Source organism: Gossypium hirsutum, chromosome D03 (genome assembly GCF_007990345.1).
Source record: "Gossypium hirsutum isolate 1008001.06 chromosome D03, Gossypium_hirsutum_v2.1, whole genome shotgun sequence".
Lineage (NCBI taxonomy): Eukaryota > Viridiplantae > Streptophyta > Magnoliopsida > Malvales > Malvaceae > Gossypium > Gossypium hirsutum.
The window spans coordinates 596,166-734,826 of NC_053439.1; the positions used below are offsets into that span (position 1 = coordinate 596,166).

General features: G+C 34.1%; 19 protein-coding genes and 1 long non-coding RNA gene across 30 annotated transcripts in view; 11 read left to right on the forward strand and 9 right to left on the reverse strand.

The window, feature by feature from the left end:
- Positions 1-3,974: 3,974 nt before the first annotated feature.
- LOC107909463 (protein EARLY-RESPONSIVE TO DEHYDRATION 7, chloroplastic) lies at positions 3,975-8,168 on the reverse strand. The gene is made up of 4 exons (XM_016836981.2): positions 7,031-8,168; positions 6,094-6,260; positions 4,890-4,974; positions 3,975-4,576 (listed from the first exon to the last, which is right to left on the reverse strand). The coding sequence occupies exons 1-4, from the start codon at positions 8,122-8,124 to the stop codon at positions 4,387-4,389; spliced, it is 1,536 nt and encodes a 511-aa protein (XP_016692470.1). The 5' UTR covers positions 8,125-8,168; the 3' UTR covers positions 3,975-4,386.
- Positions 8,169-9,210: 1,042 nt separating this feature from the next.
- Positions 9,211-17,338, reverse strand: LOC107909461 (alpha-mannosidase). The gene is made up of 28 exons (XM_016836980.2): positions 17,072-17,338; positions 16,896-16,979; positions 16,727-16,815; positions 16,462-16,636; positions 16,259-16,378; positions 16,107-16,190; positions 15,950-16,021; positions 15,748-15,861; positions 15,528-15,628; positions 15,350-15,443; positions 15,094-15,261; positions 14,914-15,003; positions 14,775-14,840; positions 14,639-14,695; positions 14,331-14,550; positions 14,116-14,246; positions 13,966-14,031; positions 13,823-13,882; positions 13,629-13,748; positions 13,402-13,521; positions 12,562-12,627; positions 12,291-12,403; positions 12,103-12,187; positions 11,900-12,010; positions 11,724-11,819; positions 10,854-10,901; positions 10,634-10,702; positions 9,211-9,463 (listed from the first exon to the last, which is right to left on the reverse strand). The coding sequence occupies exons 1-28, from the start codon at positions 17,321-17,323 to the stop codon at positions 9,272-9,274; spliced, it is 3,063 nt and encodes a 1,020-aa protein (XP_016692469.1). The 5' UTR covers positions 17,324-17,338; the 3' UTR covers positions 9,211-9,271.
- A 2,034-nt stretch (positions 17,339-19,372) lies between these two features.
- On the reverse strand, positions 19,373-23,233 carry LOC107909460 (26S proteasome non-ATPase regulatory subunit 4 homolog). 4 transcript variants are annotated; one of them, XM_016836979.2, is made up of 11 exons: positions 22,978-23,233; positions 22,754-22,867; positions 22,501-22,606; positions 21,864-21,978; positions 21,550-21,759; positions 21,152-21,452; positions 20,827-20,923; positions 20,379-20,482; positions 20,208-20,276; positions 19,674-19,755; positions 19,373-19,566 (listed from the first exon to the last, which is right to left on the reverse strand). In XM_016836979.2, the coding sequence occupies exons 1-10, from the start codon at positions 22,987-22,989 to the stop codon at positions 19,702-19,704; spliced, it is 1,182 nt and encodes a 393-aa protein (XP_016692468.2). In that variant the 5' UTR covers positions 22,990-23,233; the 3' UTR covers positions 19,373-19,566; positions 19,674-19,701. The 4 variants fall into 4 exon arrangements, with proteins under 4 accessions (XP_016692468.2, XP_040945459.1, XP_016692466.2 ...); XM_041089525.1 differs by having other exon boundaries at positions 19,373-19,579; XM_016836977.2 differs by having other exon boundaries at positions 20,827-20,926.
- Positions 23,234-23,686: 453 nt separating this feature from the next.
- LOC107909459 (receptor homology region, transmembrane domain- and RING domain-containing protein 1) lies at positions 23,687-25,853 on the reverse strand. Its single transcript, XM_016836976.2, has 4 exons — positions 25,708-25,853; positions 25,364-25,591; positions 24,874-25,260; positions 23,687-24,058 (listed from the first exon to the last, which is right to left on the reverse strand). Exons 1-4 carry the CDS (start codon positions 25,829-25,831, stop codon positions 23,886-23,888), a joined length of 912 nt encoding a protein of 303 aa, XP_016692465.1. The 5' UTR covers positions 25,832-25,853; the 3' UTR covers positions 23,687-23,885.
- A 201-nt stretch (positions 25,854-26,054) lies between these two features.
- Positions 26,055-29,452, forward strand: LOC107909458 (rRNA (cytosine-C(5))-methyltransferase NOP2C). Of its 2 annotated transcripts, none has more exons than XM_016836975.2 (10): positions 26,055-26,183; positions 26,271-26,415; positions 27,344-27,434; positions 27,761-27,958; positions 28,031-28,269; positions 28,377-28,508; positions 28,653-28,720; positions 28,833-28,894; positions 29,028-29,166; positions 29,248-29,452. In XM_016836975.2, exons 1-9 carry the CDS (start codon positions 26,071-26,073, stop codon positions 29,159-29,161), a joined length of 1,182 nt encoding a protein of 393 aa, XP_016692464.1. In that variant the 5' UTR covers positions 26,055-26,070; the 3' UTR covers positions 29,162-29,166; positions 29,248-29,452. The 2 variants fall into 2 exon arrangements, with proteins under 2 accessions (XP_016692464.1, XP_040945460.1); XM_041089526.1 differs by having other exon boundaries at positions 29,268-29,452.
- Positions 29,453-32,272: 2,820 nt separating this feature from the next.
- LOC107908234 (protein NUCLEAR FUSION DEFECTIVE 4) lies at positions 32,273-36,270 on the forward strand. Its single transcript, XM_041089527.1, has 3 exons — positions 32,273-32,647; positions 33,870-34,681; positions 35,683-36,270. Exons 1-3 carry the CDS (start codon positions 32,321-32,323, stop codon positions 36,161-36,163), a joined length of 1,620 nt encoding a protein of 539 aa, XP_040945461.1. The 5' UTR covers positions 32,273-32,320; the 3' UTR covers positions 36,164-36,270.
- A 1,136-nt stretch (positions 36,271-37,406) lies between these two features.
- On the forward strand, positions 37,407-40,552 carry LOC107909457 (calmodulin-lysine N-methyltransferase). 2 transcript variants are annotated; one of them, XM_016836973.2, is made up of 7 exons: positions 37,407-37,666; positions 37,748-37,904; positions 38,042-38,121; positions 39,012-39,072; positions 39,225-39,340; positions 39,463-39,595; positions 39,995-40,552. In XM_016836973.2, exons 1-7 carry the CDS (start codon positions 37,567-37,569, stop codon positions 40,272-40,274), a joined length of 927 nt encoding a protein of 308 aa, XP_016692462.1. In that variant the 5' UTR covers positions 37,407-37,566; the 3' UTR covers positions 40,275-40,552. The 2 variants fall into 2 exon arrangements, with proteins under 2 accessions (XP_016692462.1, XP_016692463.1); XM_016836974.2 differs by having other exon boundaries at positions 37,449-37,666; positions 37,751-37,904.
- A 1,521-nt stretch (positions 40,553-42,073) lies between these two features.
- LOC107909456 (pathogenesis-related thaumatin-like protein 3.5) lies at positions 42,074-44,238 on the reverse strand. Its single transcript, XM_016836971.2, has 3 exons — positions 44,079-44,238; positions 43,306-43,996; positions 42,074-42,597 (listed from the first exon to the last, which is right to left on the reverse strand). Exons 1-3 carry the CDS (start codon positions 44,137-44,139, stop codon positions 42,474-42,476), a joined length of 876 nt encoding a protein of 291 aa, XP_016692460.1. The 5' UTR covers positions 44,140-44,238; the 3' UTR covers positions 42,074-42,473.
- Positions 44,239-52,428: 8,190 nt separating this feature from the next.
- LOC107909455 (chaperone protein dnaJ 11, chloroplastic) lies at positions 52,429-53,248 on the reverse strand. Its single transcript, XM_016836970.2, has one exon. It carries the CDS (start codon positions 53,176-53,178, stop codon positions 52,717-52,719), a length of 462 nt encoding a protein of 153 aa, XP_016692459.1. The 5' UTR covers positions 53,179-53,248; the 3' UTR covers positions 52,429-52,716.
- Positions 53,249-62,140: 8,892 nt separating this feature from the next.
- On the forward strand, positions 62,141-65,094 carry LOC107909454 (transcription factor bHLH121). The gene is made up of 5 exons (XM_016836968.2): positions 62,141-62,377; positions 62,578-62,708; positions 63,608-63,735; positions 63,833-64,300; positions 64,379-65,094. Exons 1-5 carry the CDS (start codon positions 62,301-62,303, stop codon positions 64,520-64,522), a joined length of 948 nt encoding a protein of 315 aa, XP_016692457.1. The 5' UTR covers positions 62,141-62,300; the 3' UTR covers positions 64,523-65,094.
- Positions 65,095-65,473: 379 nt separating this feature from the next.
- On the reverse strand, positions 65,474-70,747 carry LOC107909452 (calcium-dependent protein kinase 28). The gene is given in 13 exon segments (XM_016836967.2): positions 65,474-65,920; positions 66,551-66,724; positions 66,805-66,867; positions 66,954-67,061; positions 67,152-67,267; positions 67,452-67,578; positions 68,167-68,336; positions 68,469-68,547; positions 68,636-68,747; positions 68,833-68,874; positions 69,003-69,133; positions 70,193-70,443; positions 70,446-70,747. Coding segments are annotated over 13 exon segments (1,623 nt in total). The 5' UTR covers positions 70,531-70,747; the 3' UTR covers positions 65,474-65,755.
- Positions 70,748-82,915: 12,168 nt separating this feature from the next.
- LOC107909451 (uncharacterized) lies at positions 82,916-84,719 on the forward strand. 2 transcript variants are annotated; one of them, XM_016836965.2, is made up of 3 exons: positions 82,916-83,218; positions 83,320-83,963; positions 84,043-84,719. In XM_016836965.2, exons 1-3 carry the CDS (start codon positions 83,137-83,139, stop codon positions 84,574-84,576), a joined length of 1,260 nt encoding a protein of 419 aa, XP_016692454.1. In that variant the 5' UTR covers positions 82,916-83,136; the 3' UTR covers positions 84,577-84,719. The 2 variants fall into 2 exon arrangements, with proteins under 2 accessions (XP_016692454.1, XP_016692455.1); XM_016836966.2 differs by having other exon boundaries at positions 82,918-83,218; positions 83,323-83,963.
- Positions 84,696-106,312, reverse strand: LOC107909450 (transformation/transcription domain-associated protein). The gene is made up of 35 exons (XM_016836964.2): positions 105,915-106,312; positions 105,086-105,807; positions 104,461-104,586; positions 104,291-104,376; positions 102,834-102,942; positions 102,616-102,711; positions 102,439-102,501; positions 102,292-102,351; positions 101,388-101,456; positions 100,615-100,696; positions 100,378-100,430; positions 99,863-99,961; positions 98,556-99,788; positions 97,350-98,351; positions 96,940-97,275; positions 96,480-96,738; positions 96,168-96,390; positions 95,681-96,071; positions 94,945-95,094; positions 94,612-94,833; positions 94,262-94,483; positions 93,335-93,988; positions 92,471-92,731; positions 92,037-92,384; positions 91,131-91,543; positions 90,618-91,047; positions 88,717-90,015; positions 88,073-88,333; positions 87,704-87,994; positions 87,184-87,603; positions 86,564-86,995; positions 86,054-86,332; positions 85,333-85,884; positions 85,046-85,255; positions 84,696-84,951 (listed from the first exon to the last, which is right to left on the reverse strand). Exons 1-35 carry the CDS (start codon positions 105,970-105,972, stop codon positions 84,832-84,834), a joined length of 11,631 nt encoding a protein of 3,876 aa, XP_016692453.1. The 5' UTR covers positions 105,973-106,312; the 3' UTR covers positions 84,696-84,831.
- A 1,675-nt stretch (positions 106,313-107,987) lies between these two features.
- On the forward strand, positions 107,988-109,540 carry LOC107909449 (uncharacterized). The gene is made up of 2 exons (XR_001687250.2): positions 107,988-108,264; positions 109,391-109,540. It is a non-coding gene; the product is annotated as an uncharacterized lncRNA (long non-coding RNA).
- Positions 109,541-116,312: 6,772 nt separating this feature from the next.
- Positions 116,313-120,200, forward strand: LOC107909448 (protein ANTHESIS POMOTING FACTOR 1). Of its 2 annotated transcripts, XM_016836961.2 has the most exons (11): positions 116,313-116,543; positions 116,656-116,747; positions 116,844-116,944; positions 117,090-117,190; positions 117,280-117,346; positions 117,446-117,545; positions 117,630-117,743; positions 117,858-117,995; positions 118,116-118,200; positions 118,614-118,663; positions 119,634-120,200. In XM_016836961.2, the coding sequence occupies exons 1-11, from the start codon at positions 116,537-116,539 to the stop codon at positions 119,814-119,816; spliced, it is 1,038 nt and encodes a 345-aa protein (XP_016692450.1). In that variant the 5' UTR covers positions 116,313-116,536; the 3' UTR covers positions 119,817-120,200. The 2 variants fall into 2 exon arrangements, with proteins under 2 accessions (XP_016692450.1, XP_016692452.1); XM_016836963.2 differs by lacking the exon at positions 116,313-116,543 and having other exon boundaries at positions 116,650-116,747; positions 116,844-116,960.
- An 848-nt stretch (positions 120,201-121,048) lies between these two features.
- Positions 121,049-121,699, forward strand: LOC107909447 (uncharacterized). The gene has a single exon (XM_016836960.2). It carries the CDS (start codon positions 121,049-121,051, stop codon positions 121,607-121,609), a length of 561 nt encoding a protein of 186 aa, XP_016692449.1. The 3' UTR covers positions 121,610-121,699.
- Positions 121,700-122,091: 392 nt separating this feature from the next.
- Positions 122,092-125,633, forward strand: LOC107909446 (AAA-ATPase At3g50940). 3 transcript variants are annotated; one of them, XM_016836958.2, is made up of 3 exons: positions 122,092-124,471; positions 124,551-124,892; positions 125,093-125,633. In XM_016836958.2, the coding sequence occupies exons 1-3, from the start codon at positions 123,554-123,556 to the stop codon at positions 125,462-125,464; spliced, it is 1,632 nt and encodes a 543-aa protein (XP_016692447.1). In that variant the 5' UTR covers positions 122,092-123,553; the 3' UTR covers positions 125,465-125,633. The 3 variants fall into 3 exon arrangements, with proteins under 3 accessions (XP_016692447.1, XP_016692446.1, XP_016692448.1); XM_016836957.2 differs by having other exon boundaries at positions 123,123-124,471; positions 124,551-124,898; XM_016836959.2 differs by having other exon boundaries at positions 123,127-124,471; positions 125,103-125,633.
- A 1,587-nt stretch (positions 125,634-127,220) lies between these two features.
- Positions 127,221-129,750, forward strand: LOC107909445 (uncharacterized). 2 transcript variants are annotated; one of them, XM_016836955.2, is made up of 3 exons: positions 127,221-127,408; positions 128,265-129,132; positions 129,295-129,750. In XM_016836955.2, the coding sequence occupies exons 2-3, from the start codon at positions 128,273-128,275 to the stop codon at positions 129,467-129,469; spliced, it is 1,035 nt and encodes a 344-aa protein (XP_016692444.1). In that variant the 5' UTR covers positions 127,221-127,408; positions 128,265-128,272; the 3' UTR covers positions 129,470-129,750. The 2 variants fall into 2 exon arrangements, with proteins under 2 accessions (XP_016692444.1, XP_016692445.1); XM_016836956.2 differs by having other exon boundaries at positions 127,230-127,922.
- Positions 129,705-130,801, reverse strand: LOC107907820 (wall-associated receptor kinase 5). The gene has a single exon (XM_041089458.1). It carries the CDS (start codon positions 130,799-130,801, stop codon positions 130,130-130,132), a length of 672 nt encoding a protein of 223 aa, XP_040945392.1. The 3' UTR covers positions 129,705-130,129.
- A 7,743-nt stretch (positions 130,802-138,544) lies between these two features.
- LOC107909441 (60S ribosomal protein L8-3) overlaps positions 138,545-138,661 on the forward strand; it is a 2,097-nt gene continuing 1,980 nt past the window's right edge. The window contains exon 1 of the mRNA XM_016836952.2: positions 138,545-138,661. This exon is cut by the window's right edge and continues 525 nt beyond it. The gene's annotated coding sequence lies outside the window, so the exon portion shown is untranslated.

Here is a 138,661-nt window from a genome sequence, read left to right on the forward strand (position 1 = left end):
AATGAATATTTTATGAAAGTAACAAGTTGGACATGTATTGGGATTTTCACATAATACCTAAAAAAATGTCACATAATTTTATTTAACATTTTTAATAATAGCCACTAGGGTTAGGGTCACAATTTTAGAATTCAAAAACTAAAATTAACTAAACGGGAGTCTAAAGATTAAATCCGTAATAAACACGTAATATTTAATGGTGTCAATTATTTAGATTAACTAAACACTATAAAAGTATAGAATCAAATTATACCAAATTAGAACATTATAAGTTCGTTACGAATTTAATCTGCATACTTTAATTTAATCAATTTTAATCCTTGTACTATTTAAATTTTAAAATCTCGATCATGATCTTAATAACAACCGTCAGTGACATTGTTTATAAGTATCGTGTGAAAACAACTAAGATTTTCACACAATACCCACTAAAACATCAATAATTTTTTTAATTATCGCCATTAAGATCAATATCCAAATTTCAGAACTTGAAAATATAGATACTAAAATTAATCAAATTAAGGTATAAACATTAAATACACAACAAACACATAGTACAAAGCAAAAACGAATATGAAGTGGGTAAGCAAGAGCCCTAACTCCCCTCAAACGGAAAAATTACTACTTAAGTCCCCTGAAAGATGATTAGATTAAAAATTAATTTATAGTATAATAATATTTCGATCCCTTAAAATGACGAAGATAATAAACTAATACATTATAAAATTATGTTTTGATCTCTCAAAATCTTATTATTCAATTCCAATCCCCTAAAAAATTCTAGATTTACCCCTATACAAAGTATAATAACTATTTACATAATATTTTAAAACATCATATATAATATTTTAAAGACAAAGTTGGGGTAGGTGATCCTTTACACATTTTTCATTAATCCATTGAAGATTAAAAGACTTAAAATTATGAAGGGGCGGCTTAAAAATTAGTAATATAAACCCTAAAAGAAAACCAAAAGAAAATGGGGGTATGGGCGTGCAAATGCTTTTGAGTTTGCTTGATTGGGAAGGGTTTTATCAATTATCAGCCTCTAGAACTCATGCATTGTGACTCCACCTCACTAATCCATCATCCCAATTGAACATAAAAATATTTGGCTAAGTTCATTTTTCACCTTTAAAGCAACATATCTATTGGTGTATGTGCCAATAAGTCTCCAACACTGTTCTTTATATTGCCTTACCTAAAAGGATAAACACAAGCAGCTAAAAGTAACCATATATATACACACACATGCATTATCATCTTTTCAATCTTCCCTAAACCTTTTATTAAAATCGAGAAGTTAGTTCATCAATTTGTTAGAATTTGATTATCTTAGTTCCCTAAACCAGTTTTCTGACTTTGCTCTTGAACATTAATACTCAATTGGACTAATTTCTCAAATATTATAAAATATAAAAATAAAAATTTAACAAAAATTTTCGTAAAAAAATACGAATTTATAAATACACCCATATAGGTTTGAGGCAATGTAAGGAAGCACCTTGTTCTTCTCATATATAATAGTTAATTACTATTTATTATCCTAAATTTTTGAGGGTACTACCATCTTTTTATTCTTCTATGGTCTCTAGTTTCCTATGGTCACCCTTATCATATACTACAGGGAAGAGTGATTTTGTTAAATAGTATCCAAGATAATCATTTTTCTATGCACAAAAAGAAGATATATTTTAACTAAAGTAAAATCCTTTTTGTCTTTATATTCTTTAATCACTTTAAAAGCTTATAGAAGAGGTAGACATGGTTTGGCCATAAATTGATAGGTATTATACAATGGGTTTGAAGTCTCCAAAGAATCAATTGGAGATTGAAATACCTTTTGGGTAAGATTGTGATGCTAACAGCTCTAGAAGCATTTAATATATAGGATCATTTCACTATTTTTTTGATACAGTTCAGTGTTTATACATTATCAGTACATTAAATATATATATATTTTTTAAATTTTATAATAAAGTAAATGCAGATGTTGTGAAGAATCAGACAAAGAATCAACTAGCTATGTTTTGCACTAAAAAGATGGGATTGGGGGAGTAATTATGAAGGCAATTTGAGGATTGGCTGGTTTCAACAATAGAAGAGTATTTGATTCCTTTACTTGGACTTGTACTTGGACTTGAAACAAAGCTTAATGGCACCATTTGAAAATTTGGTGGTATAGATTTAAAGCTAAAAAAAGAAAAAAGAAAACAGAAAATTAAACAAAATACTTTCTTCAAATTCACAATTCAAAACCTTCCACGTGGGTTAGTGCCACATTGTCACTACATTCTTTATTAGAGATATAAATGAGAAATTAATACTCACAAGTTATTTGAGTTCAACTCAAAAAGATTTCGAATTCGATTCATTAATTATTAAGAGCCTATCAATCAAGCTGAATTCGAGTATCATAATGCTTGATTTGAAAAAATCATGAACCTAATCAAACTTTATTTTAACATAACTTTATATTATGAAATTATATTTTTACTTTTATTATATAAAAAGAGTCTAAATATAATTAAGCTTAAATTAAAAAATTAATAAATAAATTTAATCGAGTTTAAATTCAAACTCAAACTCAAAACAAAAATATTTAATCAAGCTCCAACTTACCACTCGAAAATTGACTTCACTCACCACCCATCAAAGTTCAAACCATACTAAATAGCAAGGAATGGGACGTATTTTCCCAAGTGGACCAAATGTGGTGTGCGAATGGCTAGCTTTTAGGGCTCCACCATTCACATTTGTGTAGTTGGATGTGGCCCCCTCTCATTGTGGATTTGGGGTCCAGGATTGGGAAGCATTTGATGTCTCACAATGGACGCTACATCTGTCAAAATTCTATATGAACTCGAAATTTTATGATCAACATATTTGACAGGTGGTGTATTGAATCAAATTAATTCATTTAATAGAGTTAACTCTATGGTTTTATTTGAATCTTTTAAATAGTATGTAGATTAATCTGATTTATTTAATAATAGGGTAATTAATTTAATTTAATTTTTTATAAGAGAAAATTGAAGAGGTGCTCTCACAAAAACTTTTCATTCATTCGTACAAATTTGATTAAAGCGTAAAAATATCTTAATTTAAATAAAAAATTATAAATTAATAAATGAAACTTAACTATCAGACTTAAAAATAACTTAGATAAAAAATTGCAATACTTAACATCTGAATTAACACGAATTTATTTGACTTCACCCAAAACCAATTAAATCAGACATCCAATTTAAAGGAGTTTATTTGACATGAGTTTATTATTTCTTAAATGGTAATTGGATGGTATAGTTGAAACCAAATAAGGGGAGATGAGAGTTGAGAGTTGAGAGTTGAGACTATAATTGTTAATTAAGTGGGTGAATTTAAATAATGTTAATATAGGCTTTAAATTTTTTTAGGTATTTTGATCAAATTATGTTCGAATTATTCAAGGTTGAGGAACATGTTTTTTGAGTTGCGTCATTATAAGTTTAGATGATTTCGTGTTACTTGTTCAAGTCATTTCAAGTTTGTTCAAGTCATTTCAAGTTCAAGTTTTTTCTAAACGAGTTTAAATAATTTTGATTTAGGTCAATTTGGGTTCGAAGTGTTGACTTTCAAGATCAAATTGAGATAGGACGTGTTTGAATTTGGGTTGAATAGATCAAATTTAGAATTCAAGTTAATTGAAATGAATTTTCAAGTTCGGGTTAAAATTGAAAACTATACATATATGGTCTCCATGGTGAAAACTATACATATATGGTCTCCATGGTACATGTAAAATACTTTATATTCATAAGGAATCAGAATAATAAAGCAAGATAAGCGTTCTTTAGTAAATGTTCTTTTTCTGTCTGACGCAACAACGAATGGTCTTTTCATACCTATATACCTAACTATATTATATATAGTGCAGATATTTTCCTTTACCATCAAAACCAAACACCAGCAAAAAGGTTGAAGGAAACCTAGGATAGAGATAATGATGTTTAACTAAATTGCATTGCATGCAGGCATGTCGGCATATGTAATTTACAAAAGAAATCCACAGAAAACAAATATCACTCTCACACTATCATTGAAGAGAGATTATAACCAAAGAATAGCTATGGCACATGATAATGCCTAGAAGATCCTAACAAATTGGGTTCAACTCTAACCTAATGCATTCAAGGGTGAATCTGATGATTTTTCAAATCTTCATAACTTATCATTACTACAACCAGACTAAAGCCTTCTAATTCTTGCCACTAATAGAGAAAATATGTACAAATATTATAAATAAGCAACAACAGGTATTGATAATATATGAAGCTTAAGGAGATGGGGATTATAGCCAGTTTTCTTGTTAACTTACAAATTTGAAGAATGGGTATTTGAAAGCAATCACTTCTTTCCCTTTGCCTTTGCCTCTTCAACGGTAGCCTTAGCAGCAGCCTTGGCTAGCACGGTAGCTTTAAAAGAATTTTTGGGGTTTAGTGCCTTTCGGATTTTAAATGCAGCCCATGCTGTTCCCACAGCATGCCCTGCAGCATCAAGCCCTTCGCTAGCTGCCTCAGCTGCTTTTTCTCCATACCTGCAGAAAGGATAAGCTCTAAATTCGTGTCTCTTTCTTAATTGGCAAGAGAGTTCAGAGTAAGAGAAGAGACTTTGTATAAAATTGTCCTTGAAGCAAGGGCATAGCTCTCTGTGTGTGGGAGTGTTTGAGTGCATGGACCTATGCGTTAGGCATAAAGAGCAGAGTAGAACTCCTATTGTTAATGCCAATAAAAAACTTGAGTAAAATCTCAGAGGCAAATGGATTACAACACTCTTTGACCCAGGTTTACCTCCAAATACAAACTTCAGTTGCTTTTCCATTAATCCATTAATATACGTTATGAACTTACTTTTGGTTGACAAATTCAGTCGTCACAGTGGATGATGTTGACATCACGTTTTTCCCAGCTGCTTCAACAGCATCACAAATTTTATCTGTTCACAAGGAAATAGTACTACAAATTAATAGGAGAGATCTGAATACTGCTTGAAATTGGCCACATGGAAGTCACATATCTACCAATCAGAAGCATTGCATTTGCTCCCCAACTACCCAAAATTTGATGCCACAAAAGTTGCTAGTTTAATAAGATAATCAGCAAATCTAACCCACATAGGAATGGCATGAAATGGCATGAAATTTGTTCACCATGGAGTGATAACAGAGTCATAAAGTAGCTCGCCAACAAGGAAACTCAAAACAAATTCTATCATTCAAAGGCAACAGGGACTTAATTCATCAGCATATAAAGAAGCTCAATCACCTATATGGTATCTGAGAGGCCTCTAAAAATCGTAATGTGGTTCTGGGAGTACAAACTCGTTAGTAACCCAACCAACCCAACAAATTATCAACTTCACTGTTCAATGCAAACACACAAACACAAAGATATACGAACACAAAAGTTTCTGTCATATTCCTCTAGGTATGGTCTAAACAAGCACATTTAATCACCCACATAAACAAAACAGATATAGCATTGACCCTACAATGAACAAATGGTTAAAAAGTTAGCTCATAAGATATTTGACTTAAACGAAATGCAAATTTCATGAATGGATAAGACAATACAAATTAGGGTGCAAAGGGATAGGAACCCCAACGCATTTGGATATCTCAAGCCTAAGTGGTATGGTTAATTGGAGTCTGCACCTATAGGTAACAGCCTATGGAGCCTGAGATCAAATTATTCTATACCATCCAGTGCATTCAATTCCACCTGAAGACAAGAAATCATAAAAACAGGATACAGATATCCTTAAGCTTGTATCAACCTACCGCACACCTAGAAACACCAACCTAGCAATCTACTTTCCATTTTCTCGACATCAGTTACTACAAAGGAGCAGTAGTGCTTTTGGGACGTATAAATCTAACACAGCCGTAGAAGAACCTAAAATGCAATCCAGCTGCCATCTTTATTAATTAAACTCCATGCATAAGCACACAAATCAAATATTCATTATACTTTAGTAAATTGCACAAGGATGAATGGCATTCTAAAAGATGCAGCTGCGCATAGAAAATAAGGTGAAGACAGGAGAATGACATACCAAATCCATCCAGGGTAGCAATAACCATTTCTCCGGGTAGGAGCTTAAAAATTTTCTTTCCCAATTTTGAGTTTGCAACTGAGCTCGAGAAATATCCAGAAACTTTCACAGCCCCGGACAGAAGCCCTTTAGCTACTTTGTGTGTCACTGTTGTCACCTTCTTAACCCTGTACGTATAGTTAAACAAAATTATCAAGCAGTGTTTGCTACAGAATTAGACCTAAAAGCCAAAGAAAAAGAACTAACTTGTACCATTATTATCCATGCTACTCGGGTTAAATCACAAGAAAACTCATGAAGTAAAATTCTTCTGAACAAAGTTGTATTTCAGTTCCATTTCCATTAGAAAATTCCATTGCTTTCAAGCATAGAACTTGAAAGAGAAAACGCGCAAAGGGTCATCACTCATCACCTAGTTTTATACAAATGGTACGAAAGAATTTCCACTTTTGTCTTCCCGTCTTAAGGAACAGAACACAGCAGTTTCAACTTTCTATCAACACTAATGTCATTGTTGTGCTCTGTTTCCTAAACACACACATAATGCAAATGTAATTATATACCAAATTTATCAATAACCTTTATCTTGCTACCATATTGGCAGCATATATATATACTACCCATGCAATTGAAGCCTTGTGATTATCCCAAATGCAGACAAGCTAATTGTTTCTAAATTCAATTGATATTATTACCTCATTAGCTATAGCATTTCATAAGAATGAAAAAGAAACCGAATGCCACCCGGGCCCGTGGTATAGTGGCAAAGGACTTCCGTTGAAATAAATGAAGTCCCGGTTGATAGGTTCGATCTCTAGACACCCTCTATCCATCCCATTATCCAAAACAAAAGGAAAAAAAAAAAGAAAAGAAAAGAAAAAAAGAAATGAAAACATAAAAAAGTAACATCATAAATCAAAGCCAACAGTTTCCTAACCTCTGTATCCTCTTCAATGTCTCCGGACTAATCTCAGCATCCTTCTCGGCCGGAGTCATTCTGGTCTTCAATACCTCATTCCCTCTATTCAGTCTATCTATTGTCACATCCCCACACCACAATATCCCCTTGATCAACTGCCCTGATCCAGCCGCAATCATCTTAGCAGCTTTCCCACTATATTCCTCCACATTAGGCGCCAGCGTGGTCCAATATGCCGCGCATTTCCCCTCCATCGCTTCTTTCTTGCTTCCGGAATTCAAATCCTCCGGCGATGTATTCTTCGCGGCAGACACCGCTCCATCTAAAACCTCCTCCCCTTTTTCATTTACTTTCTGCACCGTAAAACAACAATAACATTGCAATATAACATCGAACTGCGACAACAAATCTTCCTGTCCTTTCGAAGCTATCGTCAAACCGTAACTAAGCAAATCAGAGCCGTCGTCATCGGATTTCTTAACCTTCCTATCACCGTCCTCAATTGAATCCGCTTCCTTAGGAAACTGAAGCGAGAAGAAATAATGAGAATCATCAAGTTTAACTGACGTTCCCTGTTTCGTTATCGGCCATTGGATTTCATCAGCCACGCGCGCGAGTACAGCTACGATTTCGTTATCCTGCCAGAGACGGATCACGCTGAACTCGCCGCAAGCAAGCTCGACGCTGTACGATTTGTCGATCAAATGCACGATGGCGCCAGGGATTTTGATTAAAACTTCCTCCACAGCTTCAGGTGGAGCCGTTGGCGCTAAAGGAGGAGAAGGATCTGAGTAACCGTTATGGCCGCTAACGGAATATTCAAAAGACGGTGCCGTTGGCGCAAAAGACGGATCTGAGTAACCGTTATGGTGACTGACGGAATATTGAAAAGACTCAGCCGTTGGTGCAAAAGACGGAGCTGAGTGGTCGTTACGGTGTCTAACGGAATATTGAGGATAGTCCGGGAAAAGGTTATCGACGAAATCATGCTTGTCGATGGTAGGGTAAAGATTATTGGAAGAAGAAGAAGGAGAGTATTGAGGGATACCGGGGTTTGTTTGGATCACTTCCGGGTAAAGGGAGCTTCTCCGGGTCGGGTATTGAGAATCCATTTTCCTTTCTGTTTGGGAAGAGGGAAGATGAGAGGGAATTTTTGGGAGGGAATAAATGAAGAAGAAATAAATATATATATAGGATAATTAGACACGTGGCGATCATTGATTGGTAATTTTGACAGTTAAATTGTGTCCTATATCCCGCGCAAGTATACGAATACTAAGATTAGATTTACTTTCGGTCTAATTATGGTTTTAGTCCCTCTATAATGCTTGTGTTTTCATAAAGCATTGGAAGTTTTCACCACATTGAAAAATAAAATTTTCAAAATTTAAACGTGTTTCGTATTTGTTTTAAATGTTGAATAAGATAAATAGATTAAAATTTAAAATTATTATATTCAACTTTTATCCAAATTATTTTCAATATTTATAAATTCAAATTATACGATTATCAAATGATATAATTATATTCTATCAAATGATATAATAGTGAAAAGGTAAGATCAACAAAAATGCTAGAGGGCACCTACTCTCCAATCAATCACATGTAAGAGACAATTTGATGCCCCCTAAAATGGTAAATTTATGCTTTGACATTTTAAAATTTATAAAATTTTAGTTAATATATTGTAAAATCGTACTATGTTCCCAAAACAATAATTTTTATTTTTATTTTTTTAAAAAAATTATAAAGATATAAGCTATTAAAATGGAGAAAGTACATTTTAACTCTCGTAAAATTATACGGTTTAATTTCATCTCCTGCCCAAAATTTTTTTTTCTAACTTCACCCTAGCACAAACCACAATCTCTAAAGATGCTTATATCAATACATCTACATGCTTCCTTTTATAATTTTGATTGCAACCGTTTTCAACAATCTTTTCATTTTACAGGAGACTCAAAGGCTTGAAGCTCAAGACACAACATTTAACTAATTCTTATTTTTAAAATTTAAAAATAAAAAATATTATTGTCGATTGAGTCTTAACTCGATTGGTATCGAAATTGTTGATAATGTAGGAGGATGTGGTTTCGAGTGCGTTTAAACGCATTACCCTCCTATTTAAGGGTCGGGGAGGGATTATAGGTAAGTCTAAACATTATATCAAAAAGAGCAAATACGATGAGAACCTATAATGAGATTAATGTAAATTTATTGAAAACTTTTATTTGAAAGTGATCTATGCATATATGCTTATTAAAATTTCAATAAGAAAGTACGGATTTCCATAGGACCAAGCTCCACAATGAGAGTTGAAGTAGTAACAGGGCCTCCTCTAATAGGAGAAGAAGGTTGTTTTCCATTGTCACCTTCTACTTTCCATGATAATTTCTTCATCTCTGATTTCACTTGATTTGTTGTTAAGCTCATTTCTTGTACTTCCTTTATCTGAAAAAGTAAATAAATAAACCCAATATAAAGCTCAAACTATGTTAGTTCAAAAATGGTTATACAGAGAGGAGTGAAGTCCGACGTCAAAAATGAATTATAAATTATTAGAAGTGAAAATTGCAGTTTTATCGTTATTTTAATTTGAATTTCATAAAATTTGAAGGGATTGAACGGCAGTTTTACTATTTTGGGGGGGCCAAGGCACCTGCTTACTTTTGTTTATACATTCAACGGTGGAGCCAAAATTTTTTTTGAGGGGTTGGTATTAAATTGTATATTTTTACGATAGTAAAAATACAATTTCATTATTTTAATAGTCTATATATTTATATTTTTTAAAAGGTTAAATCAAATTTTTATCATTTTTGGGATACAAAGTGTAATTTTTCTATTACTAATTTAAAATTTTATAAATTATAAAGGGCTTAAATTAAAATTTTACCATTTTAAGGGGCCGCCATTAATACACTCCTATACGGGCAGAGGCCCTCCCAATATGGTAAATTTGCTCCTTTTAACTCTTTTAAAATTTATTAAATTACAAATAAATATAATGGTAAAATTATACTTTACCCCCTCAAAAGGTTATTATTTAATTTTGGCTTCTTTAATTAATATTTTAACTTCGCCTTGGTGTGTGTGTGAGAGAGAAAATTTTCAAAAAGTTCTAGTAAGGACCGAGTCCTCAAAGTATTAATATTATATAAATAAAGTCTTTTTGTCAATCTAACCAACTTAGATGTTAAATATTAACTCAAATTTGACGTCGAGCATATTTAAAACACATGGAATTAATTGTAAATACATGCATTTACTGCATAGACAACTTAGATATAACATGTTAAAAAGAAATCGCTCCTAAATTTTATTGGCACTTATCTGTTGTCTTTTTAACACATCAAATCTTAGCTGTACATGCGGTAGGTACACATGTATTTACAATTTGATCCACATGCTTTAAATATACTCAGCGTTAAATTTGAACTAACATTTAATGTCCAAGTTGATGGTTATATTGACAAAATGACTTATTAATACGATAATGATACTTCAAGAGCTTAATTAAAATATTTTAAAGTTTAAAAGTCAAATCATAGTACGTGGATATATGATATAATTAACCCTATGAGTATATGTACATGTGTGTGTGTATGAAGCTTTACATACCGTTCTTCCATTGAACATCTTCTTTAGCTCAACTTTTGCTAGATGTGAATATGTAGAATCTTCACCCTCCTAATAAAAAACATTCACAATAATCACAAGAAATAGCCATATCGTCAATATGTTTCTTGTAATTTCACATTTTCTTTAGTAAAAACCCGATTTAAAATATGTTTGGGTGAAGAATTTTAGAAAACCGGATCGAGATATTCGAGTTACTTACTTCGTACAAATGTGCTAAACGAAGGAGTGCAGTTCCATCACTCAATTCCTGCAAAAAAACAGAAAAGAAAAAGAAAAGAAGCAGCTATTTTTAGAGGAAAGAAAGAGAGCGGTTTTCAGTAGAAAATTACATTGTTAAAAAAGGGGTGAAAGTGTCTGATAGGTCCCTCTATTGTTGAGATTTTGTCAATTTAGTCCTTATACTAATAAATGTGTCAATTTAATCCTTATACTATTAAAAGAAATTCAAAAAGGCCAAAATTTGATAAAGTTAACATTTACTGTTTAAAATTATAATTTATTATTTAACTGAGTTAATATTTTTAAAGTTTTTATATTCTACCAATGAAATCATTTGTCTGGAGTTGAATTGCAAATGAAAAAAAAAATTCTAATTTGATTCTTTTTTTTATTAGTACAAAGACTAAATTGATCCATTTAATTAATGTTGTAAAAATCGGACCGATGATCAAACCGATTAGATCATTGGTTCCTGATTCAATTGTTATAAACTAAAAAATTCCAAAAATTTCTAAAGAAATAAAAAAATATTTAAATAAATAATAATGTAAATATAAGCATTCATTTTATAAATTATAGTAATAAAATTAAATATTTAAACTAGCTTAAATTTGGTCAAATGGCTTTTTAATTGGGCTTTTTACCCTGTTCAATCGGTTCCGCATCGGCTCACTCTTCCTTTAGTTTTATAGTACCAATTGAACCACCGATTCCTGGTTCAACTGGTTGATCTAATTCAATTCTAACAACCGTGCATTTAATAATAAAAGAACTAATTTAATTATATCTCTGTAATAGAGAGACCTGTCACATACTTTCACCTTAAAAAACGGGTTCGAAAAACTGTCACCTGAAGAGTTATTAAAGCAACATTGAGTGGCAAAGTATAGCCTGGATCCATGGCAGTTGCTTTTGTCAAATGGGATGATTTCCAGGTCTCCATGTTCTAAATGATCAATCATTTGTATACACAGTTATGGTTTTTCCTAGACATGTATTTGTGACACATTCAAGTTACAATGTTACCTCATATGTGAAGGCTAAAAGGACCGGCGAGTAAACTTCTTGACCAGTCGTACGACGCCAACGCGCGCCTTCCCCTTTCCGGTCGATACTAACGTAGTAATTCCCTCGAATCTGAGCCAAAGACAGGATATCAAATCATTCAAGTATGGATTTTCATTAGAAACGATATGAACTAGCATTGCAATTACAGTTAAGAAGTGTACCGTAAGTCCCTCGCATGTGTTGCCTACACATACGCTTTCGTCAAGGGCTTCGCCTACCCCTCGGGAATCGTCGTAGAGCATCCGCCTAAAGCAAAGTGTGTTCAGCAGGTTCACATTGCCATACATGAATATGTGTTGGATACAAATATCGACTATGGGTATTTTAAGAAGCTAAATGTAAAGGAAACCTGTGAAGCATTAGTTCTATTTCTCCGTCTTTAATACTCGATCCTCCTGTGGCACGATCAACCAACACGGATAGTTCCGATTTCTTATCCACAGTGTAAATTCCGAGGTTAATCTAGAAAAAAATTGTTTCAAGACATCAATATGTACCATGAAAACCTATAAATACACATATAAAGCTATACGCTATGAACTCTTAAGGACGACGAGTTCTCAAACTCCTCAATGATGTGAAGAATTTTCGGGCTCGTAAACTAGAACCGAGAAAATTACCGGATAATAGTTCCCTGCTACAGGTTGAGTAACCGTTAAGTTCCAATCTTCTCTGAAATCTCGAACCTGAAATGGAACTGTGATGTTTTACATTTCGAGTTGGTACTATAGTAGCCATAAGACTAAATGCTTAAATTGGAGCTCAACCTTTTAGAGGTTGCTCACATAAGGATCAAACCATTCAAAATATCATATAGAGGCCTAACCTTCACAAAAGTGTTACAAGAAAACCAAACCTTTTAAAATGGTCAAATAAGGGTCAAACCTTTTTGAATATACTCAAATAAAGGCTAAACCTTTTCAAAAGTGCTCATAGAAAGGCTTCTCAAATATCCGTATATCAGATTTTAAATTATGTTTTTATTACTTTATTTTCTTTTCAAGCAATATATATAAGGGCTTCTTAAATGTCTTATATCAGGTTTCGAATTATGTTTTTATTATTTTCTTCTATTTTCAAGCAATACTTGATTCAACTATTATGTATTTTATTCTAAACACGTTAACATTCTCCTAATTTTACCATAAACTGACTTGAAGTGCGTGAAAATCCTTTAGTTGAACATTTTTGAAAATGTTAAGTCCTTATATGACAATTTTAAAAGGTTTGGCCCTTATGTGAGCAAGCACTAAAAGGTTGAACCCTAATTTGAGCATTTAGCCTAGCCATAATGCAAGTAGAAACATCAATATATAAGAACGGCACAACGTGTCCGAGATCAAAACCGAACCAACATCAAGAAACATTATGATTTGTTGATATCTATACTATGCTAACTTGACATTGAAGCTAACTCAACTTCATGTATCTTCAAAGAGAAGGAATGTTTCAGAAATTACCCTTTTTAGAAAGTCTCTGCCATTCGAATCAGTATAAAACTCTTTGTTCGTAACCATATTTGCTGTCAGCTGAGTAATAATCTCTTTTCCGACACCATCATCTAAGGGGATCGGACCAATCTTCAAACACACACACATACGTTCACCAGAGCCATTGATAACACAGTTTGAGGAAAAAAGAGAACATATAGGTAATAAGATTCAACTTCGTTTTAGATTTGCCTTACGGTGAATTCGATTTCAGCATGCTCTTTGTCTTTGTAAAGCCTGGTGACCTGGTAGATCCATTCATTAAATTGTTGGTAAACCTCGTCCACTAGAGGTCCACGAGTGACATTCAATGGCACCTGCAGGGGAACAAGGTTTTGATGAGAGGCTTGTTATATGCTCAAAAGATGACAATGTTCAACTAGAGACTTACCGATCGTGAAACAACAGTTGGAGATTCTCCGTCAGGCCGGAATATGTATGCACCGGAAGCCTGTAACATTTAAGCAGGCTCTTACAAGTTACGACCTCGTTGTGAACACTTATATATGAAATCCAAGTGCTGTGATTGCTTACCTGAAAATCAGAACCACCCGAACTCGAACCATACCATAGGTAACTCTGCTGTAGTGGTACATCTACCTGGCGAAATTGGAAAACAAAGATTAAAACATACCCAAAACCGGGACTTACATGATCATTGTTTGGAAATTACAAACAACTTACTCCAGTTCGAGAATTATACATCCGTTGGAGTTGGCCGGAACTTGTAGAAAAAGACATCTTGAGATTTCCCTGTCCAATTTCAATTGTCCCTTCTTGTGGCATTGCCGAGACCATTCCAACCGTGCCTCGTCCTACACCGTAAAAAGATCAAACATATCAAATACAAATTTTCCTTTTCGTATATAAGCTTCGAGACTTCAACAAGGGTCCAGTACCTTTTTTGGTTCCTTTAGAAATGAAGTAAGTATTCCAGCCGAGTGCAGGTATAGATACTTGAAAAAGAAGCCAGTACTTCGGAACCGAATCCGACGGCAGTCCCAAGTAAGCCTTTGTGTAGAACTCCCTTACATTTATTGTAACATTATCCAAAGCTATAAATTGTGTATCAATGTTATTACCAGAGGAATCTTGGACAACAAGATTCGTGTCGTTAACCTGTAAATGGTTTGAGACAGGACCTAAAAGTTACACCATATACTAAATCAACAAAAACCCAAAAGATATCAAATGTTAGCTAGCTCACTGGTATTCTAACGATATCGGTACGGTTCCATGCAAGAGAATTATATACCACCACCACCTGAAAGTGACCATTTCCGAATGGTGAACGAAAAAAAAAAAAGAATTTGTAACGGAAACGAAAAATACACGAAAATTACCAAGCTTTTCCCTTGTGGAATGTCCTGTTCTGTTGGTGGACAGTAACTGATGTTGACCAATTGGCACTGTTATAAATGGTGTCAGACCAACAAGGATATGCACAATATAAGGAGACATTAACAGCTCTTAATGGCTTACTTGGCTAAATATATTTCCCGATTCTTCGCATTTATCTCCGGAATTGTTCTTAGTTAAGCACGAGAGAGCAGAAGATACAACAGTTTCGGCCTGCGGATGCAACAAATTGTTCGATTTTCAATGATAAAACCCGGAAATCTCCTAAAACGGGTTGAAGTATAGAGGAAGTTGGTTGTCAACCTCAGTTACTCCTATTGCAAGGCGTTTCGAGTAGTCATTAGTTGTGTGTTGTTTAGCAGTACCGGTGATGGCATCATGGTGTTGTGCAATACCTAAAGCATCTCCCAAACTAAAAGTATTGGAACCATTGGATCTCCTTCCTACCGAGAATTCGAGTTGTCTCGCTGCCTGTTCGAAGAATACAGAAATATCAGTTCGATTTTACCATTAACTACAGGTTGTTCGGTTTTTCATCTCGTTAGTTTGATGACATTACCAAATAATATCCACTAAGCTTCCGAACAAATCGTTTAAAGGCCGGCCGACTTGTAAAATATCCGGTCCAATAAGCATTTTGACTGTCTGCATAACTGCCATGCATCATCGAAGCGTACGTGTAAAAGATCAGCCTAAGCAAACTTGAAAACAAATGGTCAAGCAAATGAAGTGCTTACGGGAAATAGTCATTAGTTTTAAGTGGCCACGTTTCGTTTGCGGCATTTTTTGCATCGGTATATATGGATGGTGTAGAATACAATGCGTTCACTCTGCCATCCTAAGAAAAGGGAGCACAAATGAATAGTATTGTACACATTGAGGGAAAATTCGAGCTCAAAAGCTACAATTTCAAAATAAAATTAGCGATTAAAAATCAATTTCATTGTCTGAAAGTACCTTGTTAACATAGTGAATAAATTTGTCCATCTGTCTGAACCATGTTTCAGCATATTGATATTGGAAATCATCTCCCATTGTCCACATAATATGGTTCGTCCTCGTCACGTTGGCCTAATCGGAAAGAACGAAAAATAAAAACTGATAGTCAGGCTCCTAACTTGAGAAACAAGAAACCCAAAAAACGGAACGAACAGTTTACTTGGATCATTGCAGCATTAATGAAGTCGTTAACCCGCTGTTCAACATTGTAATCGAATAGAAGAGGATTGTCCTGGAGGCATAGAAAGTAATACACAACAAACACGAACAACGATCAATACAAAAACCACATAACTCTTTGTTAAACATTATCGTACCTGGACAGGCGCGGAATCATCATCCACTTCAAAATGGAAACCGGTCGGAGGACTATAATGAATGGGAAAAGCATTCGCGAAAATCTGCAGGGTGACCAAGAAGTTAATACAAAAAGTAAAATGTTATAACTACAGGATTTTTTATTCCGAACCTGAGATGAAGAACCGAATGTATTGGACCCTTGCCATATAACCTCGAGAGACTTCTTGTTCTTCCGTTGAGCTCTATCTTGATAATCAATCCTTGCAAAATGCATTGAATCAAAGCCAACCTGTAGGAAACAATGTACCAAAATGTGTCATTTATTCAAATTAAAATCGGTTTCGAGTCGGTTAAATTGATTGAATTATGCACCTCAGCACCGAGTAGGTAACTTTGCACAGCAGAATGACCAAAAGGATCGATTTGCCATCCAGCACGAGGAACATTGTTGAATTGCTCCTTTATCGCACGATGGCCTAAAGTCGTTTGATCGATCATGTCTATATAATGTGTTGCAGCTTCATCATGCATACACCAACCACCATTACTGCATATACAATCCCCAATAGGCCAGTTTCAGTATATATGCAATAATCAAACCTTACAAGACATCAAGTTGCTCGGTAACCAAACATACACGAACTCCAATCGACCTGCATCCACAAGTTCTTTCACTTGTTCTTGTATTTCTGAACTTTGTTCCGTCCACCATCGTTGGAAAAATGCCTGTATAAATTCATACCGAACTTTATTATTACACGAACATGAACATGACTGGACTCAAGACTAGAAAAATGACCATTTACCATCTCGGCAAACACGAATTTCCTATTCGGATCACGAAGCAATGCATCGACGACCGAATCGAGCACATTCTGTACACAAGCACCCTGCATACACAAATCACTTAAAAAAAACCATCAAACATAACAAAGCTCATTGTCATTGAGTAAAATTAACATAAACATGGTGAGAACCGAACCTGAATGCTGTTGTTTGATCCAACATAATACTGATCAACAGTCTTTAACCAGCCAACATCGTCATGCGAATGCGGTACCAAATGAACGTTTAGTTTCCCCGGAACAATCCTGGCTCCGGTATCGTACTTCGCGTACACCGTTCCGGCATTAAAACAAACAACAACGACAACAGCAAGAACAACATAAACTGTAAAAATCTCATGTTTTCTCATTGTTATCACTGGTAATAATAATAACCCAGTTTTGTGCATTGTTGTTATTGTTCCATTTATAAACCTTCAACAGGCAATACCAAGGATATCATAAATGGCAATAATAAAAGGACAAACAAACTATGTTCTGGCATGTTGGTGGCTGGGGGGCCGGCCAACGCTCAATATTTGTATTTTTGGGAAGTTTTTTAATGGGGATTAAAGTAAATGGATTTTTTAACTATAAACTGATGCCACACTACACGATACTAATATTAACGTAAATTACACCCAAAATCATTAAACTATTAGTAAATTTACGTTTTGGTCACTCAACTTTAAAAAGTTACAAACGGTCACTAAATTATTCGAAAGTTTTCATTTAAATCATTGAACTATTTAAAAAAATTTATCTAAGTAATTGGGTTATTAATTTTTTTTAAAAGTACGATTAAATGATTGATACGATATATCAGTACTCATCGACAAGTAGAAGAACAAATCTTAGATTTAAGTTGATCTGACGATTGGTGTTGGAGATTAGAGAAAAAGTTATTTGAATTTTAATTCGCAGATTCGTGATTTCATGAAAAAAACTGAACTATAAAAGAGAAGGGGAAGAAGAGCTTTCGATTGGTGCAGGCGGTGCGAACAGAGAAGGTCGTACAATAATAATTTTAACAACCTAATGATTTAAATGAAAATTTTCGAATAATTTAATAATCATTTTATAATTTTTTAAAGTTAAGTGACTAAAACATAAATTTATTAATTGTTTAGTAATTTAAGGGTAGTTTAATTTTACTTTTTAACAATAACTGATGATGGCACACAGTACACAATATTAATATTAAATAGCGGATACCGAGGATAATGGCCTGTCTGTTACTGAAGATCCTGGCCGTTGAATGTTATCATATATGTGAATCCAAGGGTTGGAAATGGAAGAAGACTAAGCGAAACAATGAGTAGGGGTGCAAGCATTTGAGCTAGAAGAACCTAAGTATAATCCGTGAATGTTTGAAGGTTAAAATATCTTTAAATCCTTGTAGTCTTTGTAAATTCAAATTTTAGTCCTTTTACTTTTACTTTTCGAGATTTAGTCAATATACTTTTTAGATTTTAAAATTCAAGTCCAATCGTTAACTCCACATTAAAATTCTTCTGTCAAATTCATTACTCACTCGATAGCAATTTAAAAATAATAATAAAGTGGTAATGTAGATGAATTTAATATAAAAATTTTAACGTGTAAACAATTGGATCTGTGTTTTTTTAATCTTTTTACAAGATAAAATTACAATTTATTCACACAAAAAATTTATAATTCAATTTTGACTACCTAAAAAGATTTTTTAAATTCGCTCGTGCCTAAACCCGGTATATGAACACCTCTACCCCAATTAATTTAGTAAACAATTGATTTCCTCACAGCTGACCTAATTAAAAAAATCTATAAAATTTAACGTAGTCGCCATCTTTGAAAGCTTAAACAACAAATGGAACAACGCCTCTCTCTTGTCAATTTATGTATGTAAGAAACATCGACACCAAGGATAAGAGTTAAAGGGTCTTATTTAAAAAAAAAAATTTAAGGGTAAGAAAAAAACAAAACTAAAATAAAATAAAAACTTTTTTTTTATATACTTCCTTTCGTTTGAGTGTAGAATCACGATTCCTAGTTTCTCATCAATCTTTGAAAAAGAGAATAATGCGCTTCAACACACTCAAACTTATATCCTCTTACACTGACAATAATAGTTTTGCGAATTAAACTAAGACTCAATCGACAAAACTTTGATGCATTAATATTTTGCTTTTTATGATTTTTTTTTTATTGCATTATGGTTTGGTTTGGTTTTGCGGATCAAGGGAGGTTTAACCAATCGGAAAAGTGTGAGATTTGGATAAGGAATCACTGCATAACCGTGAGACTGTTTGGGTTAAGCAGTCAACGCATGTATCACTCGATTTCTTAATAAGCTTGGTTTGCTTCAGCACTATGATTTCTTAATAATCGAGGGATTGAGGGTTTCTGGAAATTTTGGATTTTAGATTGTTCATCATTGGTTTCCATATATAATAACATAACACCCAGAAAAATGTTGATTCACTGCAAATAAGTTGTATGATAATATAGTAAAATCTGTACTAGAACAATATATATATGTATATATATAATTAGTGGAAACATGAATGAGATGCATTTCAATGAAAATAACATATGCTTTTACAAAGGCCTTCAAAACGAAATAATAACCATCAACATGCATCCTGGTGGTAACCATGAAGAGCTTCCGTATCTGCACAACAAATCTAATTATATATATAAAAAGAAAACATTAAAATCTAGCATGTATTGATAACAGCTATGTATCATGAACCATGCAAAATCGAATTATAGCACAACCTGAAAGAAAAACGAATCCGAACAAACATCACTTCTTGTCTTCCTCCTTTGGTGCCTTGTCCTCATCTTGCTTCTGCTGGGGCTGAAAGGGTAGTAGCATAAACATCAACAGAAAGTAATGAGAAACAAATTTGATATAAAATGCGCACATTGGTGTATCGGTTAGAGATCTGATAAGGCCAAAGAGGCCTTGGCATTATACGCAACGGCTGAAAAACTGGGACTTTGATGCCCCAGGTTCGACTACCGCATTGCGTAAATCATGTGTGGATATTAGTTTGATTGTGCTCTTTAAAGCTAGATAGACAAGAAATATCTTGAGAACCTTATTGTTCAATTTAATGGTAAGGCTATACACAAATGGGGTAGTCCCCGAACACCCAAAACACCGATGCTAGTTCGAAGGGGAATGAATTCCGAGGAGCAAAGTATTAAATACGACCATGAACCACAGTGAACTGCAAAAATAATCCTCTGATCCCTACTATAAATCATTTTAATATTTTATCCTGCTACTAAGTTCAATGAGCTTACCTCAGATTGGCTTTGCATGGAAGCAAGCACCTCCTTAACTGAAGGATCGTTTGGATCTACCCCGGGAAGCTGCACAAGGAATAATTTAGCATTAAACGATCTTTTATTTTCTGAACTCAGAACTTGGATATAATGATGAAAGAAGATAAACAGAAAATGCAGCAGACATACCGATGCAAGGATGGAGGATACGAATGACTGGTCTGCCAATAACTTACTCATATCTGCCTGACTAGATGAATCTTTTGCACTGTCTTGCACGGATAATTGAAGAGCTGAGAGAATTGGAAATACATAGAATTAAATCAGCATTCATGGAGAAAGGAATTAATACAGACATATCTCAGGTCTGACTTGAATCAACAAGTTTCTGAGATGAAAAACTAATTTCGGAGGGTGATTTAACTTGCATAGAAAGCTACAAATAGTATGAACTTGTAACTCGTAATCATTCAAACAACTTAAAGTGACCTGAGGACACGCTTTGGTCATCGTTGACCATCAACTGCAATCAGCAAAATATGCATACAAATAATTTTTTCCTAACACCTATATGTCTGGTTTTTCTCATAAAGAAAGGAATAGTTGTTACAAATATGCAACGACTCGGTACACTTACCTAATGCCAGCTCTGGATCCTCAGTAGCTGCATCTGACATCTCAGTATCCTGTAAATCATGGCTGGAGGCAGGCTCATCCATCGACATTGCAAGAGCCTGCTGTAGTAACGTATTGTCATCATCAGTAACAGACTCGAGGTCAGTTGTATCTCGACATGGAAGAGCAAGGGTCAATCATGTCTTTTTATGGAATAATTGTCCCACCCGAAGCCACTATCCTATTGAACCAAGTAATAACGAGACACAAAACAATACTACCCTTCTATAAAAACATCCACTCACAAAAAGAACAACAAAATTAAATGGGAATAAAACCATACTAACCAAAAATTCATTTTTCTTATTATCAGCTTCTGAAGCTCCCTCACTAGCACGTTCTGTCATTGTCGCATCCTGTTCTTCCCCACCCTTTTCTTGTTTTGATGACTCTTCTGCTGCCTTTTTAGCAGCAGCTTCTTGCCTGGCTCTCTCCTCTTCCATTGAAACTCTAAGAGCAAGGGCCAGTTCAGGATCAAGGTTGGGATCCACGCCGAACTCAAAACCAGAGATGCCACCAGCTGCAGCTGCTGCTGCCGAAGCTGCAAAACCACTTCCACCTTCCCCGTCCCCAGTGAAGATGGGTGTACTGCCATGGATACAATAAATATCCAGCTTCAGCAATAACATCACAATTACGAGTAATTAGCACGCTGGAAAGAGAAAAAATCACCTAAATCACTAACCTTAGAAGTACATCAGAGAGAGCATTAGGACCAGCAGGAATATGAACGATGTGACTAGTATCATTATTGTTAACAGCAGCAAGAAGCGCTTCGAGCTTCTCTGTCTTCCCTTCATCATCTTCACCGAAATTTACAATATCAAGCGTTACACTGTTCTTTTTCAACTTCTTTCCAATCATCTCCAATGTCTTCTTCTCATGTTTGACAGGGCTGCAGAAAAAAAAAATCATACCTCATTTTTTACAACCAAAACATTGAAAAAAAAACATTTCTCTGTTAATATAAAAAATGGCAATAACAAAAAAAAAAAACACCTTCCAGCAAAGACAATAATCCTTTGCTGCTGCTTTTTATTTTGCCGATGCTTAAGCGCCAATTGAGCCACTTGAATCCCAGCTGCCAAGTTCATTTCACCACCTATTTCTAAGCCTAGATTATGATAAGCAAAAGCTCCAATTTAGCAACTTTTATTACAAAACAATGTTAACAAAACTATAATATATATATAGGGGAGGAATCCACTTACACAAAATTTCATAACTCTTTGATATGATTAATATTTTAACAATCCTACTCAGGGGCGAAGCCAGAAAATTACCTTTGGGGGGCCAAAGTGCAATTTTACCATTATACTAATTAGTAATTTCATAAATTTCAAAGGGATTAAAAGGCATATCTTTACCATTTTTGGGGCAGCCAAGGCCACTGCCTACCCCCCTTATCTATGCCCCTGATCCTACCATTTAAAATCGATATGATAACTCTATTATATCTATCTAGAATAGTATCTTTATTAATATATTAATTTACTCAAAATTAGACATGCATGATCTACACGAATGAAATATAAAATATGAGAGTTAGATTGTTAAAATATTAATAGTACAATGGTGTACAGATCCTCCCTATATATATATATACATTATGCCTAAAGCAAGCTAAGAAACGAACCGTGCATGCAAGCTAAGATTTTGCCAAGATCACTTGTGGGAGTGACCAAAACACGAACACCTTTGCCTGCCATTGTTAAAACTCCCACTGTATTCTCTGGATTAGACTGTTAAAACCCTCTAATTCAATAAAAGCTCAAACCTTTTTTTCTTCCATAATAAACTAAAACCCTAAATTTCACATGCAATAAACAAATCAACATACATTTTTTTAGCAAAATTCAAATTGATTCCTTTTTTTTAATCCGGTCTACCTGAGTTTTAGCTCCACAAATAAGGTTAACAGCATCGGCTTGAGCCTGAAATCGAGAAGGACCGTAATCACCATTCCGCATCCACTCCGAATTATCAATACAGATCATCGTTGCCTGCAAATGCACAAAAATTAAGATAAAAAAAAGCAATTTTAATCGAAAGAAAAATTGGAAGAATTGGAATTTGGGAAGAGAAATGGAAATTGGGATTTTAGGGGGTTTACCTCGAGCACCATGGTGAAAATGACGGAGGGATCGAGAGAGAAAGAGAAAAATTTTGGGTTTACAAGTTTGGTACTTGAATTGAAGGAGATGGATGATTAGAAAACGACAAAGTATTGATCTGAATGAACAGTTGCTGTTTGAATATATAGGCTACGAGAAGGTAGAGTATAGAAGAGGTAAGCTTACAATGAAACATTGACACGAGTAATGGAAGCAATTCCTAAAGAAAATTGAGAGGAGTCGAAATTTAGATTTAGATCATTTTGAATTATAAGTTCGGGTTTGAGGTTAAATTCTTTCTGAAATAGTTTAGGTTTTTAACTAATTTAAGAATTTAAGTTTGAATCATTTTATTTACTTGATTGGAATCTTTTCGAATTTGGATCGATTTAACACGGGTAAATCTAGTCACAATATCATTCGAACATTATAACACTTAATTCAAATAACTTTTGAACCTAATCGGCTTTCTCATTTTAACATATTTTTATATTATAAAATTACATTTTGCCCTTATTATACTTAATTAAAGCTCGAATTCAAATTTAAGTACGAAAATTAATAAATGATTTCAAACTTAAAAATTAATGTTCGGTCAAACTCAAGCTGAACCAAACTCGAGCTTGCAACTATTTGAGTTATATTACACCCCTACTTTGAATTCCTAGCAAGCATATCTTTAAATTTTGGGAATAATGAACCGTTGAATTGATTGATTGCACCTTTATTGTTTCATGCTTTACATGGAAATGACTATTTTACTACAACACTAGTATGAATATATCATCCAACCAGGGAACTTTTCTTCATAAATCACCCATTTTGGACTAAATGAGAAAATAACCATGTACAAGAACATCATTCATACAGGGAAGACTGTTCGGTTTTTGACCCTTTCGGTTGAAAATTATACACCACAATGCCAGCGGATCAATTTGATGCCGGAGAGATGGCAACGAATACAATGGCCAGACGGCTGCATCAGCGTTTCCCAAATGTTTTGTGCATGATTTTGAAGAGACAAAGGGTGCAGAAACACACTTCTGATAGGGATGGCCATTGCAAGGAGAAAGCGGCACACTGAAACATTAACATTAGGAAGAAAACAAAATCGAAATTAGACCTACGTGTGAGTTTTATAGATTTCAAATGATCCATTTGAGAGATGTTTGCTTCATACCCAAAATTGAAGACCAAGCCAAAAGATCATGTTCGATTATTGAATCTAAACTCGGCTGCCCCGCTTTATTAGAAATTTTTTTATAATTTTAAGAATTTGAATAAAAATATACATTAAAAAAAAACACATTTCCTGTACACAAACAATGAATTATTATTTTTAGTACATCATCTTTAATACTAAAACCAGTTCTAATATCAAATATCATGGTACAACTGTCCAAGCATACCTGCAAAGTATTGTTCATTATATCTAATTTAACCCTTCCATTTTACATTTTTATTCAAGAAGGCATTTCATTTAACCTCTAAAAACAATCTATATAAAATTCACAATTTCTCCGTGAAAACCACGAGGCAAAGCCGTGAGCTCTTTTTAACTATTTTCTTTTTTTTTTCTTAAAAATCTTATTCATGATTTAGCTCTTAAACTATCCTCATTTTCTCATATTGGTACTTAATTTTTTTTAAAATACTTGAACTTTTCTTTTGTTATGCTTTTTAACCTAAAATTCGAACGTGTTAAATAAAAAGACTTGAGGCGTAATCATATTTCAACACATCTACCTCGTCCAATAATAATTTGATAAATAATCTTTTCCATGTGAATATGAAAACTTTAAATTAATTTTTAGTGGGCAACATGATAATGGCCTCAAATGCTATAATGTAATATAAAAGGCTCGATATTGATCCAAAGGCGAAAAAAGTCCTACCATGTTGACAAGGAAGCACTTTAAGAAGCTCCCCATCATTATAATCCTCGAGGCAAATCGCACAAGTTTCACCGGCAATACTCGAACGAGCCGAACCAAACACAAAACAAGGAAGAGCTTCAACCACTTTACTATCAACACGTCTCACTAAATTCCTTCGTCGCCAATTCGACAAGCTTCGAGGAGCAACAAAGGCAATCACCAAGAAAGCTGCTATAACAACAAGTGATAGGAAACAAATAGCAAAAACAGTCCATGCTTTCCCATTCAATGGTGGGTAAATACAGCATTCCCCATTTTCACCTTTAGCATGATCTTTTAAAAATTCACCAGCAGATTTAGACACAAAAACAGCTAGCACTTTGATTCCTTTAGGGTTCACCATCACTTCAAAACAACAAACAAAAATTCCCAATTTAATAATCTTCTAAAAGTTAACTAAAACAGCATAAATTCAGTTCAATTCAAACCCAAAGAGGAAATTTCTTACTGTATACTAAATTGTTACTATATTTATCATCGTAAACAATTGCAGCAGAAAAACCCTTATTTTGAGCGTTTCGGATTTTCTCCTCGAAAGAACAATCCCCTCTAATTATCAAAGCAAATCTTATAGAATCACTTTGGTTAGATCCGAAATCGTTTCGGAGCGGACTACAAGCATCCAATGGATCCGCCACTTCAAGAGCACCACAAACGCCCGTGTTATTCCCAATAGCTAAACACCCAAAAAAAGAGCTTATTAAAGTTCGATTTTTTGCAAAGTTTAAGCTTTTGTTAAGTTTTCCCGCATTTTCCCGGTAAACAAACAGTATAAGGAAGAAGGAAAGTTACCGAATTTGGCGGGAAGGTCCGGCAAGGAAATTGATAAGGGCTTAAAAACAATGTTAGATGAAGCTAATTCACTGAAATAAGCAATAAATAACAATGAAAAAATCCCAAACAAAGCTTCTCTCATTGCTAACTGCTATCCCCCGCCCCTTTTTTTTTTTTTTTGAAGCTTTTAATTTTCAGATTTTCTGATAAAACAGTGAAGTAATAATAAAAAATAAGAGTCTTGTGGAAGGTACTAGCCTTGGGTAACAAACGCCGTCGTTTTATCAACAGATACGACGGCTAAAAGAAGGGGTTTATATATTTTATATACATATATACAGTTCCTTTAAAGCACTCTTCACGAACTTTTTTGATTCAATAATGGAGGAACCTTCGAAATCGCCATTGCCCGAAGCGTTCCTTAGGTTTCTTCAAGCAAATGGGATCGACCCATCAATTTATATAGCCTCTGATTCAACCCCTCGTTACCTAAGGCAAGTTCCATAAACTTATTTCATCTTTTTGGCTGGAGTTTGTGGGTTGTTTTTGAATTTCATTTGTTTTTTATTGTTTTAAAAAAGGTTGAAACCAGGGAATGAAGCTGAAATTGAAGGAATTGAAGCTGAGATAAAGTGTAAGCTTGAGAAAGTGAATTGGTTACCTGGTTTTTATTCTCTTCGACCTGATATTTTGATTGCCAATTCAAAATCATACTTGGATGGGAAGGTGAGGAATTTAGTAATTTACGTTAAATACTTGTGCTGATATTTTTAGCTGAAAGTTTCATTGATTGATTGAACCTTGACATCCGTTTCTTCTTTTTTATTCAGAAAATGTTGATAAGGCCTGGAATTTTTGTCTCTTGTTTTAAACGATGGTGTTCATGTATTCCTTCTTATCCTAGAGAAACTGTTTTAAAAGATGGTTGTAGCTTATAATTTGAAGTTTGGGTCTTTAGGGTGTGTTTGGTAGAGTGGAAAAAAAAGGGAAAGATAGAAAAATAGATAGGAGAAGTTGAGAGAAAATAAATTTTGACTGTGTTTGGTAGGTAAGAAAAGTGAGAAGAAGGAAAATAGAAGAGATGATTATTTTCTATCCTAATACATTAAAACAAATCATTCCAAATTAGGTAAAGGTATCATGGAGGCCCCTTAGAATCAAATTGCATTTTGCCCCTTCTACTAAAAAAATGGTAAATCAAACAGCAAAACAATAGAAATGGGGGGAATTTTTAACAAAAAGACCAATTTGCTCTTTGATATAATGTATAGTGGTTAATTTGCTCATTTTTTTAGTAGAGGGAGCAAAATGCAATCTGACTCTTAGTATAGGGCTCCATGGTACTTTTAGCTTCCAAATTGTGATGATAAGAGGAGAGAAAATGAGGGATGCACTTATGTTAGTTTCAATATGATGCATTTTTCAAGAAGTTCTTTTTTTTGCCTCTCATTTCTTTCAACTCTATCAAGTACTAAATCGAAAGAAAATTATCTTTCAATTTCTCTGATATTTCTTACTAAGCACACCTAGGAAAAGAAAATTTTTGTTTGTTCTTTATGTTAATTTTAGGCATTTTGTTCGATTATGAAGCATTTGCTCTTTCATATCTTTCGATATTCATTTTTTGTTTCGATTTGCATTTTTGGTGTTTCAGATTTATGGAATTGATGCTGCTTCTGGTGCTGCTGTCTCAGTCTTGAATATTTCACCAGGGGACCATGTGCTCGATCTCTGTGCTGCTCCCGGTAATCAATCATTTCTTCCCGTTATTATGTATAATCAACTGGTCCAGCACATTCGTTCATATACACCTCTAGTGTAAAAGGAATGGTAAGATTGATAAAGTCCTGATCAAACCGTAAAATGCAATCTATTCTCAAAGGGATCATCCTGATATCAAGTCTTGGATGAGATTTATATCTGTGTTCCTGTTCACAGTTCTTAGATTGCTCATTTGAATGTTACTGAAAATTATATGTATTTTGCCGGGATTGAATTCTTGATTGATTTCACTGATTCAGCTTTGTATAGAGTGTTTTTGCCGAACTTATTTCTTGTGTATGTCCTTCAGGTGCTAAACTTTGTATGATTTTGGATCTTCTCGGTGATTCGGGTTCTGTAACTGGTGTTGATGTTGCACGACATCGGTTAGCAGCTTGTCGAACGATGTTGCAAAAATATTCCTTGGGTGATCGGTGCCGACTATTTGTTGCTGATGGGACAACATTTTCTCTTGCTCCTTTGAGGGTCGATTCCCGTTCTAGATCATGTAATAAATCTGCTAATTTTTTTCGAGAACTCGACATACATGTCTGTCTGCTTTGACGTGTTCCTCGAACAGGCGAATCTTCGTTTGAGGAAAAGGATGAAAGATTTAGAGAATGGACTTCTAGGAGACCATGGAAAGAAAGGAAAAGAGCTGCTAAAGCACGGGAAACCATGTCTTTACAATCGGTTACAACGAGTGAAAACCCTGAACTTATCTTTTACGGACGGCATTCCGGAGTAGTCGGTCTCAGTAAAAACAAACTGTATAAAACCATGTCTGATCTCGAAGTTTCGAGCTGCGGTTATGACAAGGTGAAGTCGTATTTAATTTTAAATCATCTCGGGAATCGACTTCTCTTCTTTTATGTTTTATCTGATGCGAAGGCAAACTAATCGGTGCTGTGCTTGCAACTTATCAGGTACTCGTGGATGCAGAATGTACGCATGATGGATCGGTTAAACATATCCAAAAGTTCGAAAATTGGGGATGGACAACTCTTCAACGCCGTGTATTGGATGCCGTGAGAACAGATAGTTTAACTCTACTTCAGGCAATGCCATTTTTCCATCATGATTTATATACATATATATATTGTTTGCAAGGTTTTATTTCTTCATGTAGTTCCTTTACTGTTTTGCGATTCTCTAAATATTTTCGCCTTTGTTTTCGGTCTTTTTTATTCGTTTTCTCGCAGTTAAAACTTCTAAGGAACGGTTTTAGACTGCTGAAAGTCGGGGGGTTGCTGGTTTACAGCACTTGCAGGTGTGTTTCGTTGGCATCTCTTGCGTCGTGTAAACATATAGCGCACACACTCACATAAAAAGATGCACAGCAATGTTCTGATTACCTCTTTTTACCTTTTTCCGTTAATTAGTTTGACAGTTGCTCAAAACGAAGACATAGTAGAGCAGTTCTTGAAGGAAAACGCTTCTGCAGGTAGTATAAACTCTCCTACAAGACAAAAGAGTGTCCTTTAAATTCTTATTATCGATGTTTAAATGAGCCTTTTGTCATATTACTCCTTCATTCTCATGTTCTAAGAGATATATATTGCCTTCGGGTTGTTTAGAACTACAGGAAATAAACGAAGCAGAAGAGTGGCCCCGTAAAAGTGGGAGGATACCAAAGACATTACGATTTGATCCCTTGACATCACAAACTAGTGGACTTTTCGTAGCTAAGTTCACAAAACTCGCCACTTAATTAAGGTTTGTTCATTTTAGGTCTCTAAAAGATGAAGTAGCCGCATTTTTGCCGGATAATTGTAGCTTACGTTGCATTACTTACAGATTTACATTCTGGGGTGCAGAGAATCGTCTCTTCGTTGCTGCACTTCAACCTCGGATCTCGGCTGTTGTCTGTTTCACTACTTTTGGTAACACTGGTTTTTTTATTGATGATCAAAAAATTTTGTAATTTTGATTGTTTGTTTTAGTATAGTTATAAAAATGATCCTAATTTAATTATAGAATTTATCGTTACTACCTTTCTTTACCTCATTGCAAGCATGTTGGATTCCATCTTGTAGATGTTATATACATATGCAATTCTTTACATTTATTAGTGAGTACTCGAAACTTGTCCATCAAATGAGTATGACAGAGACTTTAGCTCCAGTATCATGTGGCCTTAGGCTCAAAACTTCTGTCCTTACGTCAACTTATGTCTAAGTTATATGTATATGCAACTTTTTCTAATGTGTAAAGTTGATTTTCTTACATTTATTGATGAATACTCGAAACATGTCGGTTACATGAGCATGACAGAGCTTTAGCTCCGGTATCATGTGGCCTTAGGCTCAAAACTCCCGTCCTTACGTCAACGTATGTCTAAGTTTTATGTATATGCAACTTGTTCTAATGTGTAACACTGATTTTCTTACATTTATTGACGAGTACTCGAAACTTGTCCGTTACATGAGCATGACAGAGACTTTAGTTCCGGTATCATGTGGCCTTAGGCTCAAAACTTCCGTCCTTACGTTAAGGTATGTCTAAGTTATATGTATATGCAACTTTTTCTAATGTGTAACGCTGATTTTCCTACCTTTATTAAAGAGTACTCGAAACTTGCCCGTCCGTTGCATGAGAATGGAAGAGACTTTAGCTCCGGCATCTTGCCGTCCTAGACTCAAAACTTACGTCCTTACATCAACATACGTCTAAGTCGTCAACGTTATGACTCTTCTTGATTTAGTGTTTACTCATGCAACAGCACTACATGAGTAGTTTGGATCAAGCTTATTACTGTGCCTATGCCTCTTGGTTTAATTCCAATTGCGGATTCAGATTTTGAAATTACAATCCGATAGGATTAGAACAAATACGAATAGATATTCTGGATATTCATTATCTAAATCCGCATTACTTATTTAAGTAATGTTTCTGAATTTGAATTCGGATATCTATTATTCAAAATGCTTATAATTTTGACTTCATATATATAAAAAGAATTTCAGTGTTTTCGAATTCGGATTTTTGCAAATTTAAATATCGTATCGATTTTTTTTATAGATTTAAATATCTGATGGATAGTAATATTTAATTTGAATTTCAATAATAACATTTGAATAATATGTTAAAAACAACAAATTTTAATTTAAATAATTAAAAAAAATGAAGATACTCAACCTGTTGATATTCCTATATTGGAAACCGCGGTCAACCTTCATATTTGATTTGCCTTCGGCTGCTTTGCTTTAAGATGGTATTAAGTGAAACAGACGCTCAACGATGTGGGATTGGATCGCCAGACCAATTTGCTTTCTATTCTTATCAACATTTTGGGGCCTGATTTTGACATGCCAAATTTTTTATTCATCTAACTTGAATCAGCGGCTACCATAGAATACTTGTAGGTCTAATTATGGTTTTAGACCCTCTACTATGTTGAAATTTAGAATTTAATCTCCCTATTTTAATTATAAAATAATATTTTTAATAGGTTCAAATTGAAAACACATGGTTAAATGGTTTAACTTCCTTTTTAGCCCTTAAGAGTAATAATTCTATTTAATCTTTTTTAGTCCCTTGATTAAATAATTTTTTTACATTTTTGGCCCCTTCCAAAAATTAATAATTCATTTTGAGCCGTTTTAACAAATAAATTTTAACATTTCTCTTTCCTCCCATATTTTTTAATTTTATCTTGGCATGTCAATCGAGTGTTTTAAGACTATTTAAAAAAAGAAAAGAAGAAATAATTATTTCATCATTTTCGAAGTAGCAACTAATGTCAATGAAGCCTTGGCATTACGAGCAAAAATTAAGACTCTAGATCTTGAGTACCCAAATATAAGTCTCACCATGTGTACATGTGAGTTTTAATTCAGATCATTTTTTTATTTCGTCTATCTATTAAAACGAATTGACTTTACTTTGTAGTTTGCTTGAGCATGTATTTGTGCTTATACATTTTATTTGTACTTGTAGAAGTCGTTTATTACAAAAAAAAAATAGAAGCTAATCAATTTGAACCTTCTAATAACATTACAAAATTAGAGAAATCAATTTATGTCCGATTAAAGTAAAAATATTAAATCTCAAAATTCTACATAATATAAGGACTAAAATCAGAATTAGACCAATAATTATATATTGTATATTAGCAACTTACATAAGCTGGCGGCTTCGTTTTTTCGCTTTTAAATTTGGATGCTTAAAACAGGGGCGGATCCGCCGTAATATGCACCGGTGGCCCCCAAAATTTTTGAAAATTTTCACTAGGCCCTTAAAAATTTTGAAACTTTTCAATTAAGCTCCTTCAGATTTCTTTTTTGTAAAATTCTCATTATGTCGTCAATTTAAAAAAAAAAACTAATTAGATTCCTCAATTTTTTTAAGCTCTCATTAAACCCAATTAATTTTTGCATAAATTAAACTAGTAATTACCCAACTATAAAAAGTTTAAAAATAGTCACCCAACTATCATTCCAATTTAAAAAGCTACCGCCGTTACTAAAAAAGGCAAAATTGAATAGTTTGGTGATTAGAAAAGAAATTTACTAATAGTTGGGTGATCATTTTGTAACTTTTCATAATTTGATGACCAAAAAAGAAATTTACTAATAATTGAGTGACTATTAGTGTAGTTTACCCTCAACTTTTAGAAATTTTAAATAGGTTCCTTCAAAACTTAATACAAAATCCACACTGATAATGAAGCTTCCTAGTTCCAATGGTGGGATTTTAAAACCAAGGTATAAACAGCAGCCGCCTGTTTCATAATCAAGCTATAACAAAAACTATATACATACATACATATATATATAGCAATGGTCAAATACCAATATTATTTCCATAAAACTCATCTACATCAATATTTTTATCGTATCTATTACTTTCTTTGTAATTTCTTTCACAAATGGGTCCTTTCTTTTCACTTTCCGGTGCCGGAAAATGGCTTGGACTGGTGGCTGCTATTTGGGTTCAGGCCATTTGTGGCAACAACTATACATTTGCCAATTACTCCGATGCACTGAAATCGCTTATGTCCCTTACTCAGCTGCAGCTCAACAACCTTTCTGTCGCTAAAGACGTCGGCAAGGCTTTTGGGCTCGTTGCCGGGTTTGCTTCCGATTGCTTACCGACGTCGGTTTTGCTTATTATCGGATCGGTCGAAGGGCTCATAGGATATGGAGCTCAATGGCTTGTCGTTAGCCGGCGAATTCATCCACTTACATACTGGCAGGTAAGGTTCTTTTGATATACAATGCTTACGTTATAAACGTAAATGGGACATTTGTATTTGCATGATATTGGAAGTTGACTAGATTAAATTTGGTAATTATCGAATCGAGTTTGAGTAGTTGATAGATTCGAATTTGAACACTATAATATTTTATTTGCATGGCTCACGAGTTTAATTAAAATTTTTATTTTATTTTACTTTTATATTATGAAATTATATTTTTATTATTATTATCTTGAAAGAGTTTAAGTACAAATGAATTTAATTTAGTTCGAATTCAAATTTGAGTACAAAATCATTAAATAAGCTTGATTATATCTCGAGTTAAACTCGAACTTAGAAACTGATGTTCAATCAAACTCGAATTGAATATCGAATATCAAATTTCGAGTTAAGCTCAAGCTAGCTAGTATTTTAGCTTAGTTTGATTACACCCGTTCATGTTACATAGATTCTTGAAAGGGTTAACATAAATAGAGTTAATTGCATTAGGATCCTCAAACTATGGTTTAAATTTTAAATTAATCCCTAAACTTTAGAATATTATAATTGAGTCCTCAAAGTATCGGCATTGTATATGATATGTTATTTTACTAACCTAATCATTAGCTTGTGCATTAAATGCTAGTTTAATTTTTGTATGCTAAAAGAATAGCCCTCATACATAGACAAAGTGAGAAATTTTTCGGGGTGTTGGATTTGAATTATAAATTTTCAAGAGAGCTAAAATGTAATTTTATCTCTTAACGTGAAATTTTATAATTTCTTGACGGATTAAACTATACACTTTTCATTTTTGAAAGGGTCAAAATTGAATTTTAAAATTTAGTGGGGCTAAAATGAAAAATTACCATTGGATTAACTTAAAGTTTTGCAATTTTTAAAGGAACTAAAGGAATAAATTTACCATGCCCCTATTGTCCTTATTTTTTAAAACATATTAGGTCCAAACTAACCATACAACAATATGTACATATTTGTAATTTGATCCACGTACTTTAAAGTACTTAATGTAATATCCGACTAGTTTTTAATGCTAAAATTGATTGTTATGCTAACAGAAAGACCCGATTGATGTAATATTGATATCTTGAGGACTCAATTAGAAAAAATATATATTTTAAAGTTTATGGATTAATTTAGAATTTGATCAATAGTTTAGGGATGTTTTATGAAATTAACTCAATTTTAACATATATGAGCTTATATAATAAATTTGCAGATGTGTGTGTTTCTATGTATGGGAGGCAATAGCACTACATGGATGAACACTGCAGTTCTGGTTACCTGTATGCGAAACTTCCCGAAAAATCGAGGCCCAGTCTCGGGGATCCTTAAGGGCTATGTCGGACTCAGTACCGCAATCTTCACGGATATATGCACAGCTCTGTTTTCTTCGGACCCTTCAACGTTTCTCTTCATTCTTGCCGTTGTTCCGGCCATCGTTTGTCTTACCGCTACATTTTTCCTCCACGAAATCCCAACCCCGACTAAAAACCCGACCGAACTTCGGCAAGAAACGCTGTATTTCCACGTCTTCAATGGCATTGCTATCATATTAGCCGTCTATTTATTGGCCTTTGATATCACCGGCAATCACGGCCGGGTTTTATCGTTGGCATTTACGGTAGGACTCCTTGTCCTACTAGCAACTCCATTGAGTGTACCATTGTATTCGTTCATATCTAAACCATTGTCCGATTCGGATATCGAGCGGCCGATGAAAGTGTCGTTGTTAGCGGACCAACCAAAGACGACGACAACAACAGGTGTTGAGCTGCAGTATCTCGAACGAAAACGACCGTCGATCGGGGAAGATCATACGATCGTCGAGATGATACGAACATTTGATTTTTGGGTACTATTCGTCTCGTTTCTTTGCGGTGTCGGAACCGGGATGTGTGTGATGAACAACATGGGACAAATGGGGATAGCTCTTGGCTACTTGGATGTCTCCATTTTCATCTCTCTTACAAGCATTTGGGGTTTCTTCGGACGCATTGCTTCGGGTTTAATATCAGAATACTATATCTGGTAATAAAATTTCTCTTCTCTCCTTAATTTGGCAAAATTAAACTTATTATATAATTTTTTAATTTTTTTAATTAAAAAATTATTATAATTATTTTTTTATTTCTATAAAAACTTATTATATATTTTAATTTTATAAATATTTTTTATTTAGTTTGCTACAATATCTTAATTTTATAAGATTTTATTTTATATTTGATTTAAAGTACAATTTTTTTGGTTATTTAATTAAGCAAAGTTATTAGTAAATTTAACTATAAAAAGTTACAAAATGATCATTCAATTTTTTCAATTTTGTCATCTTTCTTTGTTACCGCGGACTAACGTAATAACTTTTAAAATTGGTATAATAGTAATTTTAATCTTTAATATTTATATATTATATTAATTTAGTCTCTATTCTAAAAAAATTTAACTCACAATATTTACGTATAATATAATTTATTTATTTTTACTGTTTTTTGTGCCTTTAAAATTTATAATTTTATCTGGATTAGGGCTGTGCATAATTCGGTTAACCCGATTTTTTTCGGTTAACAGACCGAGTTCGGTTAATCGGTCGGTTAACCAAAAAATTCGGTCAGGGGTCGGTTAATTTTTTTTAATTTTTTCGGTTAACGGTTAAATCGGTTCGAAACCGGTCGGTTAACCGAAAAAAATCGGGTAAACCGAATTTTGCAAGGTAGGGCCTAAAATAGGTCAAATTAAACCCGGCCCAATTTTTTCTCAAGCTCAACACCGAATTTTTTGGGTAATTTTCAGGTAATTCGGGTAATTTTTAACCAAAAATAAAAAACACATAATTTTTTTTTAAAAATTTGGGTAATTCGGTTCGATTAATTTTTTTTTAAATTCGGTTCAGTTAACGGTTAAAAATTTTGGAAGGTCGGTTAATTCGATTATAGTAATTTCGGGTCAGTTAACCAGTCGGTCAACCGAATGAACACCCCTAATCTGGATGACTGAATAAAACAATTTTGATTTACTTTTTCCCTATTGTATAGGAAATTTGGAACACCAAGGCCACTATGGAACGCAGCATCACAAGTTCTAATGGCGATCGGCTACATCGCCATGGCCTTAGCCCTACCCGGCTCACTATACATCGGCTCTATCCTGGTCGGAATATGTTATGGGGTTCGCCTGACAATTACAGTTCCGGTTGCCTCAGAGCTGTTTGGTCTTAAGTACTATGGCCTTTTGTACAACATCCTTATCCTCAACCTTCCTTTAGGTTCCTTCCTTTTCTCTGGTTTGCTTGCTGGGTATTTATATGATGCACAAGCCACCGCCGTTGACGGCGGAGGTAACACTTGTGTTGGGGCTCAATGTTATTGCCTTGTGTTTGTGATTATGGCTTTAACATGTGTTGTTGGGTTGGGATTGGATGTTTTGCTGGCTGTTAGGACAAGAAATGTTTATGTTAGGATTCATGAAAGTAAACGAGCCATTGCTGTATCTGATCGTTCTTCAGCAAAATGCTGATTGAATTTTGGGTTATTTATCTATTTGGGACTTGAAACTTAAAATACATTTTAAGCTTTTGTATATTTTGTATATTTAAAGTTTATTTCATGTAATTTTATTTTTAAGAATTTATTTTTTATTTTTGATTTAAATAATTAAATTCAGTTGTTATTAAAAAAAACTTAGTAGTAATAAAAATTAATTATGAAAATGATTATACTATTTTTTTCTCTTAAAACCACCTATTAAAACTTCTCATGCAGGGGCTCACTGTTCGTTTGAAGTTTATAAAATTTTAAGTTAGTACACAATAAAATTGCACTTTGATCCTCAAAATATAAAATTTTGATACAATCATTTAAAAAATTATAAATGTATAAACTATTAAAATGGTGAAATTACATTTGAACCTCATAAAATTATACAACTTAATTCTAGCCTCCCAAAAAATTTCTGATTTGACCCCTCTCTTCATGATAAAATAATTTTTTTCTTTTGGAATAGTGTTCTTATGAAAAGTTTATGTAAGCATTTCCTTTTAATCGAACTAATTAATATTATTAACTATTTAAACCAACTAATGGAAGTAAAGAAACCAAATTTATAAAAAATTCTAAAATTTCAGGACCAAGTTGAGAAAAATATCAAGCTGAGGGACTAAATGGTTTAATTAATAACCAAAAGGTCGATCAATTACACACGTTGGTGAATAATATATTAATTTATTTTTGTTTTGGTCACTCATATTTTAAAAACTTTCAATTTTATCACTAACATAGAAGGTTTTGGCCACTCCTTTGTTAAATTATTAATGGTAAACTACGCCTAAGATCACTAAATTTGTAGTAAGCTTATATTTTAGTCACTTAATTTCAAAAGGTGACAAAATGATTATTGAACTATTTGAAAGTTTTCATTTAAGTCATTAGGCTGTTAAAATTATTATTGTATGATCTTCACTATTCGCACCACCTACATCAATCGAAATTTCTCATCGTCCTTCTCTTCTAAAGTTTAATTTTTTTCATAAAATAGCTTTAAATATCACAAATCTACGAACCAAAGTCCAAATAATTTTTTCTCTGATCTCCATTACTGACCATTAAATCGATTTGGATCCAAAGTATATTCTTCTATTTATTGATGGATACTGATTCACTGCACCGATCATCTAATCTCGTTCAGCAATCACTAACCATACTTTTTTTTAAAGAACAAACATAACAGCTCACTTAAATGAAATGCCTCTTTCTTAATTGGCATAATGGAAATTTTAATCCTCATTTTTTAACCATTTTATCATTTTGGTCCTTATTTGACCGAACCCAATCTCAAACCATCTGTCACCAGAATCTAATCTGCTTTTCCCTCAAAGGCCGTCTCTCAGGCTTTACCGAGGAGATCAAATTGAACGAAGTTTAATGGAAACGAACAGTAACAGTGCAAGTTCAAAGCCTTCAGCTTCTTCATTAAGATGGAGAATCCTTAGTCGAGCTGTTCTTCATCGTGCCAAAAATCCAGGTACCCTTTTCAATTCACTGATCTCAATTTGTTTATATGGCATTGTTTTAGCTTTGCTCACTGATTTTAATCATCGTGTAGAAGATGAATCGCAATTGGGCATGAAGCTCATTTCCAGAAAAGCAGCAAAAGGATTCAACTTGATACCGTGTCAGCTGCTAAATCATGATCACGAGTCTAGAGATGCCCAGTTTTGCTACACCTTGCCCACTCAAGGATGTCCCAAGCTTGTTTTAACGTGAGTTTTCATAGACTCGATTCCCTTTTCGTTTTTCTAGTTTCTTTTCGACATTTCTTCGAACACTTGGTGGAATGAGCAGTCAATGGAAGTTTTGTAACATTAATCCTGTTTGTTGTCTTTGGAACTTAATGCAGTCAGAGATTGAATAATAATGCAAACCTCACTGACTTTGAGATTTGTAATAGACACAACATTGACAATACTGGGACTGTCTGTAAGTTACTTTTACCCATTGTTTATCAATTTCAAGTTTTTTCCTCTGATGTTTGTTTCCATGTCTTGTTGAGGGTTAGTCGGCTCCTTTAGGAGAAGTTTTCGAAATGTCATCTGCCAGACAGTCGACTGGACCCCCAACAACAGAAGTTATTATCCTTCAGGAAAGGTTTCGTCTCCTGTGCTCTGTCGAGAGCCAACATGCAGTGAGCGGCTGCCTTGAGGGCCTAGTTCACAGAGTTAGGAGTGCTCTCGACCATACATGGATATACAATCACCCACCATGGTGACGTGAGCGTCTTGCCCTTGATGGGGTTCGTACTTGGCATATAGGTCTTTTATTGGTGAATATGGTACCACTTAGCCCAAGTGGTACCATATTTCCCAACAAGGGTGAGACACTCATGTCGCCTTGGTGGGTGGCCGTACATCCACATACAGCCGAGGGCACTCTTGGCTCTGTGAATCAAGCCCTCAGGTCAATCGCTTACCGCACACTGGCTCCCAGTAGAGCATGGGAGACAAAACCTTCCCCGGAGGACAATACTTTCAGTTGTTGGGGCACCAATTCGGCTACTTGGCAGAACGACACTTCGAAGACTTCTCCCGAAGGAGTCGACCCTCCTTCAACATGTCTATCTTTATCAAGATTTGTGTCTGGTTTGCTGCAAGGTGGATTGATACTCTCTAACTTATTGAAACCAATAGAACTTCTTAAACAAATTTCTCTATTTCTGTTATTATGGCCATAAGTTAATTTCTTATTGTAACTCTGATTGTATGTTATGTATCTTATTAGTCACTAATATGTATCTTATAAGTTAATTTCAAGTAGTAGTTGTCTTTTTTAATTAAACTGTTCCTTTTCTCATTTGAAATGTTCTTATACAGGTCAGTGGCCATCTGAAGATGTCCTTGCCTATTATTGCTTATCACATGCAGACATGTTCAGGTTCGTAAGTAGGGTTAGTCTCCTTTAATAAAATTGCTCGAGCTTGAGAACCAGGATAGTACCATGATTTGGCGGCTTCTGCTGATCTGCGAGCTATTCCGTATTCCTTTTCACTTGGATGATGTTTCTGCATTCTAATTCTAAAATGCCAGGTCTAAAAGAGTTATTGAGCTCGGGTCAGGTTATGGCTTAGCTGGCTTAACCATTGCAGCAACCACAGAGGCATTAGAAGTAGTAATTTCAGATGGAAATCCTCAAGTGGTCGATTGTATCCTTTTGACTTCATCATAAATACCTTGTTATATATGGAGGAAACAGCTTTCCCTGTAATTCCTTTTCTTTCATTCCTATTCACTTTGAATATATGTCTTGAGGTTCCTTAACATGAAGATATTCTGCATAATATTAACACAAACTCTGGAGCATTTGGTGAAACAAGAGTGAAGCCCATGAAATTGCACTGGAATGAGAAAGAAGTTTCAAATCTCTCACACACTTTTGACGTCATCGTTGCAAGTGATTGGTAAGGCCTATTACTGGCTCATGTTATGAATAACACACATGCATCAGCAAAAATACCATAGAGGCCCCTGTACTAGGAATTATGACTTGATTTTACAATTGATCTAGTGTTGTGGACGATGTAAGCAGTCAATCAATTGAGACTACTTATAGTCCGCTAACTAGGGGAAAGAAAAGCCTTTGTTATGAGTTGAAGGCAAAAAGGTTAGGTTCGTTCGGACGGGAGCAAGCCTCACACGAACCTACTCTTGTGACCTCAATCTTGAGGCTGAAAGAAACCTAGCAGGGACAGGTTATGGAATACCTGGACCATTAGAGGCATGTAGTATTGCAAATTTCTCACTTTAATGGTGCGCTTATCTTCTGCCTTATTCTTAGCTTAACATCTTATTTTCAACAGCACCTTTTTCAAGGAATTCCACAAAGATCTTGCTCAAGTAACAGAGCTCTTGTTGAAAAAACCAGGACCCTCTGAAGCTATATTTTTCAGCCCAAAAAGAGGTAACTCATTAGATAAGTTTCTGGAGGAAATCAAGGACAATGGCTTGCTTTTCAGCATAACAGAGATCTACGACACGGAAATATGGAATCGTCATCAACAGTTCATGAACGGAGATGAGTCATGGCCTGGCTATGAAAAAGATCATTGTTACCCATTGTTAGTAAGAATTACGAGATAAACTACAGCAACTGGCATTCATCCCATGATCATCTGCCCACTGTTCTTGGGAATCTTTCCTTGCCGGTTGACCCATGTCATGTGCAGGTATGAATAGTATAGTTATCTTTAAGACAGCAAGATTCACATGTACATGCACTTTCCATATCAACTTCAATTGCTATTTTTGCCATTTTATCATGGTGGGAATGGAAAGAACATGGTGATGTTTTAAATTTTTAATTTATCCTTGTCATAGTGACTTCCCTTTTAAATGAAGCATGGATGAATGCACCGAAACTCTGCATGGAATATTCCTTATCTCTGAGCAATAAAGTTAAGGATAAACTACACTAGTAGTCATTTAACTATTAGTATTTTTTTTTTGTCATTTAATTATGAAAAGTTACAAAATAGTCACCAAACTGATGTTAGTAAATTTCTTTTTTGGTCACCAAACTATGAAAAGTTACAAAATAGTCATTCAACTATTTAATTTTGTCTTTTATGAAAAGGTTACAAAATGATCACCCAACTATTTAATTTTGTCTTTTCTAGTCACGTGGTGATTTTTAAAATTGACATAATAACAACTTTAATACTTAATATTTATATATTGTGTCATTAGTTTTGATTTTAAAAAATCTAATCTTCAACAGTTACACATTATGAAATTTGGTCTTTTTTGTAATTTTTTTTTTACCCTTTCACCTAAAAAGTTAAAAGAACAAATTTATCAGCAAAATTTGTTTGAATAAATACAAATAATAATGATAATAATATATAAAATCCAAGATAACGATTTTCATCTTTTCTTTTTCTTTTAAAATTAACCCTTAATTTCACAAAAAAAACCAAATTACAAAAAAAAACCAAATTACTCAATGTGTAAATGTTGAGTGCTCAATTTTATTAGAATCAAAACTAAGTTCACATAATTTATAATTGTTGAGGGTTAAAAGTTGCCATAAGCCAATTTTAGAAGTTGCTACCATTAGCCAGCCGCAACTAGTGACAAAAAAAGACAAAATTAATTGGGTGACAATTTTATAACTTTTCATAATTGGGTAACCAAAAAAATAAATTCACCAATAGTTGGGTAATTATTAGTGTAGTTTTACCCATATAAATTTTATTTTCTAGACTTGATAATTAGGTCCATTTTGGTACATACACTTTTTTTTTATATTTAAACGATTAAATCCATTTTGATCCCTAAACTTGATAAATATAAAAATGGGTAAGCTACAAAAAGTTACTTTTATTTGCCTCAGATTACATTTTAGTCACTTACGTTATCGTTTTGTTACGAAGTGGTCACTCTACCATTAAACTCCGTTACCTTCCTAGCTGCAATCCTACGTGTCAGTCTAAATGGGTTTTATACTTAAACGATTAAATCCATTTTGATCCCTAAACTTGATAAATATAAAAATGGGTAAGCTACAAAAAGTTACTTTTGTTTGTCTCAGATTACATTTTAGTCACTTACGTTATCGTTTTGTTACGAAGTAATCACTCTACCATTAAACTCCGTTACCTCCCTAGCGGCAATCCTACGTGGCAGTCTAAATGGGTTTTAAATGTCAACTTGGATATCCAGTTGCTGAGATGAAAATAAATTTTTAATTAAATAAATTTAATTTGGACTACTACGTAGGACATCCAAATTAATATTTAAAACCCATTTGATCTACCACGTAGAACCGCGGTTACATTAACTCAATTAAAAAATTCAGATCAGATGCAATAAATTATTTAATAATGAACATTTGGTAAAATAATTGAAAGCTTGTGACGGCCAAACCCACACCATATATCTTAAACTAAACAAATCATTAAATAATTGCATTTCTTAAAGAACAAATAGAGACAAATGAACTCATCTCCTTTGGCATTAGTAGGCTACGGTAACAAACCATTAACGTTAGCCATAGCCAACTAATCATTGTCTTTTTCCTGCAATTTATGTCTAATAATCGATTGAAAAATATGCCTCTATCTTGCCTGCCTCTAGTAATGTCTGATACATATGTTTTCTATCTTTTGTACTTATATATTACACTGGTTTTCAAGTTGGAAAGAAAATGCAGGCCGGTGATTATGCGATATCATTGGATGGTTTTAGATTGTGTGGCCAACTGTTGATCTTCACTCGGTTTCCGATTAAGTTTGCAAATAGTTGAGGTCCTGAATGTTGTCGGTTGGCAGCTCGGCATTGTCAAAAGAGATGCCAGAACTGCCATATTATGGCCAAACTGGTTATGGCACCGGCAATGAGAGCTGATGAAGTAGACCGGGAACTAGCTGAGATATCGACCGCCATGGGATCAGAAGTCTTGAGACTGCAACAAAATAAATCAACATCAGTGGCAAAATAAGTTCGATGTGATGATGATTGGGGGGGTGCTCATAAATGTTGTATACGGCATATGCAGTTGCAGCATGGGACAGTGCTGAGGATTTGATTTTGGAAGTGTATATGAAGATGAACATTTTAAAAAAAATAAGTTAAAAGTGCCATAAGGCAATTGTAATAGGAGTCAAATTGCATTTTGCCCCCTTTACTTAAAAAAATGAAAAAATTAGTCCATGTACATTAGTTCAAAGAGCAAACTAGTCCTTTTCGTTAAAAATTTCATCCATTTCTACTGCTAAAAACTGACGTGTCTAACAAAATAACTAGATAGTTACACGTAATATGCCACATGAATGAGATATAGAGACCAGTTTTAACATTAGAAATGGATGAAATTTTTAACAAAAAGACTAATTTGGTCTTTGATCAAATGTATAGAGACTAATTTACTCATTTTTAAGGGACAAAACGTAATCCGACTTCTAATACAATGGCCTCCATAGTACTTTTACCAAAAAGGTACATGCAGGCCATCCAGGGACTAAACAATGTATGGTCCCTCCCCTATATGGCTCCCAATACCAAACCATAAGAATAGGGAAATTTCAACCGACAGATATGGATTGACCATGATTTGTTTAGTAGCAGATCAACTAAATCATAATAGCCGAGGGGCTTGCAATGCAATTATTACCTTGTGGAAGGTGTAGTAGGGCAGAAAGTAATGACATAATCAGCACCAGCACAAGTAAAGGTACTGGTTCCATCATCATAAGCATAGCTATAAGCAGTAGGACAGGCTGCCTTGAAGAATTTCGAGTACGAGCTCGGCTTACACGTATTCGGAGTCGAATAAGCGCCACTGCAACAATATTTCGGGTCCCCGAAAGCATTGCATGCACTATTACAAGCCACTCCTTCACTCCTATCAACAACTTTAAGTTCCAAAGGACAGTTACCGTTCAATTCCGCAGCACATCCGGCTGAACTACAATTACCTCCTTTACCACCATGTGGAGACACCATCATTGGTAAATTGTATCCATCCACAAGGCTAACGTCATAAAAATCCAATCCCGAAGCTCCGTTCAATGTAAACTCCGCAAGGGTTGCAGGAGGGATAGCACCAGCACCAGAGCATTCTATCGTAGACGAACCGCAGTCTCCAGTGAGACAAGTGAATTTGCCAGAAGAGTCTTGGGTACAAAGAGTTCGACCCCATAACCGACCTGACCAAGATGTTGGAACATCGATAGATTTCGATTCTCCTTTTTGAAGAACAAAACCTGTAGGTGAAAGTGGTGGGATTCCAGCACTTGACAATACTCCTGGCCAAACTGTATAGCTGCATTTGTTTATGATGGTAAACGTCGACGAACGAGCACCTGTAATAAAACCAGATTAAAACCAACGACAGCAGCAAAAACAACAACGACGAGAAATGAACTAGGCGAAATGATTTATGACCTGAGAATAGTTGAAGGAAGAAGAACATAACCAATACAATCGTAAGTTGCAAAGCAGCCATTGGAAACTATATTTGCAAACACTTTGGTGAGTACTAAGAGTGTTGCATATATATATATATAGAAAGTAAATCTAATGCTGATGTGTGGGTACCATGTGATGATATGGGCAGTGGGGCAGAGCAAAGAAGCATGTATGATGAGGCACATGCTCAACCTGCAAACATTTGCAGTCGGCCATTGCTGTCCGAGTAATTTTTTTTCTTTGCTTACTTAGGAAAACCAAAACAAATTGTCGCTATAAAGCTGACATCTATATATATATATATATATAATAGTAGAATACATCAATGATGAAATAGGCTTTTGGAAGTATTGATGAGGTACGTTGGGATTTCTGTATATTTGAGGTTGCAGAAAGGACATCAGGTTTGCAATTTGAGACCATGACTTTGACAGGTAACTTGAACATAACCAAGAACCTACGAGTCTCATATTTTTAACCAATGGCAGTCAACTTATACATGCAAGTTGTTGGAGGGTAGTCACCAAGCAAGTTATCCAAGGATCTGACAGGGATGATTAATTGTGGGTCAAATTACAGTTTTGGTCCTTTTATTATGCTCAAGTTTGAGATTTGGTTACTGTACTTTTTCTTTTTGACTGTTCATGAGACTAAATACTAATCCTTTCGAAGATTCATCGCTGCCCTCCAACAATGTTGTGTTTAGGATTCAAACCTGAACTTTTTGTTCGGAAGTGCAATGTGCCTCATCACCATACTCAACATATACTTTAATTTGGCATAATTTGGTTTGGCTCCCCAAAATTTTGAAAATTTTAATTAGGTCCCTCCATTTCTTTTTGAGATTCGCATTAATCTTCTCAAAAAATTTAAAATTAATTAAACCCTCCATAATTTTTAGAAAATTCTCAATATGTTCCTCAATTTTTTTAGAAATTTTAATTAGACCCTTAAAATTTTTGAAATATTTAATTAACCCCCTCCCAATCTTAATCGCATGTTCCGCCATTGATTTGGTTTTTTTTTTATCTTTTATAATGTCACTAGTTAATCCAGATAGTTTGTTAACTATTTCGATTAAAATACAGATGTGGTTTTTTTCTTAAACTACTCCTTCTAACATTTTATATATACATCAACATAATGATTTGAAAAAAGTTCTTTCAAGAAAAATCCAGATCAAAATTTTAGTCTAAACTATTTACTTCATAAAAATAGAATGATCAAATTACACCAAATTAAATTATAAGGACTAACTTCATAATAAAGGAAATATGGCCATCATTGTGCAACTTGTCAATATTTTAAACTTGCTGGGTGGAAATCTTGATTGGATTAAGGCTGTAAAACATCATTATCTAGCTCCATTATGCTCAACTCAACATAGGATCTAGCTGAGGCAAGTTGGTGAGCTCTGTTCAGCTCACTTGACCTTCATTTAGGATTTTACTTGTTGATGCACATGAAGTGTTAGCATAAAGGAATTTTGGCCCTTATATATATATACCTTTACTAACACATACAAGCAAGCAACTTGACTGCAATGGTCAATTGGGGGGTTTTATTTATTATTTTCTAAATTTGGCTTGAGTTTTCCAATGGGATTTAAACAAATAATATAAATAGTTGACTACTTGTGAGGAAACAAAGGTCAATGTCAAAAGATCATGTGAACTCCTTTGTGGCCTTACACTTACACCAGCCGTGAAGTTGTAAGGCAAATGGTGAAGGATTAGACTTGTTTGAGGTTGGGTTATTTGTTTAAATTTGGAGGATTATTGTGAAATTTGAAAAGGTTTAGATAAAAATATTAGTTTTAATAATGGGTTTGAGTTACATCTATTCATGAGTCGGATTATTTACATGGGCTCGAAGGCCAGCACAAAATTTGAGAGGGTTTAGACAAAAATATTATACTTGAAAAATAAGTTTGGGTAAAAAAATTAGGCTCGATTAAAATATGGGCCGGGTTGAGCTTGGGCCTTGAGTATTCAAGCTCGAGCCAGCCCGTTTTTAAGTTTATAATAGTGTATATTATGTTACTTTTATATATTATGTTATTTAGAACACATTAAAAAATAAACTTATACTAAATATATAATACTATTCTAATATAAAAATTAAAATGATGACTATATAAAAACTTTCAATAAATAAAAAATATATTAAATATATTAAATATTAAATATTAAAATAATATAATATAAATATATTTTTTTAAAATGGGCGGATCTAAAATGAGTTTGGGTTAATCCTTTGTAAATATGAACGGATTTGGACAAAATTTTAGGCTCATATTTCAAGTCAGGCAAGGCTTGGGAAAGCATAAGGTATGTTAATATCATGCTTGGGCCCGCCCCCACCCATTAGCACCTCTAGTTTGAGCACATGGGCGTAGACCGGCCTCCTCAATGGTAAATTTATCATTTAGGCCTTCAAAGTTTTATAAAATTATAAATTAATTTTATGATAGAATTGTATTTTAGTCCTCTCAGAAATTTATAATTTGTTTTGCCCCTAACCAATTCTCTAGCTTCGCCTTTTTTGAACAAAAAAATTAAACTCATTTAAAATATGGAACGAGCTCAAATTCAAATTTAAAACTAAAGCCTGACGCGATGTGACCCAATTCTCCTTTTTAAGTTTAAAATTAGCTATTTTTTTTCTTTTGTTTTAAATTTTGTTTATGTTTAAGAATTTAATAAAAGAAAAATATATAATGGCAATAAAAGATATATTAAATAAAAATAACGATATTTTAAAAATAAAAAATAAAATGTGCGGATCTTAAAATTTTGAGTTAAAAATTTACAAATATAAAATTTTAAACTTATATTTCGATGCAAGGCCTCAATCTTACGCAGCCCATAAACATCTTCATCCCCGTTAGGCCAGCTCCAATATACTTTGGGCTTCCTGTTAAAGTGTGTCTAATGCTTCATAATGGGCCTTATAGGCTGTCCTGTACATGGAGGCCTATGTAGCATGGGAGAACTAGACTATAAATTTGGAATTCAACCCATAATAGTTAGAACAAGTAATTTAAAATGACTCGACTTAGAGATGACCCGATAAAAATGTTTGATAGGTAAATATGTATGACTAGAACACGAAATTAACTAAATTTAGGATGATTGGTCTTAAAATAAATAAATAAAAATCAATTTAAAAAACAGAATCCAAGATAACACGATCAAAACAAACTTTCAAATCGATCTCAAACTCAAATTGATCCAATTCAGATTCTCCAATCCAAGACTAACTCCATCCGTCCGTAGTTTATTAAGCCTTTGTGGAAAGATCTTCCAAGATGCTGATGATAAACTTGATGGGCAGTCGCATGTTTGCTGTGTTGTTGAAAGCAATCGAATTATGTTATGCTAAGCAAATAAATCTTTGACGCCTTGGGTAATTAGCGGCCACCTCAAACACTGCCCTACGCCCACTCACGGCTTGAACTTTCATCGGACTTTCTCACAGGATTCTCACAAACACCTTGCAAGCATCCACACGGAGAAGCTGGGAAACATAGCCCAATGGTTCTCAAGCCGAAAAGACATTTTTACCGAACACGGTAGCAGGGATGATTGCTGTGCGACATTGAACACAAGGTCTTAACCAATTATATTCAACATGGTTCAATCACATCCAAAAACACGAGCATTATTCATAATTCTAAATAACGATTATCCGATAATAAAAACCTATTGAGTGATGATTCCCACTATAAAATATATAAATAACTCAACTCCACTACCTTCTTGTCCAAGACAGAAAAAAAAGTAATGTTATATTGTCAAAAATAACCCCCAAACCTTTGAACACATATTTACCATTTCAACCTTCCCCTTTAATCCAGATTTAGTATCCGGTCAAATATAATATGTGGGTTCTTTTGCAAGGGCGAAATTAAGGGGTTGGCAAGTGCCCGACTCATCTAAAATGAAAAAATTTTCATTTAAATCCTTTAAAATTTTTAAAATTTTAAATTAGTAAAAGTAAAATTATACTTTGGCCCCCTAAAAATATAAAAATTTGATTTAATCCTTTAAAAATTATAAAAATATAGGCTATTAAAATGGTGAAATTGTATTTTTACCATCATAAAAATTATAATTTAATTTCGACCCCCTTAAAAAATTCTAATTTTACCCCTGTTCTTTCCCAAATTATTTTGGGTTTAAGTCCCACCTTATGTAATCCTATCTAGATTTATTCTACTTTAAATTCAAATACATTTCTAATTTCAATCGTTAGATTCTAATTTTAACAAAAAAAAGATTTTAGGGTTCTTCATTATAAATTAATAATAATTTTGGAGCTTTTTGAAAAAAAATATAAATTAATAAGAAAAGACTAAGATGAAATTATAAATAATATCAGGCAAATTATTGAAGTGCCTAATCCTAGACTATGAAGCAAAAGTCAAAGTACATAAGCTTTCGAAATGCTGTTTTTTTTTTAACTAATAGAGCACACACATTAATACGGTACAAATATGTACCCAAACAACTATAAATATAATCAAATTAAAATTAAGATAAATCACAACAAATGAATAATCGAAAAAATTAAACAAAAATCGAGATAAATCGAACAAAATTAGTCCATAATATTCTCACGTATTAAAAACGAAGATCTAAACATTACAATTACGAATTATGAAATTTGAATATCGATACTTAAAACTTAAAACCGAAAACCGAGCCAATTAAGAAAATTATGTGGACCACTAACCAAATACTTAGGACCACGTTCTAGAATCAATAATCTAGAAATGTCCATTTGGAGACTATCTTCCAGCTGCCCAGTTTGAATTTAAGGTACAACAATACATACCTAACTTTTCTTCCTTCTAGAAAACGGGTTCAATCCCGCCTTTCAAACCGGACCAAAATGTAAAATTGAGTAAAATTGTTTTTTTTTTAATAATTTAATTTAATTTTTTTTCAATTTTAAAACTGAGCAATTAAGGACAATTAATCATAAAGTTAATGTTTTCCATCAATTGTACATGGTTTTGATTGGTAAATTGATTAATTTAGCTCTCAAAAATTACACATTCTATCAGTTTGGTATTGATTTAACAATGTTGTCCCGCAACATTCGTGTAAATGTTAAGGTTAAATTTGTTGAGCTTCTTTAGAATCAGGGTCAAAATGACAAAATGTGCAAGCATCAAAGGCTAAATTTGTTACTATACCAATCAAATTTATGTACAATTGACGGAAGACATTATCGTCGTGATTAATTGTCTTTAGTTGCTCACTTTCAAATTTGATGAGGATTAAATTGCTCTAATTTTTTGAGAGGGACCAACTTTCTCGATTTTTTGAGAAATCTTTTTATCTTCAAAAAAATCTAAATTCATCTCGTTGATATAAAAATTTCTTATGTTGGAAGGAGTATATTTAAGAAAAAATCCACGTCAGTATTTTATTCAGAATAATTAACCGTATTTAACTACTTGAGCTAACTAATAATATTATAAAAATGGGATAATATAATTTCCAACCCTTGAACTGGTAATTAGGTTCACTTTGGTACCTATTCTTTTGTTTGATCCACTTAGGCACTTGAACTTAAAAACTAGGTCCATTTTGGTCCCTGAACTTGAAAAGTGTCGCATCATCACTTGAAGATTAAAAAAATTATATAAATTTTCAGGTGATGATGTGGTATAATACTACATTTAGTATTTTAATAACTAGATTGGTGGTTGAACATGTCAAACTACTGATTCCTAATTTAACCAGTTCGACTGGTTCGATCGTCAGACCAACAATAAATACTTTTTTATTAATCCGATTCAATCTGTTCAACTGTCAATTTTTGTCACGACTTTCAAAATTTCCCAATTTCAAGTAATTTTAAGCCAACCGATTCAACCCCTTTGTTCAAACTATTATATCGATATGTTCTCTATCCATCCAATCTGGTTCTATTCCAGTGGCATTGTTCACATCATCAAATCTTTATATAATTCAATTCCATAGACCATAATGAATTTAGTTCAAGTTCAAGGATCAAAGTGGACAAAAAAAAGTACACGTACCAAAGTGAACCTAGATGCCAAGTTTAGGGGCAAAAAAATACATTATCCCTATAAAAATTGAGAAACTAGATTAAAATATAGAGATTAGATATAATAAAGGGACTAAAAGCAAAATTCAGCCAAAATTAAAGGAATGTTATCTTGGAAATTATATGGGGCACATAAAGTGTACGAGCTTTATAGTCTTTGATAGAGTGCTATTTTGGAAGGTGAAGCCAATCAAGAAAACTTTATTGACAGTCAAATAAGTTCTATTTACACCATATTCTAGAATCAATAATCTAGATCTTTTGGAGGGGTTTTTTTGTAAATAAAAAAAATTAAAACAACGCCTGCCGACTACATTGAATTTAAAGTACATTAGTATAATTATTTCTTTCGCTCTATATATATTTTTTTCTATTTATTAGCTGGATTGGCATGAGTATTATTACTAATCTAGGGGCTCGAGTGCATTAAAGTATATTATCCTCCTATTTATGGGTTTAGGAGAGGTTATGGGTAGTTCTAAGTATTGTGTCAAAAAGAGCAGATATGATCCGAACCTATAATGAGATTGTTAAAAAAAAAAATTCAAGTCTCATCATACATAATTGTGATATATGGGCAGGAATGCCTAGTCTCTTAAAAATGAAAATTTATGTTATAGTCCTTTTGAAAGATATAAATTATATAGTAAAATTGTATTTTTGCTTTAAAATAATGAAATTTTGATTAAATTCTGGTAGAAAATGTGAAGTTATAAGCTAATATAATGGTAATTTCGCATTTTGATACTCACAAAAATTTATAACTCAAATTGGGTCCCTCTGGAAAAATATAATATGGGACTAATTGCACTAGAGTCCTCTTACAATAGTCTAGATTTTAAATTGATATCCAAACTTCAAAACATTCTAATTAAGCCCTCAAAGTATTGATATTATATCAATCAAGTTATGTTTTAGCCTAGTTGTCAACTTGGGCATTAAATTTGACACAAGCAGATTTGAAACACATGGATCAAAATTTAAATACGTATTATACCTACTGCAATTACAACCCGTGTAGACGGTACCCTTAAAATTTAAGAGAGTTATTTTTTTCATTTTTTTATCACATCGGGTCCAAGCTATCAATGTAATAGGTGCATATATGTCTGAAATTCAGTTCACATGTTTTAAATATACTCAACGTCAGATTCAAGATAACATTTAACCCCTAAAACTAATGACTAAGTTGACGAAAGGACATGGTTGACATTATATTAATACTTTCATAACTCAATTGAAACATTTTAAAGATGTGGGACCAATTTAAACTAAAAGTCATAATTTGGATGCACACAGTGTAAAACTAACAACCATATTGTTATTTCGGTTAATTGGTTAATTCGATTAATTACCCGATTTCAAACTAAATTACCCAATAATCAAAATTTTAAAAAAATATTAATCCGTCTTCGACCGAACTAAATTCGACTACTGATCGATTAATCGAATTAGGTCGATTTGATCGGTTAATTCAATTTTAATCGAATTGTGAATTCTCCTACCTATTAACGGTGTACGAGATATTAATATGATATATTTATATATTAGGTCCCAATATTATTTTTCCTTCTAGAAGAAAGCAGTGGCAATATGGTTCCAAGCTGCTGAAATGGTCCCATAAATTTTGTGGTATCCTTTACCATTCCCATTAAATTGAAGATCTTTTTGGTCTCATGCATGTTCCCAATTGCGGCTAAGATCATCTATAAACCAATCATCATTTATTTTTTTATTTTATTATTAGAGGTGTTGATGGCCAACCGTTTATTTATTTCATTAATTGTGAGTTGAGTTCGAGTTTACATTTTTAAATTTGAATTATTTTGATTTAATTTATTTAAAATTAATAATTTTTTTTAAAAATATGTTAATATTTTTATATTTTTATATGTTTAGGTAATTTCGACTCAGTTGAGATCACTTATTTCTAATTTTTAAAAATAAATTATTATTAAATTTACGAGTTTAAGAACATGCCATGTGTCATTGCATTAAATTTTGAATTCTAAGTTTAAGGTCAAGGTTCGAAGTTTAAGGTTACGGATTCAAGATTCGATGTAAAAAAATAAAAAATTACTGAAATATTATTAAATTATTAAAAAATTATAGATAATGTAGCGGGAAGAGTCTTATATCTAATAATAACCAGAATTTCAAATAGTCTAATTAGTGATATTGTTGAACTGAAAATAAAAATTCACACAATTTAATAATTCAAGGTCTAAATAGTAGTATTTAATTAACAAAGAAAAGCTTAATTTTGATCTTTAATAACTGTAAAAGTACAACGGTTTCTGAAACATCAGCCAAAGCACAACAAAGGTCGATAAAAAAGAGTACGTGGCACAATCAACGACTGTAATTTCTCCCGCTAAACTCGCCGGTCGTTTTTTTTTTGCCGTCGTTAGTAAATCAGCTTTATATATATATATGTACTTGACTGATTAACTGTACAGATTTATGGAAGTTTAAAAATCGTTGATGAGTTCAACTTCCAAACTCGGTAGCGTGAATGAGTCGACTCGGTTTACCAGCACTGATCGGTCTCCCAACTCCTCCCTCTATATCCTGAAACCCTAGAAACCGAAGTCAACGGCCGTTGGTTTCTCCATACAAGCTTACTATCGTATACGGCTCGTTTTTGTGGATCCGATAAGGTACTGTACGCCGCGTGGATCTTCATGAACTCGTCCGCCGACGAATCTTTCCGATCGATTGCCGCCACGTCTGGATGGCAAACTCTAGCCAATCGGCGGTACGCCGATTTGATTTCCTCGTTCGAAGCACCGACGGGAATCCCTAGAACTTCGTACAACGACGTGCACGTCGCCATTCCTTGACGGCTTAGGTAACCGTTCGTCGATCCTTTCTGTTGTTGCGAAGTGTAAGTAGCGGCGGAGCGAGGTGGCCGGAATTTGGAGCGGGAAGTAGACGGCGGAGAAATCGGAGAAACGGAAAGAGAGGTTGAGATATAAAGAGAAGAGAGCATCGTATGATTCGGTTATCAGAGTTGCTATGTTTCGAGAAACAATTGGAGGGCAAGCGATATAAATAATGACAAAAGAGTGTTTTTCTTTAAAATTTAAAAAATAAATAATTATAAAATAAAATAAATTTAAATTTAAAACAAAATATACTAATAAAGTTTAAATTGTATCTATAAATTTATTTTAATAGGGGCTTTTATAGATAAATTTATAAGTTTATCATGTATTAATTTATTATTTCATCATTTTTAAGGGATTAAATATAATTTTTCCACTTTTTAAGAGGGATTGAATTGAATTTTTTTAGGGGTTAAAGTTTAATTTTTACTATATTAATTTATAATTCTTCTATTTATAAAAAATCGAATTGAAATTTTTTTCATTTGTGAGAGTTACATTAACAAACCTACCTAGAGCCTCGACTTTTGCCAAAGTTGAAGTTTTATTTTATTTATCGATTGAACATAGTTCAGATGACATTATTACTATTGTAATGGGTAAGAGAATGTAGGTTCGAGCATATTTATGCATGTATTATTTTCAGATATAGGGGCTATGAGCAACAGTGAAAACTGTAAACAAAATGGATAAATATCAAAACTATACATAACTTTTATACAATATGCAATGTCATACATAAACTTTGATTTTATCGATTTTATACATAGAATCTTAATTTAATTTAATTTTCAAAAATCATTAACAATATTATCGAATCGACATCATTTTATGTTGGATATTCCATACAAAAGCAACCATATCAATCCAACATAAAAATAAATATATATGCTCATTTTCTTTAAATATATACGACTGAATCAAAATTAAAATATCATATGTACATATGAACGAAAAAATTATGTATAATTGCATCAAATAAAAATATTAAATTCCACCTTATGCATAAATTTAATATTTACACACAAAAAAATTTATTTTATTTTATTTTATTATTTTATTTTATTTTTCTACCTTTTAAATAAGGTTATTTGGGTGACGGCGAATAAGTCCAATGCTTATCCGATTAGTGGTGGTCAAGTTTTGGCTATGAGTCAGCCACTGAACTCTGCCGTTTTCAATTTCTTCGTACTTATCAAGATTTTTCTTTTTTCCTTATTTGTTTTATGTAATTAATATATATGGATAACAATTCAAAATAGAATTACTTTGGCCAATTGAGTCTTAATTTGATTGCATGAACATTGTTGCTAATACAGGAGGAAGTGGGTTCGAGTGCACTGAAGCGCATTATCTTCCTATTTAAGGGTTGGGGAGGGGATATGGGTAATTCTAGATATTGTGTAAAAAAGAACAGATAGAATCAGAATCTATAATGAGATTGTTCAAAAAAAATAAAATTATTTAAGAATTTTCGATATTCGAGATACATATTAATAGAAGATTTAAATATAAGTTTTTGTCATTATATCAATGGTTTAATTTATATATTTCTTATTGATGTAGCTGTTTATATGAAGTAATAAGTATCAACTTATTATAATATAATTAGATTGTTTGATACTCACGAAGTAGAATTAAATTATTACAAAAAAATCAAAAGTTGATTAGACCTGATCATAGGTTGGACTATGGCTGATGTAAAATTGTAAGCCTGTTTTTTAGGTTCGAGCTTGACCTGGCTAGAAAAATGAGCTTAAAATTCTATCCAAACCCAGCCCACCTGTATCAAGTTTTTTAAGATTATTTTTTATATAAAAATAAAATTAAAAAATATAATTCATCAAATACACTAAAAACATTCTCAAAAAATTGAAAAACTAAAATAGTTACAACTTAGCAAGCAAATGCCTCTAAAATAATAGCAAAATTACCAACAAAACAAGAGTTATATAATATCCAAACAACAGCAACAAAATAATAGCAATATAATAGCAAAATAACAATAAAAAAAATAACAATGAAATGTTAGAAAAACAATTAATTCGGGTCAGGCTGGGCTCAGGTCAAAACATCTTACCTGAGACTCGATCCATTTAGAAAACGAATCTTATTTTTTTGTCCAAACTCATTTTTTGAGCGTATATTTTTTGTCCAAGCTCTCTCATTTTTTTGATGGACCTTCGAGTGTAGACGGATGACCTATGTAACACCCCAACCCGTATCTCTTGCCGGAACCAGGTTACGGAGCATTACCGGAGTTTACAGATCAAACAAACAGAAATTTCAAACATTTCATATCATCAAAACAAGTCATCAAAGCATCATTTTAATCCAAATTATAAACATATTAAATCCAAATCAATTTTGCCCAGTTCATGAGCACTTAAACATAGAATTAAGTTCACATGCACCTATCTAGATTTAGTTCAATTTATCATGCCATAATATGACTTTAAAAACAAACACATATTTATATGTATAAAACCAACCAAAATTAAACTTATAACCTCATTTACAATCAAACCACAAAACAACTATTATTTAGACACCCTAGGTACATGCCGACACAAAGGATAAACATCACCACATTTAAGTTTGGGATCGTTGTTGGATGCTGAATCGATGATCAAAAGTTAAGTACCTAACCTGCGCACGGGAAACAAAATCTTACGCTGAGTATAAGCTCTGTGGTATTTCTATAATCCGAATATTTAAAGATAAGAAATTACAAATATACAATTGAAATATAAACACATATTAATATTTAATTACTACAACAACCATATCATATTTCATTTGTTTCACAAATATCTCAATTCTCATACTTGCTATATAAATAGCTTTTCACAATTTATTTCATATTTCATTATACAATTGCAATATATATTCCATAGTCATTTCACGAGTATATAACTCATATATTCCATATATTTGCAACATATTTCACATTTTATTTTCAATTCACTATTTCACTTCCATTTCTAATACCATGCCATTTCAATATCAATTATAAAATTTTATTATTCATTTACCCCTATTAACACGACTCGAACTTGGACGGATACACGGATCCAACCAAACTCACCAGTTTGGCACCCAGTGCCTCATTGGATAATTCGAAGTAATAATTTGACACCTAGTGTCTCATCGGTTAAACCGAAGTAAATTGACACCCAATGTGTCATCGAATTAATTCGAAGTAGTAAATTGACACCCAGTGTCTCATCGACTCGAAGTTGAAGAAATCCCTGAACTCATCCAATCTTATGGCATGCCATCTATATCTGACTCAGCCCGATACAGTTAATAGAGTTTCAATTCATTATTCAAATACAACCAATATTCATTTCAATTGAAATAAATATAAATTCATCACATACTAAATCAATCCATTTCAGTTGCAAAACACAATAATTCTCACATCAACACTTACCATATACATTAAATTGAATTATAACAATTAACAACTAAATTCAAATTATAGAAATACAAACCAGAAATTCTGGTTCGACGAGCTTTTCCTCGTTGACTTTATCTTTCCCCTTTTTAGTCGAGGATTCCGGTACAATGTTAGCTACAAAATTAAAACAATTAAAATTCATCAATACAATACAATTCAATTTCATATTGCATATTTCAATTTTTACTCAACATTTGTCTAAATTCCAATTTAGTCCTTAAACCGAGACTAATTTTATTTCTTCACAATCAATTCTATATTTTCATTCAATTTCCACTTTATACTAGATTTAACTCTCTAATTTCACTTAAATCCCTAAATTTTGAAATTTTCACATTTTAATCCCTATTACTCAAAATTTACAATTTATTTTACAATTCAATTATTTTTCACTTCTAACTTAAAAATCTATCAATTTAATCCTAATACTAAAAATATTCAACATTAACAACATTTAAAAACTCAATAATTTCTAAAATTTTGGTATGGATCAGGTAATATTTAATACTGGAATTCCAAAAACATAAAAATTAAAAGAAAAAAGGACTAAATTGACTAACCAATTAAACTTTGAACAATTGAAGCCACTAGGGCCGTGGCTTTCTCCTTCCTTTCTTTCGTTTTTCTTTTCTTTCTGTTCCGTTTCTATCTTTCTATCTTTTTATTTATTCTGTTTATTATAATATAATATAATATAATATAATATATACTTAATAATTAAGTAAAACATATCTTATTATAATATATATTAAATTTATAAATATCTTACCGCCTCATTAAAGAACAATGGCATAATTGCTTCTTTAGCCCCTTTAATTTTTCTTTAATCTATAATTCAACTTTCACCATATATGCAATTTAGTCATTATACCTAATTACTTTTAATTTAAATAAATTCACTTAATCAAAACCTAATTAACTACACAACTAGCTTCGTAAATATTTATCAAAAATATTTACAAGTCCGATTTACGGGAACGGGGTTCCGGGAATGCATTTTTTTAATTTGATCCTTTTTAATTAATTAACCATCGAAATGTTGAAATTTCTTAACGAAACTTTAATACCACCTTAATGACACTCCATAAATATTTATAAAAATATTTACAGCTCGTTTTATAAAAATAAGGTCCCCGATACCTTATTTTTTAAAACCACTTGAACTTAATAAATCACTTATATAACATAAATTATCAAATCAAAAACCTTTTTTTTAAATCAAATTTGATTCGTAAATATTAAATAATAATATTTACGAACTTACTTATCGGATTTGGTGACCCCAAAATCACTCTTTCCGACACCATTAAAAAAATGACTGTTACAACCTAATCTATAATTAGGTCTAGAACTAATATATTCTAAACTAAACCCACGAATTAAACTAACTGAAGGACAACTTACACATAACAACAACTTATGATGAAACCTCGTACATATATTAATATGTTGCCTTTATTAAAAAAAAGGTAGTAGCATGAAGTTTAATCATCTAACATTTTTAAAAAAATTTCTTAAGATGTAATGTAAACTTACTTTGCGGTGCGGTGCGTTTAGCTTACTTTTTGTCTTACACTGCAGTATTGTTATAGTATATAATTTCACCGCCACCGCTATTTTTACACTAACCGCAGGTAAACGCGCCGCCCATCTAAACTCACCCTTTGTATAGAATAATATTAATTTTTATTGAGTCTATTTTATTGTATTTAGCATTTTCCTTGGTAAAAGGAATTTAATTTAATTTTTATTATTGGTTATAAATGTGTTTCAGTGTGATTGAATAAAATATGGGGTTCATATCCTATCCAAAAATGGGATATTTCATGAAGAAGGATATTTATGCATTTATATGCATTGTATGTAGCCCACCGGCACTTGTTATAGTAAATTAAGAATATTGATTTTTTTTATTTAAAAAAAACAATAGTGAATGTTATTTGTCAAGTTGGTGGAGTAGACTCGGATCGAAAATTAATCGATATATCAATTCGAAGAAAGAGATTAAATCGTGCTAATTCTAATTTTTCAAGTATTTTGATATAACAAAAAGTACATTAAAAATTCCCTACTTAAATCTGCAAAAATTGTTTATAAGTCCTTAAAATTATTTTCAAAGTGTTGGACAAAATAAATTATTAAAAAGCCTTGAATACAAGTCAATATGACGATCAGTGTCGGAAATAGGAGAATAAAATTATTTGGATTTTGGTTAAAATTGTTTTCATGAAAAAAAAAAACTAAACTGTTGAAGAGAAAGGGAATGAGAGCTTTCAATTGGTGTAGACAATGAGAGTAGAGAAGGCCATACAACAACGAATTTAACAATCCAATGACTTACATGAAAATTTTCGAATAATTCAATAAATTTTTTATAACTTTTTGAAATTAATTGATCAAAACATAAATTTACCAATAGTTTCGTGACCTTAAGTTTACCATTCATACGTAAAACATATATTTGTCATTATTTTTTTAAACATTATTCTCATTATAAGTTCATATAATATCTGTTATTTTTGATATAATGCTTAAAACTATTCATAGCCCATCCTCAATACATAAATAAAGGAATAATGTGTTTTAGCGCACTCGAATTCACTTTCTCCCGTTCACTAATCACTAATTACATGTGATGTGATTTGGTCGGCTACTTTTCAAACATATTAATATAAAATAATTCTGACTTTATTTTATTTTATTTTAAAAATTGCGTTTTAAGAAAATCAAAATTATGGACATTTCCCATGTTTTTTCAATTATTAATTTGAGAGGAAGGTGTAAATATATTAGGCACATGTTGAAATCAAAATAATAATATTAATAATTTTATCGTGTATTAATTTATAATTCATCAATTTTAAGAGATTAAACATAATTTGTTTTTCGTATTTTGAAAGCCGAAATGTAATTTTACTATGGATTAATTTATAATTTTCTTTAAAAAGTATTAAACAAAAATTTTCTAATTTTGGGGCGACCAAAACTCCTGCCTACCTCTACCTTCGCCTCAGAATAATATTATCAAAAAATTCATATCCACTACAGTCAATATTGAATTAGTTTTTTAATTATATAAATAATATAAAAATTAGTATCTGATGCACTATGAACGAGAAATTATTTTATAAACCCTCCTCATTACATCATTCATTGTCCCTTCCTAATTATTTAATACATTTCAACAATTTTTTTCACGTCATTGATACATGATTTTGGTACTTTTTTTACCCTGAACTCGAACCTCGAACCCTGAAGAATTTGAGTTCGAGATTCAAAGTAAATAATTACAAAAGAATCATGAATAATGTGATGGAAAGGGTCTATAAAATAATTTCTCATTCGTACCTCAAATTTGAAAGCAAAGTATGTCCTTATCAAAGACTTATTGTACCAATTTAATAAAATCTATTAAACAATAGTTACTAAGTCCTCCAATAACTATAATTTAATCAAAGACTTACTGTACCAATTTAATAAAATCTAGCCATCCTTTGATAATTTTCAAACAAATCTATTAAACAATTATGAATCAATTTTGACAATTCTATTCAATTTAGTCCAATAAAAGCTAATCAGCACTTTTTTGGTATGTATATATTAATGTTGTACAATTGAAATAAAACTTTTTTTTTCCCATTTTTAATACCAATTAATTACATTCACAAAAATGTGATTGAATTTTCAAGGTGGTAGGCAATTAAGAATTAAAAAAAAATCAACAACACTTTTTCAAATTATTGTTAACGTTTCTGATTCGAGTTTCGTGAATGAAAAAATATTAATGTTAAAAGAAATTGTTTTTATTTAAGGTTTGATCTGACTTGACTTTAAATTTAGTGAGATATTTATAGGTGTTTAATATGATGAAGTTTCCTTCATTTGACCAATGTCATACGTGTTGATCTGGTCCTATATTCGAATTTAGTGGTTTAGTTCGCATTCACTGGGGGAGTAAGTTAGCAAATTCATTCCAGCTTCAATTTTTATCTAAACTAACTAAATCATCAACGCCTTTCAAGGGTGAAGTTAGGAAATTGTTTTAGGCAACCGTGTAAAAGTATAGTTTTATTATTATACTAACTTGTGATTTCCTAAAAACTAAAAGAACTATATAAGTAATTTTTTAATTTTATTTTGGGGGCAAGACTAGAGCTGCTCATGGGCCGGGCGGTCTGGCCCAACCCGACGGCCCGCCCGAAATATGGGAGGGTTCGGGTAAAAATATAGGCCCGAAATATGGTTTTGGGCCTCGGGCAGTACTTTTTTAGCCCGAGTCCGGCTCGACCCGGCCCGAATATAATAAATATATTTATTTTTTATTTTAAAATATTTTTAAAATACTTATTTTATTTAAAATTTTTTTTTTGGTGTTTATTTAAAAAATGAGCCGGGCCGAGATCGGGCTTATGATTTTCTTCCTGGGCCGGGCCTGGACAAAATTTCAGGCCCATGTTTCGGGCCCGGGCCTAGGACACGAGCCAAAATTTTTCTGGGCCTAGCCCGAACCCGGCCCGACCCATGAGCACCTCTAGGCAAGACTAGAACTTACTTCTGCCCTCTGCCTTTGACACTTTTGGGAGCTGATAAAAGAAAAAATCTTCAACACTTTTTTGGATCTGTTGGAAAGGTCTTTGATTCCAGCTTTGTGGATAAAAAAATAATGTTAAAAGAGAGTTTTGACTTGATTCTAGATTTAGTTAAAATTCAATGTGATTACGGGATACCGAGAGTCTTATAGTAAATTACAATTGTAAATCGTTGCCTTTTGAGTAAATTTTAAAACTCTATTGCAGGACTCAAATTGTGGTTTCCTCATTCGTTTTACGGTCTGAGATTAAAATTGTTCAAGCCGAAATGGTGTTAAGGTAAAGCCTTTTCAACAATGATGGTTCCAAGATTCAAACTTGGTTCAAATGTTGAGAAAGAAGTCCATCGTCACTCTTTCTAACCACTTGTTGGTATACATTTTAACTAGGGGTGATATCAATTTGATTTGGCCGGGTTTTTTTAGATTTTTTAAAATGTCCGTCAAAATTTGGTTCGGCTCGGTGTAGTTCTCAATTTTTTCATATTATTTTTTTTTGAATTTTTAGACTTATTTTGACAATGTTTGAAAAAAATTCAATGTCGTTTCATAAATATTTCTAAAGAACAACAATTTCAAGAATTTTCAAATTATTTTCACTATTAAATAAAAAATAGAATTCAGTTCGGTTTCGCGTAACTACAATTTTTGAATTTACATTCCATAAACCGTCCAAACACCTCGACTCGAGTTGATTTTCAATTTTCAAGTCTCGACCTTAATTTTAACACATTAAATTTAAATCATCTATGTACTACATACATGTATTTCCAATTTGATTATGTTTTAAATATGCTTGGTATTAGATATTATATTGTATTTAACACCTAATTTGACAATTTAACAGACCAAATGCTCAAACTGATATAATACCCATATTCTAAGGATATAATTAGAACATTTTGAAATTCAGAGACCAATTAAAAATCTGAACAATAGTTTGAGGACATTAAGTGAAATTATCCCAAATATTAATTTAATAAAATAAAAATCCGACATGACCAGGAACCGGTTCGAGTTCGACACGTGGTCGAGGTTCGTGTAGAACACAAGTTAGTGCCGTCGTGGTATCCACTTCGTTCCATTTTTACGATTTTTTTTATTCTCAAAAAACTCAAAATTCATCGATCCTTTTTTTTTATTTTTTTATTTCGATCATCAACTTCAATCTACACATGAATCATCAACGGAAACCCAATGATTTCTCTGAAGCTATTGCAGCAGATTTGGGCACTTCAAACCCTGAACCCAGGTTTTTTTTTGAATTTTTTAAAATTATTTTGTTTAAATTTGTGTCCTTTCCTGTTTATTTCGCTGTTGAATTTTCATTCGTTATTGTTTATGAATTTGTTTTAATTAAATGAAAGTGACTACCAGTTTTTTTTTTCTTTTTTTCTTTTGCTTTTTTGTGGGTTATTTGTTGATGTTAATGGTTTATTGTTTATTTTGCAGACAAAGGCTAGAAATGGAAGCTGAGGATCCGATAGCTGCAAGGAAAGTTCAAAAGGCTGACCGTGAAAAACTGAGGAGGGATAGATTGAATGAGCAGTTTCTTGAATTGGGAAACACACTTGGTAACGTATGTATGTGAACTACCAAATGCTGAAATTCAATGTCATGTCATATGTATGTATGTATGCATGCATGCATGTATGTATGTATGTATGTATGTATGTATGTATTAGAATTAGATATAGTTGTATTGAATGCAAGCAGTTTACATGGTTATTAACAGAAAAAATCGGTGTTCGGGTTCGGAATGTCTTGTAATTTGTTTCATGTTTTGAGCATTCGGCGCATATGTATGAGTTAAAACGTTTAAAAGTATATGAACTACCAAATTCTGAAGTTAAATGTGCAGTCATTCATGTATGTATGTATGTACGTGTGTTTGTATGCATGTTTATTGATGCTTGTCTGATGCATTCGGAAGTTAGATATCATTGTATTGATGCTAGCAGTTTACTCGGCTATTAACAAGAATAATCGTGTTCAAGTTCCAAGCTGCTGGTAATTTGTTTCATGTTTTGAGCATTATGAATGCTTTGTCTGATGCATAAGAGAATTAGATATTGTTGTATCGATGCAAGTAGTTTACGTGACCATTAACATGAATAATCATGTTCGAGTTTGGAATATCGGTGAATATCTTGTAATTTGTTTCATGTTTTGAGAACATAACACGTAAACGAGTTAAACGTTTAAAAGTATTGCTTACAGGAGTGAATAGAACCGATTCGTGAAGTTCGGAAATGTCTAAGGATGTCACAATGAGTTAGGAGTTAGGAGTTAGGACCTTGATTGCAGCTTTTGTTTCGTTTTTCCTCTGATCTAGACTGCTGTCTACTCCCTCTTTCTTCCGAAAACATTGGTTTTATTATAGTTGGATAGACGTATTCAAACTTGCTTTACGTGAATTTGTTCTGCGTGTTTGAATTTTCTGATCTTGCTAGTTCCCGATGCTCTTTTTTTGCTAATGCAGACCCAGATAGGCCTAAGAACGATAAAGCAACCATACTCGTCGGCGCAATCCAAACGCTAGAGGATTTAACTGCAGAAGTCAAAAGGCTAAAAGCTGAGCGTTCATCACTAACCGAAGAATCACGTGAGGTGACATTGTTTTAATATTGAAACCCATAGATTACAGCCCCCCCCCCCCCCCCGAGTTCCTATTGTTGCTTACTTTTTTTTTTTGTTTCCGGAACAGCTGACTCAAGAGAACAATGAGCTGAGAGAAGAAAAGGCTTCTGTGAAAGCTAATATCGAAAACCTAACTGTTCAGTATCAGCAAAGCCGTATGATGATGTTTCCTTGGACCGGTATCGACTCTTCAAGTGTTATGGCTCCACCTTATCCATATCCAGTTCCTTTGCCTGTCACTACAGGCCCAATAGTAATGCATCCCTCGCTGCAACCATATCCGTTTTTCGGAAATCATAACCCAGGTGCTATTAACAATCCCTGTTCAACGTTCATGCCATATTCAACCATGACAAGCAACCCTCTGATCGAACAGCCATCATCCCAATATACATCATCGTCCCACACTTCTAGTAAAAGGGATTCCAAAAGCAAATTGGCGGATCACCAAAGAGGAAGTAATAGAGAGAGTAATGGTTCCAACAACGTGAGGATGAAACTCGAACTGAAAAATCCCGGATCATCAACAAACGAGGTTCGGTTTATCATTCCACAACGCATGTTATAACATAACAGATGCTGAAAACTAATATCATCCGATTGTCTTATGTAGGATTTATCTGCCAGAAAAAAGAAAGGCAGGGAAGAAAAAAAGGATAGAACAAATGGTTGCTCGTTGAACTGTTACTCTTCGTCTCAAGATCTTAAAGATAGTTCTTCTAACAGTGTGAATGATGTTTCGAAGTCCAACAAGTGAAACAATTCTTTTGCATTCACTTTTCCGGTGATTTCGGTTGCTTGCATATCAAGGTAATATGTTTATACTATGATACACCTTTGGAGGCTCCTGTACTAGGAGTAGGATTGCATTTTGCCTCATTTACTCAAAGTGGGCAAATTAGTCCATGCACATGAAAGCAAAAAGCAAATTGGTCTTTTTGTTAAAAATTCTATGTATTTCTACTATTAAAAACTGTTCATTGTATGTCAGCACGAGGTACACTGTCAAGTTATTCCGTCAACTATGTCAGTTTTTAACAATACAAATGGATGAAATTTTTAACAGAAATGATTGATTTGCTTTTTGATTTCACTTGCATGAACTAATTTGTCCATTTTTTGTGAAGTGGCAAAATGCAATTTGACTATTAACATAGGGGCCTCCATGGGTATTTTTACCCCAAATGGCATTTGGACAACATTTCTATATATGACTTGAAAATTATAATTAATTGACTATGAGCATTGTAAATTTCATTTGGTCAAAATGTGCCGCAAGTCCATGTACTTTTAGAAAGTTAGAAATTTAGTCTCTATATTTTTATTTTATGGAATTTAGTCTCTTTGCTTTTAAGAACCAAGAACTCCAGTATCGAACTCAAGTAGAATATTGAAGCGAAATTTAGGTACCAGATTGGACAAAAAAATGCTAAGTACCAAAGTGAATATTAAAGCAAAGCTCCGGTACCAAATAATATTGTGACTCTTTTTAATTGTTTCTTTTGGGATGATTGAAGCAAGTACAAGCAGATTAAGTTAAAAGCCTCAACACTGCAATTATTGCAGTAATAGTTTTGTTAGTTGTGGAGGATCATTAATTATTTAGATTAATTAATGACGTTGTAAAGTAGCGGATCAAAATCATAATTTTAGCATGAGAGGGACCAAAACCATAATTTAACCTTAAAGGTTAGTATAAACAAGAGAATAAATTGGGATGCACCATATTCTTCATTGATAAATTATTTTATAGTCACATATAGGCATAACAAGATTATACCCAACCAAAGAAAATGTACATCGAATGACCATATACATAGAGCTACCCACAACCAGAGCCAACATCGAACAAAACTCGAAGTCGAAAAGGGTCCTACAATGCTTGGTGACTGGTAGATGTAGACACGCTCGGGGTCCGGTATAGATACCAGGCAAGCACAAAAATCGGGGAAATGCTCCATTTTTCTTGCTCTCGTTTTCATTTTTTAATCTACAACTTCTGAGTATTCCGATTACCGGATGGACTAGATACGTTCCGTGAACCCATGCTAGCAGTTCGTAAAAGCCGTCGGAATTCTGAAAGGCTTATTTTTCCATCTTTGTCAATGTCAGCCTCCTCAAGTAAAGGGTCGATGGAACCTCTTAATCCCGTATGCTACAAAATGATTGCACGGTGCAAGTAAGAGAATATAACTATTATGGGGTGAAAGTATTATGGAAGTCTTTATATTAGGAGTCAAATTATATTTTGCTCCTACTAATAAAACGGGCAAATTAGTCCCTTATACGTCAGTTCAAATAGCATATCGGTCATTTCTATTAAAATTTTCATCTATGTTGACGAAATAATCAGATAGTGATACGTGGCATGCCACATGTGCATCATGCTGATGTACAATGACCAATTTTTAACAGTAGAAATGGATGAAATTAAAATAGGACCAATTTGCTCTTGGATTTGACATATATGTACTAATTTGTCTATTTTTTGAATAGAGAGGGCAAAATGTATTTCGACTCCTATTACAAGGACCTCTATCGAACTTTTACCCCATTATGATGGTATCATTCTTTGTAAAATGTTTCAATATAAAAACACTTTTGCAAGCAATAACCTCGGCTTCCTGAATGCTAGGATGCCCTAAATATGTGAATTCGAGTTCGAATATGTTATACATAGAATCTATTGTTCACTTATTGTCGCAAGAGTGCCAAATTAACGGTTTCTTTGTTAGTTTATTTTCAGAAAAACAAAGAACATCAAGACCAAAACATGAACACTTACCATTCGTAGTTCCTCCGGAGTTATATATCCATCTCTATCTACATCAAATTTCTCGAAAGCAGCCTGTAACCGCATTTGCCACTTATCGCAATCATGTTCTTCCATTTGATTCACATGTAGTGCAGCTGCAACAAACTCGGTGAAATCAACAAGTCCATCCGTGTTGCTATCAATCTGTGACAAAACAATCAAACCGCTAAAGGAACAGAAAAGAACGAATGACCTTAGATGACGAAAGGGAAAATTTTACTCACCGCTTGAAGAATCTCGAGGACACGTGAATCTTTTAGCTTCCAAGGAAGATCTTTAGCAAGGGCCTGCACTGAAACCATCCTATTAGGGACAAAAACAAAGAAGTTTTGTGCAACCTAATAGACGTTAGGCACACGATAGAAATGTTCACCTGTCTCATCTCTTCGAGACTAATAGAACCGTTCTTATCCACATCGATTGCATCAAATTGGTCCCGAAGATCAGCTATCTCTTCTTCATTAAGTGTGCTAGCCAATGCCTACAGGGTAATAACCATTATATATAACCTCTTACGTGCCTATAAAATAACCCAGTAATGTTTCAAGAGGAAGAAATTCTTATGTTTTACCCTCAGAGCAAACTGCTTCAATCGACTATACTTCACGAACTGCCGGAGATTACTCAAAACCGATATATCAACGGGAATATCAGATGCATTTCCTCCTTCCCTAACCCATTGGTGTGCTGGAGAAGTCGAAACCAGTCAGATATTCTAGAAATAATAGGAGGATAAGATCATAACACGATACAAGAATTACTTAAATGGGTAATAGCAAGCTCGGCATGTAAGATTCACTTCCTTCGAGCTAGAAAACTTGAAAAAAAAGAAAAAAGTGATAATTTACTAAGAGATGATGTAAACACATACATAGGGCCTGAGCTGCTGTCAATCTAGCCCGAGGATCCTTCACCAACATCTTCTTCAAAAAGTCTTTAGCGTCGTTGCTAATTGTTGGCCACGGTTTTCGACGGAAATCAGGCTTGTTCTTCAAAACCTATGAGTTATAGACACATTATATAACAAATTTAATATAAGACATCTTAGGGTAAAGGCACAAAAGGGGCCCCTGCACTAGGAGTTAGATTGTATTTTGCCCCTTCAACTAAAAAAATAGGCATATTAATTCTTGTACGTTAGATAAAAGAGCAAATTGATCCTTTCTGTTAAAAATTTTATCTATTTGTACTATTAAAAATTGACATGGCTGATGTAATAATCAAACAGTGATACATGACGTGCCATGTGTATTTTATTCTAACGTATAGGGACCAATTTTTAACAGTAGAAATGGATGGAATTTTGAAAAGGACTAATTTGCTCTTTTATTTAACACATTTGAGGACTAATTTGCCCATTTTTGAGTAGAGGGGGTAAAATGCAATCCGTCTCCTAGTATAGGAGCCTCCACGGTACTTTTACCCACATCCTAGATACACATTGCCAAGTGAATTTCATAGGATAAAGCATGGTGCAAAAACATGCATAGCACCGATGTAATATTGTGTCTACATATGTTAATAATAAAATAAAATGAAACCCGTAATGAGAAAATTGAGGTCCGTGATATGAAAATGTACCACACCTCCTTAAATATACCATCCTCAGTCTTATCCCAGAAGGGACGCTTCCCACAGAGCAAAATGTAGGTAATTACACCGATACTCCATACATCTGATTCAGGCCCTGACCTTCTTTTTAATACTTCAGGAGCAACATAATAGGCACTGCCAACAATATCTCGAAACCTCTTCCCTGCATTTAGTTTTGTGTACGAGGATTATAACATTAGCAAGTTGAACTGAAACTAAACAGAACACACAATATATTGATAATGGAACCTGGTAATGTTAAAAAGCATACTTTAATCAAGCAAATGCTACTCACCAGGTTTGATAAAGTCCGACAAACCGAAATCTGTAGCCTTCAGAGGCGAGTCTGGACGTGTTGACTTAAATAGGAAATTCTACAGGCAAGAAAAAACAAGAGAAACTGTAAGTAAGCAGCATGACATGAAGTTTACGAGTAAGCCATGTTAATGTACTTGAGCATACCTCAGGTTTCATGTCACGGTGCACTAAGCCATGCAGATGACACTCGGCCGCAACTTTGAGCATTTGCCGTACTACTACTGCAGCATCTTTTTCACTATATCGGCTATCTTTTCTGATAGAAGATGGGAAGAATAAGTTACTACAGGCTGTTTAAACTATCGAAAAATCAAGGGAAAGAAAGTACTACATATACTTACTTGGCCAAAATCCGGTCCAACAATTCTCCACCCTCACATAACCTAGAATCATAGAACGTCAACACATGATAGAGTCAAGATATGAAGCACAGATCAAGGTCGAACACGAGTTCCAAGGGGGGAAAAAGAAAAGAAAAACGAGAAAAAGGAGAAGAGCTTATAGAACTTACTCCATAACAATATACACATAGGAATCATCCTCGAATGCATTATAAAATTGAACCACATTTTCATGGCCTTTCAAGGCTTTCAATATCTTGACTTCTCGCTTGACATCTTCGACAGCAATTGGAAGAATCATCTGCACCCGAAACAGGAATCTAAAATAAGAAAAAGTCTCCACTTCGAGATGGAAATGAAAAGAATCTAATGCATCTAAGGAAATGAAACCTCATACATGATGTATTTATTTTAATGGCAATATATTGCATCACAATATATGAAAGTAAAAAAATACCTCTCCACTCGTCTAATATCATTCTGAAAACTTCTAAATACCGCACCATGAACACATTTTGAGATGGAAAAAGCAGTAAGGAAAGCAACACCTCACCATGAAAGCACAGCTAAAGAGAGACTGAAGTTATCAAATTTTAGATTAGCTAGTTTAGTGTAACTACTAACTACTACATCGATCCGATTCAGTGATAGTTACAACTACAAAATATGTGCATATTAATGGTTGCAGCTTCACATTGAAGCTTCAATCAACTTCAATTACTGCAAATTTGCAAATTACACAAGTTTTAGTAAAAGTATCATGGAGTCCCCTATACAAGAAGTCAAATTGCAAAAAAATAGTTAAATTAATCCTTTACATTAAATAAAAGAGCAAATTAGTCATTTCTCAAAAATGAATAAATTAGTCTATTAAATCAAAGAACAAATTAATCTTTTTTGTAAAAAATTTCATCTATTTGTTCCGTACAAGACCAATTTTTAACTATAAAAATGGATTAAATCTTTAATCTAACTTACAAGAACTAATTTACCCACTTTTTAAGTTAAGGGGGGTACAAGTTACTTTTAGCCACAAGTTTGCCATACCTCCAAGAGCTTAAAATTGTACTAATATTGTCAAGCCAAAGAAACAGTAGATCCAAAATCCTCATGGTTCAATGAATTTTTCCCATAGTCATGCTTCATATCCAATACATAGCAAAATTAATATATACATACACAGACATATATACGTATATAATCAATAAGGAATTGAAACCCCACCACTATATAAACAACTCTAATCCAGATATCCCAAAAAAATCCCACCTTGAATTTGAAAAAGTGAATGAAATAACTAACCCCAAGATCCCAGAAGCACAAATCAAGCAAGGATTTAAAATTAACATTTAAAAATTACCTTATTTTTATCAATTTTCTTAACAGCAACACGATCCCCATTCACCTTGTCTATTGCAACGTAAGTGTAACCAAATTGACCATGTCCCAACAATTTCCCAATCGTATAACGCTGATCAAAATCCTTATCGTACCCAAAATCCGTACGTTTCCCCCATGGGATGATCCCACTTTGTTTCTTCGGTTTCTGTTTGTTTTTCAGTGGCTGAGAACACCTCACCTGTTGATTATTTGGCTTCTGAGACTCTTTTCAGCATTTGTGGCTGTTTTACGGTGGTGGGCGGTGGTGTTTCCGCTTGAACCACCACTGACTTTGGTGGCGGAGAGACAAGCTCCCATGGTTTATGAGAAGAAGAAGAAGAAGAAGAAGATATGAAAAGGGAATTAGATTTTCCTTAGACAGAATTCAACATGAAACGGAAAATTTGAAATAAATAGCTAAGTGGGAAAGTTGTTTAAGCTTCAAAAAAGAAGAAGAAAAATGAAAGGAAATGGGAGAGGAAACAATGGGGAAGAAGGGAAGAAGGTGAGGGATGATGATTGTATTGCCATGGTCAAAAGAGACTTTTTCCTTTTTGTTATGTTATTTATTTTTTGTGTACTAACTATAAAAAAATATTAGTTGATTTTTTCCTCCAACAACAATTTCATTGAGATGTTAATCATTACAATTAAAATTTGTAAAATCTCTCTAAAATTCATTAGATTAGAGGTAAACAAAATTAAATTGATTCGGATTTGAGAACCAAAGTCAAAGTTCACTCAATAATATCGAGCTATCGTTAACTTAAAAATTACGAGTTTTCATTGACTCAAAAAAACCTCCCTCAAAGGAGGAGTTGTCTTGAATCGGCGAACTACAAACAATGACTTGCAAGAGAGACCTAAACGTCAAGGGTCGGAGAAAAGAAGAAAATGAGATGGAAATGGTAGAGAAATGGTAGAGTGAGTGGAGGTCAGTGGGTTATCATCGACCAAAGGAATGTTGTTGCCACCCCAAGCGGCTATGGTTAGGAAAGCTTTTACAATTTGTCCTCTCTATAATAGTCTCCCTCTATAACAATATTTCACTATAACAATCAAGTTTGTTATAGAACCGATATTTTATATTTTGTTTTTATCACTTGTAAATTTTTTCATCTATACTAGTGTTGAGGGAACTTTCGACTCTTTCGAAAAAATCTTCAAATTGTCGTTCAAACCCCCTACAACGATTGGTATTATCCAAGGTAGTCAATATCGTACTGATGGGTTGATTATTTTTATCTTGGTATTGGCACATATTGGTATTGACATATTTCGGTGTACCGTTTTGGATTTATCAATGTTTTAAAATATTTTTCACACACACACATATATATATTGTCTAATTTTTAGTTTATTAATAAATTATATATTATTTGATAAAATAAATAAATTACATATTATATTCATGTAAATATATCTCAATTACATTCATGTAAATATATTTATATGTAATATAAGTTTTAAAATTATTTATATAACTTCAATAATTTAATTTAGTATATTTTAATTTTAAATATAATTATAGAAAAATTAAAATGGTTAAGATAAAAAAATTTAAAAATGAATTTTTAAAAATTAAAAATTAAAATTTTGTATCAATCGGTACGGGCTGATACGCACCGGTATAAGCCGGTATTGACCGAAACAAGTCAAAACACATCAAAATTTTGACCGGAACAGTACATAACGACTGATGCAACTGGTACCAATATGGTACCGACTACCATGGTATTATCCCCAATAGAGTTTTATCTCCCACCTCTACTGAAAACCTTGAAAGGCTCACGAAAGAGAAGCACCTCAATTGGTGGAGATACAACCAGCAAGGCTTTCGAGATAAATGTGAGTATAGCGCATAATATTAATTATGTAAATCACCTGCGCACGGGAGACTCGAATAGGGGAGAGCATTTGTTTTTTCCAATCAGTTTGGTCACTTTTTGATTAAACCGACTTACCTGACCATAATCTACAAAAACTGACTCGACCGCATTAGAGCTCAAGAACTGACATGGTCAAACCAATTTTAGGTTGATCGGATTGATTGGTTAACCAACTATAGTTATCAGGATTGAATAATATATATTTATTTTATGTATTGTAAATTATAAATATATTTTAAATAATTAGAAATTTCAATTAAGTCATTTTTCGGTCAAGTTGGCTAGAAAATTCAAAAATCAATTATTGACCGAAATAATCAACAAAACCGAATCCATAACAGAAAACCCACCCAATCCCCCAATCGATTTTTTCGATTTTAACTAAAAATTGCTCTCCTCTAGATTCGAACCAGAGCCTAAGGGATGTAAGACCCTTATTTGAAGCCAAACTTAGGTACTAAATTAGGACAAAAGAGTTTAGGTACTAAATTGAATACGTAAGCTAAAGTTTATAATAAAAAGTATATTAACCCATTTTGTTTTTCTAAGTCAAATCATATTTTAACGTGTTGAAATTATAGTAGCTAATGTACATATCTCTTATGTCATATCATGTCGTAATCTCCACTTCCAAAAGCAGCGAAGATTAATAAGAAAAAAAAACAATTTTCTGACTTTTCAACCAATTAAATTTCATTGTTTCAATCACAAAATTGCCCAAAGCCCTTTTTTTGATATTTCTCAAATGTGAAACAAATCTTTGTAAAATATTATATATATTAAGCTGAAAAAACCCACAACAATATATATATATTTTTTTTCGAAAGCTTATTAAATATTCGAGACGGTTTAAATAAAAATGTTATGTTGGATAAATGGGTTTGAGTAAGAATTTAATTTTGTTTAAAAAATAGATCGAATTTTAGGTTTTAATATTCCAAGTTAGAATTTGATTTGACTTGACCTGATTTTCGATTTTATATTATGTCGTTGATATTTTTATTTATATCATGTCTTGTGTGCCGATAGTTTTGACCAAGGAGGGTTACTTTGTAAGCTAAGATATTTGTGAGCCCAAGATTTTGAGAACTTGAATGATCGGGATCACTTGTGTGACATGGATGGGTCATCCGTCATTTACATGTTAAATATATTCATTCCTTAGACACGATTGTTCATACTGAAGACCTACCTACAGGGGCAATGTTAGGGGGTTGGCAAGGGGCCCGACTCCCTTAAAATGGGAAATCTCTTTTTTTTTTCATTTAAAAAATTATGAAATTTTAAGTTAGTATATGATAAAATTGCACTTTGACCTCCTAAAATGATAAAATTTTGATTTGGTCCTTTAAAAAATTAAAAAGATATAAGCTATTAAAATGATAAATGTTTTCTTTAGCTTTCATAAAAATATACAAATTAATTTTGGCCCCCTAATTTTTTTTTAAGCTTTGCCCTTACCTGTTTGGGACAACTTATGACAATAGTACACTCGTAGACAGCCTAATTTGTTGAGAGCTTGACATCAATATGCTAGCAACATGTGACATACTGTAGATAACTAGATAGAACACCCTTTAACACTTACGAGCACCAGGAAAAGGGACCTGGACACTTTCTCTTCTAAAAAAAAGGCTCTCTCAAGTCTTTTCTACCTAGTCAAAATCCACACTCCGATCATCCTAGCTCTCTTACGGCTCTCTTCCTATATACATAAACTCAAACCAAACCTAATTCATGGACATCTCTACCTCACACAAGAACCCTTTTACATAACTTAAACCACAAGCACTCCAATTTAGGGTGGGTTTGGATGGGCGATTGGGTGCAGTGCGTTTAGCTTACTTTTTATCTCACGTTACAGTATCACTACAGTATCTAATCTCACCGCTTCCGCTGTTTTTACACTAACCGCAGGTAAACGCACCGCCCATCCAAACTCACCCTTAATCTAATTGATTTATGTAATAAACAAAGGGCTAGTATTTGGTATACTGCTAGTGTATTTTTTTTATTCTACAAGCAGTCTTGCAAAATCAACACATGTCTCTTTTTTCTTTTTAATATTTATTTTTTAAGATACTCATCAACCCTCTAACCCTACCTGTGAAGTCTAAAAACTCCACTAGCGGTGCACCAAATAATTTCCCATATATATATTATTCATTATTGTAATTTTTCACAAATGAGAAGTCAAAGGGAAACCTGGTCTTCTACTAATATTTTGAATAAACTAGAAAAATCTCATTAGTCTAAAATAAGATAAATATATATTGTAATTATCTGATTAATTTGAGGGTATTTTTCTATATTTTTTTCTTGACCTTGTCTGAATTAAGCAAATAAAAAAGGATCAACCTGAATTAAAAAAAACAAAACATAAATAGGAACAAAAGCCATGTTTTTTTTAGTGGTTTGAGTAAGTAAAACTCAGTAGTTAGCAGTTAGAACATAGATTTCATTTAAATATAAAATTAGATAAAATAAAAATTCTTCAATTAAGGAAACAACAAACTTTTTTATCACGAAAACTTAATTATTTTTTTAATTAAGATTTTTGTTTACGCAAATAATCTTGACTGTCATGGATAGAAATGGTTAAATTCTTCTACTACTCCTTATATTATGTGTATGTCTTTTGGATTTAGTCCTTATGTTTTTCGAATTTTGGAATTTCAATCCTGACCAAACGGTAAGTTAAGTTCTATCATTTTCCAAAATCTTATGTAGCAAACGTATTATCACATATATAATACCGTGTCAGCTTGTTATTTTTACTCAATACAAACAAAAAAGTTGGCTAGTAGATTTAACGTTGCCTTTTGAGTTAGGATTGAAATTTCAAAATTTTAAAAATATAGGGACTAGAATTGATCAAATTGGAGAATTTAGACTACATTTACAACTTACCATAGTATAAGACTAAAAGTAGAATTTAACCAAACGGATTTAACTGTTATGATTTGGGTCATGACTAAAATTTCAAAATAGAAAAAGTAAAACGACTAAAATTAACTATTTCAAGAAGTAGAGAGACTAGGATTGATCTTTTTTTAAAGCTATCTAAAATTGATCAAATTAGAGTAAATGGGTCACTTATGGGCCACTATGCTACCACTTGGCATGAGCTCTAACCCTCCTAAGCGCAAATGCTCACATTTCCCTATAGGTGGTTGCGTATCACGCACGGTTTGTTACGACAAGGTGCTTCCACTCTACTGAACTTGCTATCTCTTCAAGCAACCTCAAGCACCCAAACTCTCGTTATGGTCAAGAAACAAAATCTCGACCAAGGACAATACCAACCCATTGAGAGGTTCATTGACACCAGATAGATGATACTTTGAAGACTTCTTTAGAATGAGTCAACCTCCCTTCAACAAGCATCTAAAAGCCTTTCTATACATTATCGAAATATTGCAATCTTATAGAAATTTGATGCCTTCTTTATGGTATAATAGGCTTGTGTTAATGTCAGTTACATAGACCAGATGCAACTAAAGTCTCAATTAAGCCAACATTTGGCAAAGTAATGTAATTTGACACATTTGGTTGACATCTTTTGACTAAAAATTTTTTATTTCTTTATGCACATCTTTGATGATTTTTAGCAACACTTTATCAAAGGCAAATCACGAAGAAGATCAAGTCAAGCAAGCATATTTTGAAGATTTTTAATGTAATTGAGGTTTTTTTTTTCCTTTTGAATAGATTCATTTTCTAGTGAAATTATACACCAAAAAGATCTTTGGTGCTTCTATTTCACATTGAAGACTTCATCAAATCGTATTCAAAGAGATAGACTGGTTATAGTTACGACATTGAGAGAACACTTATGATGTTCGTGTGAAGAACTTATTTCAGTGTAAAATTGTTGTAAGCAAGTTATTCTTTTTGCTCATTTTGCAATTAAGTTTTCAAATGATAAAATATCAGTGGAACGAGCAATCTAGATTATATATACGAGTGAAGTTGCAACTTAGTGACTATGTTAAACTTATTACTCTATGGATAAGACCTTCAATGCCCATCTCTTATTTTTATGATTAGTTAATAAGTGCCTCCCCCTGAAAAAAAGAAAAAGAAAAATTGCTATGCAGCCCTTAAGAAATGTTTAAATTATAAATTAATACATAATCAAACCGCACTTCCCTTAAAAATGAAAAAAATTCTGTTAAGTCTCTTTAAAAATAATATTATTATAAATTAATACATAATAAAATTATATTTTAACCTCTTAAAAATTTATAATTTAATTTCACCCCAATAAAAAATTTCCGGATTCACTCCTGAATTCAATTGCTTGTTTTGTCTAATGGCCAATTTATTGACTTTTCTAATGTTGATGGGTCTTAATGACTACTTATTATGTAAGGTGATATCATCACTAACCAGAAAGTTGAATATTTTTCTTTTTTAATGTGGGGGACTAATATAAGATTAAGAACATGCATAAATATTAAATTAATTAAGATTAAAAATATAGTGTACCATCATGCACATTGTCCAAAATTTATGTATAAATTAATCAAGGCTAGCGCACGCCAAGTGTCCAACCTTTTTACCGACTCTGCAACTAATTAGCCTTTACTGAAATATGTGAGAAAAGTTAAAAAAAAAAAACCAATAACATTATGATAAAAAAATTAATAAAGAAAATAAAAGTTTTGGGATATTTTCGGAAATTTAGTTTTTTTACTTTTCAGATTTTAAAATTTAGATTCAGTTGTTGACACTGTTAAATTTGTTGATACGACGTTTTTAAATAATATAATACTCTCTTGGTAGTCATGTAACTAAAAGAACGACACTATAATGAACTTGAATTTAACAAAATAATTTTAACAGTGTTAATAGTTGGGCTTGAATTTTGAAATCTAAAAAGTAGAATGATTAAATTCCTAAAAATTAAAATATATGGACTAAATTTTAATTTTATAAAAACACATTGCGTTAAATTCAAATCGATGCTTAACGCTTAAATTGTCTATTGGAATGATGTGATATTGATATTTTGAGGATTCAATTAGAATGTTTTAAAGTTTAGAGACTAATTTAAAATATGAATAATAGTTTGAGAATGTTTGGTGTAATTACTCATATATATTTGCGGCTAAAACAAATGGGATTATCATCCGTATAAATTTTTTTTTAAATTATAGTCGTTTCAATGCAATCGATCGTTACAACCACTAAATTGAATAAATAACTTAACAACTAATTCAAATCAGGCTAAGTAACTAAACAACTAACCAAAATAAATTCAAGAGAGAACCCATATATTTACATAAGTTGGGGACTCGAACTTAGGACCTCAAAGTTCCCGAGGCTTTAACCTTATCATTAAGCCAAGCAGGGGTGGCATTGAAGGATGAATTATTTTATGGATTTTTCCCACAACATTATTCATGGTCATTTTTCAATTATTTAATGACATTCTAGCAATTTTTTTCATGTTATTGACACATCATTTTGGTAATTTTATTATCCTGAACCCTAACCTAGAACTCGAACCCTAGACCCTGAACCTCGAACCCCAAACCCTGAATCCCAAACCTTGAACTCGAACCACGCTTAAGGCCCAAGGTTCAGGATAATTTTTTTTACCAAAATTATTGAAATGTCATTAAATAATTGGAAAAAGACCATAAATAATGTGATGGGAATGATCCATCAAACAATTTCTCGGTATTGAAGGGGATTGACAGGGGCCTCGCCCTCCTAAAATAGGAAATTTCATTTTTGAGGCTTTAAAATTTATGAAATTTGAAGCTAATTCATTATAAACTTGCACTTTAACCCCCTAAAGATAATAAAATTTTGATTTAATATTTTAGAAATTAAAATGATATAAACTATTAAAATGATAAATAAAAAAATTACATTTTAACTCTCATAAGCAATATAGAATATAATCCCGTCCTTAGAAATATTTTCTAAATTCAACCTTGAAGTTTACTCGATTTAAAACTTAATCCACTATACTGCCCAAAATACATAGATTTGTGTCCCAATACACATCATAATCGTCACCAAACACTTACCATATAACCTCTTTCGGCCAGTCATATCGTAATCGGAGCCCATAAACCTACTTATAAAGGAGAAAGAAGATGAAGTTATGTTGTGCAATAGAAGGACGGTGCCTTGAAGAACATGATGAACATGTGCCATTTACTTCATCCAAAAATAAGGATAAAAGGTATACATATAAGCTTTATATGTTGTTCTCTTTGGGTCCATTTTTCATTGTTTCAGTTAGGGTTTGATAAAGACCAACGGTAAAATTATTATGGAAGTCCCTATATTAGTATCTAGATTGTATTTTATTCCTTCTACTAAAAGATAGACAATTAGTCTTTTTACGTTAGATCAAAAAAGAAATTGGTCCTTCTGTTACAAACTTCTTCCATTTTTTTCTACTAAAATTGGTCTTTTTATATCAGCATGAGATATACGTGGTCAGAAATGTGTCATTGACTAATTATTCCACCAACCATGTCGATTTTTAACAATACAAACAATGGTGAAGCCAGAAATTTTTTTTTAGGGGGCGAAATTAAATTGTATATTTTTACGACAGTAAAAAATGCAATTTCACCATTTTAATATCCATATCTTTATAATTTTTAAATCAAATTTTTATCATTTTTAAGGGGCCAAAGTGTAATTTTATCTTTGCTAATTTAAATTTTTATAAATTTTAAAGGGGCCTAAATGACAAATTTTCTATTTTAGGGGGGTCGAGGCCCCTGCAGCCCTCAGGCTATGCCCCTAAATACAAATGGATGAAATTTTTAATAGAAATGAATAAATTGCTCTTTAATCTAATGTACAAGGACTAGTTTACTCATGTTTTGAGTAGAGAAGGAAAAATACAATCTAATTCCTAGTACATGGGTCTCGGTAGTAATTTTACCTAAACACAGATTTGGATAAAAATAGACAAAAGTCGTGTAAACCGATTGAATCAACTTAATCAACACTTTTAATTTTATCGGTTTCAGTTAAATCAATTAAAATAAGTTAAATCGTTCTTTGTTCAATTAATGATATTCATAATCAAACCAGCAGGTTAATTTATTTTTAATAATTTATAATATGTAATAAAAATATAAAAATATATATATATTTTAAACCTAATTCAATTAGGTCCAGTTGGTTAATCAATTAAATTTGAGGTGGACCAGTTATTTAATTTTATTAATGAAATTGACCTAATCGACCGATTATTCTCCTTTAAATTTAATTACATTAATTTATTCTTATTAATTTTTCCATATTTTATTTATTTTATGATAAAAGAAAAAGAAAAGATTATCTAATAATTGATGTTAAAGGTGACTTTGAAAAATTAGGCTCCAGAACGACCAGACTCGGTCAGAACTCAGAAGGGATATTTATTATTTATTTATGGAATAAAGCAATGTTTAGTCCCTGAATTTGGTAATCTTTTTCAATTTAATCATTGATTTATTTTTTGTCCTCGGTAATTTTGGAACTTGGCCGTTTTTCTCATTTTGGTTCTTGAATTTGGACCCCATTGAGGTACAGTGATGTGACACTCTGAAATAGACCTGATTATAGATTGGGCGGCCCTGAAAATGAACGAGTTTGAACAAAAATATAGACTCGAAAAATGGGTTTGGACAAAAAATGAGGCCCGTTTTCTAAACAAGTCGAGCCTCGAGTAAGAGTATTTGATGACATAATACAAGCTTAGAGTGCTATATAATCATATATTAATGGAATCTAAGTTCAAGGATCAAATTATAAAAAAAATCTTAAATTCTAAGACTAATGTGAACGAAAAAAATCAAAATTCAAGATGAAAAATTAATAAATTTAAAGACTAAATGTTAATTTATCCCTTTATTATTTTAGGAACGGAAAATAAAATTCTCACCAAAAATAGCTGACTCATAATTTAGAAAAATGAGTGGACTCGGTAAAGATGGAGACAGCTTTGTCACTCACTAATGGAGAAACCGAGTGATGGATTTGTGAGAAAAAAGAAAACTTATCTTCTTTTTGTTTCTAAAATGCAAGAAGACAAATCATAATAAAAGTAGTAAAAATCTAGAGGTGTTTATAGGTTGGGCTGTCAAGCTCGAAGGTCTGTTCGGAAAGTGAGAAAGTTTCAAAAAATGGAGCCCATTTTTTAAAAGGGCGAGCCTCGGGTAAGAGTTTTTCAGCTTGAACCCGACCCAAATAAATTTACTAATTTTTTAGATAATAAATTTATATTATTTTGCTACTATTTTAGTTGCAACTATCTTAGTATAACGACTTTTTAACGTATTCTCAATTTATTAGAAAATATTTGTACTTGTATTTGACAAAAGTTTTATATTTTGATATCCAGAGGTAACAGTTTTAGCTCGAATTAAATCACATCTATTGGACAATATTTGACAAATTACATACAAAAGTAAACAAATTTACGATTAACACTAAATTTATTTTATTAACAGAATCATTAAAAAATTTAAATCTAATAATATCAACAATTAACTTTCATGAAATCAACCATAAAACCCGAATTAAACACTAAAAAGTTAATACTGTTACGTTTGGATACTAAAATATATGACTTTTCTTTTTATTTTATATTTTATAACATTTTTGTTTTTCTTTTTAATAAAGCATAGGATCATGGATTTTCATTTTCAGACAAGACCTCATGATTGGATGCAATATATGTCTGTTTGATGTTTTATAAAAGGATAAATTAATATTTAGTCCTTCAACTTGACAGTTTTTCTCAATTTGACTCCTAAACTTTTTTTAGTCTACATTAATCTTGAAACTTGACAGCTTTTTTTAATTTGGTCCTTAAACTTGAACTCCATTAAAGTATGGTAACATGGTACTCTAAGATTGTGCCACGCCATTACTTAGAAATCTAAAAAATATTATCTAAAATCTAAGAAAATGCAAAGACTATTAAAAATTTATAAAACAACCCAGATGATGATATGACTCAATCTCAGAGTGTCATGTCATCACATCTTAACAGAATCAAAATTAAAGAAGTATTTTTTTTAAAATAATCTCATTATAAGTTCTGATCATATATGCTCTTTTTGACATACCCATAGCTCCTCCCAACCCATAAATAAGAGGATAACGCGCTTCAGCGCACTCGAACCCACATCCTTCTTCATTGGCAATAATACTCGTACCAATCAAACTACGACTCAATCAGCAATTCAAGGAGTAATTTAAGAAAGTTGTCGAGCTTTAAAATTAATGAAGACCAAAAAACGTTGAAGGACCAAAGTAAAAAAATTACGAAATTCAAAGACTAAATATAAAATCAAGTTTTGTAGGTATGATGTGAATGGGGTCATTCATAAACTCAAAAGCTATCAAATATGAAACATGTGGCTGCCAAGTAATTTCAAACTGTGGATTTCTTTTCTAACAATAACATCCAAACACAAGTTATTATAAATTATCTTTTTCTTCTAGAAACAAGGTTTTTTTTTTCTACTTTTCATGTCTATTTTATCGTACATGTTTAGCGTTTTTGGTTTCTATTGCATGTAATATTGTTTTGGGTAAATTACATTAACTGTCACGGAACTTACGTTATTTTTTATTTTTTGTCACTAAACTTTTAAAACTTACAAAGATGCCACATCAAACACGGTTACCTAAGCAGCAACACTGAATGGTGGAGTGGCATTTTTGTAATAATACAATAATATTAGTCATATCTTTGTAAAATTTTTAATGTTTAGATAAAAAAATTAATAAAAATTTAGTGGCATTTGGTGTAATTTTCACTTTTTTTAAATCATTTTTTCTAAATATATGCTTTTTTAATTAAAAATTTTGATATAGAGATTTTGAATTTTTTTTATTTCTTTTGATATATAAAAAAGAAATTGAATTTTTTTAAATTAGTATTTTTTTTGCAAATTTGAATGTCTGAGAAATAATAATATTTAATTTGAATTTAGATTTATTATTCAACTAATTTTTGGATAATAAATAAATACGGATTTGGATAATTCAAAAATTGCAGATACACAATCCACTGCCATTCCTAACTATAATATTTTTTTCTCTTTAATCAAAGTTTACCCAATGTCACTAAACTATTTATAAATTTACATTTTGATTATTTTAATTTCATAAAATTACAAAATGGTCACTAAACTATTTGAAAGTTTCCATTTAAGTCACTGAACTATTCAAAAGTTTTTTATTCAAGCCATTGAGCTGTTAAGTTTTTTTTTTAAGTCCGACTAGTAAGCTCCAAGTGACGATCGGTACAATGGATCAGTATCTATTAACGAGTATTAAAACATACGTTAGATCCAAGTCGCACTGACGATCAATGTCGGAGATCGAGAATAAAGTTGTTTGGATTTTCGTTCACAAATCCATGATATTTAAAATTGTTTCACGAAAAAAATACTAAAATATAGAAGAGAAAGGAAATGAGAGCTTTCAATTGGTGAACAGAGAATGCCATACAACAGTGTTTTTAATAGCCTGATGACTTAAATAAGAACTTTCGAATAATTCACTGTCCATTTTGTAACTTTTTAAAGTTGAATGACTAAAACACGAACCTACTAATTTAGTGACATTGGATGTAGTTTATCCGATATTGTTATAAAATTTGGATAGGGAAAGATACTAGTTTCAAATAGAAGCCCAATTTTCATGCCCTAATATGCATAAATCAGCCCACATACAAATGAGATGATCCTACCCATTATCAAATTATAGGCACCTTATACCCTCCAACGGCTAGTTTCTTTTTTTTTTAAATATAGGATCCAACGGTCGGATTTCGTATTTACCGTTTAAATTTCAATATAAGGTGCCCTCCAATTCTTCGGCTTTTCAGAAAAGCATCATATTTTTCATTCCCTGTTCGGAGATTTTCTTTTTCCATTGATTTCATTAAAAAGTTTCAAGTTTGAAAAGCTTCCCTCCGTCATCGAAAAGAAGGCTGTCTTCAGGCAACAAAAGTCTGATTTCCCGGCAACTTTCTCGACTCACTGATCGGTTTTCAATGGAGACACCTTGTTCATCTACAAGAAGAGTCACCAGGTCACAGACTTTGGCTGCTTTGAACAACAGTATCTCTGTTGCCAGTGAGTCGATTTTTTCACCTTTTTAAAATACCAATGATTTATGAAAAACTCGGTTTGATCATTTTTATCTCTTTTCTTTCGTTGTTCTTGATTTTTTTTAGAAGAATCTGAGAAGAAGAGTGTGTTGCAAACAAGAAATGGAAAGGAGAAACAAGAAGAAAGGTCTGCCCTTATTGATATAACGAATGATTCTCCTATTGTTGGGCTTGCGATGGGGACGCCATCGTCAAATACATCTAAGCAATGGAGACCCAAGAAAATGATGATGATGACTCCTGGTTCTGGTGAGGCATTACTAAGGGGTCAGGTCAAGACTCTGTTCCAAAAAGACGAAGAATCGGAGAAGAAGAGTATCTTGAAAACAAGAAATGAAAAGCAGCAGCAACAAGAAAGGTCTGCCCTTATCGATGTAAGGAACGATTCGCCTATCATCGGGCTTGCGATGGGGACACCATTGTCTGAAACATCTAAGCAATGGAGAGCCAATAAAATGATGAAGATGATGACCCCTGGTTCTGGTGAGGCATTACTAAGGAGTCAAGTCAAGACTCTGTTGCAAAAGGTCGAAGAAGAAGAACCTGAGGTTTCGAATGTTCCGTCAGGGAGCTGTCATTTTCTTCGGGGTCAAAGCTGTGTGGTTTCTCCAATGGGACTTGTAGCTCCTACTCCTGCAAATACACCACAAGTTGAAGGCTCAATAGTGATGGCTCTTCCTGTTGTTGAGGAAAATTTGAGGATTTCTGAGGTAAACTTTAAAACCTAATTTACCCTCTTTTTTTTATTCTAAAGTTGGAATTGAATATGATTGAAAATGCTGATTATAGGTGGTGAGTATCATCTTTGATGGAGTAGGTGTTGAATCAGAGAAAAGTGAGATAACAAGGTCTTTGCTGGTAGAGTTTTCTGAGAAATCGGAAACCTCGGAGGATTCATCAGAATGTTGTTACTCTATGGTGACCCATGAATGTAGTGCAGGTAAAGAGAAGGTATCATCATCATCATCATCCATTGATGATGATAATTCATCTGTTTGGTCAATCCAAGTAAATGCAAGCACCCATGATGAAGATGAGGAAACAACTATTGAAGAAATGGGAGATGATTACCATGAAGATGCAGAAGAAATGGGTGATGATGATGATGGATTGGTTGATGAGCTTTGTGAAGGTTTAAGCAAGATGAGCATGGAAGAGATGTTTCAAGGAAAACACACTAGATTTGTATACAACAGTGATGAAAAGATTGAAGAAGAGTGTGCAGAGAAGGAGGATTCATCCGATATCATACGACTCAAGGGATTGCCAACACCGAAAGGAAAGCACCTGCGGTTTCCTCTAGATGAGGTTGACGATGATTGATAACTATCTCGGTGTAGAGGTGGGGATGTTGGGATTCATTTTGTTGTCATCCCAATTTGTTTGTTCTTTCTGGAAAAAGAAAAGATCACGAACGAAGTGATTGAATAAATAAAAATTGATGCAACGCAAAAATTCCTCGGAAATTGAACTAATTAATTTTTACAAATATAGATTCTTTGTTTCTAGTTCTAAGTTTCTAAAACAGAAAGGATGTACATTTTACTCCCAAAACAGAAAGAATGTACTTGCATCAATTCAAAACCACGGATGCCAAGTTGGATCCATCATGCATAAATTTCTAGGTAGTAAGGCGGCATCGACTAACTCAGTAACACCCCTCTGCACCGACTGCGGTGGGTCCATTACATTCTCCTCCTGAATGAACCAAGAAATAATGCAGTTTTTTTAAAGCCAGATGATGAGAAAACATATGAAGAGAATTAATTGAAGAATGTGTAAAAAATTTTACCTCTTCAGAAAAGCACTGTGGTGCTATTCCGCTAATCCGGCCGATAACATTCTCCACATTGGTAGTAATCTTGTGCTTGAAGTCTGTAGGGTTCATACTACCCCCTCCGGCAGCAGGGGCAAGGGGCATCCCAAGTGGTCTTCTCCAAGACCATGAAAGCAACTCATCACGGAAAAACATGGCTAGCTGATACCACAAATGCTGAGTTTGCTGCAAATTTAATGAACATGATGGTCAATAGGGTTATTTTCTTGATTAGTTTAGACACAAATGCTCAGAAAACTTACTTTGGGCGAGACAACAGCCTGCGCTGCAGCACACATTGCAGATACAATAAGGCCTTCCACACCAAAATGAGAGAAGAATGCTTGCATGTTCCTTGTCAGACGGAAAGGCACCGGCTCACTGAATTCAATCATTCCATTCACATCATATGCAGGATGAAAATCTGTTTGGAATATTTTCCCCGTGTTTTTTGCAAATAATATCTTATTTGGAGACCTTCCACCGATTTGTAGCATGAAAGACATGAAACTTGACAGAGCTAACTGGATAGCAAATTGCTTCTTAAAAGCCCACATATGATTGCCACTGGGCAGGGTCTTGTACATATACTGGGAAAAGATACCATCTGCTACAAGACTCTTCGTTATATCGTTATAAGCTTGGAGGCGGAGATCTACAACAGCTTCAGGTGAAATTTGTCCTGATATGGCTTGGTTTAACTGCTCCTTGAAATAGGTAATAGGAAGATCCGGCTCTCGATCATTCCTTGCACAGTGGTTCTCATATACCTCTAGAAATGTGTTGTACATCAAATCATCTTCGACCATGCGCACCTGTTAAAAGAACCAACTATTCTTATACCTGGTAGGAATATTAAAGGAATAGCACAATCGGCTAACAGCCGAGCAGGTTATTCAAAGCTACATAAAAATACCAATATGATATCTACTGAACTATAAAAGAATCAATGAATTAGAGATTTTAACAGGCAGGACTAATAACCTGTGACCAAACAGGAATTATAATGGGAGTGTGGATGCATATATGACGACGCCTAGATTCCTTGTGTTTATCAAACATTTGGTTCATTACACGGAAGAGCTGCAATATCCTCTCATCACTTCTAGCATTAGGCGTCAAAGATGTCTGGACTATAAAATGCCGTTGAGAACCATCAGAGCCAATGAGTGTCAAGCGGCGAAAACTGCTTCCATGCCTTCGAACAATAGGTACATCAGCTCCAACCCGGTCTAACTTAACTGTGTGGTCTGGTGCAATTTCCTAGTGGTCCAGAGATAAATTATTTTAATTAGAACAAGGACAAAATTGATTGAAAAATTGCATGTCAATTTTTGTGCTTACGCTGCATTATTTTGAAAAATTCAGGGAACTTCGATAATATAGATTGCATTCAAATAGTTCGGAGAACTACAAGGGCTATCTCTGGCCAATTTGCCGTCTTATACAACAGAAGAGGACAGTAACTAATATACAAGCACTGGTTTTTTTTACCTGATCACTGAAATACTGCCCCGGAATCTCCACGTCAACCATGTGGAAGTCACGCAAAACCTTGCTTTCCTCCTCCAACTTCAGGACACCTGGAAACCTGTCCTCAACATTGCTCTGGAGTATATTTTTCCAGTGTTTTAGTCGCTCGGTCAATTCAGAAAGAGTGGCTGGAAAAGTAGTTGTACTTTCTGGATCTAGATCACGCTCAAAATCCTGCTTGTAGTCCCTAACAAAATCTACATGCTTGTTAACAGCATCTGCAGAGAAGCAAGCCCGGCAAACACCAGAGAGCTCCTTCTTAAGAGACTGAGGAACTTCTGCTGTAGTAGCAGTTGGGTACTTGTAACAGCGGTGCAGCAGTGCATTAACCACTGCCAGAAGCCTCTCCTCAGGCAGAGTAACAAACCTTGAACCGATTTCTGTTAAGAGAACCTGCAGAAAGGCAAAACCTTTGATTTACATTATTCAATTGACATTTACAGAATGGTGCAGGAAATAGAGCAAACATAATAGTTAAAACCTCAAGGTCTGTCTATATAATATAAATGGCCAATCATTTTTCATAATGCATGTGAAACAATCATGAAACCAAATGCTCCTTTCCTTCAATCAATTCTCACCTCAAGTTCACCAGCCAAATTAGCATGCTTGCTTCTTAGGGTCTCCATTATATCCTTAGCAGCATCAAAAGCACTGGCAGCAGAAGCAACCAAACCTAATGAACCATTACGCCTCATAGCAGACTGGCCACTATCACTGATGCTTGAAGAACTTTGTTGCATAGGTTGGTCATTCCCCGTCTGCACACTGTTCTCCGTTACATTGGATCGCTCTGGGTCTTGCCCATGAGAGTTACTGCCATCATGAGACCCAATTCCACTACCAGACTGAGTTACTTGATTAACCTGATTGTCTGGTGGTAAATTGCCTCCACTATTCTGTTGCATTCTTTGCTGAGCCATGGTCATTCTGCCGAGTTCTGATTTATTTGCAACATCACGGCGCTCAAGCAAATATGTTCGGAGCCAGTAATATAGAGCCTGGAATTTTAAATGGAAAGAAGTCAAGAAAAAAGTGGAAGGGAATATGTAACATACAGATAATATGCTTATTGTGTCGATCAGAAAAATGAACATTTACCTGCGGATAAACAGTAGCAATTTTAAGAAGCACAAGTTTGCAATGAGGTGCTTCCGTCCTTTGCAATGAAAGTAAGAGCTGTGGAATCCAAGAAAGCCAGACCCAGTGGGGAATTTGGTCCAAATACTTATCAAATGATCTCCCGACGGGTTCACTGGGAGTATCAAAGCTAAGAAGAAATAGCACACGAGCTAGATGGCTTCTCGAATTAGAAACACCAAATTTAATTCCTTGAAGAAAGCAGCTAACAGCATATTCTAACCAAATCTCATCATGACCATCTTTATAAGCCTATAAGTGAAACAAAAAGTCAGTGCTATCTATAGTTAAATATTGAAATCTATATCACTGAAGTATAGACAGTAATACCATGTCACAATAATTTCCCCAGCTTATCCACCCTTTGGGCAGGTTTTTGAAAAGGGAGATGGCATTGGAGTATGCAAGATTAGCCCCTTCAGAGTCATTTAACTTTAATAAGAAGTCCCCTTTAATGCGAAAAATTTCTGCCTGGTGTTTCACAGGAAAATATTCAAGATTAGTGCTGTTGATCAAATTAAGGCCACTAGTAAGTTCTCCCTTCATTTCAAGATATGCCTTTGCCTGTTCTGTAATCTTAACAAAGGCCTCCTGCATTTATTCAAAAGAAAAAAAAAACAGTAAGAAAGTTTCAACTAACAGCATCTCCTTCATCTTCTTAAAAAGGAAAAAATCAGTTAGTTTAACAAAAACCAGAATGACTAGATGAAAAATAGCAATACAATGCTCAGCAGTTGGCAAACTATTAGCTTATGCTCATTGGATACAGAGACTAATCAAAATCGTAAAAGTAAGATAAAAAAAATCAATTTTGAATGGCTTCAAGAAAATGTAAGATCCTTTAATACAGTAGTGGCTAATATAAAGAAGACAAACTACAAACTACTACAATTTTAGTACCTAAATAAGACCAAGAAAAGATGTAAAGTCAATTGATGTGGAAACATGTTCATTAATATCATGACATTTAGTACCTGGACTTCCATGGTTGAATGGCCATACATCTTTTCAAGTATTGTTACACATACGTCATAAAGGCCTTGCTTACGAGCAATACGAGCAAGCTTATTAACATTCCATGCCTTATCGCGGAAACCAAGATGATGCAGTTGTGGGTTTGTCGTGCTAAACTCTTTGAATGCATCTATAACAGCATTATACATTTCATTCCTCCACTGAAGTAAATCATACCAGACAGACATATTATCCCAATCATTTGGAGTTCTTAGTCTCCAAGTCTCAAGAATGTCCTTGAGATCAGCATAAAGATTTCCATGCACACCAACCACAGAATTGCCAGAAAGTTTGCTCCCATTGGCAATGTCCACAAGAATTCCGGCAGATTCTTGAACTTCAACTAATTGCTGAAACTGCTGCAGAAGAGGAACCCTAGCATGCACCGACATTTCAGGCAATTGCCACCATTGTTCTAAAGCAAGATCAACACCCTTTCCAATTATGTTTTCTGCATCCCCTACACCATTTGTATTTTTATCATGGAGGGCAAAAAAGGCTTGAATAAGACGAAGTTTTGGAGTCTCTTCTACTTGAGCTTTAGGGATTACGTAGTCCTTCATATAGACCCAGTCAGGTAACTTCCAAAGGCTATCAAGCAGAATCTCATAATTTTCAATATTCTTTCCAAATTCCACCAACGCATCCCACTGGCTAAGTTGACTGGCACAGGAAAGCCATTGCTCTTCCCAAAGACACATTTCAGCTTTAGGTACAGTGTTGTTATATGTGCCTTGAGTTGCCTTAACCATTGCTTGGTAAAAGAGGCTTTGCGCACGCTGCCAGTAACCATGCTGAACTAGTGAAAGCCCAGCTTTGGTTTCTGCAGTGATTGACCTTTTCTTCCATAATCCACACCTCATATCTTCTTCATTGAGCAAACGGTAAAGCTCAGCCAGAGACTCTGAACACTTTGTCTCATTCATAAATAACATGACATGACTTTCCAGGAGAGCTAGTGCAATATGCCATGCATTATATGTTTTTCCTATATATTTAATGAGTTCGCTGGGCATTCTAGGCTGAGGGTGGCTCAGTTGAAGCCCTTCCAATAGAGCTTGCACAACATTTGGTCTGCTGGCTTGCTGCTTTTTATGATAATCTTTTGATAGGAGACTTATCATTGGTTTAGCTAGAGCGACCTGTTCTTCTTTGAGTAAGGTAACCCATACTATAGGAAAAACCAACACCCATAAATGATAAGCAACATTTGAATCTGTATGAGCAAGCTCCCTCAAGGGAATAACAAGATCAGCAACCTAGATGAGAGGAAAGTGGTCAACATAAATGGGATAATTTATATATAAAGAGAAACTGCAGATTGTTCAGCTTTATGCAACTGCAGTATTTAACCAGTACCAAGGGCAGGAATCTAACACAAACAGAAGGAATAGACAACACACTAACAAGGATATGATATTTATTAATAGACAGTTGTTTTTAACAATTTTTCAAAGGGACATGAGCCTTAAAGAAAACAGCTAAATTACTGTATGCCTGTCAATATCTCAAGGATCCAAGAACATTAATGCCTCGTTTGGTTACTAATATAATAACATGAAAAAGAAAAGCTTAATTATTACATATGTATTACACTAGTTAGACATAAAATAAAGAACATTTAGTACAAATTTAAACTTGAAATTAGAAAAATGCGTAAAAATTCTTGTAGAAAATAAGACCTCTTCAAAATATGTGAAAATTTTTCATTCTCTTTGCTAAAATTGAGTCATGGGAGTGGCTAAATATTACCAGTTAAATTAGTTTATTGCTAGTTCATATGCTAAAACATGCATAAAAAATAATACTCCTACCAAATATAGCATAAAGGAATAAATTAGAGAAAAAGAGTATTAAGAACCTGAAGCTTGCTCATTTCATTCAGAAATTGTGCATGTTTAACAACAAGGCTATCAAGGGTCAAAGGAGCTTCCTCAGAACCCTCTGGAACTTCAGCGACCTGATGCTGCATTCCAGAATTATCTGAAACAGAACCAGGAGCGACAACTGGCAGAACCCTTGCAGAATTAGGAGCAAGTGTAATAGGTTTATCCTCAACTAACACTGCTAAAAGGAGATCAAGACCCTGCTTGAGCCAGAAGACATCGCTTAAAGCTTCCCAGTCCTGTATTTGGATGATAAACTGCAACCTATTGAACAAAGTCTTGCTAAGCGACTCATGATACAGGGAGAAGAATTTCATTCGAACTTCAGGATCTTTTGCGCGGAGACCAAGCATGTACTGCCTTTCCACCTTCTGAAACACCTCTTGACGTAAAGCTGCTGGATATCTGAAATTGAATCAAATTATACGATTAAATTCTAAGCAAAATATGAAACATGTACCTAACTGAAGAATATACAAGCTAATTACTTGTTTGAATCGGAACAAATGCCATAAAGAAGGTGTAGATATTTTCTGTCCCACTCTTGCAAGGCACTGGCCTGGAAATTTTGCTTATCAACCTGTGAAAGCTTCTGGAGGAATGAAACAATATCCTTAGGAGTGAGAAAAGCGTTAGAGGTGCCTATCATGCCTTGCTTGTTGAAGTCATCTTCAATCCAACCTTTTATCACATCAAGGATACAGAGAAGCACAGTAGCATCAGTTCCCTTCTCCAAAAGCAAAGCATTCAAAATTTGAGTTACAGATCTCTTGCATTCTGGCACAAGCATGACCCTTTCACTAATAAGTTTCAACACAGACTTTAGGTTGGAGATGACTGCTCCAACATCATCACTCTGACGAGATGAAGTGACAGAAGAATCAGGCTCTGTTCGCTGGCCCTAAATATAAAAGATATCTCAGTCAACTAATCAAGCAAATGGGTTTAAGAGTATAAGTTCTTGAGCAAACAAGATGTCAAAAGAAAATTAAAACGTAGAGTATGTGATTGGTAATTCATGCAAATGAAACAAAGGGATAAAATATTTCTAAAGTTGGCATGATACCAGAAGCAAATCAAGCACAAATACTGCTGGCACATGAAAATCGAAGTAAAATCCATTGAAGAAAAACATACATTATAGAAATATGTAAGGACATGACAAAGTCAAACTTCAAATTAACATTAGTCATGCCCACTAGTTTCATTTAACGTTTATTTATTATCAGCAGCAGAAAAAGAAAGCTGGGAGTGAACCAGTAAATTTGAACCCAAAAGAAATCAAACTGCAAAACCACACATGCATGCATAGGTTGTGAGTATTTCTAAACCCGTGCATGCTGTGTCTATCTGTAATTAGATAAAACTTAAAATGAAACTAGGAAATGACATACTTGTCTCATGTGGGAGCCACCTGTTGATCCCATATCACGGGCAAGCCGTTGAAGGATGCGGACCAAGATGAATGGATCAATGAAGTTCTTTTGCAGCTTTATCAATGTATCGATGACAAGGAGTACAAAGCTAATTGAATTAGCAGAGTTATCTTCACCAGAAGCCTGAGGAGCTGTAACAGTAGCAATGTGCTTCTGAATCAGTTCATCCACCTTCTGATACAAAAGCTTTACATCTGGTGGTGTATTACCCGCATCCAGAGGAAAAGCAACGAACACCATTTTCAACAAGGAGCACAGTGACTTTCCAGCATCTAACATTTTGTACTTGAAACAAGGTTCAAGAATCTGACAGTGATGTAGCAGCAATGTCAATGACAAGGTTAGAAAATGCCTGTATCTCAAAGGAATGAGCATATAGAGCAGGAATATACCTGGGAGATCTGATTGATATTGTTTCTGATGAACAACTGTGGCTGTTTCTCCAAAATTTTATTCATGACATCCAAGCCTTGAGAAAGAGCCGTCGAAGGGTCTTTGGACTGAGATGGCTGAACGCTGCTCAGTAGCTTTTCCAAATAATTGAACTTGACATTGGCAGTTGGCCACACTTCCAAAGCTTGTGAAAGCAATTCTAAAGCTTGTTTGTACATAGCACTAGCTTCTTTTTCCTTAGGATCAATTACTAAAGCAACCTATTCCAGACCAAATTCGTAATGTTTATTAAGATAATGTTAAGTAAATTCATGTGTAATGAACTAAACAAATCACAATTTTCAGATGGATAAAAGATATGTTGCAATATATATATCAAGCAAATAAAAAGAAAAGATGAATAGCAATCTTGGCAACGAGACCAAAATTGATGCCATTTTGCTAAATTCAGCTTGGACTAGAACCATATAAGCATATGACAAGCAAAGTTTTACACATCACCAAATTTTGATGGATGTCAAATTCTTCTTTCCAGATTCCTGGCACATTTAGACATTTATTTGGTAAATATATATTCTTGAAGAACATTTGTGAAACTAATTTTCAATCAGAAGATGGATTCAAACCTCGACAGTTAATTTAAATTATAATTTAACCTGAGGTACATGTGAAGCTAAAATGGTTATCCGCACATGGAAGAAACCAATGAACAGTACTTATCGGACCAAACAACTTATTATTTCCAGGAAGCAGAAACCAGAAAAAATTTGAGGGGCCCATCAAGAAGCTTTGAAATCCAAACTTCCAAGTATCATAGAGAGAATAAGCTGAAGATAAAAGCACATATTAAAAGAAAGCCTCACTCGTATAAGAAAATTGATAATCATCTCTTCCATAGCAGCATTTGGCTTAAATTCTTCATCTGGTTGTCCAGCAGATCCCGGGGTTTCTATGTTGGGAATTGATGAAGCAGCACCAGGTGACATGACACAGAAGGGTTGAAGACCAGGTTCAACTTTAACCCTTTTGCTAGGATCTTCAGGGAATGTAGAACTCTCAACTGGACGCTTAGGATCAGAACTAGTAGAAGCCGAATTGAACCCATCACCAATCTGACCGGGGACATCACTTTCACTAGCAACTTTCATTTCCTTTTGCCGCTTTCTTTCCCAACCAACCACCAATCCAGCAAGTTCAATAGCGAGACGCCTGTTTTCAGCCGTAGTGTTATATGGCAACCCGAGACGACTGAGAGAATTCACCATCTGAGGCACAAATTGTGCTCTGCAACTATAGAATAGATCTGAATGGCGGGCAATGAGCTGGAAAATGTGAATCAAATTAGGAATTGAATGACCTTCCTCAACCAAGATCTTCTTGGTGTATCTTATCCAGATTGGCATGCGAGATTCCCCGAGAGGTAACCTTCTCGGTAGGGCTGGCATTAGAATATCAAGGGCCTGCTTGACCAGCATTTTATTCTCTGGCTGGCAAGTTCTAAGGAGTGCAACAAAAACCTACATTTTAAGTCCATATCAGAATATTTTCGTAAATGCTAATTTAATAAAGAAAAAAAAAGGTCCAGTATGATAAACAATAGTGATGTACGTGACCTTAAACTTGCAAGTATTCTGTGGATGTCATGTAAAATAACTACATGTTACAATTTATTTGACAGCATTAGCAGTTCGGTGATTATGTAAAAAAGAAAGAAATAGAACTCAAGCACCAAAAGAAGTCAGGTTAGTACTTCATACTCTAATCCAGTACACTGCACTACAAACAAGTACCTGAAGAATAATTTTTTCTGGGGCTTGATAGGCCTCCAAGAAGTGACAAACATTCACAAACGCCCATTGCTTACTGGCGCTATCTTCACGTTTGAGATGATTCCAGCCAAATTTGATTAGTTCTTTTCTGTGATGAACAAGGTCACTCTGGAGATATTTAAGAAGCAAAGTGGCAAGCTGCAGAAGTTCTATCCTCAAAGGCTCATCATATTCAGCAGAAACCTTGAATAGAGAAGTAGAATGTGTTAAAATTAAAAGGGGGGGGGGACCAATAATCATATTGATTATGAAAAAGGAAATTGCTAAACAGGGATTATTAATTAAATAAAAACATAGGTGCGAAGGACCACCTCTTCTGGAGGGTCCAGAAGCTTGTCAACAATTGTTTTAATAATACCAGGATCAACAACATCCCAACTTTGGCCATTCTGGAAAGCATGAGCAAGCATCGGAAGAATGAGCATTTGCATCACAACCACCAAATGATCATGACCAAGTTGTTTTGATTGGAAAAGGTTCAAAAAGTGCGACATAAGTGCTCTCTTCATGTTGGGTGGGTAACCTTCGGCAACCTGAAATCAAGGAAAGCCACTTACGACATCATCAAAAACACAACCAAGAAAACTTAACATACGAAGATAGTGCCAAACTATAAAAGCATATTCAAAAAGTTAATTAGATACCTCAATAATGTAGAACTCCTTCAAAAAAGTATAATCAATGCGACTATGAAACAAGAAGATCGAAAGGATATCAAAGAGAACATTAACTTCGTTTTTGTCATGTCGTAAATAATTCAAGAAGCACTTGATAAGCCATTTGCTTTCTTTCACCTGCATTTAAGAAATTACTATTATCAAATAAAGATCAAGTGCCACATACGCATTGGCACCCACAGAAAATGCAGATCTTTCCAAGAAAAATCACAAAAATTTGTAGTAAGCCATAATTTAAAACACCTCAGCCAATAACAATGTCCGAACAATAAAAAGATCCATGATCCATGCCAAATACAAGCTGACAGATTCCTTCTTCAGGGGTCAAAATGAAGTGTTTAAGAAAGCTTAAAATTGTATTTGTGAGTGCCTAAGGATATAGGATTAACCTCAAAAATAAAATGTAAGTGTCAATGGACCAAAGACAAGCATGGTATAAAGCTGTGGCCAATTTTTTAAACACATAGAAGTGAAAAAAATGTCTCTGGAATGGTTTTTGAGATAAAAAAGTACTACAACATAGCACTTGCCACTTAACATACATAAAGCTAAAATAGAAGCACACATTTAACGCTAGAATAATCAATAAAAGAATAAAAATTTACGCATAGAAGGAGAATGAACATGTCCAGAAATTATTTGTCAATCTTTCCAAGTAACATGAAGAGTCATATGCTTGTGTCTATGGTGAAATTGGACTTACTTGCACAAGGTTCAACTCCTGTTCATTCTGTAGACGAGATATTCTTGCAGGCGACTTCCAAACAAGTACCAGTGTATCAAAAACAAGACGATTACTTTGAAGCCAGCCAGGTATCAACTTTACCAACGTTTTAATTAGCGCAAGCCCCTGAAAATAAGCATCTAAAGTTGCAGTAGAGGTTACTGGTGGTAAATTAGAACTATCAACCTGAGAAGTCCCAAGCCCTTCGTCACCCACTAACGCAGCAGCTGGAGTTGAAGACCCAGAAGTCATTGCTGCTTCAGATTTGCTTAAAAATTCAGGAAACGCACTAGCGAGTATCTTCTGGGGTGACTTTGCAAGTTCATCTCTCAAAGGTTGACCAGCATCTGAACGTATTATGTACATAAATCTGGAATGTATACCATAAAATGGAGCAAGGAAAACAGTTACTGAACTACCATGAGTGGATTGATATTAACAGCAAAAACAAGAATCATAACCTTACCGTCTGAAGTATTTTGGCTCACTTAAACGAGCAAGAAAGTAATCAACAGCAAGAGTTGCATATCTATTTAAGAATTTGGTAAGTGGAAGGCGATATGGACTGTTGATCTCACTGTATACTTGGCCAGGAGGAAGAGCCCCCTCCAAATCAATTGTCAACGTAACAAGTTCGTCAAGAAACTTTGACGCAGCATGAGGAAGCAAATGAAAAAGTTCAATGATAGCTGCATAAACAAGATAAATAATTTTATACATGCAAAGTGTATAAATAAGTTTCATTTCATCCTAGTAGAAAAATTTTAAAATCTATTACCTGCAGCAATTTTTGGCTCTTCACCAGCCTTCCATGATTTCTGACTCTGAGCAAGTTTTTCAGGTTCCAACCATTTCTTAAGGTGCTCCAACAACTTTCCACCCAAAGTGACATTAAACCAATTAGATAAAAGTTCAAGCAGGCGTGCCAGACCTTGCAGAAGAGGCATGCTGAGATTCTTGGTGTGTGCTAAATTGACAAGGATAGGCCTCAGGCTGCTCTGTAGAAGCTCTTTGGGCATCCTCTGTTGATTAATAACCTGAACAGAGATGACAAGGAGAAATAGTTACTGACTAAAATAACAACCAAGCACCTGAAGTTTGTGTAAACTGTAGTGCATGTACCCCCCAGTTCAAAAAGGCAAAATTGAATTGCATTCCCCCAAACCATTTAAAAATAAATAAAAGAAATAGCAACCCAAGTTATCAACAGACAACTATACCATAGAAGTTTGGCATACCTGTCGTAAACCCTCCTTAGCAACAGCAACAATTTCTGGAGTTCTACAGGTCAAAGACTTGAAAAACATGGCAATGATCTTTGCACGTAATTCTGAATGGTTAGGAGTTTTGAAATCAGCCCATGCCATTGTGGTACAAAGTAGCTCAATGCAAGCTGTTCGAAGCTTATTTAATGATGTGGCCACTTTTGGGTTCATGAACTTTACCACCCAAACGGTTTCATCAGCCTCAGCTATTTGCAGAGCCTCTTGGAGGAAATTAATCAATTCTGGTGTCAACTTGAGAAGAGGGGGCCTTAAGGCCAAGCAGAAATTCAAAGCCGTAACCGTTCCAACCTATAAGCCACTCAAAAAGTTAGAAAGAGGAAACATTCAAAGAAGATATTCACAAGATTATACACCATGGTTACCTGCTGATCAACAGTCTTAGCTCGAAGTGGTCGCATTATAAGAGGCTGAAGCATTGATTGATGCAAAGGCTCAAGAAGCTCAGATACCTCACTGCCAGTCCTACTGGCTAAAAGTGCCAAACAAGACTGCACATTCTTTCTAACAATAATAGATGCATTTGGATTGAACAATTCTGAAGCAAGGAAATCAACCACTCCTAGAAAGCTTTGCCTACGTGGTTCATTGTTTGCTTCATCAACATTATTTACTACTCGAAGAACCTGCGTAAGAACCTGACTTGTCTCTTCCTGCTCTTTGCTAGAATAAACAGGCAACCTTTTAAGAACATATACCAGACCCCGAACAACTCTAACTTGAAAAAGGCACAGAGTCTCAACAGTGACCTTTCCGACTAAAGCACCAAGGCCCATAACACCTCCCATTTGTGCTTGCCATGTACTTCCATAGCAACAATGCAGCAGCCGAGGCAGAAGTTGCTCAAAAACTGGGATCTGAACACTTGGAGGTGGAGAGTATACAGGATTCATTGAGGGGCTAGAAACAATCATAGGAGTACTTGGGCCTCCTCTGGACATCAGCATGTTGGCATGTTTTGAACGAGCAAGAAACAGGAGTGTTTCAGCAAACACATTTAAAGCACTAAGAGCAGCTTTTGCATGAAGCCTGTTTTCATCTGCTAGCACATCAACTAAAGCATCCAAAAAGATTAAGGGGTCCAGCTCTTTCAGATTAGAAGAACTGCTAGTTTTTGACCTGGAACTAGTATTTACATTTGATGAAAGCATTGGACCACTGAGAGAAGAAGATGCGGTTGAAGTATTCATTGATGACTGATCAATATGAAATATCATAGCAAAATGACGGCAAATGTTGACAACGAAATCGTCCTTGGGGTCACTCAGATCTGGTTCTGCACTGGCAGAAATGATGGTCATTAACAGAATCTTGAAAACCGACTTCTCAGCCAAAAGCTGGGTCTTTGTCTTTACACCCAAGTCACTCTGCAGAAGGATATTCATATCAATTGCTATTTCGAATAGGACAATAGTTTAAATGATAAACATAATAATAGCACTTCCTGAAACAGCTCTCCAAAAATCTTGGAAAAAGATGTAACACCCAAGAATGCATGAGATAAAACTAGTAGGAATAGCAGTGATATGCAGCTGCATTAAAAGGGAATAGCATAATTTCTTGAGTCTAACCTTTGCATCTGTCGTCTCAGACCTGCGCCAAGACAAGTCAACACTTGAACCCAAAGAAGATAATAAGTGCTTTGGTGTATAACCTTCATCTGAAGCATTACCTGGCAGGTTAAGCTGGGATGATAAGCAAACACGAAGGAATTTTAAAGCCTGCTTTCTGTAGAAAGAATCCATGCCATCATCTTTGTGCATAATAGCAGCTACAGCTAGATTTATGCATCGGTCTAATGGAACTAAAAATGGGGTTGAGGGCTCAAATGTAAGAATCAGGCGAAGCCCATGCTCTGGGTTTTCCTTGCACTCAAGTGCTAGAGGCTCTTTGAGAAAACGTCTATTACGACCACCTAATTTGCCAAGGAGTTGCAATGCTTTCCCACCCCAAGGATATGGTGCAGGCCTCAAATGAGACCATAGAGCTAAAATCACATCTGACATCACATTAGCCATACTGGGCTCCAGGAAATCTGGATTTAAACTGTCAACCCAAAACTCAAGAGTTTTTAAACCTAAGCTTACAAGGTCATCACTTCCTTTAAGACACAATACAAGAGATTTCATTAGCCGGGGAAGGTGAGGTAACAAGGAGCTTAGGCGTGCAGGCAACGTTAAGCAAAGCTCCAACAAAAGGTCCCTCATGTCTTCAGCAGTTGGACCTTCAAGCATTGTCAGGAGCATATTTAAGCAAGGTTGCAGCATAGGAATTAAGTCTCGCAATAGGAGCTCAATTTTGCATCCAGCAAGTGCTTTAAACATTGTCCGTAGAAGTTGCAGATAGCCAAGAGGCTTCTCGACTTCAGTAGCATTTTTCATGCAAACTTCCATGATTACAGGCACATGAGGCTGCAAAATACGTTCAAAATCTGCAGGTGCTTTTGCTACAGCCCCAAATATAAATCTAAAGAGATGCAAAACCAGTTTGGCTGGAGGGGTATCCGGATGCTTCAAAGAATCAAGTTTGCTGCTTACAAGAAAATTAACCAAAACATCTGCAAATGGACGGTAAACCTTGGGAGTTTGCAGAAGAGTAGAAAATATATGAACCAGTTGATTGTTAGAAATCATGCATTCAAAAAGCTCTGGCATACACAACGAGAACATGTCCATAAGATCCCGTGCCTCCATAATTGCCAGAATTTGAGAAAATAGTTGAAGCATTTCCCTCTCCTCATCTTTCTCCTTGAAGAGTGCTAAGCAGTGTACACCACTTTTTAAAACAGCAGAAGCTTTCCAGACCTGCCAAAATCAAAACCAGAAGATTTAGTCATGCCTAGAAGCCCACCCTAGATCTAATCATCTTAGTATTATACCTCATCTTCTCTTAATCCTTTGAACGCTTGAGGAGCTGGCAAGTTGGAAGTTGGTGAGACAAGAACTTGTTGGTGTGTTCCATGAGTAGAAGACGAACCCTAAATAGTAGAAAATAATGACATGAGATAATACAATTCAACTTTGTGAAGTGGTGTTATCCCACATCTATTAAGCATCGGGTTCCTGTGGTCTTATATTAAAGTTGCACCTTTGGCCTATTACCAATTGGTTTTAAGTTGAATGCTTAACGTGGAATAAAAGCCCAGATGCATTTTGTTGTTCCTGCCTAACCCCATGTGAGGTTGACAATCCCCAGTGATGCTATCCATGTGTAGGCCATTGTTGAGCTACAATGTGAGGGTGTTATCCCACATCCATTAAATAAAGGGTTTCCTGTGGTCTTATATTATAGTTGGCCCCTCCACCTATTCTCAATCGGTTTTAAGATGAAAGCTTAACAAACTTTTCAGGAAAATGAGGAATAAAAAAGAAAAAGAACAGGAGAAAATAAAACCTGTGATCGAGGCAAATGCGAGTGAGTTATACTCCATATGATGGTCTTCATTCCTATGAATGCATCCAGCCAAGGATTAGAGGGTATTTCCATTTTTTTTTCTTTTGGATGGGAATCAGGGCATGTTAAGAATAAAAATAAGAGAAGATATATACTAGCAGAGTAGCATCATATCCTCTAGGAACATAACAAAATAACCTTCTAACACTATATGAAAAATTAAACGAGATAACCTACCCACAACCAAGGTCTTAATTAGATTCTTACAGTCACTCACTTCCTTAGAATGCTCCACTGGCACTTGCAAATTCAGAACTGCCTGCAAGCATCAGATACATCAAAATCGGACATGGTGTAGTAAATTAAAAGGTGCAATAAGATTTCAATTTCTAAATAATGTCAAGAAAATTTAGTCTGACGCAAGACATCCTAGAAAGTTTGGAGACATTCTCACAAAATAGAAGTTCGAAGCTAGATGCTAGACCAAAGTCATTTTGCAATATCAAACAGGCTATAACTTACAAAATTCATTTGCTGGACAGATTACTGTCGGTACATGAATCTAGTTTCACATTCTCTTAGGAACATCTGACCCCTGAACTTTTTTTGGGGGGGGGGGGGGAATACTAAATGTAGAACTACAGCTCATGATTTATTATAGGCCTAACCTTCAAATCTTGACTTATATAGTTGGTTAATAGAAAGAACATCGAATTCTCTAGCCTGAGTTCCTTAGCTACAGCATAGAATATTCAATTCAAACAGTAGCCCAGAGGCAAACATCCAAACATATATAACAGTGATAGTTATACAGGCCCTACATTTACCAATTCATGATAAAAGGAAGTCTACATTCATATCATGCGGAAAAGTGAAATAAATACATTGAGAACAAGACCTACTTGATTATCAACAAAATAACAGATACGTGTAGAGCCTCAGTCAGCAACTGAATAATAGAGTAATAGACTAGAGCAACTAAAATAAATACAAATAATTATTGAAAAAACCTGAACAGGAAGCTCAAGCTTTGACCTCAGTGTAGGACGATCTTTTCCCTCTTCACCCTCCTTCAACAACTATGAATAGACAACAGAAATACATTAATATAGCACATAGTCCTAAAAGAAGTTTTAAAAAGAATCCAGAGGGAAAGCCAAAAATGAAGTTGATCCCACGACATGATCCACGATCGTCTTTTGAGAAACAAAAATTATAGAAATTTTGGAAAAGCCAAATAGGGTCAATCAATCATTCGGAAATACAAGTTGAACAAAGAATAATATCTTAAGATAGTAAGATAAGAGATAGATGCATAAAGGCCTTTATCCAAATACATAAACAAGCATGTAATGGTCCATCTTAATTTAATGCAGTCTGAAAAACAGAATGTTATCCTAACATGTCCCGTGTCCTTGTAAATTATTCTTATACAAGAGGATAAGAAAGCGAATTGATTTGAGCAAATAAAATTAAACGTTATAGCTCAGAAAAATGTCATAGCCCATCAGCTAAAACTGAGTCCTTTTGCCAACTTTCCAAAGCTTCATGGGGCGCAAGAAAAAAATATGGCACTTATTAGACTACAAAGTCATAGCACACTTTTCCTTTCAGATGGTTTAGGGCACAGAAGATTCAAATTACAAACCTCCTCTTTCATTGCTTAAGCACGTAACAAGCCACATTTAAAGAACCCAGATGAGAAAATCAGAACCACAAGACAAACTGTTAGAAAGTGAAAACCATGCACATGAACATTTACAGTCAGACAGCTATCAGTAGCTAGTTAACCCAAAGATGTAAAGAAGTTTCCTAGGACATCATAGCAAAGGCACTAAAACAAAAATGATCAGTTACAGGAACAATTTTTCTAGATTAAAGCTGGGTACTATAAAGTTCAATAATCATACTTACCTGGGGAATTGTATGCTTGAAAGTACTAAATTTCCCGACAAAAGCATCCAAAATACGCCCCTGAAGAAAAACAAGGATGCAAGAGAAAAACCCATCAAATCAATCAATTCAAGCAAAGCTACCAGAAATCTTACATCAAACACATACCAACAAAACCCGTGCTTCATCCATTGTTGGCTGGTCGACCCCCTTCTCGAAAATTGGTTCCACCTAAATTTCAAAAGGAAATTCGGTGGCATAGTCAGCAGCAAACATGAGATGATCTCACCACATCAGAAATAAGACACAAAGAAAATATAGTAGTAATAGAGTTAGGTAAGGCACCAAATTTAACATCAGACGAGCACAAGTTGTATGAATGCCAAGTGACAATGAAGCATCATGCATATTTTTTGAGAACAAGTAAATGATTCGTGACAACTGCAGCAACAAATAAAGTTTATCAGCATCAGAACAAAAAGTCAACTTGGTCCATGACAATCTTTAAACCTATAACAAGAGGAAGGGGAGAGAAAGATAAAACCCTGATCTGATATCCATACCTGTGAGAGGGAGAGGTCCCCTCTGACATGATGAACAATCTCTGCCAGCAGACTATATGCTAATGGCCTCAAAGTCTCAAAACAAGCACGTCCAGTTCCAACTAGGACCCTGAAGTAAAATAGAAGGAAGATATCAAATGCAAGGGTCTGCAGTAACTTGAATTTGATACACAGGTCAGAGCAAAAAATATTTTAGCTATGCAATTTTTGTGCAAATTTATAAATTGATATCAGTGCTAAAGTTGAACAACCAAACGCTCCAGCCAAGTTGGTAAATCACACATGCTTAAAGGCAAAAGAAATACTAAATAACATAAGATACATCCTAGGAACTGTTATTTCTAGCCAAGCATTCCAGACATAGGGGTGAGTTCAGTTCAATTGGGTCTTTTGGATTTTTTGAACCACCCATGATAATTCAGTTTGATTCTCAGTTTTTCCATACCAATTTTGGATTTTGGTTTTTTGGACTTATTTTGACAAAATGAGCTTTGTTTTATAGATTTTGGACATTATGTGGTAATGTGTCAAAGTCCTTTTCATAAATATTTCTAAAAAAAAAATCAAGTAAATGCAACATAATCCATGACTCTTAAATGGCATTTTTTGAGGAAAAAATTATATAAAATTTTTTAGTTATTTTCTATTTTAAATATAAAATATTTATTTTTACATCATAAAAAATTTAAATTAATTATAAATAAAAAATAGAATTCAGTTTGATTTAGGTAACTGCAGTTTTCTAACTTGCATTTCATAAACTATCCACACCTCGGTTCAGGTTGGTTTTTGGTTTCTCTGTTTTTCTTGCTCAACCCTAACCTAACAGAAGACTTATCCATCAAAGTTCCAAACAAAGCTTTAAGGAAGTTACTAAAAGGTCCACCCAATCACACAGTCAAGCTAAATTTTAGGGTCCAAGATGATCAATAGATTAAGGTACAGGGTCCTCCCGGAATTTTGGGACTAAGAGACAAAATTTGTTACTGGAACAAATTTGTCCTTCAAATATATAAAAGATACAAGAAAGAAAGATCCTTCTTTTAGCCTTCAAGCTCTGCTGGAAATGATAATTGACAACTACTAAAGATTGTATTGTGTTAGTAAAATATGTTGAATCATCCAAGGATTTCTGGAACTGATATCACCACAAGGCAGTTCTTTGAATATAAAGTTTTAATTTGCCACTGGTTTATTCTGAGTTACATAAAACATGCTTGAATTTCCACTAATTTGATTCCAAAATCATTGTTGAGGTTGAAATCTGCTTAATTGTTCTTTTCCACTTGCGGATTTAATTGTTTATCATATAACATAACGTCAAAAACATAGAGAATTGAGACTATCCCTTGATCTCTCACTTAACACAATAAGTTTGACAATATAAGATCTTTATCATAGTTCAATGATTCATCTTGATGTAACAATATAGATAAGGGGGGGAACAAAACCTTTACCTCTCTTCCAATAGCGTGTCGATCAAAGGAAATAAACCCCTCTTGAAATCTGTGCCCAAAACATGTTTCAAGGCTACCAACAACTCCTGCATTCAACACAATATGCATCAAAACTAAAAGCAGAAGAACCAAAATTTAAAAAAGGAGATTAGAATTCAGACACAACTCACCTTTCTAATGGATACAGAGTCAGAACATGTAACAAGTAAATTCACAATGCTTTTACATATGCTTTCTTCATGTGGTCTTATATAATCAGCAAAGCTCTTCAAGAGATATGTTAAAAAGGAAACTGTCTGCGATAGAGGAGAGAAAAAATCACGAAAGAAATAGAGTACATGCAGTGAGAAATTAAAGTGCTTCATAATACTAAAACTAAAGAGGTTACTTTTCCGATTTCTCTCAAGTGAAAAGATCTAATACAAGCAAAAATGAAATTTTGAGAGGATGTGCACAAGAAAAGTATTCTAACATGTTTCCAGCCCAGTGAGTTCCAAGGATCAGTCCTTTAAAGGATTCTGAAAAGGCTACAGCCTTTTACATCCTTAAGCAAAACAGCGTGAAAATTTCAGTTTTCAATTCAGTTATCTTCATAAAACTGATATGATTCAAGGAAAAACTCAAAACAAAAGCACTTCAGAAACATATCATGCATATTCTTAGGCATGCAAAGATTCAAGCAACCCAATCATGCTCTTCAAGAGCATTTCCTAGAATAAGTTGTACAGTAAAAATCATTTTATTATGCAGCAAAACAACAAGTAAATGGAGAGCATGAAAGAACGAATCACACACCTTAACCTGTGCACCTTTTAACTCGATGAAATGAGTCTTCAAATGGGGAGGAACCCTTTCAGGTCCCGGAACCGATATTGCCGCAACCATCAATGGTAACAAATGAGGAATATTAGTTTGTACTAGACGGCTATACAATTGAAACAGAAACATAACTACAAGTGGACTCTCTGTAACTATCTTGAATGACCGCCCACTGGGATTCATCTGCCAATTCCCAACATATCCACTCGAAGTAATCCCTTGATCCACAGAAGAAGTATCCATAGGCTTCACATCTACTTCCATTCCCACAGCAGCATTATCAAAGAAATGGCTAACAGTCAACCTAAAGTTCTGATAAATCTTGCAAACAAAATCCAAAAAAGGTTGAACCTCATTTTCTAAAGTAGGCCTAAAGTTCCTAAGAAGATCAAAGATAATCCGAATACAAATTAACCCATTTTCTTCATTATCATTAGTTAACACTTGCATGGCTAATTTTAACAAGTCTTGCACAAATGGTCTAAGAACTTCACTATGAGGAAGCCTATTGAGAATTTCCACCACAACATTCCGCACTTTATGCTCATGATTGTCACTATATTGAGGCCTCGTAACCTGTAAGAGAACCACCGAGAAAGCACGGAAGTAACATTTGAGGAAATTTAAGTACTCAGCTGTGTGAGCTATCTCTAAACTGTCCCTAACCTCCATTACCATTTGTAACCTCGTTTGAATTGCTGTTTTTTTTTTCAAAAACAAAAACAAAAAATCAAAAATCACAACAAAAATAGTATATCATTCCATCAATTTAATGAAAAAGAGTAAGAAAGAGTAAAGGGTATACGTAGGTCAGGTTCCACGAGGTGACGAGAGTGTTGCTCGAAATTCTGAATGGGACTCATTGTTGTAGACAAAGAAAAAAACAAAAACCCCAAGCTTTTTTTTCAAGCTTTAGGGTTTTTCCCACTGTTACACTTTCTTTTTACTTCTTGTTTCTTGAACCTCTTTTCTTCTTCACAACTGCAAAATTTGTGAAAAGCTTTTAACTCTGAATTTGTAACTCTTGCACGGCTTTAAATATAACTATTTTTGGTTCGAAATTAGGTTTTCGGAATTGAAAATTAATTTCAGAAAGAAAAAAAACCCAGAGAGAAAAAAACTGCAGTTCGTGATGTAATTTACTGGTCACGTTCCCTCTCTTTTCTCTAGTGAGCTCATGGCGGTCGAGGATTCGCTGAAAGTTGAGTAATCCCTTGACTGTAAATTAATGGATTTATAGGCCTAATTGTGTTGACTGATGCGGAGGATCCGTTTTATCGTATCCGAGAGTAATGGGCTTCAATTGTTGGACCTATGATCTAGGGATTAGCCTAGCACCATGGGTCCGGCCAGATTTAAGCTGGATTTAAATATAATATTAACATATTTTATACTTATTTAAGTCCGATCCAGTTTAAGATATGAACTTAAAATTTTACTTTAATCTGCTTATATTTACAAAAGATTAACCTCAACCCATTTTAAAGTACGTCCATATTATTTTAAAATTTTTAAAATAAATATTTTTTTGTAAATTAAAATAACAGGGCAAAGCTCAAACAACCAATGTGACTTGAACCTAAGTTACACCTAGGTAGTAAACACTCTTGACCTTCAAGCTATCACATAGGGCTCTATATTTTTATTTTATTTTTTATTTTTTATTTTTTGAAAGTTTTTATACAGTCATCTTAATATTATTTTAATATTTATATTAGAGTAGTATTATATATTTAGTAGATGTCTATTTTTTAATGTGTTTTAAATTACATGATATATAAAAACAACATAATATAAAGTATTAAAAATGGGTCGGGCCGAACTTGAGCCTTGAACGTTCAAGCCTGAGCCTGGCTTATATTTTAAACGGGTCTATTTTTTTTACCCAATCTCATTTTCAGGTCTAATATTTTTGCTCAAACCTTCTCAAATTTTAGACAGACGTTCGATTTGGGTGGATTGTTTGGCACATTAATAGGTCTAGTTTAGCTTTAGCCACATCCAAACCCATTTTTGAGTAAACTATAAAAATGTATAAAATGATCACTCAACTATTCAATTTTATCTTTTATAGTTAGTTAGTTGGCTAATGGTGTCAACTTTTATCTCCTTTAAAAATAGTATATGTTTACGATTTCTTCCCAAGTCAGTCTGATTCGATTTTGAAAAACAACTTAATTCAAGGTCGGGTCTGAACCGAAACTCAAAATTTTGACATGGTTTAAATTTTGCATTAGTCCCTATAATTTGTGAAAGTTGTAGATTTAGTCTTTATACCTTGATTTGATCAATTTTGTGCTTTTAAACTTTTGAAATTTTAGTACTGACCCAAATAGTGGTAGTTAAATCTATTTGATTAAATTCAATAATTAGCCCTATATTATGCATATAGTTATAAGTTTAGTCCATATTCTCCAATTGGACCATTTTAAGTCCTTATACTTTTCAAAATTTGAAAATTCCGTCGTTAAACCATTAACTAATTTTTTAGTGAGCAATATGTGAAACTAACAAGCTCAGATGATATTGCACACGTGATAATATGTTTGTTGCATTAAAATAATTATCGTTTGGTGAGAACTAAAATTTTAAATTTTAAAAAATATAGGGACTAAAAATGATTTAATTAAAGTACATGGAATAAATCCATAATTTTCGTAAAATACATGAACTAATAGCAAATTTAATCTATTGACATGTGTGGATGCCATACGGAGTCATGTCTTAATCAAACAAAACATGGAGGATCTAATCTCAACCACCTAATGTCAACTTCAATTAACAAAGTTCCAGTGAAGTGGACGCAAAGAAACTAAACCCCCACAATAGCAACTAATAATTTTAATTTAGCTCCCTCTAAATTAAGTTAATTACATCCAACTCCATTTCTAACGACCCTTTCACTTTCATGTGGCTAAATATATTGTATTAAAAGGAGCTCTTTTATCACCACCTGATAATGTATTCACTGCATTTTTTCTTTTTTTTTCATTTTGAAAGTTATATAGCCATGGAGGTGGAGCAAGGCGGTGCCGTGGTTGCCGTTGGGCGGGCGGAGATCGATACCTGGCCACCTTTTCGGTCAGTTAAGGAGGCTGTGATGTTGTTCGGAGAAAAAGTTCTAGTTGCAGAAATTTATGGCAATAAGCTCAGAGGTTGTCTCTTTTGTCTGTTCTATGCTTATTTGTTTGGTCTAGTTGCTGTTTTAGTCCCTCTTTTATGTTGAAAATTGGATTAATTTCTCTATTTAAATTTGTTATAATTTGGCCCTTCTATTTGTATAATATTAATATTAGGTTTAAGTTGATAAACCGTTAATTGTTGTCGTTAAAGTGACAAGGCTGGTTTTTTTAATTGTCATTTTATTAGAGTCACGTAAAAACCAATCAAACCGTATTCAACCGATTATAACTTTGAATGTTAGCCAAATATTTTAATATTGTTTAAAAAAATTCCATGTCATCACTTTAATTACATTAACTAACAGTTTTATAAATTTGACCTACTTATAATATTAGAAGAGTACAAGGACCAAGTTATGTCAAATTAAAGTAGAGGGATTAGATCCTAAATTTAACAAAATAAAGGGACAAAAGCCATAATTAGACCTATTATTTATTTTTAAAGCATATATATGTGTGGTAAGTTTGTAGACATATGAGGTGTTCATAGGTAAAGTTGAGTCAATGTTCGATTCTAAAAAAAATCTTGGCCTGAGCCTAAACCCAATCATCTAGGCTTGCAGAAATGACTCAATCTACTCTTAATGAAATGATAAATGTTTTTATTTAATTATAATTACAAAAATATATAAAAATTAATGTGAGGTTGCTCTAATGTTTTTTTAATTATTTTTAAACAATAAAACGAGTCAAGTTGGGTCGCGCTAAAATTGAAAAATATAAACCCAAGTCAGGCCTGTCAACACCTCTAGTACACGTGAATACCATGACCCCCTCTCCCCACACATATATAATGTGTTTTTGGCATATCTAGGGTTGATCTAAAGTAGACATAATTTGGTATTTTAGTTTCTACGATAAAATTGTATTTTAACCTCTTGAAAATTAACAATTTAATCTAAGTCCTCTTAGCACAAAATTTATTATTGTTGTTCCTTGATATTTTTATAAATTTATACCAACCATCTTATTACAAAATTTATGACATTCACCTTGCCAAACATGTATTCGTATCCATTTCTAACACTAACTCGTATTCAGATTTAATAGATCATTAATAAAGTAAAAAAAAATGATGGCTACTTAATTTTTTTGTTAGATGAAAATTCAGCAACGAGAAAGTGGAAAAAGTCAATCCAAGATTGCAACCTTAACATCAGAGCTAGAGGAAACAAAGCAAAACCTACAAAAAGCTAAAGAGGAAGGCAATTCAATGTCGCACAGCATAAAAGTACTTAAAGAAGAGCTTGAAAAAACAAAACAAGATCTGCATTAGCTCAAAGTAGTAGAGTTTGATAAGCAACAATCAGAGCCTGATGTAAAAGATTTCAAGTTCATGAAAAAAACAACCAAAATGGAACTAGAGCCAAAGCCTGAAGAGTTTCAAAAGAAGAAATATGTGAAATTTGCTAGTTCACCTTCAATAGCTCAAGTTACTGTCAACAAAGAGGAAGTGATGGAGAAACCAATACCAATTAAGAAAGTTAGAAGGAAAGTATCGATCACAGTGATTGGATGGCTTTTTTCAAAGAACAAATGACTTTTCAAAATACATTATTAGTTATGGTTTACGAGAAAATAAGTATTATTGTGATTATTGATTTTCTACAGTTCGGTGAATGTTTTGTTGGATTCATTAGTTTAAAAAAAGTTTTAAATTTGTACTAATACTTCAAAAGCTATGTTTAGGGAATGAAAGTAAAATTATGATTTTGGTCTCTTTATTGCATTCAAATTTGAGATTTGATCCTTATACTTTAATTTCATATTATTTGGTCTTTCTAGTTTGGCTTTACGAGTAAACTAGCCTCTAAAATATATCATAATTTCCATATTAGTCCTTTTATTTTTTCAAATTCGATCATTAAACTATCAATTTTATCTTGCTTTACCCCCAAAAAAATCATACACTTTTGGGTAAATTAGACAAAATTGATAGTTTAAGGACCACTTCTTGCAAAAAGAATGGACCAATATAGAAATTGAGGTATATTTAGGGATCAATTTGCTAATAAAAGCATTATAGTTTTATAATATCATTAGTTAGTCCAAATAGGTGTTGGATTCGGTGCCCTAAGTGTAATTTGTATGATAACAATTTCAATTTGTGCTCTCATAATTTGATCTTATTTTATGCTTTAATAGGTAGTTAGTATAATCAATTAATATTCTGATTAATCATGATTCGAGGTATGTATTAGCTTGACCAATTGAGAGGATTGGGTTACAATTGAAATATGTGTATCTATACGAGTTGTGGTTATATGATTGCATTGTGATAATGATATGTTAATTTGAGTTGATGTGCTCAATGATTATTAATAAAGAATAATGCTCTATTAACGATATCAGATAAAGTTACGGATGTAGTTGGCATGTTATAGGATTAGTTATGTGGGATGCTTCGGTTTATATCGATGAGCGTGGGCACATATTACTTTAGATGTTCAGATTAGTGTTGGGCACACATTACTTCAATTTATACCAATGAGTATTGAGTGAATATTTGAGCTAATAAAATGAATGTGATATATACAATTACAAAAGGTATTTAATTATATTTATAATATAATTATTGAGATTGAATTATTTGATTAACTTTGATTTGAATTTTAACGTAAATGAGATGTTAGATAGCATGTGAAAGATTGTGCGAATTGTGAGATACGAGCCCTGGGGGCCGATGATGCTATGAAAAGAATCGAAATACTCAATTATGAAAACATGATATGAATATTGATATGAAAGTGTTAATGTGTTTGAAAATGAGATTGAAATAGCAATGATTCTAGTATTATAATTAAAGTGTGATAATTGATTAAGTGATTTTAAGCCTTGAAGGACTATTGGTTTGTTGTTATCCAAGCCTTAAACCGAACAATGATTTCATAAGGAATCACTAGGTAGTGAACTACGAGACAATGCTTATTAATAAAGACTTGTTATAAATTAATTCGTATCGGGAAAGACTTGTTATAAATTAATTCGTATCGGGTTTACTTCCTTGATTTATTTATGCATTATTTTTAGATTATGTAAACATCATAAGCTTTTTTGCTTAGCGTGCGGATTGTTTGTTTTCTTGCACAGGTGCCGATTAGGTTTTGGACCAATCGAGAGGTGTCAACAGCATCGGAATCTCACATTTTAGCTCAACTATATCTTTGTGAAATTTCGTTATGTTTTGCAAGTAGTAAAGGCATGTACCTAAGTTGAGTGAGTTATGAGTTATAGCTAACATTTCAGTATTATATTGGCCTAAGGTTTACTTATACTGGAATTCATTTGAATGTGATAAAATGTGCATAATAGGAGAAATTGCCATTTGGTCTTGAGACCATAAGAATATAATGCCCATTTTAGGTATTTCTAGGTAATAGTCTCGAGACCCAATGAACATGTCTTGAGACATGAATCCCAATGGCTCGAGATAGGAAAACATTGAAGTTAAAGGTCTGAAACAAGGAAAACTTGTTTTAAGACTTACAATCAAATAATTGTACTTGAGTTTGAAATACTGACTTTGTATTTGACTCCGATTAATGTTGGAACACTTCGAATGAAATGAATAGATATCTATTATGCTTGAATATACTTGCAATTTTAAAAATTTATCGAATTATGTTCGGTTTTGAATAAATTACTGTTAATATCAAATTATGTTAGGAGCCTTGCCCTCCTTTGTTTCAATGGAAAAATTTCACTTTAACTCCTCCTAAAATATAAACAATTCAAATCAAGTCTCTTAGCTTTTGAATAAATGGAAAATTATCTGACACCTCTAAAAATATAAGCAATGTAATTTAAGCATTTTAACGATAACTTTTCAACTTTAGCCCCACCAAAATTTTATAATTTCAATTCGATCCCCAAATAAAAATTTCGACTCTGCTTCTAGCTATTGCAACAATCAAGAAGACGTAGACTCGAATGTGCTTGAACACGTTTTTTTCTTACTATTTAAAGATAAAAAAAGATTACAAATATGATATTTAATAAATTTGAGATTCGAAACTTAGCATAATTGGTCCAACTTGTTATTTTAGACAGTCTCCATTATTGCAAGGTCTCGACCAAGCTCGATCTTGAGACAAAACGAAGCCTCATCTAAAGCTAAGTTTAGAATTGGGGGGATGTATTCATATGAGCTGACAAAATTGTTCCAAATTTTGCAAACAAAAAAACAAGACAAACAAGGGACAACAAATGCAGGTTCGAAAATGAAGAGGTGTTCATTGTACTGACTTATGTGTTGAAATTATTTTTGGAGGGGCAATGTTTGAATGTAATTTATCACTGTATTTATATGTAGTTTTATAACTTTTCCAAAGATTGAACTGTAAAATTTTTATTTTTGGAGGAATAATTTTGAATTTTAAATTTTAAGAGGATCAAATTGTAATTTTATTATTGAATTAACTTAAAGTTTATATTTTTTAAAGAATTTAAATGAAAAAAAAAATCCATTTTAAGGGTCAAACTAAACCTGTCCATGGGTCAGGTCAGGCCCTAACAAAATTCTAGACCTGTTTAATAGGTTGGGGCCCGACTTGGTCTGAAAAATGGGTCTAACTTTTTGTCCAATCCCGCCTCTAATTATAGATGCTAAACTTGGCCCAACCTGGCCTGTATTAAATTTTTATATTTAAAAGAAATAAATATAATACTTTAAAAAGACTAAAAATATTAAAATAAATATTTCCTAACAAATTGAAAATAAATTTAAAAAAAAAGTCTTTATAGCTATAACTTAACAAGCAAATACCTCTAAAATAGTAGCAAAATTAACAACAAAACAAGAGTTATACGATATCTAAACAATAACAACACAATAGTAGCTAACATAATAGTGAAACGACAGAAAAACAATGTAAAACAACAGTAAAATAGCAAGGTTTTTCTTCTTTTTTTTTTTTTACAAAATCAGGCAGGGCTGAAAAACTTTACTTGAAGCTTGATCCGTTTTTTAAACGAGTCTTATTTTTTTGCCCAAACCCATTTTCTAAACCTATATTTTTACCCAAATTTTTTCCCTTTTCGAGTGAATCTTTTAGTCGGATGGAGTGACTCGACTCATGGACAGTTCTAATCCAAATTACTTTATCCCCATCTAGCTTCGCCTCTCAAATTAAAAATTTCCATATATTTGGAGGATTATTAACAAATATGTTAAATCCAACAAGTCCCCTCAATCTTGTCCCAATTTTTGCAAACAAAAAAAACGCAGACTAGAGACAATAATTTCAGTTCAAACATGGTGGAGATGGGGTTCAAAATAAAAAAAAATAAAATTATTATTCTATTTTGATAAAAGAATATAAAAATTAAAAACCGTGACATATTCAGTCGAGTTAGAATTAAGTATACATTGGATTTTTTAGATCAAATTCAAGGCAATTAAATTAATATTTAATTTTTCGATTGAGTCTTAGTTCGACTAACGTGTCCATTATTATTAATGCAAGAATACGTGGATTTAAGTATACTGAAGCGCATTATCCTCCCATTCATGGGTTAGTGAAGGGCTATGGATAGTTCTAAATATTATGTCACAAAAAGCAAATATGATCAAAATTTATAACAGAGATTATTCAAAAATTATATTTAATTTTGGGTCGAGGCCGAGCTGGAAAAAAAGCAACCCGTCCTATAACCACCTCTAATAAAAGAATCTAAAGCAAATAAAGGGAGTATAAAAAGCAAAGGGACTTCTTTGATGGTGGGCAGGTGGACCAAATTGGAATTAATATAGTTATGGTGAGGCATGAACCCCATTGCACTAACATTATGTAAACAATACACAAAGCAACCATGTGAGGCTTATCAGAATGTCAGTAAAGACAAATAGGTGCCTTTAACATGCTTTGCTAATCTAATTTAAATCCCCATTAATTAAAACCCACAATCATTTAAAATAGATTGTCAATTTGTGGTTTTGGCCCTTCTATTCTATTCAAATTTAATATTTAGTCTTTATATTTTAATATGACTTCTCTCGTGGATTTTTATAATATCATTAATTAATCCAAACGGGTAATGGTGTTAACTATTATAGTTAAAAAAACACTCGTTCTAACTCGTTATGTTAACAAATTCTGATTTTGGTCCAAATTTAGTATTTAATTTTTATATTTTAATTTCACATAATTTAATCTGAGTTTTATAAATGTTATTAGTTAGTTCAAATAGTTATCACTATTTAACTATTCTATCTAAAATGTTGACGTGATTTTCCCCCTTAAAAGCCACTCTTTCCGGCTCATCATTTTGACATTAATTTCCCGTGTTGGAATAAGGGTTTGTTTTTAAGAAAATTTAAATAAAAAAAGTTAACATTATGCTAATTATTTGGACTGACTAAGAACATTATAAAAAAATATGCCAAATTAAAGTACGTGGATCAAATCACAAATTCAGATATGATAGAGGGGCTAAAACTAAAAATTAACCTTTTTTTGTTTGTAGGATAAGCTACTTGTATGGTGCGTTAGGCTCTTCTATATAAATGACCCCAACGGCGAAAAAAAAAAGAACCAGAGGCAGCCTAGAGAAAAAGAAGAATGAAGACTAGTAATCTATGCATGCCAAGGTTCAAAGGCAACAACAAAAACAAACGTTTGTCGCCGATGACCCTTTTCGAACGGTTCCGAGAGGCGATTTTTCGTCTCATAATGCTATCGGCTCTCACTAAGACCTCGTCGGATCAACACTTTAACCCTTTGGCTGTCCCTCAGAGATGTTACCACCAGCCAGATGACGCCGTCGCAGTGAAGACATGGCGGATTGCATTGAGTTCATCAAGAGAAAAGCATTCATAGAAGAAAATCGGGAGTCGAGTGATCGTAATTCGATTGCGAATGATGTTATTGGTGATGTTGCCATGCAGGTTCTGTGATGCAATACTTTTAATCATTTTTTTCTTCATTTAAATGTGAGATTTGAACATTAGAGGTGTGTGGTGTAGATTTGGAATTTTTTGTATTTTAATTTTCTGTTTTTTTTTAAATTTGAATAATTTTTGAATTTTGAAATTTTAATCCTAATACAAAATATAGCAATTAAATCTATTAGGTTAAATTCTACTATTGGTCCAATTTGTTAATTTAGTTCATATTTTTTAATTTAATCATTTTTAGTCCTTGCATTTTTCAAAATTTGAAATTTAGTCATGTACCAAGTGATAACCATTAAATTCGTTAATTAAAATTAGTTTTTCCACGAGTATTACATGGAAAATAGCAGACTAATATGACAATATATGTGATAATATGTTTGATGCATAAAATTTTAAAAAATAACATAATTTAACATAATAAATTTAATAGTTATTGTTTGGCTAGAATAAAAAGTTCAAAATATCAAAATTACATTGACCAAAATGAACCAATTTAAAGTATAATGACTCCACAACTTATGCCTAATACGAGTGCTAATAGCAGAAATTCATATTTAAAGTACGAGGTTGCTCGATTAATTTGGTCCCTTTAATCAGGCCTTAACTAATCTAACCGAACCAACTTGACATTGGCTAACTCAGTTGATTGAGTTGATTAAATAAAATTTTCACAATGTTTCCTTCAAAATGTGAGAAAAGAAAAACACGATTACGAGTTTTGGTTAAAAATTTATACATCATTTATATTATTACAAATATATTAAAAAATAAAAAAAATACATGTATTATAAGTTGGTTAATTTAATTAATTCAGTTCATAAACGATTACCAATAAATTTAACTTATATTAATCGCTTATAAAATTGAATTAATAATCATAATTGATTTGATTGAACCTACTTGACTACTGATTAAAATTTTAATTGAGTATAAAATTCAATAAATAAATTAAATTAAACTTGAATAATTTGATTATGTTTCGAATTGAGCTTAAATTTTAAAATTGATGCTCGATTGAGTTCGAGCTTGTCACTGTCTCAACTTAGCTAAACTCGATTATACAATTAATAATGACCCAAATTCAAAATTAATCAATGATACTTGAATTGGATCGAATTGATGGACCAAATCAATTAAACCACAAACTATTTGGAGTATTTGTCCGGAGAATAGTCGAGAATTAAAAACTGCGCCTAGACGCAAACCGGACATTAAACGTAAGCCCGGTCCACATTTAAGAAAAAAAAGAACTCATTCTCACCGCCACCGCCATCGCCACCGCCTCTAGGGTTTTGTTCTATTTCTCCGCCCTAAAAATCGTAAACCTCCGATCAACGAAGCCAATCGAAAATGGTCGGTACGTCAAATTTCCATTGAAAATTCCATTTTCATGGCTTTCACTGTTGATCAGCTAATCTATTTTGCTTTTTTCTTTAGTTTTTAATTTTTTTATAATGGCTTTTGTTTAGGGCCGCAATCCGAGAGAGAAGACAAAGTATCGTTGGAACTCACTGAAGAAATCATTCAAAGCATGGAGATCGGCATGGTTTTTAAAGACTATGTAAATTCCACCTCCTAATTTATTTATTTATTATTTTAAAATTTCAATTGTTAGCTTAAAACTAAAGAATTTTGCTCTTCAATTATCGTTTAACAGAGCGGTAGGATAAGTTCAATGGATTTTCACAGAACGTCGGGTTATTTAGTAACTGCTAGTGAAGATGAATCCATCCGCCTTTATGATGTTTCCAGTGCTACGTAAGATGATTTTAAAGTATGTTTCATTAATTTTCTCGCTTGATTAGTTTGAAAAATGGAAGGATTTCTTTTTCATTTTTCACAATCATGATCTTTAAAACCTAAAACCTTAATGAATTTTACTGCAATTTATTTTTTTTCTCAGGTGTTTGAAAACAATTAATAGCAAAAAGTATGGAGTTGATCTAGTTTGCTTTACTTCGCATCCAACGACAGTTATTTATTCGTCGAAGAACGGTTGGGATGGTATGTTAGCACTATAACTCTCTGTGTGTGTTTTTTTTATTGGTGTTATTTTAGTTTTATTATTGAGAGGTGGAGTTTCATTGTTTCAGAATCGTTGCGGCTTCTCTCGTTGCATGATAACAAGTACTTGCGGTATTTTAAGGGTCACCATGACAGGTTTGGTTTTTGATACCAATTAAGTGTTTGTGCCGAAAAAATCTGTAACTAAAACTTGAATTATTGGCATTTTTTTGATGTTTTGTTTTGTCTTTTTAGAGTTGTTTCCCTTAGCCTAAACTCACGCAATGAAAGTTTCATTTCCGGTTCTCTTGATAGAACCGTTCTGCTTTGGGATCAACGCGCGGAAAAATGTCAGGTGAGTTGTATTCGTATGTTTAGATTGATATTTAGATATGCTTTTATTGCTTCCAAATTCTCAAATTTATTGTATGTATTCTAGGGCCTTTTACGTGTGCAAGGCAGGCCTGCCATATCTTATGATGACCAAGGGCTAGTCTTTGCTATTGCCTTTGGAGGATACATCAGAATGTTCGATGCTAGGATGTATGAAAAGGTTCACCACTCATATAAGATTAATTTTGTAGTTTCGCTGTTTTTTTTATGCTCTCTGTTTTTTCTTGGGGGAAGAAAAGGCATGTAATGAATTGGAAACTTTGAATTCGTTTAGGGTCCTTTTGAAATCTTTTCTGTTGGGGGAGATGTATCCGATGCTAATGTTGTGAAGTTCAGCAATGATGGACGACTCATGCTTTTGACAACTATGGATGGACATATTCATGTGCTCGATTCATTTCGTGGCACGCATGTGAGTTAATCATACACTTAAAACAGCTTTCATGCAAAATTTTAAATTTAATTAAACAACATTAAACTAAATGGTTCACATACTTAGTGAGGTTCTTTTTTCTGTTATTGTTGTTTTCAGTTATCCACTTACAATGTGAAGCCAGTTCCTAGCAATTGCACGTTAGAGGCATCATTTAGCCCCGAGGGAATGTTTGTTATATCAGGTATTCTATATCCAAATGGAAAATATCCGACAGTTTATTTTTTGAAAGTACAATATTTTACTCGGTATAGCAGCATAAAATATTCTAATGATCTTCTGTCATAGTTAGGGGTGTAACCGAGCCGAGCCGAGCTTGAATACTGCCAAGCTCGACTCAAAATTTGGAGCTCAATACTTGGCTTGAGCTTGATTGAACATTTGTTTTTAAGCGCGAGATATAATTGAGCTCGAGCTCAGCTTGACAATTACCTAATTGAGTTCGAATTTTTTCAAGTCAAACTCAAATAGCTTGTGAGCACCATTGTCTCATTTCATAATTGTTTTATTTGTTTCATGTTTTGAAATTTTGGGGGAGAGCTGTGGAGATTCTCCGAAGTCTGAAAGTATCTAAGTTGCTTGATTTCTGACTTGCAGGTTCAGGGGATGGTCGTGCATATGCTTGGAGTGTACGCAGTGGAAAAGAAGTATGATTCATCTGCCCTCAATCAATATCTTGTCTCTGTCTCTCTATTTAAGTTATTTACATAACTTGGTGATAACAATGAAGTTGTTACTTGTGTGCATATCTCATCGCTGTTTAGGTTATTCTTTGATGTTCAATTCCGTAGTTTTTAAGGCATTTTCTACAGTACCCAGTGATAATAAGAAATATAGTACTTTTCTCCATTATTTGCTTTGAAAATTCATTCATCCTTGACTGCCCCTCTAAAACCAGAAAAGGAAACACTCATTATCACAATGATATCCTAAGGCATTGTACTGAATTAGAGATGTTGAATGTTGTTGACCCCTGGAATGTGGTTATGTCTGGTCTATCGGATTTGGCTGCTAAAAATACTAGAGGAAATCCACAGAAGATACAGTAAAATTAGTGCTTGATTTCTACCCATTAATAGTTCTAAACTTGTAATTTCATATATTTTTTGGTGAACCTACTTGTTAGGTCCCTCTATCATAGGAACCAGATCAAATTAGTCCCTCTACTAATCGACCAATTTAGTAAGTATTCTATTGAAAAGAATCAAATAAGACCAAATTTCAAGAGTTAACATTTACCGTTTAAAATATGTCATTTATTGTTTAACAAAGTTAATATTTTGAAAGCTTTTAATGGTTTTGCAAATGGAATCTTTTGCTTGGAGTTGAATTGCAAATGAAAAAAATAGTTTTCATGTCATTTTTAAACAGTAAATGCTAACTCTGTTACAATTTGGCTTTATTTGATTTTTTTAGTAGTACAAGGATTAAATTAATCCTTTTAATAATAGATGGACTAATTTGATCTAGTCTCTATAATAGTGGGACTTGGCAGGAACTTTCACTTTTTTTTTCCCTATTTGAGCATTTACTTCATACCCTTTTAAATTATTCCCTCCCTTCAACATTCAGCTTCTTTACATGGAAATCCTAATAGTTGTTCTTTGCACTCCTTAGGTTGCAAGCTGGATGATGAATAGTGAACCTTCTGTAATAAACTGGAATTGGATGAACACCGACACTGAGCCTCCCGTCATTAAGTGGGCTCCTGGGAGTCTTATGTTTGTAACCGGGTCTACCGAGCTGTCATTTTGGATTCCAGATCTGTCTAAATTGGCAGCATACGTTGGAAGGAAGTAGGGCTCCAGCTCTCAATGCTTCGTGCTTATAATCTTGAGTCGTATTTGTAAGGTTCATCTGATTCCGGATTCAGAGCAAAATGTTCGCATCTCTGTTGCTTCAGTCTCTTGCATCTGTTTAAGCATTTAACTATGACTATTTTGTTAAGAGCCAGGTTGTAGGTGCTCCAGTAAGAATGAGAGGCCAGCTTCTAATTTAGGTATATATTTCGAAGTTTCCTTACGTTCTTTCATTTTGTAGTCATCTGGTTGTACAGCTATTTTATATGTTGTAAACTTCTGAAGCGGGTTAGGTTAAATTATGCTATTAGTCCCTGGTCAAATTTAATTCTTGTACTTTTTCGAATTTTAAAATTTCCCAATTAGAAGGTAACTATTAAATCTACTCTGCTATTAGTCTTGTATTATCTGTATGTATGTAGTGGATTTACTCCATGTGTTTTAATTTGATCGTTTTTAGTCCTTATGTTTGATTTTGAAATTTTAGTTTTGATTTAAATGGTAGTCGATAAATTCATTATTATGTGAAAATAGTAAATAAACATGGTATTGTACATGTATAATATATTAGTAGAATTTAACTTAACAAATTTAACAACTATCACTTAATTAGAATTGAAATTTTAAAAATTGACCAATTGCAACTTATCTACAGTGCATGGATTGATAATAGAATTTGAACTTTGGATTATGGAATGTTGAATCTTGTGATAGAAATTTGTGTTGTTTAAGATCTTATGTGTTTCATATAGACCCATCGATTTTATTATTTAAACTTGAAATTTAATTTCAATTTATTTAATTATAAAAAGTTAATAAGTTGACTTAATTAAATTTATTGAAATAATTTTAAATTAAATTGACCCTGGTTTGATAAATTCAAATTTAAAATGATTTAAATAATTTAAGTGTGATTTTAATTTTAGTTTTTCTTGTCTTATATTACAGTGTGGTTACAATATTTAATTTTACTGTCATTGATATCTTTTTATTAATCGTAGATAAACGTATTGCTCATTCAAACTGAATAAATAACTTTCTCTTTATTAAAAAAATTGGTAGTATTTATACATCTAAGGGATTAAATTAAGCTTCCATGTAACCTGATGACATGGCACGAAATGATTGGGTCTAAAAGGAAATGAGATAGGATCAGTCCCGCACTATATAACTCATTCACCCCACATAAAATAAAAGAAAGATAAGCATATCCATAAGTTCCTGCCACAATATATGAAAATGGATTCCACCATTCTTCAATCCCTTGCTTCAAAATCACCTCCATCAACCACCCCTCTCTTTCTACAACCTCCATCCTCACCACCATCACAACCACCATGTACCCACCTCTTTTTCCCTCGCCACCGTCCACGGCTGCCCAAACTTGACTGCACCAACAGCAGCACAGATAACAGCAGCACAACAAGTGGCAACGACACACCACCACCACCACCAGGAGAACCTATTCAAATCCGGTTTAAAAGAGGTTCAAGACGGCGCAGACAGCTCCAAGAAGATGGGTTTGGTGTACAAGGACAAAACATGAAGAACAACAAGGCTGCAATTGAACAACCGGTTCCAAAGAAATGGGAAGAAAAGAGCATGACAGAGAAGGCATTAGACTTGTACGTTGGGGAAAAGGGTTTGCTGTTTTGGCTCAATAAGTTTGCTTATGCTTCCATTTTTATTGTTATTGGTGCTTGGATACTTTTCCGGTTTGTTGGACCGGCACTTAATCTTTATCAACTTGATTCTCCTCCTTTGCCTCCTACCTCCATGTTTAAGGGCTCTTGAAAGGATACCATAGTGCTTTGTCTTTGTATTGGTTTGTTTTGTAGCATCTTGTTTAGGGAAATGGAGCAATAATGAGACATCTTTTACTAATTGTCTATATAACATATCTGAGATATAGTCCCATTTGGTTATAAGTGGTGCCCTTTTATGTGTTATGAATTGGTGTCTCGTGAAGACCCAACTTTTCAAGGTTTGTGAATGTTTGTTTTAATAATATTGTTTTCACAGTTCAAATTTAAGTTGAAGAGATATAATGTGCTTTAATACTCCACTCAACACTTGTTGATAAAATAACATTTTTCTGTCATGCTAGAGTTAAATTCATGAAGCAATGACAGAACTAGTGTTATTAAGGGTGCAAAGCCGAGCTAGAACTCTTATATTGCCTTGCATTCGGAAGGATTTTTTTGTGTGTCTCTCAACGAAAGAGCTCAAGACTTTTTTGTACTAGAGCTAAATTCACTAAGCAATGGCATAACTAGTGTTGTCAAGGGTGCAAACACGAGGTAGAACCTTGCATTCAAAAGGGGTTTTTTTTTTGTGTGTGTGTGTCTCGTTCGAAACGGTTGGAGACATTTTTGTACTAAAACTAAATTCATTAGGCAATGGCAGAAAGTAGAGGTGATCATGGTCGGGCCGAGCTGGGCTTGGACAAAATTTTAAGCCCGTTTTTTAGGTTCGGGCCGGGTCTGGCCCGAAATATGGGCCTGAAAATTTATTTAAGCCTGGCCCGAAAGAAAATTGCTAAGCCCGAGCCTGGACCGACCCGGCCCATATTAAATTTTACTACACCAAAATAGCATCAAAAACTTGCAAAATATATATATTTGATTAAAAAATATATTTAATATATAATTCGAACCGGGCCGGGCAAAAAAAGTTTTACCTAAGGCTTGACCCTTTTTTTGCCCAAACCCATATTTCGGGCCTATATTTTTACCCAAACCCTCCCATTTTTCGGGCGGGCTGTCGGGTTGGGCCGGGTAGCCCAACCAATGATCACCTCTAGCAGAAAGGGCGCAAAGCCAAGCTAAAACCCTTAAATTATCTTGCATTCGAAAGAGGTTTTTTGTATGTGTCTCTTATTCGAAAGGGTTCAAGACATTTTTGTAGTAGAGCTAAATTCACTAGGCAATGGCAAAACTAGTGTTGTTAAAGGTGCAAAACCAAGCTAGAACCCTTATATTGTCTTGCATTCGAATTTTTTTGTGTGTCTCTCTCATTTGAAAGGGTTCGAGATATTTTTGTACTAGAGCTAAATTCACTAGGCAATGTCACAACTGGTGTTGTTAAGGGAGCAAAGCCGAGCTAGAACCCTAATATTGTCTTGCATTCGAAAGGATTTCTTTCTTGTGAGTGTTTCTCACTTGAAAGGGTTCGGGACATTTTTGTACTAAAGCTAAATTCATTAGGCAATGTCACAACTAGTGTTGTTAAGGGCGCAAAGCCGGGCTAGAACCCTTATATTGTTTTGCATTTGAAAGGGTTTTTTCTTTTTATGTGTGTTTCTCATTCTAAATGATTCGAAGCGTTTTTGTTGCGTGGTCGGGGTAAGCACGGCTAGGCCCACGCCTTGACATCACTGATGGCCACCTAAACAAGATTCCCTGCCTTTTTTGCAATCAATGTACATATTAAAAGGTATGGAGGCAAAAACAAAGTTGGCTAACTCATGTAGTGGACTATGCTCGGGACAAAGTCTTGACTCTAGTGGTAATATGACTCAGAAACAAGACACTTCGTTTAAATATTAGTAATAAAGTAGTTCGACCGTCCAAATTTCTCTCTAGATTGTAGCAAAAGCAAACAATAAGCAAAGACCAACAAGCATTTGACCCCAAAAGTCATTGCCTAGTCTTTCTATTTAATCACAATCCTCACTCATTTTGTACTACACTACTTTGCTACTTTCCTTTGTATTTGACTCTTTTACAGGCCAAGAACATGAACTCTGTGTGGGCATTATTGGCTTCCATTGCCTTGATACGTACCACACTCTCCAATTACTTGCCTGAAAAGCTCCGGTTATACATCTCTGCACGGTTCGAAGAATGGACTCGCCGGTTCAATACTGATGAAACCATGGTCTTCAAAGATTACCAAAGTTCAAAGATGAACCAACTTTTCCAAGCTGCAAATCTTTACCCTGGAGAATCGCTTCCCACTATTTCAATCCCTCGTGTGACCGTAGAAAAGACTGAGAACGTAAGGAACCTCACTTTTTCCATGGAGAAAAACACTGAGATGATCGATGTTTATGAAAATATACCAATGAAATGGAAGTACTTCTCTGAATATAGTCAAGGTATGTCCAAACATGAGATCAGATGGTATGAACTATCATTTCATAAAGAGTACAAAAGCTTGGTCACCAAGTGTTATTTGCCATATATCCTTGAAAGAGCTAACAAGATCAAAGAAAGGAACAGAGTGGTGCAACTCCATACAGCAGCTCATGATTTTTCGACCCCAAAACCAGTGATAATTCAACATCCTATGACATTTGAGACCTTAGCCATGGATGGGAATCTCAAGAAGGAGCTTGTGGAAGATTTAGACAGGTTTATGAATAGTAAAGAATATTATCAACAGATTGGAAAAGTATGGAAAAGAGGGTATTTGCTTTATGGTCCTCCTGGGACTGGGAAATCTAGCTTGATTGCTGCTATGGCAAATCATTTAAATTTTGATATCTATAACTTGAATCTCTCAGCTGTTTCTTCAGACTTTGTTTTGCAGAATTTGTTGCTTAGTACTGCCAATCGTTCGATTCTTGTGATTGAAGACATAGATTGTTCTATTAAGTTTCAGAACAGAGAATCTGGGATAGAACAACCTATAAAGTATCAGCAACAAAACAAGGTTAGTCTGTCATGTAAGCTGTCATGAAATTCTATGGTGAACTCATTGAAATTGTGGGTAAAAGTTAGTGTTCTTACAGGTAACACTGTCTGGATTGTTGAACTTCTTTGATGGTATTTTATCCTGCTGTGGGGAAGGAAAGATACTGGTTGCTACTACCAATTACAAAGATCGAATCGACCCTGCATTACTTCGAGCCGGTCGAATGGACATGCATATCTACCTTACTTATTGCACTTTCTCTGCCTTTAAGCAACTAGCTTTAAGGTACTTGGAAATTTCTGATCATAGTCTTTTTCACCACATTCAAAAGCTTCTACCAAAGGTTAAAGTTTCCCCTGCTGAGGTTGCTGGTGAACTAATGAAGACTAGGGATCCTAAAGCATCGATGGAGGGCCTGATCAAGCATCTTGAAGAAAAGGTAAATGTATGTATGTATGTATGTGTGTGTGTTTATGCATGCATGCATGTATGTGTGTGTATGTATGCATGCGTGTGTGCTTTGGAAAATTGGGAGTTTCACATGGACTTAGTCCCTTCTAGACTTTTTTCATGGTGAGTTGCCTTGATTTAGAGCTTGATAATGCCAATTATTGTATCTCCTCATGGAACTTTCTGCAGTTGATTGCAGATGGCAACTCTGAAGTTAGTCCCAAGCACCATTCATCTCTTTCTCAGACATCAAATTGCCAAGTCCATGAATCTTCAATATCACTTCCTTTGGCATGTAATGGAGCTAGTATGGACAATGTAAAGTCTTCAGGTCCTAAACCAGATGTTTCGGTCAAGTCAAAGTTAACCGCGGATGGCGAGGGTGACAACAACTTCGAGAAGACGGATTTAGTCCGGGATCGATCTTCAGGCCATAATATCCTACAAGTCATTGAAGACATGGAAAAGGAGCTGTTGAGCTACAAAGAAGCAATTATAGCACTGCAAAAGAAATTATGTAGGACACTGAATAAATTGGCTGAGATTAAGGCCACAATATAAATAAACTCACATTCAATTTAGTGACGGTGAATGAAATCAACCCCATTTTTAATAGTGTCATTAGCTTCCATAACCATGGCTACCAATCTGCAACTGCTGATATAAATTAGATGTAGATAATGGCCTTTGGTTCAATAAATAAGATGCATAGCTCCTCATGGTTCAGGCAGACGCTTTTATATGTCTTTTCTTGCATGGCTGGTTTTGTTCTTTACTGTTTTAATAGACATGATAATTGTATCTTTTTATTTTAAAATAAACACCAAATTGTTTTAATTCCAGAAGGAACACACAGTTCCACTATCTGGTTATACCTAAGATTCTTGTGAACTAAAGACCCAAATCCACATTTATATAAAGGGTTAAATTACATTTGGTCTGAATTTAGCAATTATTTTCATATTAGGCCTTGAACTGTTTTTGGGTTTAAGTTAAGTTTTTAAAATTGACAATTATTCTTAAATCAGGGCTTGAATTTTTTTTGTCCGACTTGAGGTGTGTTTATCAAACACACCTTTAGCCTTTGAACTTGACAATTATTCTTACGTTGGGGTTTGAACCTTTTTCTTTTTGTCCACGTTAGTCCTTGATATTTCTTTAAAAACCTTAAAGTTCAAGCTTCAACGTGGGAACATTTGTCAAGTTCAAGAACTAACTTGAAAAAAATTCAAGCACCAAAGATGGAAACAATTGCCAGTTTAGGTACTTAAAAACCCTAAAGTTCAAGCCTCGACATGTGAACAATTGCTAAGATCAGGGTTTAACTTGAAAAAGAAGTTCAAGCTCCGATGTAAAAATAATTTCCTAGTTTAGACCCAGTATAAAAACAATTATTAAATTTAAGGACTAACTTAAACAAAAAAAAATCAGAACCCAAATAATAATTTAAACCCATATATATAAATATAAGACTTGAGAGGAGACTTGAGCATTAAGTAAGGAATTTTCATTCATATTGTCTTTTGCTTGGACAAGACATGTATTAATGTGAAAAGGATTATATGAGAGGGGCTAACACAGAAGTAAAGAGAAATCACATGGAAAAAAAACAGTAGGAACTTAAGGAGCAGTCCCTGTTCATGCATTTTATGTCAAAAAGCAATGCAAGCTTTGTGCTTTTCAACATCACGACATAGTTTTAGGATTTATATTTGATGTACTGACAGTCGAAAACTTCTTGACATATCGCAAAACAGCAGAGGCCATTGTGTGTAGTCTTCAACCGGATTCACCAACCGGATTCACCAGCCCAGGAAAAATATCATAAACCCGAGCCCGGCCCGGCCGGCCTATTTTTTAATAAACATTAAAAAATTATTTTAAAAATAATAAAAATAAAAATATTTTAAAAGTATTTTAAAAATAAAAAATAAAAAATATATATTTATTATATTCGGGCTGGGCCGGGTTCGGGCCAAAAAATGGTACCCGAGGCCCAACCCGTTTTTAAACGGGCCTCATTTTTTTGCCCAAGCCTATATTTCGGGCCTATATTTTTACTCGAACCCTCCCATATTTCGAGCGGACCGTCGGGCCAAATATGCATAGAATTATTTAAAAATTTAAAATATATATTTTTAAATTTTAAAATTTCAATTTTGATTCAATAGCTATTAAATACATTAACATTATTCATTTGTTAATATGTATTAAAAATTAAATTACATTTTTTATTTTTTATTAAAAAATAAACAAATTAATCGTTAAATTAAAAAATAAAATAATCCTTTAGCATATATATACACAAACATTAGATGAAAAAGAATTTTTGGTAAAATGGAGAAAGCAAAAGTTACACATCTCTCAAACATTCCTTGTACTTAAACCAAAAAAATAAAATAAAATTATAGCACGAAGAAGAAGACGAAACCCAACTTCCCTGGAATTCATTATCTTTCTTCAGTCAAACACCACGCTATTGCTTTTGTTTGCATATACAATCAGGTTCTTTCTCCTTTTTATCCCCAGTCTTCTCTTTCAACTTCTTTCAAAATCCCAAAACTTGAAAAAAAAAAAAAAGAAAAAGAAGATTTTTGGGTTTTGTTTTTTAAGATAAAATTGTAATTTTTTTCCTTTCAAGTTTGGATCTTTTTCTCGTTTATGTTAATGGGTTAGGGTTTGATTTTTGTGTTAATATGTTTGGTGTTTGATCAGCAAAAATGGGTATTTAGTATAGGGTTCTTGTTTGTTGTTTTTTTTTTCTGGGTTATTTTCATGCCATTGGTGTTTTCTAGGGCTCTTTTAGTTCAGATCGTGGAATTGATCTTTTGATTATGGTAAAGATGATGAATTTTGGGAAAAAAAATCATGGGTTTGAAATAATATGAAGAATTATGCAAAATTCAATGAATTTGGACTAAATTTGTGTTTTTTTTTGTGAGCTCAAAGAAAAAACATAAAGGAATTAGGAAAAAAATTTTGATGTTGCAAGAGACATGGTAGCCATCTCTAAAAAAAGGTAGTGCTAGCTTGTTAATTGTTAGATGTTAATTGTTGTTATGGCATTTTTAGCTAGCATAATTCAAATGAAATGGTTCGACTGGATTCAGATGTTGTTATTGCTTACTACTGGATTTGGTAAGTTAGCAGTCTTATAAGAACTAGAATCTTGCTCGAGGCGTGTAAAACGGTTGGAAAGTGTGGTGGAAATGTCTTTACAATAGTGGAGTGTAGGTTTGGGGTTTTAGCAAGCATCTTGTTGCTCTTCGTTCTTTAACAATCTGTTCGTTTTTTTAACAATGATGTATTCCGTTTATGTTTTGGTTAAGCCTTCATGTTCTCATACTTTTTCATAATGTAGGAAAGGGTATGGCAGCTGAGGATAATTTGGACTTGTCGACTCTGCAATCTCAGCTTAGTGAAACTCATGAACTGTGGAAGCAGGAGATTGAAAAACGTCGAGGCCAAGTAGACGTGTTACAAGCCAAAATTATGGAGGTAAAGGCTTCTATACAAGGGTCGGAAGAGGAGTCGAAGAAGGAGTTAGACGTTCTTTGGCGAAGGGTAGAAACTACCGCTACTTTATTGACTTACTTGAAATCAAAAGCAAGAGTAATGGCTGTTCCCGATTTAGCTCATAAATCGTGTGGCATCAAATTATTAGACGGGGTAGGGCTTGTAGATAAAGAAGGTACACCGCTATCTAGCTGGTCAAGGAGTGTTGATCTCTCTTCATTCGATTGTTTGGATGATGAAATGTGGATCGGAATTAGTAGACAACAAGGTTCTTTGGATGAAAAAGATGGAGCTTATATTGGTGAATTAATTAAGTCCGTCCAAATGGTCACGGATGTAATGGAAGTTCTTGTTAAGAGGGTCATTATGGCTGAATCTGAAACTGCTCTTGAGAAAGAAAAGGTGAGTTTAGGTCAGGAAGAAATTAAACGGAAAGGGGTCCAAATAGAGAATATGTCTATGAAGTTAGAAGAGATGGAAAGGTTTGCTCTTGGTACGAATAGTATTCTTAACGAAATGAGACAGAGGGTTGAGGACTTGGTTCAGGAAACTTCGAGACAGAGGCAACGAGCTGCTGAAAACGAACAGGAGCTTACTCGTGTGAAGCAGGATTTCGAGTCCTTGAAATCTTATGTTAGTAGTCTTATTAGTGTAAGAGAAACTCTTCTTTCATCGGAGAAGCAGTTTCAAACCATCGAGCGGCTCTTTGAACGGTCAGTACGATCTTTTAGTTCTTTTTATTTCCCTGATTACGCATGTTCTCAATTCTTAAATGATTGATTTTTAGGCTTACATAATTATAGTTGTGATTTTGATCGTAAGTGCATGATAGCGTCTATTTTCTCAGAATAACTATTAGTATTGTTCTGAACCAGACTAGTTGCAAAGACAACACAGCTCGAGGGCGAGAAAAAGCAGAAAGAGACTGAAGTTCAGAAGCTTATGGAAGAGAATGTGAGGTTGACCGCACTTCTCGACAAGAAAGAAGCTCAACTTTTGGCCATGAATGAACAATGCAAAGTAATGGCCCTAAGTGCTTCAAATATATGAACAACTATCTCACTACCACCTATCGGACTGTACCACCCTGCTGACTCAACAATCAGCCAGAGAACTGAAAGGTGAGACAAGTTGTGCTCTACATAGCCGAATTTGTAACGGAATACTTTCATGAAAGTGTAACACAATGAAGAGTGCAGGGAACTCGAGTTAGTGCTTTGCTTTCAAAAAAAAATCAAACCATTAAGTGTGTGGATGCATATTGTTGTGCTATTAGAACACAAATTTGGTGTACTAATTGCAAAAATTTAAAAATGTCCATCTTTTCTGTATGGGGTAAAGTCTCACAATGTTAACAGCTGCCGTAGTCGGACGAACTGCCCTCAGTACTTTCCTGAGGGCTGACCGGGCGGATGCTTAGCATTGCTCTTAGACCCTCCAATACGGTTGCGACTTCCTTCATTGAGGGCCTCTCTTTGCCTTTAACTCTTAAGCACCTGTTTGCCAACATAGCAACTTGTATCTGTGTAGTGTTTCCCTCAACAAGCACATGATGGTCGATAATTCTGAATAATTGGTCCTTTTTCAATGTGAAAACGTAATGCATTGCTAGATTCCGCTCTTCTTCCGGCACTTGAAAGCAAAGTGCTTTTCTCCCGGTTAGTAACTCCGCAAGGACAACTCTGAAGCTGTACACATCGCTCTTTTCAGTTAACTGGCTTGATTGAAAGCAAGTCTAAATAACTGAGCGTCCCTTGCACTGATAGCTCCAAATTCCGAGACTTTTGCAGTGTAATGTTCATCTAAAAGAATGTTAGAGGACTTAACATCTCTATGAATAATAGGAGGATAAGCAGCCGAGTTCGAATATGAGAGTGCTCTGGCAGTTTCAGCCGTGATTCTCAACCGACATTCCCGTCCAAGACCCGATGACTGCAAGTGTTCATAAAGTGTACCGTTGGCTATAAATTTGTAAACCAACAAAGGAACTTCCGTCTCTAAACATCTGAAAAGCTTCACGACATTTCTATGGTTAACTTGAGAAAGAACAATGACTTCATTAGTGAACTGTTCGACTTGACTATGATCTGCAATCATCAATTTTTTAATGGCAACAACACGGTTATCGCACAATAGTCCTTTATAAACCGTCCCATGGCCACCTCGGCCTACGGTATTGCTTTCATTGAAGTTGTTTGTTGCCTTGTTTAGCTCTTCTGATTTGTGAATTTTGACTGAAAAAGCTTCATTAAACTTTGAAAGCTGTTGTTGTAAGATGACACCCCCATTTTGCAAGAAGAATTTTTCTCTTTGTTTGATGAGCTCTTTTGGCCAAAGTCCCCGATATATCCTTGAAATGGTTAATACCAATTCCAGTAGCATTATGCTCCAACCTAGTTTAACATAGAAACAAATTAAACGAGTTACAGAATTTCAACACGTTCGGTATTATCAAGAAGTAGTGGTGATGAGTTCACAAAGTGAAAGCAGCTCGTTAAGTACCATAAAACCATACCCTATAAGCTATAAGTTAATGGTTTGAGCTTTATCATGTGTAAACTCTTTGGCTGATCAAAATTTCACCTTTTTAGATCTATTGAGGCGCTCCAATTCTATGAATCCATTACTGCTTCTTAAGGCTGTTTTTCTATACGTTTATGCTCTCGTTAGAGTTGGGAGATAAAACTCGTCACTGGGTCTGTAACCCTCAACAAAAAACAATGATAAATTAGATCTTATCTAATGATGTTTGAACTAGACTCAACAGGACTAGCCGGCCGGATTGGGAATCGGTCTGCAATAATGTTTGGATTAGACTGGACGAGACGCGTACCGTTCTGGAGAATGGTTTTAAAATGATTAGATCAGAAAATGGTACGAACCAACTAAAAAACTGATTGAATTAGGTTTTTAATTTTTTTTTTAAATTTTTAATAATTTTTTAATCAAATTGGTCAGACCAGCGAACTGGTGGCCAAATCGGTTTGACCACTGGTTGGATTCTAAAAAATATTGCCGGTTTGGAGAAAGTCATTAGATTAGTTGACTTGGGAATCAAAATGAACCAATTGAATAGATTAAAAAAAAGTTTAATGATTCATTTAATCGAATTGAATGAAATGATTAGACCGACAAACTAATAGGTGTACACCCAGTTCCATTTCTTTTGCCATGGCCTTCATATCCATCTTTACAAATGCATTTGAAACACCCTGGTAATTTTTTGCATATTGCATTATCAACTCGAAATTTCGCACTCATCGATATCAACAACGTCGATAAAAAATTTGTGATCGTGATTGCGGACAAAACAAAAATTGACTTTCTTCGACAACATTCGAATCCAGTACATGATCCAATAATCAATTCATCCAACTGGTCACACAATGACATACACCCGGAGCTATAACTTTTGTTCCCAATATATCCCTTCAAGTATCCGTAAGTGTTGCATCCTATGGCTGTGAGCTTGTTTCGGGTGCTCGAGATATTGTAAATCGATAAATATGACAAGGGTATCGTTGTTTCTGGGGTTAAGAAAGGGAGCCGTGGAGGTCGGTAACAATCTCGAGCAACCGTGGTTAAGACCGCAACTGACCTTCGATCACGATATCGGTGATGATCAATTTCATATGTGCTAAGCAAGCTATAGATTCGTCGCAGTGGATGTAAAAGTTGTGGTTTAAAAAACAACCTTCCTTCGTGCCGAAAGGGTACGGGATTGTAACGTTGCCGCATTGAGAAGGGCATGTTGGGTATGGGTCCCACTATGTGGGAAACCCATAGTTTCTGCCATAATGTTTTGTCAAAAGCCATTTTGGGTTTTTAACGGGTGTTGGGCAGAAATTTTAGCTGAGCAAAAAAAAAAAAAATCTCAAATTGAAACAGAGAGAAAGAGAGAAGAAAATTTCAGTTTTTTTAAAGCTTGGTGCAGCAGTGATCAACTCTTCGATCGAAGGTCCATCCGTGGTTCGATTGAGCTGATTTTTGGACAGCAGCTAGGTGATAAGGTGTTCTTGACTTTGTACGGTCGGATTTTTCATCCGAGTCTTGTAGCGTCAGAAATACCCATTTTTCAGCAGCTACGTTTTTTGGTGATGTTCTCTCATTTTTCTCTCTTTTGCTAAAGATTACATGTTGTTAGCCTTGTCGGAGTTGAATGCTTGTTGTAGGCTTGATATTGTGATCTTGTAGTCGAACATTTGATGATAGTAGAGCTCTTTATCGGACTCTAAAGTCCCGTGGTTTTTACCCTTGATTTAAAGGGTTTTCCACGTAAAAATATCGGTGTCTCTATTTATTTTTGTTGTGGTTGCATTAGTTGATTTGTGGTTGATTAAGGTTGCTAGAGAACATATCTTGTGCTATTGTGCTTGCCATAATTTTTACAGGAGTTATAAGGAGAGAAAGAACACCGGTTGTGCTTTCGCTTTGTTTCGGTTGTTCGGTTTCTTCCCAACAAACTGGTACCAGAGCTTGGTTATTGTGTCAGATAATTATGGAAATTAATACGAGCAAGATGATTATGTTGAATGGCACAAATTATCAACTTTGGCGGAATAAATGAAGGACTTGTTGTTTGTGAAGGCTTTGCATCTTCCGGTCTTTACTACTCAAAACCCGATTCGAAAAGTGATGAAGAATGGGAATTTGAGCATCAACAAGTGTGTGGCTTTATTCGGCAATTTGTTGAAGAAAATGTTTACAATCACATTGATCAGGAGACACATGCTCGAACATTGTGGGAGAAGCTTGAAAGCTTGTATGCTTCGAGGTCGGGCAATAACAAGTTATTTTTGCTGAAGAAAATGATGGCGCTAAAATATAAAGAAGGAATGTCTATAGCTGACCATGTTAGTGAATTTCAGAGTATGATGAATCAGTTGCTTGGTATGGGTGTCAAATTTGATGACGAGATTTTAGGACTTTGGTTGCTTGCTACTCTACCAGACTCTTGGGAGACCTTTCGAGTCTCACTCATTAATTCTGCCCCACAGGGTATTATTACTTTGAATTTGGCTAAGAGTGGTGTGTTGAATGAAGAGGTTAGAAGAAGATCTCAGGGTTCTACATCACAGTCCGAGGTGTTGGTTATCGAGAACAGGGGGAGAAACAGAGACAAAGATGGAAAGGGTAGAGATAAAAGCCGAAACAAGTCAAGATCGAGATACAAGAATCTTGAGTGTCATCATTGTGGTAAGAAAGGCCATATCAATAAATATTGCTTCAAGTGGAAGAAAGAGAACAAAAGTGGTGGTGATAAACACGACCGGAATGACGATGAAAAATCCGAGCGTGTTACTACTGTTACTCGTGAAGATTTGTTAGTTATTTGTGATCAGAATTTGGTCAACCTAGCATGCGACGAGACTAGTTGGGTGATTGATACTGGTGCATCACTTCATGTCACGTCGAGGAAGGAATTCTTCACATCTTATACTCCTGGTGATTTTGGGGTATTGAAGATGGGTAATGATGGTTTGGTTTCGGTTATTGGTATGGGAGATGTTAGCTTGGTAAGTAACAATGGAACAAAGTTAACTCTCAAGGATGTCAGACATGCACCGGATGTCCGTTTGAATTTGATTTCTGCAGGAAAGCTTGATGATGAGGGATTTTGTAACACCTTCAGTGAAGGGCAGTGGAAGCTGACTAAAGGCTCCTTGGTTGTGGCTCGAGGAAAGAAGAGCTCAAATTTGTACTTGATGCAAGCTTTGACTTCTCGAGAGACGGTGAATGTGACACTGAATGACAACTCAACTGAGTTGTGGCATAAACGACTCAGTCACATGAGTGAGAAGGGGCTTAACTGTTTAGCGAAGAAGAATCAACTTTCGGGTTTAAAGAATGCTACACTGAAGAATTGTGCTCATTGTCTAGCAGGAAAGCAGAAAAGAGTTTCATTTAGAAGCCATCCTCCTCATAGGAAATCAGAGTTGCTAGAGTTGGTCCATTCAGATGTTTGTGGTCCGATAAAAGTAAGATCACATGGTGGTGCACTTTACTTTGTGACTTTCATTGATGATTGTTCAAGAAAGCTATGGGTTTACACTTTGAAGTCTAAAAATCAAGTCTTTGAGGTGTTTAAACAGTTTCAAGCATCAGTTGAAAGGGAAACTGGGAAGAAGTTGAAGTGCATTCGTACTGATAATGGTAGCGAGTACACAGGGTCGTTTCATGAGTATTGTCTGCGACAGGGAATCAGACATCAGAGAACACCACCAAAGACTCCACAGTTAAATGGGTTAGCTGAAAGAATGAACCGAACATTGATTGAGAGAGTCAGATGTTTGTTGTCAGATGCAAAGTTACCAAGATCATTTTGGGCTGAAGCTTTGAATACAGTGACACATGTGATAAATCTGTCTCCTAGTGTTCCTTTGAAAGGTGATGTGCCAGATAGAGTTTGGTTTGGTAAAGACGTGTCATATGATCACCTACGTGTGTTCGGTTGTAAAGCATTTGTTCATGTTCCAAAGGATGAAAGATCCAAGTTGGATGCCAAGGCTCGACAATGCATTTTTATTGGTTATGGTCTAGATGGTGAGTTTGGTTATAGACTCTATGATCCAGTTCAGAAGAAACTCGTGAGAAGCAGAGATGTTGTCTTCATTGAGGATCAGACCATTGATGACATTGATAAGACGGAGAAAGTGGATTCACAAGGTAGTGGTGACTTGATCGATGTGAATCCGGTTCCCCTAGACTCTTCACCAGATCCTATCCAGGATGATGTGCATGGTGATGTTAGTGGTGACCATCAGACTATAGGTGACTTTGATACTCCCATGGATGATGTTGTGAATGATCAACAACAAGCACCTATAGCTCCACCAGCAGTTCCACTTCGAAGGTCTTCCAGAGATCGACGATCTTCTGTCAGGTATTCTCCTGATGAATATGTTCTTTTGACTGACGGGGGAGAACCTGAATGTTATGAAGAGGCTATGGAGAGTGAATGCAAAGATCAGTGGGTTGAAGCGATGAAAGACGAACTTCAATCCTTGCATGAGAACCATACTTTTGAATTGGTGAAACTGCCTAAAGGCAAAAGAGCTTTGAAGAATCGGTGGGTTTACAGGTTGAAGCAAGAAGAGAAGTCTTCATCTCCACGATACAAAGCTAGATTGGTCGTCAAGGGTTATACTCAGAAAAGGGGGTTGATTTTGAAGAAATATTTTCTCCGGTTGTGAAGATGTCCTCTATCAGAACTATACTGAGTTTGGCAGCTTGTTATGACCTAGAGGTTGAACAAATGGATGTGAAAACTGCTTTTCTTCATGGTGACTTGGAAGAAGAGCTTTACATGGAGCAGCCAGAGGGTTTTGTTGCACAAGGGAAAGAGGACTATGTGTGCAGATTGAAGAAGAGCTTGTATGGTTTGAAGCAAGCTCCAAGGCAATGGTACAAGAAGTTTGAGTCTGTTATGGGGGAGCAAGGCTACAAGAAGACTACTTCTGATCATTGTGTGTTTGTTAAGAGATTCTCTGGTGATGATTTTATTATTCTTTTGCTCTATGTTGATGATATGCTTATTGTTGGTCAGAATGCTTCTAGAATTGAGAAGTTGAAACAAGAGTTGAGTAAATCCTTTGCAATGAAGGATTTGGGGCCAGCAAAGCAAATTCTTGGCATAAGACTGACACGTGATAGAAAGGCCAAGAAATTATGGTTATCACAAGAGAGGTACATTGAGAAAGTACTTCAAAGGTTTAGTATGGACAAAGCTAAAGCAGTGAATACTCCATTTGCTATGCACTTTAGATTGAGTGTTAAGCATAGTCCTTCCACAGAAAAGGAGAAGGAAGAGATGCAGAAAATTCCTTACTCTTCAGCCGTGGGTAGTTTGATGTACGCAATGGTTTGCACGAGACCAGACTTGGCTTATGCCGTTGGTACAGTTAGTCGGTTTCTTTCTAATCCAGGCAGAGAGCATTGGAATGCAGTGAAGTGGATTATGAGATATCTTCGTGGCACTTCCAACATGAAACTTTGTTTCGGCAATGAGAAACCTGTTCTTGTTGGGTATACAGATTCAGACATGGCCGGAGACATTGACTCGAGGAGATCTACTTCAGGTTACTTAATCACTTATGCAGGGGGAGCTGTGGCATGGCAATCGAGACTGCAAAAGTGTGTTGCATTGTCCACCACCGAATCAGAGTTCATTGCAGCAACCGAAGCGTGTAAGGAGATGCTTTGGATGAAGAAGTTTATGCATGAGCTTGGTTTTACTCAGGAGAAGTATGTCCTGTACTGTGATAGCCAGAGTGCTATTCATCTTGGTAAGAACTCAACTTTTCATGCTAGATCTAAGCATATTGATGTGAGGTACCATTGGATACGAGATGTTCTTGAAGCTAAGCTGTTAGAGCTTGAGAAGATACACACTAATGATAATGGTGCTGATATGTTGACGAAGGCCTTACCAAGAGGAAAGTTTGAAGCATGTTGTTTGACCTCCGGCATGGAGGCATTCCCCACATAGTTGGAGGGGGAGATTTGTTGGGTATGGGTCCCACTATGTGGGAAACCCATAGTTTCTGCCATAATGTTTGTCAAAAGCCATTTTGGGTTTTTAACGGGTGTTGGGCAGAAATTTTAGCTGAGCAAAAAAAAAAAAAATCTCAAATTGAAACAGAGAGAAAGAGAGAAGAAAATTTCAGTTTTTTTAAAGCTTGGTGCAGCAGTGATCAACTCTTCGATCGAAGGTCCATCCGTGGTTCGATTGAGCTGATTTTTGGACAGCAGCTAGGTGATAAGGTGTTCTTGACTTTGTACGGTCGGATTTTTCATCCGAGTCTTGTAGCGTCGGAAATACCCATTTTTCAGCAGCTACGTTTTTTGGTGATGTTCTCTCATTTTTCTCTCTTTTGCTAAAGATTACATGTTGTTAGCCTTGTCGGAGTTGAATGCTTGTTGTAGGCTTGATATTGTGATCTTGTAGTCGAACATTTGATGATAGTAGAGCTCTTTATCGGACTCTAAAGTCCCGTGGTTTTTTACCCTTGATTTAAAGGGGTTTTCCACGTAAAAATATCGGTGTCTCTATTTATTTTTGTTGTGGTTGCATTAGTTGATTTGTGGTTGATTAAGGTTGCTAGAGAACATATCTTGTGCTATTGTGCTTGCCATAATTTTTACAGGAGTTATAATGAGAGAAAGAACACCGGTTGTGCTTTCGCTTTGTTTCGGTTGTTCGGTTTCTTCCCAACAGGGCAGCCATTTTTGACAAACGGTTGAGCTCGTGTTGCTGGTATTACAATTGCCACCATCATTGCCAACGATACGGGGATGTTTAGTGATATTCATTTTTCAGACAAACAAAACAAAGAATCGGAAATGAAGGGTGACAAGAAAAGATGTTGTCTTATTGTTTTTTTAATGGTTTCAAACATGGTAAAACAGAAAAAAATTGAGATTTGTCATAATTTCAAGATATTGTTGCCATTTGCAAGAACTCAATTCACATTATTTTTTTGTTGGGTTGCCGTTTTTACAAGGTTAAACTCGAGCTCGACTCAAAATTCGAAGCTCGATTGAATATCTGTTTTTAAGTTCGAACTCAGTTAAAGATATCATCGAGCTTGAGCTTGATTAAGTTCATTTATCAATTTTTGTACTCAAGCTCAAGCTCAATTCGATAATTAAGCTTAGGGTTAATAATATATACAAGGTTAGTAATGTAATATGATAATATAAACATATGAAAAGCTCGATAAGACTTGTGAGCTGTTAGTGTCAAGTATTACTAAGCTCGAATTCGGCTCAATCATAGCTCGAGAATGTAATTAGAATGATTAACGGTTAACGATAGTTTAGGGATGTATTTAGAATGATTTAAAGTTTATGGAACAATTTAGAATGAGAGCCATAGTTTGAGGATGTTTTGTGCAATTAACTCTTAAATTAATGATTTAGTAATGAAATAACCTTATTGATATAACATTGATAGTTTCAGGATGTAATTAGAATGTTTTAAAAGTTTGGGACCAATTTAGAATGAGTCATAGTTTGGGGACGTTTAGTGCAATTAACACATTAAATTAACCCAAAGAAAATTGAAATTTTGTATTTGGGCCCTTTAAAAGGCTATAAAAGGCTTTTATTTTTGGGTTGAACAATGCAGCAAATTTTAATTATTTTAAAGCCCTAAATCCCCAAAATCCGATCTATAAACCCTAAAATTCAATTTAAAAGCCCAAATCCCCAAATTCCAATCTAAAACCCCTAATCCTCAAC

Excerpts from the sequence above, each read along its gene's own strand:
- LOC107909463 (XM_016836981.2), bottom strand. The coding sequence starts at position 8,124 with ATGGATTCTCAATACCCGACCCGGAGAAGCTCCCTTTACCCGGAAGTG. Across the intron at positions 6,261-7,030 it reads ACATTGAAGAGGATACAGAG|GGTTAAGAAGGTGACAACAG; the intron begins GTTAGGAAACTG and ends CTATACGTACAG. Across the intron at positions 4,577-4,889 it reads ACTGAATTTGTCAACCAAAA|GTATGGAGAAAAAGCAGCTG; the intron begins GTAAGTTCATAA and ends TCCTTTCTGCAG.
- LOC107909461 (XM_016836980.2), bottom strand. The coding sequence starts at position 17,323 with ATGCACAAAACTGGGTTATTATTATTACCAGTGATAACAATGAGAAAA. Across the intron at positions 15,444-15,527 it reads AAAACTAATGACTATTTCCC|TTATGCAGACAGTCAAAATG; the intron begins GTAAGCACTTCA and ends GATGCATGGCAG. Across the intron at positions 10,703-10,853 it reads GTTTAGCACATTTGTACGAA|GAGGGTGAAGATTCTACATA; the intron begins GTAAGTAACTCG and ends GTTTTTTATTAG.
- LOC107909460 (XM_016836977.2), bottom strand. Across the intron at positions 20,277-20,378 it reads TATCCTCCATCCTTGCATCG|CTTCCCGGGGTAGATCCAAA; the intron begins GTATGTCTGCTG and ends TTCCTTGTGCAG. Across the intron at positions 19,756-20,207 it reads CCATGCAAAGCCAATCTGAG|CCCCAGCAGAAGCAAGATGA; the intron begins GTAAGCTCATTG and ends CTACCCTTTCAG.
- LOC107909459 (XM_016836976.2), bottom strand. The coding sequence starts at position 25,831 with ATGAGAGAAGCTTTGTTTGGGATTTTTTCATTGTTATTTATTGCTTAT. Across the intron at positions 25,592-25,707 it reads GGACCTTCCCGCCAAATTCG|CTATTGGGAATAACACGGGC; the intron begins GTAACTTTCCTT and ends TTGGGTGTTTAG. Across the intron at positions 25,261-25,363 it reads TAGTAACAATTTAGTATACA|TGATGGTGAACCCTAAAGGA; the intron begins GTAAGAAATTTC and ends GTTGTTTTGAAG.
- LOC107909458 (XM_016836975.2), top strand. The coding sequence starts at position 26,071 with ATGGAGGAACCTTCGAAATCGCCATTGCCCGAAGCGTTCCTTAGGTTT. Across the intron at positions 26,184-26,270 it reads TCAACCCCTCGTTACCTAAG|GTTGAAACCAGGGAATGAAG; the intron begins GCAAGTTCCATA and ends GTTTTAAAAAAG. Across the intron at positions 27,959-28,030 it reads CGATTCCCGTTCTAGATCAT|GCGAATCTTCGTTTGAGGAA; the intron begins GTAATAAATCTG and ends TTCCTCGAACAG.
- LOC107908234 (XM_041089527.1), top strand. The coding sequence starts at position 32,321 with ATGGGTCCTTTCTTTTCACTTTCCGGTGCCGGAAAATGGCTTGGACTG. Across the intron at positions 32,648-33,869 it reads ATCCACTTACATACTGGCAG|ATGTGTGTGTTTCTATGTAT; the intron begins GTAAGGTTCTTT and ends ATAAATTTGCAG. Across the intron at positions 34,682-35,682 it reads ATATCAGAATACTATATCTG|GAAATTTGGAACACCAAGGC; the intron begins GTAATAAAATTT and ends CCTATTGTATAG.
- LOC107909457 (XM_016836973.2), top strand. The coding sequence starts at position 37,567 with ATGGAAACGAACAGTAACAGTGCAAGTTCAAAGCCTTCAGCTTCTTCA. Across the intron at positions 39,073-39,224 it reads TCACATGCAGACATGTTCAG|GTCTAAAAGAGTTATTGAGC; the intron begins GTTCGTAAGTAG and ends CTAAAATGCCAG. Across the intron at positions 39,596-39,994 it reads GTCATCGTTGCAAGTGATTG|CACCTTTTTCAAGGAATTCC; the intron begins GTAAGGCCTATT and ends TATTTTCAACAG.
- LOC107909456 (XM_016836971.2), bottom strand. The coding sequence starts at position 44,139 with ATGGCTGCTTTGCAACTTACGATTGTATTGGTTATGTTCTTCTTCCTT. Across the intron at positions 43,997-44,078 it reads CTTCCTTCAACTATTCTCAG|GTGCTCGTTCGTCGACGTTT; the intron begins GTCATAAATCAT and ends GTTTTATTACAG. Across the intron at positions 42,598-43,305 it reads CCTACTACACCTTCCACAAG|TCTCAAGACTTCTGATCCCA; the intron begins GTAATAATTGCA and ends ATTTTGTTGCAG.
- LOC107909455 (XM_016836970.2), bottom strand. The coding sequence starts at position 53,178 with ATGCTCTCTTCTCTTTATATCTCAACCTCTCTTTCCGTTTCTCCGATT.
- LOC107909454 (XM_016836968.2), top strand. The coding sequence starts at position 62,301 with ATGAATCATCAACGGAAACCCAATGATTTCTCTGAAGCTATTGCAGCA. Across the intron at positions 62,709-63,607 it reads AAACACACTTGGTAACGTAT|ACCCAGATAGGCCTAAGAAC; the intron begins GTATGTGAACTA and ends TTGCTAATGCAG. Across the intron at positions 64,301-64,378 it reads CCGGATCATCAACAAACGAG|GATTTATCTGCCAGAAAAAA; the intron begins GTTCGGTTTATC and ends TGTCTTATGTAG.
- LOC107909451 (XM_016836965.2), top strand. The coding sequence starts at position 83,137 with ATGGAGACACCTTGTTCATCTACAAGAAGAGTCACCAGGTCACAGACT. Across the intron at positions 83,219-83,319 it reads CAACAGTATCTCTGTTGCCA|AAGAATCTGAGAAGAAGAGT; the intron begins GTGAGTCGATTT and ends GATTTTTTTTAG. Across the intron at positions 83,964-84,042 it reads AAAATTTGAGGATTTCTGAG|GTGGTGAGTATCATCTTTGA; the intron begins GTAAACTTTAAA and ends TGCTGATTATAG.
- LOC107909450 (XM_016836964.2), bottom strand. The coding sequence starts at position 105,972 with ATGAGTCCCATTCAGAATTTCGAGCAACACTCTCGTCACCTCGTGGAA. Across the intron at positions 102,943-104,290 it reads GACACGCTATTGGAAGAGAG|GGTCCTAGTTGGAACTGGAC; the intron begins GTAAAGGTTTTG and ends ATTTTACTTCAG. Across the intron at positions 90,016-90,617 it reads ATGAAATGAGCAAGCTTCAG|GTTGCTGATCTTGTTATTCC; the intron begins GTTCTTAATACT and ends CCTCTCATCTAG.
- LOC107909448 (XM_016836961.2), top strand. Across the intron at positions 116,945-117,089 it reads TATGATGTTTCCAGTGCTAC|GTGTTTGAAAACAATTAATA; the intron begins GTAAGATGATTT and ends TTTTTTTCTCAG. Across the intron at positions 117,347-117,445 it reads TTTAAGGGTCACCATGACAG|AGTTGTTTCCCTTAGCCTAA; the intron begins GTTTGGTTTTTG and ends TTGTCTTTTTAG.
- LOC107909447 (XM_016836960.2), top strand. The coding sequence starts at position 121,049 with ATGAAAATGGATTCCACCATTCTTCAATCCCTTGCTTCAAAATCACCT.
- LOC107909446 (XM_016836957.2), top strand. The coding sequence starts at position 123,554 with ATGAACTCTGTGTGGGCATTATTGGCTTCCATTGCCTTGATACGTACC. Across the intron at positions 124,472-124,550 it reads AGTATCAGCAACAAAACAAG|GTAACACTGTCTGGATTGTT; the intron begins GTTAGTCTGTCA and ends GTGTTCTTACAG. Across the intron at positions 124,899-125,092 it reads ATCTTGAAGAAAAGGTAAAT|TTGATTGCAGATGGCAACTC; the intron begins GTATGTATGTAT and ends AACTTTCTGCAG.
- LOC107909445 (XM_016836955.2), top strand. The coding sequence starts at position 128,273 with ATGGCAGCTGAGGATAATTTGGACTTGTCGACTCTGCAATCTCAGCTT. Across the intron at positions 129,133-129,294 it reads ATCGAGCGGCTCTTTGAACG|ACTAGTTGCAAAGACAACAC; the intron begins GTCAGTACGATC and ends GTTCTGAACCAG.
- LOC107907820 (XM_041089458.1), bottom strand. The coding sequence starts at position 130,801 with ATGCTACTGGAATTGGTATTAACCATTTCAAGGATATATCGGGGACTT.